Source organism: Archocentrus centrarchus, chromosome 12 (assembly GCF_007364275.1).
Source record: "Archocentrus centrarchus isolate MPI-CPG fArcCen1 chromosome 12, fArcCen1, whole genome shotgun sequence".
In the NCBI taxonomy this organism is placed as follows: domain Eukaryota; kingdom Metazoa; phylum Chordata; class Actinopteri; order Cichliformes; family Cichlidae; genus Archocentrus; species Archocentrus centrarchus.
The window spans coordinates 16351633-16470620 of NC_044357.1; the positions used below are offsets into that span (position 1 = coordinate 16351633).

The 118988-nt window shown below is 38.5% G+C and overlaps 1 protein-coding gene across 2 annotated transcripts; it reads left to right on the forward strand.

Annotated features, from left to right (window-relative positions):
- Positions 1-16431: 16431 nt before the first annotated feature.
- Positions 16432-110806, forward strand: mmp17a (matrix metallopeptidase 17a). Of its 2 annotated transcripts, XM_030742670.1 has the most exons (11): positions 16432-16530; positions 16621-16866; positions 71839-71971; positions 74618-74753; positions 87891-88177; positions 96623-96799; positions 97384-97486; positions 98658-98740; positions 100600-100752; positions 100896-101153; positions 108769-110806. In XM_030742670.1, exons 2-11 carry the CDS (start codon positions 16732-16734, stop codon positions 109092-109094), a joined length of 1791 nt encoding a protein of 596 aa, XP_030598530.1. In that variant the 5' UTR covers positions 16432-16530; positions 16621-16731; the 3' UTR covers positions 109095-110806. The 2 variants fall into 2 exon arrangements, with proteins under 2 accessions (XP_030598530.1, XP_030598528.1); XM_030742668.1 differs by having other exon boundaries at positions 16434-16866.
- The last annotated feature ends 8182 nt before the right edge of the window (positions 110807-118988 follow it).

Genomic DNA, 118988 nt, shown 5'->3' on the forward strand with positions numbered 1-118988 from the left:
TATAAAACTTGGGGGGTATCCTTGTAGACATTTTGTGGTATTACAACTAATGCCTAAACAATATATACACTGCTCAAAAATATGAAAGGAAAACACATCAGATCTCAATGGGGAAAAAAATCTTGCTGGATATCTACACTGATATGAACTGGGTAATGTGTTAGGAATGAAAGCATGCCGCATTGTTTGATGGAAATTAAAATTATCAGCTTACAGAGGGTTGAATTCAAAAACACCCTGAAAATCAAAGTGAAAAAATAATGCAGCAGACTAGTCAATTTTTCCAAAATTTCATTGCAGCAACTCAAATAGGTATTCAGTAGTTTGTTTGGCCCCCACGGATAATGTCATGGGGGATCTCCTCCCAGATGTGGATCATTGATCTCCTGGACAGCCTGGTGCAACCTGGTGACATTGGATGGCCCAAAGCATAATACCCCAGAGCTGTTCTATTGGATTAAGGTCAGGCCAGTCAATGGTATCCATTCCTTCATCGTTCAGGATGAAGGAATAGATACATCCTCCTGCCACAGGCATTGTCATGCACGCAGGATACACACTCAGCCAGTGTAGGGTCTGACAGTGGGTCCAAGGATTTTATCTGAACACCTAATGGCAGTCAGAGTGCCCTTGTCTAGCCTGCATAGGTTTGTGCATTTCTTCATGGATATGCCTCCCCAAACCATCACTGACCCACCAACAAACTGGTCACGCTGAATGATGTTCCAGGCAGCATAACATACTTCCTGTTTATTTTAGTATCCCTTACTCTGTTCTGCCTTGCATTTAGTTTTACTTCCTTTATCTCATTATCCCTTGAATGTTTGCACCTGTTTGTTTAGCCACCTGTTCCCCATTCACTCAAGCCTTTGTGTATTTATAGGTAGTGTTGTAGTCAAGACCACCTAACCCGAGACCGAGACAAGACCAAGACCAGAGGGTATCGAGACCGAGACAAGACCAAGACTTTTAGGGTCCGAGACCAGTCGAGACCAAGACCGAGGGGGGGGCGAGACCGAGACAAGACCAAGACCAGTGCCTGACACTACATGACACAATAAAATGTGAAACATGATCAAAATCACTTCTCAAATTGATCTGAAAGATCCGCATTCCCATAAAATCATCCTGATATTAAACACTCACAGCTCAAATAAATATAACCATCTTTATTTAATACTCCTGGGTGACTTCTATCATTTATCACAGAATGTAAAACAATTATTCATAGTTCATCACAATAGTCTTAACTTTTCTCTGCCTTTCATAAACTATGCATAAAGTTGTGTTGTTTTTAAACCAACAACCTTTGTAAAAATGGGTGCTTTTTCAAAACCACATAGCTAAATGTGTAAAACTGAAAAAACACTCATCAACAGTAAGAACTAAAGCCTTTAATCTTATACAGATTAAAGCTGCAGGATGTAACTTTTATAAAAAATCTGGTTTTTACATATTTGTTAAAACTGTCACCATGTCAGACAGTATGAGACCGATAATCTGCGAAAAAAATGGAGCTCCTCCACCTCCTCCCTGTACCGCTCCCAGTCAAAAACAACCGGTCAGAGCCAGGAGGAGGGTCTTAGCACTGTCAATCACTCCTGGTGTATGCTGCTCAATGTAGTTGTGTGCGACACTTCAAGATTTGGTATCGATCCTATGTAAAGTAAACACAGGGCCATTATCACCGATACTGATACCAATACTTTTTAATAATTATGAAGAATTTCCATGAAGTTTAATTGGTTTGAGATTTTTTTCCTTTGGATCATTAATTAGTTAAAACCCAGAATAGAATTGGGCAAAGTTTATATGTAAGTAGAAAATACTTCATCAAAATAAAAGTTATTGTTCTGAAACAATAGAATAAAACAATTTTCCCCATACATTGATGTCTGGAATTTTTTTTCATAAATTAAGTGTACAAAATCATCACTCAAGAACAAATGCAAACTTTTTTCCAGGTAGATTTTTCAGAAAGTATAATAAAAAAATTTTATTAAAAATGTCCCTTCATTCACTAATTTTCTACAAATTTAAATTTAAATTTGATTTAAATGTTTCATAGCAAAATCCTTTTTTTTCCCAAATAAAATATGTTATGCATCACATGACAGTATAACAAAACACTGTGGGGAGGGGAGGAGCAAAGTGCTCTGTGCTGTGACAGGAGCGACACTTAGACAGTCAGCTCGCATCTTTGATGAAACTGCAGCACTGCATACAGGAGAGAAACTGAAGCCAAAGTATCGATCTCATCACACTGATATTGATCAATACCAATACAACGTTGGCATCCATATTATCGATATTAGGATCAATCTGCCCACCACTAGCTCAATGTACTAATGGCGGAGAAACAACTTACTTACTTCTCTGCTGTTACCAGTGGTGGTGGCCATGGTAACTTCCGGGTTCTAGCAAGAAATATTTCTCACCCCAGCACTAATGCTAATGCTAATTAGTAAGCTAATGCTAACCACTAAATGCCGCTCCCACTTGTTAATTGAGTGATGGGGCCTAAGACATAACCAGAAAGCAGTAATCAGTTTTTTTGGACGTGTAGTTACATTTCTCGAGGTGCATGTCAGGTTTGCTTCAGAGAGGATTTTCAGTTATACACAAAGGATCAATGCAGAACTCTAAATCAGGCCTTATTAGATTGATAGAATGATCATTTTTGCATATAATCCAGAAAAGGTACATTTATACATCAAGCATTTAATGTGTCCCAGAGTGCCGTTTCCTTCCACTGTGTTTGCAGAAATCACATAAAAAAATACACAACAAAAACATAATCCAGATTCCTCCGCTGCTAATAGCATTTCCTACATTTGAATATCAGCCACCATATTGTGAGCATAAACTATCACGTTTTTAATGCAACAATAGGAAGTGACATCATCTTGCTGGGAACTGTAGTATTTTATTCTTGAAGGCCTCTCATAGCTCTACTGGTGCTGAAAACTAATGTTTGACTATGGCTTTCTGAATACAAGTAGGGCTGCAACTATCAATTATTTTAGTAATCAAGTATTTAATTGATTACTCCGTCAATTAATCAAGTAATTGGATAAGAAATAATTTTTCATTTTAACAACTCATCAGCATATTTTAACTTCCGTACTGCAGATGTTTCTCTGTGTGAAACAAACAGGGTGGATGGAGCAGCTACAAAGTTCTCTGTTCTTCATGTTGCTGATCAGGTGGTTGATAAAAACATTTTGAAGGAGCCCCTCTGTACTGATGGTGGTGGAGGGGGCACCGAACGATTGCTAGTGCTAATGGCAGCCCCCCTTTCCCCAGTACACTGTGGTTATAGATCTGTTCTGGTGGCTACAGCTGACGTAAAGAAAAAAATAACAGCTGACATCCTCTGCACAACACGTGCGCACATTCAAACATGCGCACTCACAGCACAGAGAAGTAGGGGCGTGAAAAAACATCTCAGCCATCCACTCGTGTTAAAGGGTCGTTTTTGTTTTTTTTGGAAATGCTCCGCTTACACGGAGACACCTGAGCTGCAGAGCTGAAACCAAACATCAAAGCAACAAATTTGTGTCGAGGATTTTTAATAATCGAATTGCGTTATTCCAAGAATCGTTGCAGCCCTAAAACTTGCATTAAATTTTTAGTTTGTGTATCAAAATACATGAAGGTTGGTATTTACCTTTCATGCTGGGATTTTTTTGTTGAATCGGAAGCCTGAAATTTTCCTTTGATCTTCATTTTCCCTCTTACTTCTCTTCGTGTTCATGCAGTTATTTCGATTTATGCAGCACACGCGTGACCATAGTGAGATCAAACATACACATTGTGAATGAAACTGTCCGTGCTCTGTGGTAGATTGCAAACTGCGGTGAAATGATACAGGCGTAAGCAGCGATAATAGCAGCGACCTAGCCGGGGCGGAGTCTGTGAGGTGCGCTCCTTTGAGAGGCAGAGGAGCGCAATATTTGTGGGATTTGAATCAGTACGTTTTGCATCCAATAAAAGCAAAGATGTTAACAAATAAATTGGACAGTATTCTGGCAATTTAGTGATATTTCCACAGCTGTGGTCTTGACTGGTCTTGAAATAAAATCCCGAGTCCGCAAGGTCCGAGTCCATGACAAGACCGAGACCAAATGCGGTCGAGTCCATGACAAGACCGAGACCATCAAAAAGCGGTCTCGAGACCGGTCTCGAGACCAAGACCGATCTCGAGTACTACAACACTATTTATAGGCTCAGTCCTCCCTTTGTCCTTGTTGTGTCATACTGTTGTTTTTCCTATGTGCTCTCTGCCAATTCAGGGATTTAGGCTGCCGTTTCTTTTTACGGATTCTAAGATTGTGGATATTGTCTTCAACCGAAATAAATGTTTGCTTTTTGTTTACATCCATCAGCTTGCATTTGGGCCCTTTCTCCCTGAATTGGATAAGTGAAAGAAGATGGATGGATGGATGGAATGAGTTAGGTGCCTTTTTATGCTTCAGTTATTCACTGTTAACTGGCTCAACAAACATTCCTCTGAAAATGGTCAGATACAAGGATTGGATTGAAAGAGAGTGAAAAAACAACCAGTGCCCAAAGAAGAAACCTGGAAGACCTTGAAAAACATGGAAAACTATTGCTGAAGACCACTTTTTAAAAGTACAAGAATCCCTGGCTCCATGGAGGAGATTCCAGGAGACACACAGTTACTCTAGGATAGCTGTATATGTCCGAAGAGGGTCCTTAACTGATCCACAAGGCTGGTATCTGCTCCTCTGTGCAAGGAGGAACAGGATAAACACTGCCAGAGCCCTACAAAATGACCTCCAGCAGGCCAGTGGTGTGAATGTCTCTGACCAAACAATCAGAGGGGTCGAGGTCCTCTAGTGGGCCCTGTGCTCAAAACGTAATGTCCCAGAGATGTACTATTGGATTAGGCAGTGGCTCAAGACTTCTGCACAGTGCTGTATGGATATATTTTAAATTTTTGCTCCTAAATATAAGCCAGGACTTTTGTTGCCTTAAACTATTCAAACTCTGATGGAAAACAAAAGCACGTGGAAGTGAAATAAAAATATACAATGTGGACGTTGCTGCGATTTCCCAAAAAATCCTTCACCTAAACAAATCATATTGGTTGTTCATACCCACTGTCTTCTACCACCTATTTAAGCATTCCTGAAACAAAAGTGTTTCAATTTTTGAGAGAAGAGAAAGTGTGTGTTAGGATGCAGGAGGAGTGGTGGTGGCATAAACACACGAGACGGTTGACTGGGAGGCTGGAGTTAAGGGCTCATCTGGGGCTGCGTTTAATGACTAGGGTGGAAAACTCTATTCTACCATCCTCTGGTCATGATGACCCACTGGAGCGACGCTGAAGTCTGATTAATATGGAAATGTAAAAAAAATGCATATCTACATCTTGATCCTGTCTATTTAAGTATTCAGTTCTTGTCGGTTACATATGAGCTATGATAGGAGAAATTATAGATGTTACATTTTGGACATTCATCTGTTCTACAGTGGCAGTTTCTGCACACTTTTTCAGCCACGATGTCGGATTTCATTACCATGTGGTGCAACTGGGCTGTAGTCACAGATTTAATCAAGTGTGTAATTATACTTTTTCCACTAACAACAAATGGAAATGCATTCTGTGATCAATATGCATGCCATGAAAGTAAAATAATGCAGGCACACACTGTAAAATTTGTTCTACGGTCACGCTCGCACCATTGGGGATTAACCCCTATTGCCATAGTGAATTTCCCTTGAATAGTGAAACAGCAGTGATTTTGGATAAGGGTTAAACTTAATTTTAACAAGACAGACCCTAGAAGCTCTTTTGGCCTGAAGGGGAGAAAAAATATATATATATATATATATATATATATATATATATATATATATATATATATATATATATATATATATATATATATATATATATATATATATATATATATATATATAAAATACAGGTTTGCATAATCCTGTTTATTCATCTTTCTTTCTAAGCACTAGGTCAAGGCTGGGCAATTAATTTCACCAAGGGGCCACATATGAAACCAGGACTGTTGTGGAGGGCCACAACAAATAAGCTTTTAAAGAGATAAAATTAATATCGAGCAGAACTGAGTTCAGCTAATTTGGTGTGGCCCTCCACAACAGTCCAAGATACTCGTGTGGCACCTTGGGAAAATTAATTGCTCACCTCTGTTCTAGAGAATCAGTCACCACTTTGACATGCAAGAGAGCCCCTAAAAACAAAGTGGTCAAATTTAAAGACTGTTAATTGAATCAGAGCATCAGCTCACGTATTGAGTAACATGCAAGAAAACACTCTATCTTATAAATTGTCAGTAGGTGCCACTTGCCTTGAGAGACAGTAAATTTTCTTTTGTAGGGTCTGTACACCAGCTGATGAAAGCACATTCAGATGGCAATCATGAGCATTTACGTCAGGGCTCCGTGATTTAACATTTAATGCCACACCGCAAAGGTTAGATGTATGTAGATGATAGGCATGATGTGTATTGTGGATTTCACATCTCCTACCAAATGCAACAAAGGCAGAAATTTAAGGGATCATCGCAGCACTAAGATGCAGAAATCTGGAAAAATGCAAACATGCAGGAGTGATGATTTGGACACATCTAACTGGAGAAGAATGATCACACATTCAGTTATAGTGTTTCAGTTTCAAGTTGTGACTCATTTATTTTTCATATCTTTAAAAACAATGGCATTCAACAACCCTTCCTTTCTCAGAGTTGCTCTGAGAGCCCTCCCTCCATCCATTTTTTTAAAAAACTTTTTTAAACAATTCAGGGGGACTGGAGCCTATCCCAGCTGTCATGGGACAAAATGTGGGGTACACCCTTTACAGGCTGCCAGTCCATCACAGGGCTAAAACAGTGTGACAGCCAGTTACACTCACATTCAAACTCCAATTTAGAATTATAAATTAACAGGTTAGGTTAGGTTAAGTTAGGTTGCATACATCCCACTTATTCTTGTAGTTATGCGGGGATCATGTTTAGAGCTGGTCTTAGTATCTTTGATTTATTATAGAGAATCAAAATAAGAAGCCATTTTTTCTATTCCCCACAAAATATTCATTGCTAAAAATTTAATCACCTCTTGAAAAATACTGGCTTGGCTGATGAGGTACACTATATAGGCAAAAGTATTGGACTACCTACACATTACACCTACAGTGTATAAGAAAACAAATCTGGCATGGTTCTCAGGTGAGTTTAGAGAGCTGAGTCATAGAGGGCAGAATAGGTGTAAAAAGTTCCACTTAATCACATGTTTAATTCCAGGAGTTTTCCTGAGGGAATACCAGTGATGACTGTGGCATCTATCCAGATGAGACTACTGAATTGGTATTTTGCCATAACTGCTGGAGTCTTTGTGAGGGATGATTCTTTGCTGAGGTGTGTGGATCAATCAGACTATTTGGGAGTCTGAAACTCTGGTGAGCATAAAAATCATTGTCCATGATGCACAGGTAAATGAAACATTGTTTAAGAAACTATAGGTCTTTCTTGGGACAAATAAACCAACCTGACAAAATGAGAGAGAAAAGAGTTAGCTTTAATGACTGTGCAAAATTTGCATATATGAGGGATCTAAGTGAATTTGATAAAGATAGTTATGAAAGAGAGGAGGTGGAGATGAGGCAGTAAAAGGAGAGATTAGAAAAAAAGTTTCTGTTGAGTTCTGAGTTCAGGTACACTCCCACAGAAATAGTTGGGGTGTCTTTTGATAGTATTTGTATGTACATTAGGTTTTTGGGCAAATACAAATGGTCTTGAATACCTCAATAGATAAAATAATAATATTAATAAGAAAAAAAAAAAAGAGAGAAATAATAAGGGCAGCACGGTGGTAAGTGCTGATGCCTCACAGCAAGAGAGTTTTAGGTTTGACTCCACCATCTGCCAGGGCATTCCTGTGCAGAGTTTGTATGTTCTCCCTGTGTCTGTGTGAGTTCTCTCCAGGTAGTCCGGCTTCCTCCTGCAGTCTAGAGACATGCAGTTCGTGGGGTTGGGTTAATTGGTGATTCTAAATTACCTGTAGGTGTGAATGTGAGTGCAAATGGTTGTATCCAGCCCCCCCCTCCCCGTGACCCTGAAGCACAGATTTGGAGTTGCTGTGCAGTCTAAGTGTGTACTTTTTATGAATGAAGTCCCTTCACTGTCACTTCCCTACTTTCTATGGATGCAAAATACAAGCAAATTGCCAAAACGTTGTCCAGTTTGATAGGAATCCAACCATTTTCAGAAGGATTTCTTAATTAATTACAGCAGTGACAATGATCAATAGAAAAATGTTTACATATTTGAGGATGCAGAAAGAGAGTAAAGGGTCAATATTTCAGAGATGAACAATTGTGCCACTGCAGATCTGCAGCTCCTGTTAAGAAGCGAGGAGAGCGCTAAATCATTGATGGCTCATGATGAAGTCCTACCAATGAGACAAGTTCAGTGAAACAAGCTCTTAACACAGAGCACGTTTCCTATTAGAGTAACTGTGACAAGGTGGGAGCATGTCTGCGTTTCTTTTTGCAGCTTCACTGTAACGCTGACATTTACAGACATGTTTAACCTACAAGGAAGGAAAAGAGTTCTTTGGGCAGATGATGCTACCTGCATTGTATTTTGTAGTTAGAATTCTGTTGGACATTTTAAATTCTTTACTGAAAGTTGAAAAGTATGAAAAAGTTTAACAATTTAATTTACTTTGCAGCAGAAACAGATTAAATCTTCTGTGTTTTAGGATGGTGAGAAAATCTGACAGGCTTTGAGTTCTTTAAAAATATAAACTTTTTTTGATACCTCAAGGAAAGGCTAATGTGTTTGCGGGGGACAAGGATATGATGAATACTAAAATGTAGGTTTTATGCTGATGTTAAAAAGAGGTAAAAAGTTTTATCGCTATGATAATGGATGCAGACCTTCAGTGCACCTCAGATATTGGGAAAAATAACACATGCATACTCTCACTGCTGTTACACATGTTAAACAAATTTGTGGTGGAACGCAGCTCTAGAGAGGCTTTTGAAAAGAGGCCCTTATGATAAGAGGAGTACAGTACTCCATATATTAAAGTGGGACCTTTCTAACCCTGCATAATTTCAGCTTTTCTTTCTGAATAGAGCAGATTAAGGAGAACTGACGGCTGCAAGTCTTACAAATACACGACAGATTCTCAGCACACACATCAATCCTTGCTCAGTAGATAATGATTTACTATATGGCCTGTCACATAGCATCCATTACTTGTTTTCAACCATTTTTTCCAGATACACATTTGAAAAATGGACAATTAAGGTTTTCCACATTCAGACTTCCCCAGGGTGACAGACGTTGGATTTGCATTTAACTTCCCACGTCCCACATAAGATGATTGACCTCACTGCGGTTTTTTTTTCTTCATTTTGCCCAGTGCATGCAGGGACAAATATATCTATTCTCCTTTTGTAGAAGACAGGGGGAAATGACATTTTAAACAACTGAAGAGAACTCTTTTGTATAAGAACAATGTGTATTTATTTTCTTCTTTGCTGCTGCTGCAGCATGAATGTGAATAGAGCAGTAGACTGTGTGAAAAAAAATGCAAAGGTTTAGACAGGATGACTTTTTCTCTACGGATCACTGTGGAAGAAACCTTTTAATAAGACTTTCCAAATATTGCCATATTTTTTATATCTTGTTTTGATTTCTTTTTTGATTCTCAAGCACTTGTTTATGGCAGACAAGGTACTTTATTGAAAAAGATCTGAAGTGAGTGTCTAGCTCTAAGTTTATTCATGTGTACTACATTGTATCATACTCCATATTCTTTCTTTGATGAAAGAAATTGGTTATTTTTTTCCTATTTTAAGTCAGGTACATTTTTTTCTGTGAAGTCATATTATTTTAAGTAAGTAAATAATAAAGACTTGAAGAATTCAAAATTAAACAAGAAAATGTTTATGCCTGCAGTAATTGAGATAAATCTTTGCCCTTAAGTGCGTCTGTTTGTACCTGTTTGTAATCATGTGTAAAGAGTTGCCTCAGACATGAAGGCTTCTGTAAGAGATTTCACCAGAAATGAAAGTTTAAAAACACTGACAAATGACAACTTACAGGTTTTATGTATCAGGACATTTTACACAGTATCTTTATTTATTTAACCCACCAGTGGGACGCGCCCCACACTTAGAAAAACACTGAGTTAATGATGTGCATCTGATTATCAGCACCTGGATGCTAAATACCGTCTTAATTCATATGGAAGGAGTAATGTTGTGATTAGCTTTTCCCACACTGCTTCTGGATTTTGGCTTCCTTTTTCTTAAATAAATAATGATATGGTGTAAGATGCTTCTCTTTTTTTGCTCACCTGAGGTTTTATTTACCTAATTTTAAGTAATTTATATATATATATATATATATATATATATATATATATATATATATATATATATATATATATATATATATATATATATATATACATATTATCATCTGGATACACCAAACCTTTGAAGTGATAGTGGGTGTACTTTCTTTTTCACATGGATGTATTCCTTTCAGAAAAAAAGATATTTTTTTCAAATGTTCATAAATTCATACATTTATTCAGCTATTGACCAAATAGACCAAGAAAGAATAATTTTTAAAAGACTGTTTCAGTGTACTTTGAGAGTGAATTAATGAGAAATATTGCTCAGTGGTCCTGAGTCCACATGCATTCCTATGGGGGGTTTTAAAGGTATAGTTGTATCCTCGTGAATTAAATGCCTTTTTAGGCATCTCAGCCACTAACAAATGCACACCCAGTGACACAAACACACACTAAAAAGGAGAGACTAAAGTCCAAGGCCAGATGCTTGTTCATAAATACCTCTCTGTCTTTGAAAGGCAGGTGCAGGTTTTATTATTTTTTTCAGAAAACTGGTTTGTTGCATTTAGCCACTGTCAGACTTCCAGACAGCCACAGGGGAAGAAGAGGAAGTCCTTTAAGTGAGCTATGGCTAATTCTGAACAAAGGTTCACAGTTTGGAAAATGAGTGAATTGGTAACTTCAGGGAACAGTGAGAGGGGGGCCCCTATGGGTGTTTTATATTGGCCATAGGTGTCTGTCTCTCTGAGTTATTGAAGGATTGGTGGTGGTGATGATTAATAACTGGTGTGGCAGGAAACAATTAGATGCTGTTGGTGGTGATTCAAGCTCTTTGTACTGGCTGACAGCAGCAGTGACTACACTGTGAGCTTTTCTGCATGCACCAGAAAGTCAGAGTTTGCATCTGGTGTTCCACCTTTACGTAAATAAGTAAATCTGTGGTTCTGTTCTTTATACTGTTGTTAGCCAGTAAAATACTAATATTAATGTTCCTCTAACACATTATGTTCTGCCAATAATATTTCCTCCATGATAATGTATTTATGAACCCTGGGTACACGTCCTGGTACATCAGCACAATGTTCCAGTGAACACAATTATTTATATTCACAGGTGGGAAGCTGATACTGGTGTAAATCCTTACACCTGCAATGACTTTTTGCTCCTTGTGGTTATAGCATTGCATGAGCTTCCTTTAAATAAACACTATCTTAATCTTAATCTATTTAAAAGAAGAAGAAAAAAAAATCCCTTTCCTGAGTCTATTTATTTTTTGTTACTGCAACATGGTTAGCAGTACCAAAATCAGTAGTACCTGGGGGTGGGGTGGTGGTGGTGGTGGGGGGTCACTGACATCAACATCTATTAGTGTGGATTTGTATCATTTCAACAAGTAATTGGGGTTTGTCAACAGCATTTTCATTCAGTCAACAATGTCAGAGGGTCATCATAATGCTGTGTTTGTTGTAAATTACCACTAGTAAAAATTATGGACATGTTATGGATGTTCCATATTTTCTAAAATTGTGGCGTATGCAACATAATAACAGGAACTATAGAAAATATTTCAGTGTTGACCACGGGTGGCATCTGGTTTCAGCAGCAGCATCTCATGTTATCTGGCAGCCGTTTATAGACTGTTCCTAACAGACCCGCCAACCATACCATTGTGTGTGTGTGGGGGGGGGGGGGGGTTACATAATTAAGTAATAAACTTAATACACAGCTTACCTAATATATTTTATTGACATTATATCAACACTACAGAAGAAAAGTAATAACTATTAAATACATTTCACCCCCTAGCCTACAATGTGTAATCTAAAATGAAAAATTATATGTCCGTATCACCCCCTCCTCAATTATGCTCAGTGGCACCTGGAACATTTAAAAGGTGCTCTTGATGCCTTTGGGACTCTTTTGGCCTGAACACCCTTGGGGAGCAAACATAAAGATGAGAATCACAGCTTTGCAGTTAAAATATTCCTCTCATTAAATTATAAATGAGCTTTCCTACACATTGCCTCAGGTATGAGCTAAAATGATTATTTTATGGCCTAACCAAACTTGCCATACTAATCTACTGTCGAGCCACCCCTCATTTCTTTATATTTTTCTTCAAAGGAGCCAGACTTTCTTTATATATTTTAAAGTGGTCTTGAGCAGTAGTTCTCCAGGCTTTCTGAAGGTATTTCAAGGTTTTTCTTTGGAAATTGGCTCGCTCTTCATTCATTTTCAGTCAAGTCCTTTTACCTAACCATGTTTTTACTTTCTTTGTTTGGTTTTTGTTAAGCCACACTGACTTATGAGTCATTCAAGCATAAAAAAGGCACCTAATTTAAAGGATGAACCAGAGGAAAAAATCGGAAAGAGGTACAGCAGTGAGTGTCTACAGCCATCTGTAAAACCTATTGGAGTTTCTGTCATGATTTGGGGCTGCATTGCAGCCAGTGGTATTGGAGATCTTGTCAAAATTGATGGAACCGTGAATGCAGAAAAGTATTGTCAGATTTTGATCCACCATGCAATACCATCTGGAATGCATCTGATTGGCAGCAGCTTCATTTTTCAGCACAATGCCCGTGCAGTAAAAGCTAACCTGGGTAGAAAAACACACAACGCAACACTGTCTCAGATTGGTCTCCCCAGAGCCTCGAACTCAAGATTATTAAAGCAATGCGGGATCATCTCGACAGAGAACGGAACAAAAGTCAGCCTAAAACCAAAGAAGAGCTTTGAATGTCTTTCAAGAAGCCACTGAAACTATTACTGAAGACTACTTAAAGAAATTACAAGAAAGCTGCCTCAGAGAGTTCAGGCTGTGTTGAAGAATAATGGTGGTCATACCAAATATTGACTTTCAAGCTTGTTAGAATTGTACAAATTCTCTTCCTGCTGTATGTGCTGTATTTTGATATATGTTGTATATATTTTTAATTTTCCTAGCAAAATATAATCAATTGAGTGGTGACTCAAGACTTTTGCACAGTACTGTATATTGTAATTGCTAGGGCAGACCTTCACCAGTACCAGATTGCAGACCACTGACAAAGAAACACCTATGAATAAAAAATTATAAACCTCTGTGTTTGAGTATATTCTTGTACCTTGAGTTAAGTTATCCATGTGCAAAGACATGCTGTTTGTATAAGTAATGGAGAGAATCTTAGTTACAAATGGCAAACAAAGTAGATGAAGCACAGGCATTAATGAATGCTGTGCGGGTATTAATACCACATTGTTAATTTGACTAATGGGAAAGCCCATTAAGTAGAGCTGAAGGTGTGAATACAAAATACATTAGGTGTGAATTATGTTATTAACATTTACAATCAAACACTGTCATCATATTCAAACAGCAACTCACACAGTAATCTACTCATCAATTCTCAGTGACTTTACCACACATTATTTGATGGTATAGTATTCAAGATGATATTTATCAACAGAAAAGGCACATCAGCAGCCACGTTGGCACAATGTGCCTCAACAATTATTAAAATGCATGCATTACAATAGCAGCCAACAAAATCGATTCCTCTCACGTCCACAGTGAGCAATAGATTTTCCTATAATTATACAATCTGACCAGAGAAAATTAGCCAAATTTCTCTGGAAAATAGTTTGAAGGTGAATCCCGGTGCCCACAGCAGACTGAAATGAGTAAATGAGTGTTTTAACCTTCTGTTAATATCAAACTGAATGACTGAAGCGTCTTTCTGCCAGCAGACATGATGTGAGACTATATTCAGATACTACAATTATCATAATGTTGTCACTATGAGATGTATGTGGCTAGGACTGAAAGCAGCCTGTTATTGGGAAGTTTCGAGCGTTTGGTACTAACACAGCAGGACGTAACACTAATTGGAAAAAAAACAAGTTTTCTCTAGACCAGTGATGAATAAACTGCTTGAATGGATCTGAATAAGACAAGCGACCAGCCAAGAAAGTATTGACCGCTTGTGCCACTGGCATTTATGTGGACCAACTGATGGGTCATTTGATAGTAAAAGTTTCCAGATTAGCCAGATAATAATATTAACGATAAATTAGTCCATTCATCTCTCGCCAAAAAAAGCAAAGGGCGGGCGAACTTAGTGGTACTGAGCATTTACTGCCAGTGTTTTCTTCATTGTAATATTTGTGGATTATCTTTCCCTGCATTCAGCAAATTTTGTGCTCCGCTATTATGTTTTGAAAACAAATGAAAATATTAGTATAATGAAGGGGCCAAATTTTTGCATTTCACAGGGATGCACTTTCACCACTTCAAGGAACAAGCTTCTGCTGATATGTGTACTTAATTGGATGTCAGTTCCTTCCTGTTTGTTTCCCTGCACATTCTGGGACTTTAATGGCAGCAGTTGTCTAGGTCTGCCGGTGAAAAATAATGATATATCTATTCAATATGTACATAGAAAATGGTGTGAAATGGAGATGTAATAGTTACAACAGGAGATCAATTGAATAAGATTAATTTGTGAATGTGGGTGATCGTGCCCTAGCAATCATGCATTTCTCTGCAGTCGAGTGATGAGGCCGTGATACACTAAAAGAGAGCTGTGAATCATTAGTAACAGTGTGGTTAGGTTAAGGAGGCTGTCTATCAAAGCAGACACAGAACAATTAAGATGCTTACATATGGGTGCCTGGATATGGGTGACTACCAAGGTGTGTGCATATATCTGCACTATGATTCAGGTTTTAAATGGATAACTCACCTTGATGATAAGTAAGTTGCAGTGAACAGTTATTCCAAGCATAGTACAGTAAACATTGTTTAAAACTGCTTCAAGAAAGTGTTTTTTTTTTTGTTTGTTTGTTTGTTTTTTACATGCAGGGAGGTTTGAGTGCTGCTGGGTCATTTTCAGGCCAACACTACTAAAACTAATAAGGACTCTGTGTCTAGCCTGAGGATATTTCCTGAGTGTGGACAATTGCCCGATTGGTTCAAACTCAGAAGAATAAAAAAGGTCATAATCTGGTGTCTTTTGATTTTATTTCTTATGTTTATTTATATTTGGGCTGCACAGTTATTCTCATCATATCATATACAAATCTCCACTAAAACCTCTGAGCAAAGTAGTGTGGGTTTGGAGTAAGTACAAGTAGTATATTTACTACATATTTTAGTCACCAGTGATCAATCAGTGATGTTTTTGGCATCATATTGCATCACATTTCTACTGCAGAAACATCTTTTAATTACCCTCTTCAGGGCACTGACCTTTAACTTTCTGATGAATCACGATTCCAGTCCAAAGAGATTAAATAAAAGGTGCTTCAAGCCAATTCAAATGTTCTCACAGCTGTTTAAATCAAGTCGGAGGAAAACAATGCAGCAGCCCAAAGGAAGTTTGGGAATCAAAATTCAAAATAAAGGCACACATTTTAAAAGGGGGCAATGTAAATGTGAGACGACTACATGGAAAAGTTTTTGGAGGGCAGTCAAGCTTGTAAACAAATAAATACTAGATTAAGTTAACTATATAGTTTGTGTAAACTATATTTACTATGGCAGTCCTGAACAAAAGTAAAACTAACATTTTTTTAATTAGGCAATGGGGGTGTTGTTTAAGTTATTATTTACTTATTACAATCACATTTATGTAATTTATTCAGAATTATTAAAATATTTTATTATTTTGGGGATAAAATGGAGACTATATGCCATGCCTGTCACAACCCTAAACACAGTGATTTTTTTCAGTGTTTCTCAGTACTGTTAAATAATAAAAAGAAACTATCAATTCTATCTGTAAACTTTTTGTAACTGCAAACAATGATCAAAAATATTACCTGGCAACCCACCTCTCTCGCTCTTTTTTTTTTTGTTCTCCCGCTTGGAAGCTTTATCTTGGATATTTTTAGATTTGGGGGTGTGGAAAGTCACATCACTCTTGTGTTATTCCGTTGATTTAGCCTTCATGAAGCCGTGAGGATTTTATTTTGATATTTTCACGGAAGCCCATTGGGTTATTGTGCCTATCTTGAGGCTGCTCTACCCTGTTTGAGGAACCCGCACGCAGCTGGCAGCTGCTTCAGTGCGCGAGACCCAAGCACAGAGCGGGGAGCTCGCGCTTCTCGCTTCACCTCTGATGGACTTGAGATAAGAGAAGACCGGGCAGCGTCTCTCATTTTCATGCCCTGGGTGTTAGTTACATAGCAAGAAATAAACTGCTCTCATGGTCTTAACTGTTCTAGCGCCGATTTTAATGTGTTTTATGTGTTTGCGCTCAACAGTGAGGTAGACTTATTCGGGCACATTTCAGAGTGTCAGCGTGTGATTTATCCCGTGGATGCGGCTGTCGATATCCATATGAGCCCTGCAGGATCAGCCTGTCACAGGGCATCATGATGGCTCTGGCTCTTCATAAGTGGATGAGGAATATTTCTCCAGAGATGCTGCTCCTGGTGCCGATATTGTGTTCTTTACCTCTGTCAGGAGCGGCTCCTTCTCTCACTACCGAGCAGCTGGACATGGGGGTGGTAAGTTTTTAACCTTTTTCTACCTACTTACAGAGAACGGGACTCGGAAGTTTTCCTGCATTATGCCAGGGGAAAAGAGGTGGTGTCTTTTTTTTGAAGCTTTCGTGTGTAAGAGGGCTGGCGGCTGGGTTTCCTCCCTTTTCACTTGGGCTACTCTTGGATGTCCAGGGAAGAGCAAGTGCTGGTTTCTCCAAATACTTGCTCTGAATTTTAACTGCGCTCTGCAGTCCACTTCACAAGCCAGAGTGGCGGTGGCACGCTGCTTGATTAAAAATAATAATAATCATAATAAATTTGTATATTTTCTGCTGAAGAGGAATCGCTTTATATATATATATATATATATATATATATATATATATATATATATATATATATATATATATATATATATATATATATATATGAAAACAGTGAAGTTGTGATTAATACATGTATGTGCAGGCGTTTGTTTCGACGTTGTCTCGACCTCTTCCAGCTTACGACAATCCAAAAGGCATAATTTATTAATGTTTTTTTTTTTTTTCAGTAATGCCTCTGAAAGAGTCCAGAGGATAGCTGTGTTTAAAATAAATGATCCAATACTGTAGTCTGGCGTGGATCAGTAGACTTGAACTAAATGAAATCTCTTAAATAGGCAGCACCATTGGTGGAGGATACAAACAAATCGATCAGAGCTGTGACTGCTTATGAGAATAAATTTAAGACCTTAATAATAAGCTTCAGTAAGTCTTTATGGGTCTGAAGCTAGAGCACAGTAAAACTAATTATTAGTAATTCCAATAGATCATATTTTGGTGAGTGTGTTTGTCATTGGCGATGCATTTTGAAATGTTCACAGCCTGTACATTGGTAACTGGCTTTATACTATGTATCATCAGGGTCATAATCACTACAGAAGAACAGGATGAATGGCATTTTCTCAAGACTGTTAAGAAATAAACGTATCTACACAAAAAAAGAGACCTTGGACTTTGTGTTTGCAAGCTCATACTCTGAGTCTGTGTGTTTATAGCCAATATAATGGTGGCAGACATAAAATTAGAGTATGCACCATTTCCTTTAAAAACAAAGTTTTATTTCTTGGCTTGTAAAAGCTGATTATCATCTTCCTAAAGTAGTCCCCACTGAAGATACATTTTTCTTTCATATTCCACTCCTCAGGGCAACTTTGTTTTGTGCTTTGCGGCTCATCCCAACTTCAGTCTTCCTGTCTCGCCTTCTTTCAGCCCTCAAACTCTTCTCTAAAAAAAAAAAAAAGTCTACACTTGGGATTAAGTTATCCTTAAAGACTGGGACAAGAGAACAGATCAGTTTCCATTTTTTTTATTCAAGTGTTACACTCTGAATGCTGTGACTTCCATTTTTTGTGTGTGTTCTGACACATCTTACACACCAAATAGTATAATTTTTGGCATGTACGAGCAACACAAAGAGAGTTTGAACGCACAAATTCAAGGTGTGTATGCTAAGATCGGGCACAGATCTGCAGCTCAGAGCTTTTTTTTTTTTTTAAGCCGCATATGACAGAGTTTTAAGTAGGACACACACACACACTTCTTCCTCACTGCATAACTTTGAGTAATGAAAGTAATAAAACAGCGATAATACAGAACAATAACAAATCAGAATGTCAGATGTCGACATCTAGTCGGTCAAATTTGCGACAGCCAATTGATGCCAACGTCTCTCTGTCATGGAACAGCCAGTTTTTATTTTTCTGCACAATGTCATCCTTCTTTAATTGTTGTTGACTAAAGAAGGAGGATGACATTGTCCTACAAAAAAAAAAAAAGAGAGAGAGAGCAATGTGCTTCACAGGAACTCTCGCGCAATCATTTCTTTAGAATTGCATGAACTATGACAAAACAAGCAGACCAGTGTCACCAGATGAAAAGCTGTAGTAACAGCAGCAATTTTCCTCCATTTACTGTGGCACAGAAAAACAATGCTCGAGGTGGAGGCTTTCCTGCATTTCTAGATAGAGCTGTGTGAAACACTTGGCCTCTGTGCAGCCTGTAGTCTGAACGGTTTTACTTTTGATGTGATAGTTGGGCTGCTTTGCCCAGCTTTGTCTGCCTTTAAAGGCAGGGGAACACAGAGGAAAATGTGCCACTTGGTAAAAAGTGAGGTGTTTCATTTAACAGAAATGATCTTTTCACTACATTTTTTTTCCAGCTCAGTTTGTTGAGGAAACCTTGTTTGGTTATCAATCAAGTAAAGTCTTGACTTTTTAATTAGACTCAAGTGAACGCGGACTGCAGAAAGTCCAGTGGAAAAACTAAGTCCACCCCATTATTCAGTAGCTTGTAAAACCACCTTTAGCTGCAATAACTTGAAATAATCTTTTTGTATATAACTTCATCAATCTCTGTGTGGGAATTTTGGCCCACTCTTCTTTACAGCTTTGTTTCAGTTCATTAAGCTTTTCAGACTTTCACAGCATTTCAATCAGGTTGAGGTCTGGACTTTGAGCCATCACATCACATTGATTCTTTTCTTTTTCAGCCACTCTGTTGCAGATTTACTGGTGCATTTGGGATTGTTGTCCTGTTGCATGACTCAAATGTGAGGCCATCTGTCTGACAGTTAACGTTTTCCACTTTCTCACTATAGAATGATGGACTTCAGATTGTTTGGAAATGGTCTTATGACCCTTCCCAGACTGAAGAGCAGCAACAATTGCTGATGTCTTGTGTTAAAATACACTTGAATGGTCCAGACCTGCAAACTGCAAAAACTTTAACTGTTTTTATAGAGGTAGTCATTCTTGCTAATGATCAATTGATGAAATGCAGTATGCGTGTAGTAAGTTTTTCACAGGTTGAGAAAATGGATGGGTGAAGTTTGTACCTATAGAGTCTTGGTTGATATATTTTTTTTATATTTGTAGTTCCACCTCTGTAGTCCTCAGTGTTTTGGCAATAGAAACCCAGCTAAGCAGATGGTAAAAAACAAGACAACTGCTACTGATTTAAGTCCATTTTCAAAGCAATTCTGCTTTTTTTTTTATTTCAATTTACTCAATTTAATTAAGCCTGATGCCATATGCAGACTTGCTGATGTCGATTGAAGTTACTTTTTGGCTTTTTCATGTAGGCTGTACTAAATTTTGTTAGATCACAGTGGCAGTTTTTAGAGTGGTGTGAGCAGCGTCTTTGTAGTTTCTTCTTTTCATTCTGAAAAAAACATCTATGGACATTTTAAACAACTTTTGCAGCATATTCGCCTCCTCTTTTGTCAAAACAGCCGTTGTTTCTTCAAAATGTGCATACACTGCTTCTGTCGGGGCTTCTAAGGGTATGGCATAACCCATTAGCTGTACTGAGATACAGATTGTCTAGTTTAAGGAAAACATGCATTCCCCTGCACCAAAGCATATTTTTTTTACTTTGAGAAATGGGTACACCTGAAAAGGAATGTGATGTCCTCTTATGGTCCACCTCAAAAAGTGAAATGAAGAAAATTCCTCTGCTCAGAAACCACAAAGACATGAAAGTGCCTTTCAAGTTTATATTTTCAAACCCCACTTGACCAAGGATCTTCGCCTACAAGTCCAGGATGGATCACATATTTCTTTTTTTTTTTTTTTTTTGGTGCTAAGAAATAGTTGGAACAGATACTTTTTCTTCTGTCCTCAAGAGAGGTTACAGGAATAGGGTCTCTTTGGGGTAAATCCTGAAGCTCCAGGAAAAGGGTGTCTTCCAGCAGTTTTTTTTTTTTTTTCAGAGGCCACATATGATACCTCCCACTCTTGGGATCTGAGCTAGATCGCAAAATTGAAGTTCATAATTGTAACTTTTCCAGTGAAGTAAGTGATCATATCATTATGAAAATTAGCATACCTTAGAGCTGCTAGCTGAGGCTGCATGCCAAAAGATGATTTTAAATCCTACAAAGCCCTGTTGAAGGGAAAGGTGTGTGTGAAATAGAACTCAGTGTATGTCTGTGTAGATTCTCAGTTATCCAGGTCATAGTAGTCTCTGGAGCTTGAAAAAGGCGACTGGACTTCTTTTTGTTTCTTGAAGACGTTTCACCTCTCATCCGAAAGGCTTCTTCAGTTCTCAACCAAATGGTGGAGAGACCCAGGTATTTAAACCCCTGTGGGCGTAGTCCCCTGGAGGTGGTTGTTCAATAGAGGGTCACATGTTCAATAGAGGGTCATACCACCTCCAGGGGACTACGCCCACAGGGGTTTAAATACCTGGGTCTCTCCACCATTTGGTTGAGAACTGAAGAAGCCTTTCGGATGAGAGGTGAAACGTCTTCAAGAAACAAAAAGAAGTCCAGTCGCCTTTTTCAAGCTCCAGAGAGAACTCAGTGTAGCACCTTACACTTGAGAAAGCATGAAGAATGTGATTTAGACTCTAGTGAAAGATTACATTTTTCTTGCTTTAATCATTGTAAAAAGAAGAAGATTCTCAAGTTTGATCACAGACAGCAAAGTAAATGTAAACAATACAGCCCTACTTCATCTTCTAGTTCATCATGAAAGACAGAGAGAGCGCATCAGTGCAGGCAGCTGAGATGATTATTAGTTGGCCAGTGACTGATTTCCTGTCACTGGAGAGCCAGAGGACACATAGAGAGCATCATTTACTGGATGGACTGTAAACTACAGATATTATCAGATGATTGTACACATATTTCTCTTCCCACAGTGAATAAAAACCAATGAGCCACAACCCTGAAACCACCAGGCTAAAACTGCTCTTACCCAGGATGGACACAGGACTTCTGGAGGTGTTCATGTGGTGTCTGGCATGCACTGGGATATTATCAACAGGTCCATGGGGTCTTGTAGTTTGTAAGATGGGGTCAAGGGTTGGGCCTCATGTAAAAATTTTCCACCTGGCTGCTGTCATGATAAATGTGTCATGTGGTGTTCAACACTGGCAACCCAACCTGTACTGTGGGGTGGTGATGGTAAAGCATGGGCTTCTTAGGTTCGAAATGTATGTAAAATATGAATGGAGAATTCCACACTGGGAATTTGTTCACAGTACAATTCCAGGTCTCCATGGCACTGCATATGCTAATGATGCTTGAGTAGACGCTCCTTCAGGGTCTGTGTACAACTGTAAACTCTAACTGCACTGTTCAGAAATTGTACTTTGTAAGTTACATATTTACAGAATTTAATTCTCAAGGAATTGAGAATGCAATATTATGCATTATTTTGTTATGGCAAAAATAATGCATAACAAACACAAACTCATACAGAAATTGTCCCCCAAAAAGCAACCAGTGATGGACTCATCTGATATATTTGTTTAATCTTCCAGAAATATCCTATCAATAGTGGCATGGATGAGTTTGGAGCCCAGCTCAGTGTTCCTTTAGCTGTTCGTGAGCAGTATTCACGTTAAGGTTGGGGTTATTCTTATCCTGCTAAGGGAGGTTATGCTTGTACAATGTACGCTCACCAGCCACTTTATTACATTTGCTCAAATGCTTGTTAGCATGTATATCAGCCAATCACATGGCAGCAACTCAGTGCATTTAGGGATGGTCAAGGCAACCCGTTGAAGTTCAAACTGAGCATCAGAATTTGGAAGAAAGGCTGTTTCAGTGATTTGACTGGCATGGTTGTTGGTGCCGGGCAGTTTGGTCTGAGTGTTTCAGTAACTGCTGAAATACTCAGTTGGTTGTGATTTTCCCAAACAAGCATCTTTAGAGTTTACAGAGAAGGGTCTGAGAAAGAGAAAATATCCAGGGAGTGGCAGGTCTCTGGGCAAAAATGCTTTGTTGATGCCAAAAGGTCAGAGGAGAATGACCAGGCTGCTTCAAGCTGATAGGAAGCATCAGTAACTCAAATAATCACTCATTATAACCAAGGTATGCAGAAAATATCTCTGAGCACACAAAACATTGATCCTTGACGCAGATGAGCTACAGCAGCAGAAGACCACTCCAGGTACCATTCCTGTCTTTCACAAGCAGGACACTAAAACTACAGTTTACACAGGCTCTTCAACTGAAGAGTAGACGACTGGAAAACCATGTCTGGTCTGATGAGTTTCAGTTACTGCTGTGACATTGGTTCAGGCTGGTGGTGGTAGTGTAATGGTGTGGGGGATATTTTCTTGGCACACTTTGGCCCCTTAATACCAAGTGAGCATCATTTAAATACCACAGCCTACCTGGGAATAGATGCTGACCCTTTATGACCACAGTGTACCCATCTTCAGAGGGCTGCTTGGGTAATGCACCATCTCACAAAGCTCAAATCATCTGAACTTAAAACGGCCTCCACGGTCACCGGATTTCAAGACCTTTGGGATGTGGTGGAATGGGAGATAAAAATCATGGATGTGTAGCTGACAAATCTGCAGCAACAGATGTGATCATGTCACAATATGGACCAAGATCTCTGAGGAATATTTCCAGCACCTTGTTGAATATATGACACAAAGGATAAAAGCAGTTCTGAAAGCAAAGGGGGTCCAACCCATTATTCCCAAGGTATTCCAAATAAAGTGGCCAGTCCTGTCAGATATATGGAGTGTAGCTTCATAACAACCAAATATTGAGTCCTTTAGAAACACCCCACACTTGAGCAGGGATGAGAAGTGTTCATTTTTATAGCTATGCTTATCTAGTTTGATATATTATTGCATAGCTCCATTTGCTGTTTCAGGAAAGGAACCATAACAAGTAAAATATGATATGTTATATGTTTCTTGCTCATCCTATAATGTTCCTTGTGAGGTGTATTTTCTCTACTGAAACATAACCGCAAGCTTCCCAAAGGAACTATTCATCTCAACGTGCATTTCTTCCCTTTGGATAAGCGAGCCTGAGCTGGCCAGATTAGCAGCTGATAAATTACCTAAATTAGTGTATATTCAGCCACCTGTGGAATTTTATTCATGAAAAAAACACAACCATTACACATTTGAATAATGATTCTAAAACCTTGAGACTGTACTTGTGTGTGTGTGTGTGTGTGTGTGTGTGTGTGTGTGTGTGTGTGTGTGTGTGTGTGTGTGTGTGTGTGTGTGTGTGTGTGTGTGTGTGTGTGTGTGTCCGTCCATGTGCCTAGAAGGACAACCACACTCCGCCAAGTCCATTTCTCACCTTCATTTTGCTTCGTAATTTCTTAAATGAGAACACCATCTGGCATCAATTCCTCTGGAGCGGTAGGTGCTCCCCTTCTGCTCCCACACTGCCACCACTTACTATCCTTCCCTGCTAAAAATCTAAATAATTTAATCAAGTCTTGAAATTGCATCCAGGAGCAATGACAAGAAGCAAAAACAAATGTATTGTTTTCAGGAAAAGGTGGAGAAGATGGGCTATAAAAAGTGAGGCCAGGTATTTCGTGGAAAAAAGTGTTTATTATTCCAACCAAAGGTTTTTTTTGTGACATTTCTGATCAATTCTGCTGGACTTATAAACCTGTTATTACAATATTATATTTTCGAATAGATCAACAGCTTGTGTTTTGAAGAGAACTATAACAGTGATTCAAAGAACATCCAACACAATACTTGTGCAACAATATCCACTCATTCTTTGCCAGTTTAATCCTAACTCATTTTCTTCAAATGCTCCTAATCCTCCACCCAGCAGCAGAGCTTTTACTTCTGAGTCAAAGATGGAAATGGTAATTTTAATAATTCAGTTTTTGTTCAAAAGGGTATAATTGGGTTTCTCAAACAACCAGCCTGGCCACCACCGGCAGCACCACCTTTTCTCAAAACTAGGTTTGTCACAGTACTAGAATTTCAAACTTGAGACTGTACCATGTTGAGTACCACAGGGGAAAAATGCTAAAATTAAGAGGCATAATTGTTTTTAAATAAAGATTACGACTGTTCCCATTGTCATCTGATAGTGAGGGGAGGGGCTGTGTTTCTGCCAGTGCTGTGTGAAGTTCTATGTCAGCTGAAGGAGGTGAAGACAATACTTTAGCAAATGAGTATCTAATCCATCAATAGTGGTCAGAATCAATTCACATATGAGTATACATTTATTGACAACCCTACTCGGTACATATGCTGCGTACTATGGAAATTCAACTTAGGGATGGTTAAAAAAAAAAAAAAAACAGTGGCAGAAACAAGCTTCCATAAACAGAAGTACTGATGCGTTTCGGTATGAAATGGTACCATGAGTATCAGTTCTGGTGACATCCTTGCTAAAAAATTATGCATGTCATCAATACTGAATTTATTATCTTTCACTTTCTCCTTGAGTGTACTCCTGTACTTCAAATAGAAGAATTTCTTCTGTGCTTTCTACCAGCACATCATAGTTTGTCTGATTACACCAAGAAGCCCAGGGACAGAAGGGCCTCAAAGAGAAAATAGGATGCTGTGACAGTCAAGGATTGCTGCACCAACTAATAAAGACAAGTCAAGAAAACAAGATGTATCCTAAATGAAGATTCTGCCACAAAGAATATGAGTTATCAGCCAGTGTAATTTACAAGTAGTGGCACTCTGGATAATTCATTGATGTGTATTTTTTAAAAATTAACCTTAGTGAGTGATGAGTGCTTGAATATTAAACCACACAAAAATAAATGGATACTAGTTTCCATGTAAACCTCTTAATAGTCTCTCAGCCTGAATCATTAGGATACTTTTAGCACTGCTGTCCCATTTCATCAAGTGTGACCTGCCGTCTGTAGAAAGGTATCATGGGACTCATATTGAGGGCAGCAGATTATTTCAGGAACAATGGCATGGGAGAAGATTTTAATGTTGGAGAGACTGTATTTCTCCATAAAGATTGACAGTCAGCTTGTAATTTAAGCTTCTCAGTACGACGGAAACCAGTCCTTCAATCCACTCCTATCCAATCTGTCATCTCAGCCGTGTTAAGAGTAAAAGTTCTCCAGAGACATGCAAGTTTCTGAGAAGACTGTCAGCATTATTGGGGAGTTCATTATTTCCTCAGAAATCAATTCAGAAACTGTCTCAAGAGCTCTGACACCTCATTGCTGCCACTGTAGCCCGGTGGTGTGGGACTGAAGTGTGGCAGCTGTAAGACTTCCGCATGGCATGTTCCCAGACAATGATAACATTGATTTCCTGATAAGGTTTGGCAGCATGTGTCCGCAACTTGATTTACTGTAGGCGATTCTCGTGTTGATTTATGAGGAGATAAAGTAAAGCTTACAAGTTCGACCACATATTCCAGCCTCTGTGTTTATTGAGTGTAAAGGAGTTCCCGACCTGCAGAATCATTAGGACTGTTTTTTTTTTTAATCAGTAGCAGAATGTGTATTACACAGAAGCTATCAATTTCACATGTCTAATATAACTGATATGTTCCTACTTTCATCAATCCAGGTGTCAGCATGATTGGGGTGACATTTTATTGGGGGCTATATGCATGTCAATGACACTGGAAGCATACACAGATTGTGTATTACCTGAATGCCTCCTGGTGCTATAAGGTGTAATCCTTTCAAAACAGACATCTCAATATGAATATGCAGAATTGCTATACAAGGGGCAAGTTTTTGTTTTTTTTTTTGGTACTGGAACCCTTGTAGTTTCTTTTGGTAACATGCTTATAGTTCCAAGTTCCACTGACCAATCACATTAAACCAGGCTTGCATTGGCTGTAACACTAGCATGCATTACTCTTTTTAAAATGTATCTGTATTCAGCCCTTTTTCCACTGGCTACCCTGGAAACTGTTTTGTTTTGTTTTTTTTAACCATGTGCATAACCACATACATGTGTTTTTTGGCTTTGTTAAGAGCAGTTGAGTTTCTATATTCTTTCTGTTTATACTTATTATTATTTTATTATTCATTTGTGAATTTAACACATAATTATTATGACTTGTTTTGACTGTTTTTGAGCCAAAATAGGAAATTAAGGAACTGGTTGGAGTATCCTTCTTACTTAAAATTGCTCCGGCAATAAGTAATCCAGTGAAGATTGTCAATACATCTAATGGCACATTTACTGAGTTTGTAAGTAATTACCTTGGCCTACTTTGTTCAATATAAAATGCAGAAAATGTTTCTGGTCACACTCTGCTCTTGTAGCCATGGCAGCCCACTTTCTTATTCTTGTAAAAGTTTCTGTCTTTCACGCAAGCACCTCCATTGATGTTGATGCATCTCTGTCGTTATCTCTCCAGTGGATTTTCTGCACTCTTATCAAAGGCCGTGCATAAAGGAGTCAGTAACTTCTTTGTCATACAAATTATAGATTATTGTCTTTAACCATCCATCATTGAATTCTCAATAGAATATGGAAAAAAAAACAAACAACAACAACAATTAATGCACTTATTGGGGTAAAGTATTGCAGCAACAGATACATTAGTCTTAATGACACTATAGGCCTCATTTTAGTTGGTCTTGGCAACCCAGTCTCTGACATAGAGTAACATTGCTCAGTCAGCACCAGACACACAGGATCAAAACTCTTTTATTCTGGTTGTTTACTAGTTGAAGGTTGCTGAATTCTTATATATATATATATATATATATATATATATATATATATATATATATATATATATATATATATATATATATATATATATATATATATATATATATATATATATGTATATGTTTTTTTTTGGTCTTAAGCAAAAAAAGAATGATTTTCTCCCACAACAACTGATATTCTAGTTTGTATGTATGCAGCAGCAATGCATTCAAATTGTCTGCATGAATAATAATAGATATTAATAGGTAAATGATACAAATGTAATGTAGTAGTAATGTAGGAGCTGATGCATTACAGAGGCATCAGTATAATACTACATCATAATGGTAATGTATGTATCTAGTCTTCAAATAAGACTTATATTTCCCTGTAATCCAGTATCTTTAACAGGCAGAATCCAGAGTTGCAAGAAATGTGTGTCTTTTGCTCAAGATTTAATTAATATAAATGGTTGTACATAATCACGCTGTGACACAGCTCTTTTCAAATTGGAGGTTGTAAATTAATCAAAATGTCAGGCCTTCTGGCTTCAGAGGGCTGTAGGGATTCACTGTGCTAATCTTATTTTTATATAAATAAGATTAAATAATAATATACTTTTCTAGATATAGATATATAGAGCTGATGTGGATGAGGCAAAGTCTGAGTCACTAACTAAATTATTGATAAACGCAGACTGATTTAACCAGCACTACTGCTTTAACCACATTAGGGGACCTATTATGCTCATTCCAACTTGATATCTTTATTCTGGTTTGGGGACTGAGCTACTCACTAGAGTAGTTTTGCAAAAAAAAATCCCAATTTGTCTATACTGACTCTTTATGGAGCCCATTAATTAATTTGCTGTCTCTTTAGAGTTCCTTTTTGTGTCTCTGCCCCTTGCCTGGTTTCCACAAACAAAATTCATACTTGAGGTACACACTATTGTCAGTCGAATAATGTTTCCATTTGACTTAAAGTTCCACCAGTGACATAACATGATGATGATGATGATGATGATGATAAATACTTTATAATATCCATCCATTTTCTTCTGCTTGTCCAATTCAGGGTTGCAGGGGGGCTGGAGCCTAGCCCAGCTATCAGAGGGCAAGAGGCAGAGTACACCCTGGACAGGTCCCCAGTCTGTCAAAGGGCCAACAGAGAGAAATAGACAATCATTCACTCTCACAATCACACCAATTTGGAATAGCATATTAACCTAACCCCAAACACGACATTGGTAGGAAGCTAGAGTACCTGGAGAGTACTCCTCCACCACATCAACACTTTCCCATGATACACACAAGTTGTGTAGACATCCTCTTCCTTCTGAAGTCCATCACCATCTCTTTGGTCTTATTCGCACAGAATCTTCAGCACATTTCTATAGGTGGCATGACCCGGAGTTGTACTGAAAGTCTGAGATGGGGAATAGAAATGGAGACAGCACACTCCCCTGTGGAGCTCCTGTAGAGTGCATCACCAAGTTAGGCAGAACATTGCCCATTCTCACATACTGCGTCCTGTCTGAGTAATCCATGTGATGAGTAAATAAAATAAAATTGAATTAAATAAATAACTAAATAAATGATGACTTAGAGAAAACCATAACCATTAAGTAAGCTAATGTTGCCCCATTAGCCTGCAGTTGCAATTAACTGCTTTTACACACATATATATATGAAACTGCTTGCAAGATTAAGTGGAATTATGGACAATTTGTTAAGACTACAGAGCATATGCCAGCTGTCTTCACTGGATCTAAAGTGCTTTCTTTTTCAGTAAAGGCAAAAAAAGAAAATAAATCCTTTGATTTTCTTTAGGCCCAAGATTATAAAAAAACTGTCTGAAACCATGCATTCAGAGAAATCTGAAGCCTGAGCTTTTGGCTCACAGGGAATATTTGTGCATATACTGACCTCATTATTTGAAGCTTTGGCCATGTTTAATATTAGGATCTGACACTGTTACACTGTATATGATGGAAAATAAGGAAAAGCATAATACATCCTGCTTATTTTTGTGTTTATTTGCACTTCAAGTATTTCATAATTTCTGTGTATCAACTGTAAGTAGTTTGCTCAAAATGATCAAATCAGTCTTAGTCGGTTTAGGCGCAACCAAATATCCGAGTTTACAGAACTAATGGACCCAGCTGTGTCAGCAATTTAGCAGGAATTGCTGTTTTCCTCGGCTAAATATGATCCTGCTCTTCTCCCTTTGGCTCTTACCGGTTTCATGACTTAGTTTAACTGTGGGTTAGAGGCGAGCTGGCTCCCTTTCAGGTTCTCCTTGTAGTAAACCCAAAATCAACTCCATGTGGCTGTTCTATTTTAATGCAGGCATCCCGCCCCCTTTTAGTCATGAACCAGATCAAATATTTGGTCACAAGTGGTATTCAAAGGCCTTGTAATTATGGTGGTATCGGGTGTTGTGCTGCTTGCTAGTTAAAGTTTCATTTTCAGGCCCACAAACCGAACCTCAAAGCATCAATGCAGCTCTTCTGAAGTTCACTGTCCAAAACTGACAGAATTATCATAAATGTGCATTCTTATTTGTGTGGGGGAAATAAAAGCTTTAAAAAGTGCTTTCTGCAACAGAAGGCCTACTGATATTTATCTCTGACACTGGCAAAGGAGTGGCTGGCAGTACTGTCTTTTAGTTTACTTCATATAAAAAAAAAAAAAAAACAGATGGAAGGAAAGGAGAAAATAAGTTTCCGAGGGAGCATTTGATGTGTGCTTTGTAATTAACTTTCAGTGTTGCATGTTCTCGCACGCATGTTCTCATCTTGTCTGTTCATCTGAGTAAGCTGGGATAAAGGCACTAAAGGCAGATAGACAAAGTGTTTGCCCAGCATCCAATGTGATTCTTGGAAGATGAATAAAAGTTTGATTGAAATAAGCATTATGAGAGTAGAATCACTCAGGTCCATAACACACTGCACAGCCACATTGCATTTTGAGGTGCCTGTTAGCGCAGTAATTACTTGTTGGTTAATTGGATATTTGCCATGTTTATTTCTTTCTCCAACCCATGGGAGACAAACAAAAAAAGTGTTATTTCTCAGTGTACCTCTACCTAAGCTACAATAAAACTAATTGCATATCCTCCACAAAAAGAACAAGTAATTTAGTGATTGGGCTGTTTTTTTCCTTTTTAAAATCTATAAACTCGTCAACATTCAGCATTAAGCCCAAAGAACAAAAGAGAAAGGTATACTGCAAACAAATAACTTGCTCATCGATCTTAATGAAGTATCTATCATTTAAATTGTTTAAATAAAGAGGACAGCAAAACCCAACACATTTTAAGGGACCAATAAAAAGTAATAGTTGATCCAAATAGTCTGAAAACAGGCATAGAGTACAATGTACAGCAGGTCCTCATAAGATGTTGACAGGCTTGTACTGTACTTATTTCCTCAAATATAGCATAATGCTTGCCTTTAAATGCTGCTCAAAGAACATCCTGTTAATCATAGCAGACTCAAGCGCTTGAGTTGAAAAAGTGTGGAAGTTTCTCATGTTTAAGATGCATTCAGGAATCAGCGCATTAAAGTACTGAGAAGTGCAGTCTTTACATATTCACATACTGATTTATATGCAAACATTGAAAGTGCCCGTCTTTTCACATGAATTTAAAAAGAAATCTGAGCACGCAACAATGGCTAGAGCTGTGTATTGATTTTATTTTAGATGCTGACATTTATCAGACTTGGAGATGCAAAACAAATCTTCTCATCTGACAGGCTGTCTGTAATCCAAGGCTGATTTGACACTCACAGCCAATATATGGAAGCGGGAGTGGAGGTACACTCAGTGCTGTGCACAGTAGCCTGTAGAGCCACTGAGCAGGACAGAGTGTCTGCAGCGAGGCAATAAAAGTGACAAGACTACAGATGTAAGCATATGTTAGCATATTTACGAGCATTGTCTGTGAAGAGGGTGATCACTCTCAAGGCCCATGCTCGTATTAGCCAAAAAAAGTGTTGATTTAAATGGAATGGTTTTGTAGGCAGCTCTGTCAATGCAAATTATTGAGTCAAACTGACTTTAAATCAAATTTAAAAGACAACGGGTGCTGCAGGCTAATTCACCATTAATTTATTCTCTAGTTTAAGGACATGTTTTCACAGAGTGCATAGGTTTTTGAGTGTGGGGGATCTGGCTATTGTATGTACATCATGTACATTGTATATAGTGTTATTATTATTATTAGTAGTATTAAGGTTAATATTGTTTGTTGATTTTATATATATTCTTTTCTTAATAGTGTGAATTATTATATCTTTATTTATATTTATAATAACTGCGGCTGCTGTTACACCCAAATTTCCCCTCTGTGGGACAATAAAGGCTGTTTCTTCTCTTCTTCTCTTCTTCTGTATAGTCAATTCCCGTTGGCCCCAGTGTTAGAAATGCACAACCGTAAAAATGTCTTCATTGCCTTTACAGCTGTTTACCTTCTTTGTAAACAGCTGCATTAATAACCAGTTTAAATTTTAAATTAGGCCTTTAAATTACAAGTGTGTGACTTCTTTGAATGGCAGGTGTATGATGTCTTTTTTGTGTTCAGCATTCTGTTGTACTGAAGGACAGTCTTACTGGCTGTTCGGTTTGTCTGGTAAGTGCATTTTGTTTTAAGGCTGTTGGGTCATATTTGGACCATCCAAATATGAATTCAAAAAAACATTTAGCTATTACCAAAATAACAAAGCTGAGGCTTTAAAATGGTGACACTCCAACCACTGGGTGATGTCCCTGAATCTAAGGTCATCTTTTATGCAGTCTATGATTCCTGTGTGTGCTCATTTTTCCAAACAGGAGATGCTGGAGGACATTGTCCACCCATCCATCCATCCATCCATCCATTCTCTTCCGCTTATCCGGGGCCGGGTCGCAGGGGCAGGAGCCTAAGCAGAGAAGCCCAGGCTTCCCTCTCCCCAGCCACCTCCTCCAGCTCATTATTTCATATTTAATACATGTATTATATTACTTTATTTATTTATTACTTTTTTCCCCTGTTATGCTCTGCTGTTGTGTTGTGAAGCACTTTGTGATTTCTGTCATGAGGTGCTATATAAATAAAAAATTTACATACTTTACTTTTACAATGAAGGCCTGTTTTTCCATCACTTTAGAAACCAAATGTTCTGTTACTGTGATGGCTTATAGTCACTATTGTTTGAAGTACTGCTGGACACAGAAAACAGAAACCCTCTAGCTCCATAGCTCCAGTTATACTACATTTCTGTCTCACTCATATTTTGTGATCTTATCAGAGTCTGTTAGCATGATAAAAAAAAATCATTATATTCCAGGACTATAGGGGTTTCTTTCCTCTTTATCTGCCTTCCTTTATCTTTGTTCCAAGAACACAGACTCTGTCTAAAGCTTTACTTTTTTCCTCTTTGCAGTTATCAAGCAGATTAGGAATTTCTGCCTACAGTGATTTTAACAGACAGTTCTGTAATGACAGTGCGAGTATACATGATTATATGCATTATGTGTTCTGTTTCATTATGAGAAGTTTGGGTGTTTATTTGGTTTAGTATTGGCTGTTTTTTGTTAAGTAATTTACTCGTTATAGGGCATTTAGTAAGAGGAAGGAGTAGGGATAACCAATTGTTAAAGTGCTAATATGATATCTAAGTAATATCATTATATAATGAGCTACCTTGGAAAAAAAATGAGCTGAATGACAAAGATTTCAATCTTTAATCAAGGTTAGTGTGCGTCATGCACAGCATAGGTATATGATTGCTGGTTTATTTAACATTTATACACAAGTGAGCCTGAACACTGGCCAGATGTCATTAATCACCACAGGGCGCCTCAGTGATGGTGGCCTGTTGCTAGTTAAATTAAATGCTGCTCTCAGTTATAGAGTGTGTGTAAAAGATAGACATAGCTTCTTGGTCCAAAAAATGAAGCCGGTATAGAAGTGCTTTAAACTTCCATCCTTTCTGATGGTAAGGCGGCACCTGGATGGATGGATGGATGGATGGATGGATGGATGTTACACTTAAATGTTTCAGATCATGAAACAGATTTTGATATTAGATAAAGATAACCAGAGTAAATACAAAAAATGGTGATTTCATTTATTAAAGGTAAAAAGACTATCCAAACCTACCTGGCCCTATGTGAAAAAGTAATTGTCCCCTTGTTAAAAAATGAATTAACTGATTACTGCCAGACCTGTTGAAGCACGAAATCACTTAAATAGAACCTGTCTGACAAAGTGAACTAGGCTAATGCCACAGTCTAAAGAAACATCTGAGAAACAAAGTCATTGGCATCCATCAGTCTGGAAAGGGTTACAAAGCCATTCTGAAGGCTTTTGGGCTCCAGTGAACCTTGGTGAGAGCCATTATCCACAAAAAGAGCTGAACCTTCCCAGGAGTGGCCGGCCTACCAAAATTACTCCAAGAGCACATCGACGACTCATCCAGGAGGTCACAAAAGAATCCAGAACAAATCCTAAAGAACTGCAAGCCTCACTTGCCTCAGTTAAGGTCAGAGTTCATGATTCAACTGTAAGCAAGAGACTGGTGCCCTGATGCTTAAACTTTTAAGCTTAACAGCAGGAAAAAAGATCCAAAATGCACCAGAAAGTCCACCTCTGAATGGCTCAAAAAACAAAACAAATTGAAGGTTTTGGAGTGGCCTAGTCAAAGTACAGACTTAAACCCAACTGAGATGCTTTGATATGACCTTAAACAAACCGATAATGCTCAAAACCCTCCAGTGTGGCTGAATTAAAACAATTTTTGCAGAGTGGCCCAAAATTCCTCCACTGTGAAAGACATCACAGTCAGAACCTCAATGTGTCATTCCTTTTGATGACTCCTGTACACAATAAATGTATTTTTAAGTTTTATTTTCTATGGGCATTGCAAAAAAAAAAAAAAAAAAAACTTTTTCCTTGACCACCAAGCTTATCGTGAGCATAACAGAAGCTCCACTTGTATTTCTTGCCTACGCAGTTACAAACGTAGCTTTGCAACTGAGCTGTGCTCTGTCTTATTACCTTATAGCACACTGGCTTTATCCAGGGGACGTGAGTTGAAAGGAAAAAAATAAATCTGACTGCCATCTCCTTGACATGACATCCAACATGGAGAAAGAGATGCATTAGGAATGAAGACAGAACAGCAACAGCTAGGGTATGAAATAAATTAGTTCAAACACGCATATATGGACATGCTGCTGGTGTCAGTCTGAAGGTGAGGCTGTGTCACAGAACCCTATTTTATTCCCAGGCCAGAAGTATTGCTAGAGTTTGAACTTTGACCCCATTTCCCAGGCTACAGCTGTGTCAAATTGCAAAGCAAGAAAACTCCCGCTGCTCCTCATTTGGACCAATTCAACTATCCATTCTTCAGCGTTGAAATAAGACTTTCTTGATCTCGGTTATGCAGGTTTGACTGTCTGGCAGTGGAGGTATGAGCTGACTCACAGTGGAGCTGTCATTTCTGTGCAGTAGTATTGTTGCTTTAGGTACAGTACAGCTCCTCTTTTCTTCCTTAATGAAACAGTACATATCCTGAAAGTTCAGGTTTTTCCACAGGTGCTACACTCACACATATATACACACGGCATCCCACATCTTCTTCCCTGCTTGTTATACTACTCTTTTCTCAGATAACCTTTCAGTGTTGTCACAATAACAGCTCATCACCAAGAGGTGTTGGTTGTATTTTTCACAGCTGGGAGCTGTGGGGGTTTCTAAATAAAAGCCTAAGTTATTTGTTCTTCAATGACCTTTTTTGCTAATGCTGTACTCTAACTCTCAAAGTTTTTGTATGCTGGAAGGTGAAGGAGTTTCACGCATGAAAATGAACTAAAGTCTGAAGCCTTTAATGCCTGACGTGTTTTGACAGATAAGGAGTTGTTTTGCTTTTATTATGTAGTTGTACATTCGAGGTTCCAGAGCTGCCTTTTACATCCTAGCTTAGCCAAGAAAAAAAAATAAAGAAAGCAATATTTAACCCAAAGCTATTGATTGCTTAAAAAAGAAAAAAAAAAGTTATGAACAAAAGAGGCAAAAACTTCAAGGTGACAGGGCCTGTAGGTGCTGCCAGTTCAAAGGAATAAAACCAAATGTGGATTAACAAAGTACCAGCTTGCTTACTAAATCAGAAAAGAAAATACAAGATGAAACAAAAAAAAAAATGTACAAAAATGTTCAGACCAAACAAAGCAGGAACACCCCTGCTCATAGTTTATCTAGGAGCAGGGGTGTGATCAGAAATGTGCTGTTCTTGTTTTTGTAGTGTCTGCTTGCAAAATAAATCAGCAGAATACAAGTTACAATGTTCTCGCGGTTGAATGCAACACAAGAGGCACAGAGGTGGGCAAATCACATTAAATCAGCCACTGAGTAATGTCCTTTTCATGTTTAAATAAGGCTAGAGATGTAAGACAAGCTTGCTGATTGGAGGGCTGAACCAAACTTACCTCCAATGGAAAACTATTGAGGCCTAGGTAACAAGGTGAGTGGCAGTCAGGTCACAGGTCTTATGTAGACCGAGTAGAATCTACATAGGATTACAATATTAAGCCAGAATGTTGGCAGCGAGTTTGGCCAGTAATACTTGTAATACTGTCTTTGTGACTTTCTACAGGTGTGGGTGGTCTGGGGGAGGTCTCTGCATGCCTTCCATCACACTTTCTTTTCTTCTGACAGTTTATGGATCATCTCGTCTCATCATCAGTTGTTTCTGGAGCACATGGCACCATCTGTTACAGTCTGATGCTACGTCCTTCCAAATGTTAGTATTGATGTTCAGAGCTTTCATGTTATGCTTGCAGACATCTTTGTAGTGCAGTTGGGAGCGGCCAAAAAAATCTTTTGCTTGAGGATAATTTTCCATAGGGAATGTGATTCAGTATACAGCCATTTTCCATATGGTGTACATGACCAAGCCAGCGCAGCCTGTGTTGTGTGAGCGGCGTTGTAGGAAGGCCAGCCTGTGCAAAGACAGTTTATTACTTTCTAGCCTGGTGTGATGATTGCAGTCTGCTTGCCGGTGTTAACGTAATCCCCATGCACCCAATGAGAAAGGCAAACTGTGGCAGGATTTGACTGTTGATGCCCAGCATGAGATGGACTGTAGTTTTCCAGTGGGATTCAAGAATCCATCTCTCCGTTGGAAGCAGCCCCTGACACGATCACTGGAGTACAGTGGGTCATCATGGGTTAACTGCTGCTTTCCTTGTTGTATTGACACTGTGAGGCAAAGCTGGAGTGTCCTCTCCAGGCTGTGAGCCAGGGAAAGCTCACATGGAGAAGCAGTTGTAACCCAAGTAGCAGGTTCCCGCACTCAACACAGCTGATGGATGCAAAGGAATGGTGAGGGTGTTGGGAGTCCAGATTCAGGTTTTTCTTCAGGGTTGATTCCCAACATAAAGTCCCAGAATGCAGACATACTGCCAAATCTAAATACTGCAGACAAGGACAGGCTTCATTTGACAATAGTGATCTTGACTGAAAAACATTTGCACTTATGGTATAGAACCAGCAGAAACCTTCTTTGTCTTGGCATTTGTTAAGCTGGTATTTAATTTTTTTTTTAAGGTTCCCTCTAGCAACACATCCCAAAAGATTGTGTTTTTATATTTTTTCCACATGGCACATTTAGGTTGAATAATTTTAGTTTTAAGAGCAAGGAAAATCTATAATTTTCCTTGCTGACAGGAACCTACATTTCATTTAATGTAGGTGCCTGTGTGATGATTACCAGTTGGCACCAGCTCTCAGCATGTGTTCTCATGTACTGGCCTCATAGCTAAACCCTCAGCCCTATAAATTACATACAAGATCCATAAATACACTCAAATGTATTCCTGCAGCTTATTTGAACTTGGAGCCGACAGAGATGCCATCTCCCATATGCTGCGTGAGCCTATAAACCTATAAACAGAACTAAATAGAAAAAGCACAAAAGAAGTCATTTTAACTGTCACACATTAAAATTTGACTGACTGAAATCCACTCACACACTCTGAGACCCACACTTAAAAGTTTGAGATTATTTCTGGCTGAGAGCTTCATATGTTGACAGTTGAGGAGATCTGTCAAGCAATCAAGTGCATGTGTGTGTGTGTTTATGTGCATGTGTGTGACTTTGCATATTTCTTTCCTATTGTGGCATACTGGATGAATGCCACAGCAGGGGCACTGGGCAGGTGTTATTCAATCCCTCTGTTTGTGGGCTTTGGCTGGGTGCCATGCCACATTACCGCCCACGGAGAGAGAAACTTCAAAGAAGGTTTGCGGGCTTTTTCCCTGAGTGGAGACATTGAATCTTATGCCTGTTAAAATAAAATTCCAGTTACAGGGGCATGTCCTAATTGGCTCCAAAAGCCATCAGTTGTTTATCTTAAAACCTAGGCTGCTGATTATTTTTACTGCGTGCACTCTGTGTGAATCCCCCTCCAGGGCTCACATAAAATATGCCATTCGATGGATAATTTTGTCCAGTGTTCATAAGAAGTCTGCAGGACTCTGACAGCTGCGGAAGGACTGATACCTTTGTAATATGGTGCCTTGTTGTAGTGCAGAAACAAGCCATACACACATAAAGAGAAGCTTGGACACATAAAACATGACATGGCTTCAATTTTTTTCTACTTTGTTTTTTACTTTTAATGAAATACATATCCCTCTTAAAAGGACAGTTTTTTTTTCCAGGTTTCCAAAACAAATGCAGAATGATATTAAAGAAGGTAAGCATGAATTTCACCTTTTCTGCAAAGTAAAGATTTAATTAAATGCTACATTAAAAACAGATTTACAGACAGCTCTTTACTTTCATTTGTTCAAAACTGCCAAAATGGGCCAGACAAAATTACTGGCACCCTCAACTTAATATTTGGTTGCACACCCTTTGGAAAAAAAAACCTGAAATCGATCGCTTCTTATAACCAAGCTTCCAAACAAGCTTCTTACACCTCTCAACTTTCGACCACTCTTCTTTTGCAAACTGCTCCAGGTCTCTTATATTTGAAGGGTGCCTTCTCCCAACAGCAATTTTAGGATCTCTCCACAGATGTTCAATGGGATTTCGATCCAGACTCATCGTTGGCCACTTCAGAACTCTCCAGCACTTTGTTTTCATCCATTTCTGGGTGCTTTTTGAAGTATGTTTGGGGTCATTGTCCTGGTGGAAGACTCATGACCTTGAATGAAAAGCCAGCTTTCTTACACCGGGCGCTTAATTCTGACCCAAAATCGTTTGGTAATCTTCACATTTCATGATGCCTTGCACAGATTCAAGGAATCCCGAGCCAGAGGCAGCAAACCAACCCCAGAACATCTTTGGATCTCCACCATATTTGACTGTAGGTACTGTGGTCCACTTCCTGGGAGATTAGCTACAGTGTCGTGGGTTGTAAACTTCTTGGTTATGTTGCATACCGTGGACAAAGGAACAACAAGATGTCTGGAGATGGACTTGTAACCTTGAGATTGTTATTTTTCCACAATTTTGGTGTTCAAGTCCTCCGACAGTTCTCTTCTCTCCTTTTCATCCAGTTTCAGGTGTGATTTTTATATTGTCCACACTTGTTACTTGCCACAGGTGAGTTTAAACAAGGATCAGATGCTTGAAACTAAGTTATTTACCCACAATTTTGAAAAGGTGCCAACAATTCCGTCCGGACCATTTTTGGAGTTTAGCATAAAATTATATAAATTTTGGCTTTTTTTTTTTTTTTTTGTGTTGTTCCAGCACACACAAAGAAAATTAACATGTGCATAACAAAACGTGTGATTGCAATAACTTTCTAGGGGAAATACTTCATTTTCTGGAAAAATTTCAAGGGTGCCAACAATTTCAGTCTCTTTTTGGTATTTACTTCCCATTTTTTTCAGTATTCTCGTGTCTTGTTTGTGTTGTGTTCTGTTTTGCTTCCCCTCGTCTCATCAGTTAGATTCTGTTCACCTGTGTCTTGTTTTCCCCACTGTGTCCACTCTCTCTAATTACCTCATGTATATTTAAGCCCTCAGTTTTCCTCAGTTCCTTGTTGCAGCCTGTCCAGTGTGTCTTCGAGTTCTGTGTTTTCCAGTTTGTTTAGGTTAGCCTTGTTCAGCAATAAAGTTGGGCTTTGAGTTTGCATTCAGTCTCCTGATCCCTGCATTTTATATTAAACATCCTGCCTCCCACACTGCCTTTACATGACAGAAAATGAAACTCAGATTACTCTCTAAAACTGGGCTACTTCCTTCCATAGTTGCTGTGTAATTTAATGTGCTTTTTCCCAGCAGCCTTAACAATATTTTTTATGATGCCTTCTATCCATTTATGACTACCACATGAAAGTGCATTTCAGCAGCCTATAGGGGAATGGTTTGGGATTATTTTCAAATGTAACTTAAAGTATAAGGATGCTACTTTTTGCCAAGCAAGGTGAGCAATGCCTAATGAGAAGCAGGCAGAGAAACCAAACTTGGGCCACAAGATGTGATGCCACAACTTTTCTTTCCAATCCAATACCAAGTAAAATCCAAGCTGGTGTCCCTGATAGCAAAACTGATACACACACTTGTGTTGTAGAAAAATGAAATGCATTCGCAAAAAGTGCAAGTTAAATTTTTCCAGCCATCTTGTGACTGTTTTTGGAGAATCAACAAAACAAGGACAAACTGCAATGCATCCCAAGTCTTTTTCATTTTAGCTTTATCTACAGTATGCGCGTGGCATCTCAAAATGCCGTAGCTACTTTAAGAAGAGGAGACAAGTTGACTAATTGCTGTTTTATAAACAGTGTTTTGTTTTCATTAAAAAAAATCTAGTGTATAGTTCACTAGATGTATGCACAGCTTGTGTACTTGATGGTGGAAGTTATTCCGTGCACATAGATGAAAAGAGTATGAATTAGTTATTTTATAAATAACAGAAAATCTTTCCAAAGCAGGCATGTCTCAGTTCGATCTCAGTTCCTGGTTTGTGCAGAAGGAAGCCGTTTAATATGGGTAAAATGTTCAACAGCAGTAATCGTTCACTGTTAGTTACAAGATGGTCTCTGTAACCAGTAGGTCACTCTGCCCTATATGTACAGCTTGGGAGTCGTTAAATTACATTATATTGGTGTCTCTGACAGTTACCTCCAGCACTGCTGCCCCTCAGATCAATTCCCTCTATTACCAAGTCTCCTTCATTCTCACCATTCTTCCCTCTTTCACCACTCCATATTTAACAAGATTGAACAAATGCACCCTCCATTAACCAGGCATGTCTAGGTCACTTAGAGTTGAAGATCTAGGAGAGAGGGGTACCATTTTTAAATCTCTCCCTTCTTTTCTCTTTCACTGTCACTCTTTTTCTCTCCTGCACTGCCTCAGCCAGCAGACGAGAGTTGCGTCTCAGCTCGCTGTCGAACCAGCTGTCTTTAAGCCATGGATTAAATGAATCACTTACCAGCCGCATTTTAATCCCTGATGTCACACTCTTGCTCTCACACACATACACTTTCTTGCTTCACGTGGGTCCATTAAATTGAATTATACTTGAATTATATCTGAAAGTTAGATATATGTAATTAAACACTGACATTCAGCTCTGAATAGATACATGGTGTTAAAGTAAGCCCATCCATCAGAACATATTCTTACAACATGTCAGCCATGTGTTCCATTATAAGCACATTAGATAGAAGTACTTGTCTAATGAAGTGATTGAGTGCTTCAGCAAGCCGGAGTGTGTGCCATCTGCTTGCTACATAGTTGCTTTGAATCAAACAGATGAATATTAGTACATGTCACTCCTTGATTGTCTTTACCATTTTGGTCAGTTGCAGGAGTGCACTGCCAAAACAATTTAAAAAAAATTTTTTTCAAGTTAAAATACCAAATATATGCTGGTTCTGTGTTCTCAGATGTGAGGATTTATTGCTTTTCCTCCTTTTTTTGTATATTTGGGTGACTGAAAGGAAGTGCAAGATTTTACAAGGTGCAAAATGACACAGATTAATTAAAACAATCAACTGCAGTCCTAAAGCAACATAGGGAAAATGGTAATATTGAATGAAACATTATCATAATATGCACATGAAGGCAGCATATCACATCATCACAATTCTTCACGATTCTACTTTGAATAAATATTTTCTCGCGGAAGCAGTAGCTAAACATGACACACTTTCTCACTGCAATACTCCTGCCAATGTTAGCTACCACAGGGTTTCTGGTGCCCTCGTTTGTTTTTCGCTTCTTTCTATATTTGTTTTAACTCTGTGCCATGTGTTTTTTTTTTTTGTTTTGTTTTTTGTTTTTTTTTTACTAATTCAGTATGGGCTTTTGAATGTGCCATGCTGCAGTGCTCTTGATTTTCTGTGATGTCCCAAGGATATTATATTTCGAAACCCAGCATTTGGTGTGAAAGAATATAAGGCAGAAAGAAAAGGAGGGCAAGATATCTCTGTAAAGATATCTCTGCTGGAGGAAATCATCTGGAGGTCTTTGCAGCATCCTGTTCAAATGCCACATTAAGAGTAGCCAGCTTTGCTGCACCACAGGGTGGTTTATTCTTGCTTGCCCTTATAGTCTATCGACTGTATTTTGTGTCTGGTAAAATTTGCAGATGACACATCCCAGTGGGGCTCGCAGATGTGAGGGCCTGTTTGGCTATCATGTGCTTTAAAAGAAAACTAACTCAAACCACTTGAGTTGAAGGATTCACTTCTGTGAAGACCTCTCACCTCATTTTTCTCTGTAAATCAGCAGAACAGCTATGAACCTGGCATACTTCCATTTATTTTTCCATGTATTCCCAGACACTAGTTTTTGTAGCTCTCAACAAAGGAAGACATGCTGCAACACCGTTAGTTTGTCCATGGCAAAAGTTCGTGCTGTGAGAAACCACAAGTCAAACTAAAGCATGTGCTGTTGTACACAAGGCAGAGAGGCTGACCATCCAGTCACTGCTCTTAACTGAAAACACGCATGTGGGCAGAGCTGAGAAATCAACAAGAAAGTGCTTGGCTGACCCTTTCCACCCAGGAAGCCATCTGTTTTTCAAACCCCCCTCAGGAAAATTATACTGTTCTTTCTCAGCCAATAATGTCCACTACTATCAACAGCTTACTATCTGATCTCTTAGCTCAGCATGAAACCCTGTCAGCTGAAACACTTTTAGATTCTGTGAGATGCTTAATTGCAAATTTGGTAAAACAAACTGTGACTGCAAATCTTGTATGTGAAATCTGGTCGCATATCACTATTCAAGTTGTCTGCCACTAAACATCTAAACTATACAGGCGTTCCAAATCTTGCCAAGAGATGCCATCTCTCCAGCATGTCCTGGGTCTCCCTGATTGAAACAAGTCAAATAAAACCAACTTTGTAAGCATGTTCAAAGTTGTGAGATTATATCACTACTCTACACTTAATTTACTGTAGGAGGCTGGAATGGGTAGAGGAGATGTGACAACAGTGATCAGTGACAGAATTAACTGTTGACACTGATTTTAGTTAGATGTGCATAATTTTTCAGTCTGAATGATGATTTTTTTTTGTAATGATGATTTTGTATCAACATTGTGTTTGCATGCGTTAATGGATTCAATCAGGAAGTGGGACAAGTGCAAAAGTGATGAGTATGTCATGCATTTGTCTTCTTTTCCTGAAGTTTGAGAGCTATTATTCAGTACATCAGTTGATGTGAATTGCATTGCTTTTAATTCTTCTTATTAAAAAACACAAACTTTCCACAAAACAGTAGTTCAGCTTAATTCTGGAAGCTGAGAAATGCATTTATGTAGACAGAAGGAATGCACAGAAAGCACAGGAGAGGGCATAGATGGAAAAAAGGCTATATGAGTATCCAGTGATGAAAATTATAAACATCTAGGTTTGAACCCTGTTTGGAAACACTGTGTTAGTACAGAGGTCAATAGTATATATAGCACTGGTCCAGATGTTTTCATTTTAATGCATTAATGTTGTGTAGACCTTTAATACATGCTAGCGACCATGTTAAGTCTTTTCAGTGGAGCAGTAGCTGGTCTGCACATAATGTGGCTGGCCCAGCACACTCAGATAATTGCCTCCCACCTCTGTTTTCCATTTAACTCACTGGAAGGAAGAGACAATGTTGTACTGACCGCTGTACTGTTAGTGATTCTCTGTTCTCTGGTGACCACTTTTAAAGGGACATAAAAGCTCCTATGTATCATCTCTGATGCCTGCATTTTATTAGATAATGACTGCAATATATCAAATTTGGACTGCGAGAGCACTGTGGCTACCATTAGCACTGTATATGTGCTCTCTGTTTACAATCAGCTTTATCTACAAAGTCACCCCAGTGGGTTAGCACACTTAGAGAAACTGTCCTAATAACATACTACTGTATCTTTATGTAAATTCATAAAGTAGTGATAGGAGGCAATGTTTTTGTTTTTGTTTTTATTTTTATTTTTAGGTTTAGTTCTTATGAGTATTTACTATGTATACGACCCATCCTATGACTGTTAGAATGGGCTCCAGTCCTCCTCTGACCCTGAACTGGACAAGCAGAAGAAAATGGAGATGGATGGACCACTATTTAAGAAAATACTCATGCAGTAACACAACTAAAAATGAAAGAAGTGAAAACAATAGCAATGTAAAATAACAATGTAAAATAAGTTCAAAATTGGTCCCAAATAACTTCAGTAAGCCCAACTAAAAACTGCAGATATTACTGTCATGGAGAAAGCAACACACCTATCAACAAAATTTCGGAGGGACAAAAAAAATAGACTATTGTCCCTGCAATATCTTTTTTCTAAAAAAACAAACAAAAACCACACACACACACACACACACACACACACACACACAAACAACTCTGCTTTAGAGATAGGGATCTCTCTCTTGAGTTTAGCACTGAGAGAAAAAAGTTTAAGAGACATTAAAGCTCCAGATAAGCACGAACCGTGGAAAGAAATCCTCATGCCGTTTGTGCTGCATCAGCTGGAAGCGACACAAAGAAATGAACTGATGAATAAAGAAATAGTTTGGTTAAAATTTTATGTGTATATCTTGCAGCCAAGAAAGAGCCCAGTAGAAGGTCAATACATTAGAAATGGATTGTGTGTATTTGTATTTGGAGATTCTACACTGATGGTTGTGAACCCTGGCTGTCCTCCTACATTAAACAAAATCTAAACATTTTACATCTGAATGCAGACATTCAGAAGGCAGTAGCCAAAGCAACCTTACAGGTGATGGTGCGGACTTAAAAAAGAGAGAACACTGAAGCCAAAGAGCTGTCCAAAACTACCACATCAAAATCCTAAATCGTAACAGAACTACAAATTCATGGGACACAAAACACCTAAAGACTGACAGTTATTAAATGCTTGCCAAGCTTTAGTGCTGGTAATTCTTTCCGTATTGCATGGATCTGACAGGTATCTTCAAAAGGAATAAACCTTTTTGAACCCTAGCTTTGTGTCATTTTAGAAAAGAAAAAAAAAAAGACTAAATGTTGAAAGTCAAGCTGAATGTGTTTTTATTCTTTAAGTCTGATTATTATTATCGTCCTTCTAATCAACTCAATATTTATGAGAAATGAGGATTATGTTAGAATTGGGCCAGATTTTAAAATCCTTTTTGAAATGAATGCCTGACATTCAGTCCATAACCCACTTCCATTGTGTTTGGACTTTTTCAGTGCCAGCAATGATTTGCCCTCAATCTGTGGCCCACAGGGTGTGTCACTTCTTTTATTCTATTTCCCCTACATTTCACATCTGATTTTTTTTTTTTTAATGTTGCTTGTAACTTCAGTAAGTTCTACTAAAGTTTTGGAGGTTAGCTTGAAGAGATTTTGTACTTGTACCTATTTTTTATCTGCTGCACTAGAGGGGTGGACTACAAAACAAGATTAATAGGTTAGTGCGGTATGTTCAGCCTAAAAGCCAGAGTTTATAATGGCCCTTTAACCTGGTTAGATCACTATGGTAACTTATGTTAAATATATTCACTAATTATTTCTTGGACCGAGTGCAATAAAAATCCTCAGCTGAGGGAATGTGCTTTTCATCTGACACTTGTTGAGGGTTTCATTAGTAATACCACCAAACAAAACAGGGACTTTACAGTAGTGCAAACTGTACATTGCATAGAAATGTACTTGCATTAAATTGGTGATACAGTCATGTGAAAAAGGATTACAGTGGACTCTATGCAGTCTTGTGAAAAAAATAAAAACACCCTCAGCCAGTGCTGCTAATCAAATGTATTTGAATAATTGATCATCACAAAGTATGAGCACTTCTATAAAAGCACATGTTTTGGCAGTTTGATGGTCTGGAGCATTCAGATGTGAGTTAACACAATACCACAATGTTCCCAGGACTGGACGTCCCAGCAAATTTGCCCCATTGTCAATGGGGCAAATTGCTCAGAGAAATTCCAAAACACCCAAGAGCTACATCTCCGAGTTAAATGTTGCAGTTCACGATAGAAGAGTTAGTAGACTGAACAAGTAGAGCTTGTTGGAAGGGTTGCCAGGAGAAAGGTTCTCCAGCTTGTTAACAATTCAATAAAACTTGTCTTACATCCACCAAGATCTTCAAGGTCAACTTAATGATTTATTGGTGGAAAACTGACAAAACGCCTTATAAAACTTAAAAAAGTGTTTCTTACAAGTGTGGTGTATGTTGTCAACACATAGAAAGTACTGTATAAAGATTTAAAATATGTCACAAATGACCTCTGACCTCTCCTTTAAGGTTAATACATTGATCTGAAGCAACATACTGTATAAGGAATGTTATATGGAGATTCTAAATATCACGTTACTTTGGACCTCTGTCCTCTTCTTCAAGGTCAAATAAGGTCAAACTTTCATAAAATACTGGGGCACCTGGGTGGTTTAGTGGTGAAGCCAGCGAGCACATACATATGCCGCGCTGCGGTGCAGGCGGCGCGGGTTTGAGTCCCGGCCCGTCGCCAGTTTGCCCGCGTGTCTTCCCCTGTATCCTTCCCCCATTTCCTGTCTCTCTCCACTGCCCATAAAAGAAAAACAATTTTCATAAAATACTCCCTTTGTTTGTATTGGCAACATTTAGGACAGTGTTTCTCAAACTATGACAGGTGGGCCGCAAAATACCGTGGGAGAAAAGTCATGCAAAACAAATATGGATTAATTCTCCTGGCTGAACAAGGAAATGTTAGCAGGTACGTTAGCATAGCGACTAGCAAAACTCTCCATAAAGAGCCATTGTGTTGTCACTTTGCCACTGAAGGGGGACACCAAAATTACGGTGTTGCAATGGTCCAGTCAACGTTGAGACCTCAACCAACTGAAATGCTGTAGTGGGACCTTAAGAGAGCTATGCATAAATGAATGCTCCAAAAAACCTCAATGAACTGAAGCAACATTGTAAAGAAGAGTAGGCCGGAATTCCTCCACAATGATGTGAGAAACTGATGAATTCATTCAGATAAGAATTACTTGAAGTTATCGCAGCGAAAGGTGGTTCTACAAGCTAATGAAGCATGTAGTGTTTTGCATAGGACTGCACAGAGTCGTTTGTATACAAATGTAAAAATATTGTTCATTTGTTTGGTCCCAAACTGCTAAGTCTATTTTGGAAATTAGGAAATGTATTAGTCTATTGGAATATTACAGACAACATTCTATTAAGAAAATAGATTTCATTTTGGAACGTGTCCTCCTTTATGGGACAGTGTCAGGCTTCAGTGCAATCTTGCTCAGTACGCTTCTTAAGCGTAATGTTTAAAGGTATCAGATTTAAAGTTTAATGTGAGGCTGTCAGCTTAGAAATAAACGGCAGCATAGAGAGTGCACTGAAAGCTAAATTAAGTCTAACCACTTATGAATGTATTTATCCACTTATGAATAAATATATTCACTTAACGATTTTCCGCCACCATTTCTCTCTCCCTACTTTTATGTAGCACCAGTGCTGCTTTTTACATAATCATTTTTCATATTCTTTATGTCTCTCCATCACTTGTTACTGACCGAAATACACATCATTTTTTTCGAATGACGCATAAAGCACCGCCTTTACGTGAGCACACAGAGTCTGCACAGCCTGAAGCAGGAAGCCTGAGTTAACAAAGTTAATAACCACTAGCTAACACCTGACACACACACACACACACACACATAAACATCTGGCTATGTTGAATCTGCCTATTAGTACACCCCCCTGGTGGGTGCACATGTTGGGAAAGGTGGACAGATGAATAGCAAACCTCTCCACTTTCAGCAGCTACAAAAATGTTCTTTCAGAAGTGATAATTATTTGATTTTAACCCAAGTCAACAGCCCAACACCTTCTTAAAATGGGCCTGTAAGACATCATGGGAGAGACTCAAAAACATGTGTTGTAAAGGCACAGAAAGATTATGTCCAGACACTCATAAATAAGTTTTGTTGGCTGCTCCAAGTTTATATGAAGTTTAATGTGTCTCCAAGGCAGCTTCCACATCACCACTTCAGTTGCTGGAAACTGACAGTTTTCTGTGTGATTCTGTCAATCCACAATGCCCTTGAACATCTAAACCTTACTGACTGCACTAAAAAAAAAAATAATAAAAAAATGTAGCCCTTCCTTTCTAAAAAGTTTGGAAATCAGAAATGTTGGATAGTTTTTATGTGAATATTTCCCAGTAACAGCTTATTATTTAAAGAGACTCTGTGATTTTGACAGACAGCAAACTGACTCATGTGTGAGTCAGTTTGCAGTTCTATGATATGATAGCCTTTTTTTAAGTTGAGGTCACACATGCTTGCTGTCTTTCTTGAGCTTGTGCATATATCTCAAGACAATGAATGGAAGGTTGGTTTCAATCTCCTGTTGATCTCTTTCACCTTCACACCTTTTGTGTTCCATTTTTCCCCTCATTCACTTGCAGTCTTTGTCTTGTGGAGAGGCCAGTGCCATCACTGGTTAGAAGCTGAAATGGAAATTGATTAAAGCAGTGGGAAATGTTGCAATAATTGATTTTTTTGGGCCCCTCAGAGGCATAAAACACAGAACACCCAACACATGCCCACGATATCATCACTTTAAAAAGACGTGCTCAAGGTGTCAAGCTGTTGCCCATTTACACATCCAGCAGACAAAGAACTACATTAGCATTCACGCAGGGCTGTGTTTCAGGCTACAAGATGAATGTAAATCAAATATTCACCTTTTCCTCTTCCATATGGTGTGCAGTGGGTTTATCCATTCTATACATTGCAATTTTGATATTTCCTTTTCTTTCTTTTTTTTTCAAGCTGGGGAATAAAAGCAAAAAAAAAAAAAAAAAATATATCAACGCCAGAACACCAATATTAAGTATATCAAACTCTGGACAGTACAGCCCCTAAAACCATTCATAATTATTCGTTTTGTAAAGGCTCTTCTAAAATGTACACACCATTTCATTAAGCAAGAAATTGTGCTACTGAGAATAAGTCTCTCATATCCTTTCTGACATCATGCACACATACTGTTGGAACATCTTGGATTAAGGGTGACGTAGGAGTCAACATATGCTGCTAACGAGCACACGCACAGGGCGCCACAGTTTGTTTCTCTCTAAATATGCTCTCGCTCACCCTCAAACAGGCCATGTAAGGAATATTCAGGAAGCTTTTATAATGCATTCATTTACACAAACACACACACACACACACACACACACATATATATGTATGTATATTTATTTATTATATCCAAGTTTATGATTCTCTGTATATAAAAGTTGGACAAGGGTAACAAAAGACTAGAAAAGTTGCTTAATGCATTCAGTACAATGTGTTGGAACATTTCTAGTACTGAATTAAAAATAGGCATATTTTCATAAACAAACAAACAAAAATCTCAATTTCAACATTTGATTTGTTGTCTGACTATTTTCCATTGTAGAGATGCATCAACTGTAATTTTATTGGATGGTTTCTTTTTTTTTTTTTTTAAGTATGACCTGCCGATGCCCATTTTCTTCCTAAGAACTATAATTGACAGCATATACAAACAAATACGTTTCTTCAGTGTAAAATTTTTATTTTCAGAATAAAAGAGATTATTAAACTTTACAATTTCCCCCAAACTGCACCAAGTATCTTCTCGGGTGAAAATAAAGTACTCTGCTAGTAGAAAGAGGTACAAACAACTGAATGAAAATGAGTTGCTGTATACCCACCTTTACCTGACATATGTTATCTTACCAAACAAAAGTGGGTACAACGTATTTATATAACAAAACAAATGTCTGTCACATCATTTTCCATAATTTCCCTCATAAATGCTCTGATCCTTTCCTTATACCGAGGCTCGTACCAAGGCTGCTGGCTTGTGGCTGGCTCTGAGCGCTGGCTAGCTTTAGCTTTATCCATTTTGCCGTTGTTACTGTAGCTTCTTTAAAATGTCCATGTTAAGCCAGGTGTGGATGATTTAAGTGTCTGATTAGGTTTGTTGTTACAAACATGTTGGTGGTCGTCCCCCTCGCGGTTTACGCTGGCAACCTTTGTGTCTTCACTCACATTGAAGCACTTCCATGCTTATGGAAGCGTGTGGCTGTGATTGGGCCCGTGACTATTTGCCTGCACTACTGTGTGTGTGTGTGTGTGTGTGTGTGTGTGTGTGTGTGTGTGTGTGTGTGTGTGTGTGTGTGTGTGTGTGTGTGTGTGTGTGTGTGTGTGTGTGTGTGTGTTGCATGAAAGCGACCAGCAGCTCATTATCGGACATACATGAGGCTGACAGACTGACTGCTCACCGGTCCAGGTTGAGAATGCTGGAAATCAACCAATTCTCCAGTGTGTCCAAACTTTTGACTAGTACTGTATTTAAACATTTAAGGTCTTGTGAGTTGATGACCTTTAGTTTTTTTCCTTGTGTGGTTTTGCAGTAGAATGACCCTCATTCAGAGCAGAAAAAAACCAGAGACATTGTCATCGGCATTACTGTTAAAGCAGTACATTTCAGTGCAGCCAAATAATCTGCCCAAGCAAGAACCACAAACAAAATACACAGAGACAATATAACTACAAGAAATAGGGTCACCATATGTTGTGTATTATGTACACAAATAGCTAGTCCATCTTGCCATTAATCACAGTCAACCCATTTACAAGAATAGTGGTGAGTGTAACATTATACTTTAAGTATTGTTAAAAAAAAATACACATGTAGTGGACTCCTAGATAAAAATAGCAGTGTGGTCTAAAGTGTGGTAACTAGTGGTGACTAATGTCAGTGAACCTGTTGTTGTTACTATCTGCCTGTGAATAAACACAAGGCAGACACTACCATCTTTTTATTGTACTTGTAACTGCAGTCATCTTGTTGTCCTTCATCTTTTTGCAGGAGCAAGAAAACATTTTCTTTGCAGTTGCATTCCTCAGTTGCTTCTTCTGTTGTTGTTGTTGTTGTTGTTGTTGTTGTTGCTGTTGGGGTGTGTGTGTGTGTGTGTGTGTGTGTGTGTGTGTGTGTGTGTGTGTGTGTGTGTGTGTGTGTGTAAGAGAGAGAGAGAGAGAGGGCTGCAGCTATCGATTATTTTAGTGATCAAGTATTAATATCAATTATTCCATCGCGTAATCAGATAAGATATACTTTTATTAATGAGCAATAATAAATATTTAAAAGAGAAACAACATAAGTCTTTTAAAACAAACTGCTCATTGGTTTCCCTTTTAGAAACTGCAGTGTTTATAACAGTTTAACTGCAAAAATGATAAACCCTTTAATTGTATTTATGTGCCATATTCAAATCATATTTTTTAAAGAAAGCATCTTCTTAAATGCAAAAATAAACAAACAATCACAAGTACAGTAATGTCAAATACAATAAGGTTTGCATACAACCTAAACTAAGGCATAAAATAAAATAGCCTCTATTGTGTCCTCTTGGAAGTCTTTCTTACATCAGTAGAGCTCTGACAGTGCTGCATCTCCTGGATAGGGCAGATTTGGTGTATGTGTTTTTGTGTGTGTCTGCATATTTAAGTGTGCATAGATGTGTGGTTTTAAGCCTTTTAATGAGCATGTGGTGCCTGCAATGAAGAAAAGTGAACATATCAATATTCTCAAAACTGATGATCCTGGAGGAGGTGGACTACCTTTGCAGCCTCTTTAGGGTCCAAGTATCGCCTCAGGCTACCAGTAGTGACACTGACCCTAGCCAAATGCAGAACTAGTGAAAAAAACAGTCAGAAAAGATGAGGAGAGAAAAAATGTCAGTGGCCTCCAGCTGTAAAAGCAATTTGTCTCATTGTCTCACTGTTGTTAATTTCATTAACACCAAAGCTGTTGAAACTGATTAACAACCCTCTCTGCTACTTCACTGACCAGATCACTATCTGAGAAGTTTAACTGACTTGATGCTCTGATTAATAGGTCTTCCTTTAATTTTTTTGAGCGGTGTGTGTGTGTATATATATCAACTAAGGATTCTAACCTCAAAAAGATGACCAATCCCCAAGGAACATGACAGAAAATGGCATTTTCTAGTTTTGTGAGGAACAGTTAAACCAGTTGTTCCAATATTGTGGCTTTCTAACTATACAAGAATATGTGAAGGAGCTACAAAATAAACAGCTGGAGTTACAAATGGAAGTCTGACTGTACTCTGGAACCTGCTTTTGTCCTCACTGGCACCCATTTTACTAAATTTGAACATTTCTGTAGTTATGTGAACCTGAAAATATTCAGCAACGACACGCAGTGTGTGTATGTTTGTTTGTGTGTGCTCTGTGAAAAAAAAAAAAACAACAACAAAAAAAAAAGGTGCTGTGTCGAGGTGGCTGATGCGACTCTCCAGACCACTCAGCCAAAAATTTCACATGTACTTTTTTAGATGTACATAGTAAGAAGGTTCTGCACTTCAAGCTGCATACAAATAAGTCATAATTTAAAAGGTCTAAGATAATGGAAAATGTTTTAAGAATGAACTTAAAAGTCCCATAGGAAAACTGTCATGGAACAGCTGTGTGAGGCAGGCAGAGTAGGACCCAAAACTCAGCTTTATTCACAGGAACTAACAGGGAAAATGTGCTGAATATAAACAGTGCTGGACTGGAGCCAGAAATGCATAATCTGGAAAATAAGGAAGGAACTTGGAACAGTCAGAGCACATAGCGTGAGGAGGGAGGACACGACAGGGAACAGAGGAAGACTCAGACACTCAGTACAGACTCACATGAGGTAACAAGGGGAGAGAAAACAGGTGGGATCACAGCTGGGACTAATCACTGAAAATGAGACAAGAGAAGTAGAACTAAATACACAACACAAGAGACGAGAGACTATCAAAATACGACAGGAACTAACTAACACAAAAATCAGGACTAAGACATACAAACTTGACACAGAGACAAACGATAAACAATACGAAGAAGAGAGCTACATAACACAAGAGACACTAAGGACAAAACACAGAGACGAAACTAGGTCTGAATGGAAATACAAAAGGGAATTAAAAACCAATCAACTCAAACAGGCAGGTAACAAAAGGCACAGAAAACAGAAAGAGAGGTGTAACTGGATGAGAAGATAAGATTAACTTGACAGCTAAACGGGGAAACCAGACAACCAAGGGAAGAGGACACAGAGAGACAAGACGGACACGGGGACGCCACAGGAGAAAACAGAAAGCGATCACAAAAGATGAAAACTAAATATTATCGAAGCAAGATGATGAACTGTCTTGGCTGGCAATTTGATCTCTTGCATGTGCCCAATGGAGTATCGAAAAAAAAAAAAAATACTATGGTTACTGCAGCTTAGAAGAGGGAATGTAAAGGCCTGAAAAAAAAAAAAAAAAAAAAAAAAAAGGATTCCATCTATTGTAAATCATCTGTGGTGGAGTGCACAAACCCACAAGGGTGACACTGAAGTGTTAAAAGAAAAATGGGTATCAGTAATACACCACGTTACGATCCGACACGAATGGCCAGGAAGAGACATTGTCACAGATGGGCTCATGAGTCCTTTGATGAGATGGGACAGAGAGGTATGCTCTGGGGAAGGCCAGGATTTGAAGCACGAGTTTAAAATCTAACAGAGCAAAAGCCCATAACCAAACACGTGTAATGGCCCTACAATGGAGACCATTCAGACCAGAGATTATTTTTTTAAGAAACAGCATATTTTTTATGTTTCAACTAGTCACATTATCACAAACAGATAATATAAAAACCATCATTAATTTTCATTTAAAATTTTGTTCAAGAGGCCAGTTTTTCAAGCACAATAAAAAGTAAATAATAAAGTTATTTAAATAAACTGAATACATTAATATGTCTCTCGCTCTCACACACACTGTATACACAGGGAATCTTTGTATATATATTTTTTTATTTAAACAAAGTAGCATTTTTATCCATTCATCCATTTTCTGTCACTTATCTGGGTCCAGATCATGGAGAAGCCCAGACTGCGCTCTCCCCGGCAGCCTCTGCCAGCTCACTGAGGGGCTGAGCACCAAGGCCAGCCGAGAGATAGAATCTCTGCAGTGTGTCCTGGGTCTGCCCCAGGGCCTCCTCCCAGTAGGACACGTCCAAAACACCTCACTTAGGAGGCGCCTGGGAGGCATCCTAATCAGATGCCTGAACCACCTCGACTTGCTCTTTTCAATGTGGAGGAGTAGTGGCTCTGCTCTGAGCACCTCCCAAATGATCGAGCCCAGTCACCTTCCAGAAGGAGCTCATTTCCACCATTTGTATCTGTGCTCTCATTCTTTCGGTCCCTACTCACAACTTCTGGTCATAGGTGAGAGTAGGAGCATAGATGGTTGGGGGTGTTTTTTTGAAAAGCAAATGCACACTTAAAAATAATTCAGTGTGTTTGCTTTAACCCGTGCATTTTCTGAAGCCTGCCTATCTTGTCAATGGCAGAGTCCATTAAGCTTTTTTTTCTTTTCGTGACTTTTAAATCAGCAACTACAAAATCTTGAGTTCCACTGCATTAAATTGATGTAAATTAGTAAAATAAAATTCAACTACTACTACTACTACTACCCTTGTGTATTTTTTTCATCTCAGCACTTCAGTTACTGATTGAGGTAAACGTAGTACTTGAGGAGATAGATGGTTTTGCACTCAGTCGCACAGATGAGGGCAAAATGTTTAGACCCCTGAAAAACTAACTTTTATTGTGAAATAGCACAAACCACTGCTGTGCAGTATGCACTTTACCTTTTGTAATGCTCAAAGCTTGTAAAATCATTAAATCTTCCAGTTAACACACAGTATAAAAACTTCAGCAAGGGTTTAAGCTGTCACTTGAAAAAGCATCATGCCAGAACCAAAATAAATTTTTCAAAGTTCAGACTTGAGAAAAAGAACTGTTGATGTTAACAAAGTAGGAGTTCTCACAGCACTTCCAAGTGTCAAGAACTGGAGTGAGAAGTATTATCAAGAAATTCAAAAAGAGCCACACAATACAGAATAAGCCTGTCAGAGATAGGAAGCGAAAGATATCAAAGACCCTGGAAAGAAAAGTAGTGAGAGATGTGTCTAAAGATCCCAGAACAACTGCCAAGACACTAGTGAATGACTTAGCCAAGCTGTTGAATTGTAGTCTCAAAGAAGATAATCAATAGATCCCTGGACAGGAATGGACTGCGAGGTTGAAGACCTCCATTTCTGCAGAAGAAACACCTTCAAGCCAGACTGAAGTACGCTAAGGACAACCTGCAGAAGGATTATGCATACTGGAAGCACATCCTTTGGTCAGATGAGAAGAAACTAAAGCTCTTTGGCTACAGACACACTGCTCATGTTTGGAGAAAGACAGGAGAGGCGAACAACCCAAAGTACACCATCCCCACAGTAAAAGACGATGGAGGGCGTATTGTGCTGTGGGGATACTTCACTGTGTCGGGAACTGGGAATCTTGTCAAGGTGAAAGGAATCATGACTAAAGAAGATAAATTTTGAAAGAAAGAAACTAAGTACAGGCATCTTGGAACTGTAATTGTTCACTCAGTTAATATGCACCATAACTTGCTAAAATAAAGGGGCTTAAACTTGAAGAAAAGTAAAAATGGGCAGATTTTTTTTGACTATTTGAGAACTGTTACATCACAGGGAGGCCCATAAAACATTAAAACTGAGGCACAATTGCAATGGATGTGGATGCTGATCTGCTGTTAGTGGGATATGTTTTATCATAAAACAATAATTTGAACTATACACTTACCAGAGCTTTACAACACTCTCCCTCTTGGTTTTCCACTCAGACACCAACTCGATTGCCCCTTCCTGGATTCTTTGCCTCTGTAATCATCTTCATTTTGAACTATACTTAGCTAACAATAGCCTTCAGTAAATTTTTGGAAAAAGGAATTTCAAAATTATCAGCACAACCCAATCAAGGTCTATCCATAATCTGGTCATTTAATCAAGAATGATGGTTTTATTTATTTATTTTTTAAATTATTTTATCATTTTGTTATTTTAATTTTATTCTCAGACTAATAAAAAGCATTTAATTCAGTTGAGCATGCATTTATTGCTGGCACATTTAAGCGCTCTGGATTTGGCAACAGGTTTATGGATGTGATTTATTATTTTCTATACAGATGTTAATAGCTGTGTTTCCCTCCCAGATGGCACATCCTCAGGTTTTTCACATGGAACACAGGGGTGGACTTGCACTAATTTCATATATGAATAAAATCCAATAGTGAATACAGTCACCATACAAACAATACAGTGATTTTGTCAAAACATCTATGTTTTAAAATTGGACTATGATATTGGGATATTGTGAGCATCCCTAAATTTCCTTGCTTGTAACCACGGAATATTAAATACCTGTTAAACTCAATAGAATTGCTGTTAATAATATAGCCCTGTTTTGTTTTCATGGATATGTTGCTATATTGCAACATGATTCACCACTCTTCCAAAACATACACGACTTTGCTAGTAATTATTCCCTCATCCTCTGCCTCCGGCACATCCTGATCTAACAGGTGTGGATTGAGGCAAAGTGTCTTCTTCAGCTCCAGGCCTCTGTGAAGAGATCAAATTCCTAAACAATTTGATCAAATGCATTTCAAAATACCGCATTTGCATATTTCCTTTCACTTGGATATGCCAAGCCAAGAAATCTCCAGCTGCTTTTTTAAGGTCTCTTTTTAAGATACCAAATCATGCTAAATGCCTCCGTTTGCCACTTGCTGAACCTTTGCTTAAAAATTAAGTTCTTTAAAGACACTAAATTCTTCACTGAGCCGATTTTCAAATTGGATGCTGGACTAGTCAATGTAGGTAAATCTGACAGTGATAATATGACCATTTAGGAGAATGCAGGTGACTTTCTACTTACAGTGAGTGATGACCAGTGCAACAGAGTTGATATTTACACCACACCAAGTCATAAACTTTGGCTTGTAAGAAGGTCAAACCAGTCATCAATCCCCTTGGGTGTAAAAAAACAGATGTGGTCTGGCTCTTTAGTACTAGTCTAGTTCCTCTTTCTCTGACAAGAGTATCTGGCTCTCTAAGGAAGTCCCGTTTGTGAGAGCTGAGAAAACAGGTGAGCAAAATACATCACGGTGAAAGGATGATGTCTAGGCTCAAGTTAATTCTCCCTTTTTGCTACCAGGCAGTCTAGCAGCAATGTTTTTGTTTGCGATCAAACATGTTTCTAAGGCTGTGCAACCATCCCTGTATCTCACCTGCAATATCTCTCTCCTTCTATTTATTATATCCTGCTTCTTTTACCTCCTCCGTTTGCGCAGGTGAGACTAAATCTTTCATTTCTACAGAAAACGCTGTTTGCTTAAAGTGTCTGTGGGTTTTATGAGCTCCTTAGTCCAACACACATGCTGTCATTGCCTGCCAGTTATGCCATCCAAATCTAATGCTTTAAGTAAATGATTTTTGAGTATAAGATGGAGATATAAAATGGAAAGCTTACTCAAATGCTTTGGAGAATGATAGCATCACTGCTGCTGTGGGTGTTATTGGAAGAAATGGTTTAGAGAAATCTGCTTGGCTTAAAGCTTTTGGTTGTTGTGCCACAAAAGGGGCAGGATTTTCTTTATAGACTTTTAGTATAATAGGAGATATGTTTTAAAGGCAGCTTTTATAGGCAGAACTGTAGGTATTAATTTGGTTATCCACATATTTTTGTGTTCAGCTCAGGACTATCAGTGTTATCAATTTGCTATATGAAATTATGAACTTAAACATCCATACATCGATTTCCATTCAGTTATCCAACTCAAGGTCGAAGGGGTGCTGGAGCCTATCCCAACTATAATAAGGGGGCAGGCAAGGCTGTACCCTGGACACTTCACCAGTATGTCACAGGGCTAACATACTTAACTTAAATTTAAAAAATGCACTTACATTTCTCCAGAGGTTTGTTGGTTCCACATTGAAACAGCTGTGTAAACACATACTTTTACAAGACAGCTGACTGTAAATAGCATTTGAAATGATTAAACAATCACCTGAAGCAAGATGTATAGTATGATCTGGAGTCACAAGATTTAGCTTTAAAGTTTGTGATACGGAGCATAGATTGTATGTAAAAGGTGGATGTAGGTCTCCTGGTCTGAAAAGTGAAGCCAATGTGGAAGTGCCATGAATATGAATTCTGGTCAGCATGGGGTGACACCTCTGGTTGTAAGAAAAGATCTCTGATTATATGAATCGCTGGCAAAATGACCGTACTTCTCATTGAATTTATGACCTCACATCCTATGCATATAGCATATTGAAAAAATTTTAAAAAAAAATACAGTATGATACACCATTTTAAGATTAAGGAATTTTCCTTTTTTGTTGTTTTATTCTGTATTTCTGTATTTTTTTTAAATGAATGCATGAATGCTTGACTTTTACAATTTTTTTAACAATGGGTGACATCTATCTTTTATTTGCAGTCTATGTATAGGAGCTCTCAGATATTATAAGACTATAAAATCCCAGCCAAAGGCTTTAAAATACAAGGAAAATGTGGCAGTAGTAGGTAGTAAAGCCCTTCTTTACTCTTAGGCTGGATATTTAGCAGTTGTCCTGAACTACCTTAGTTTAGCACAGCCATTTAAACATATAATGAATGAGGACTTCAGTTTTCTACTGAAACTTTATAGTTCAGCATTTTCTTAAAGTGCTTCAGAACCTTTTAGCGGAGAAGAAAATAAAGGTCTACCAATATCCCTGGGGCATTTAAGAAAAATGTAAACTCTAAAGTGGCCCCTGCTACTTCACCGAACATCAGGAGACACTGAGTTTGTGGGGTTAAGCATCTCCCGATGACTCATTTCTTGTCAATAAGCTGTTCATCAGGGGAAAACGGTGGTTCTGTCAGATGGAGGAGCTCAGAAGCAGAAGGATGAAACAGCCTGAGCTTTATATACAGGCTAAGGGGAATGGATATTGACCTTTAGTGGAATCAGTAAGTGGATTCATCCCATCTGACAGGATGTATTATATGATGTTGAAATGACTTTAATCTGTAACAGGAGGATGGGGGACTGTAGCTGAGATAAATACAGAATGCCTTTGTCGTTTTGTCTCAGTGTCCACTTTGTGGTTTTTTTTTGTGTGTGTGTGTCTGTGAAACATCACTCTTAAAAACAGGCAGTGTCCAAATATACAAAGAATAAAAGTGAAAATTTGAAGAAAAAAAAAAAGAAACAGAAATAGAAAAATGGAGCAAAGCAAGAAATGGAGACCTGATACTAAACAAGAAATGCCTTCCATTTACATTGTGTTGCCTTTATGCTATTGACTGGATTACAGTGGCAGGGTTCCAGAACTGCAGAGCAAATACATTTTATTACACAGATAAGGTAGCATGAAAAAGAACAAGCAGAATTTTAGATGATTTAATATTTACTTTAAGACCTAATGACAATTTGTAAGAGACCCTGAGAAGCATAGATATGTGTGAATGTCTAAATGATTAAATTTCAGCAGCACAAAAGTGACAACACTGTATGAATGAATTTCCAACCCTTAACATAAATAAATGTGGATTCAATAAAACTACAGTGGAGTGCTTTGGAGCCGTGCCAAATACTTCAGCATTGTGTTATACACTCTGGTGACTTACTTGCTCCTTTGCATTTTGTGTAATATTTAAATGGGCGAGAAGTGGCATTATGTGTGATGCAACAGTTATTAACATTTTTGACTTTTCACTGTAAAGCAAACCAACATCTCCCACATGCGATGTGTAGTATTGTTCCCATCTCACATTGTGCTGTTTGAATACTTTTTGAAGGTAGCAAAGGTCAAACAATCCAGTGTTTCAGGATAAACAGGGAATGCCTTTTCTTACTTCTTGCTGGTGATAATCATCTTGTGACCTTTTATTTTTATCTTGCAACCAGACTTTAATCTTGCAATCTCAGTTACTCTGAGTCATGAATTTGAAATAAAAAAGAAAAAAAAAACTATAATATCACATGGGTGGCATAGACACATTTTGTGGCTTTTAATCTTCAGCAGGGTGTAAAATACAAAATACTGAAATGGCCTATATTGCAGGCTCCTGGAGGCTTTGACACTGGAAACATGGTTTTAACTTATGAACATGTGAATTTGTAGATTAATGTTATAACACATGAACCATTTACACTGTAAAAAGTGTTTTTGGACAATTACAATTTAAAACTAACCCTTCCATGAGAATTAAAGCTGTTAACTGAATATAAAACTGAATGCACGAGACCTGCACACAAGCAGCAACTGAAGGTGGCTGCAGGAAAGGCCTCAAGGGCGGAAATACAGCATTTGGGGACGTTCATGGCTTCTAGACTTCACACCATCTTGAATGCAAGGGATTTTTATCCAAATGTTAGAATCAAACCTCATATTTAAAATTATGTTAGTTAGTCCAATTGTTTTTGAGCCTCTAAAAATGGGAGATTATGTATAAAAATGGCTGTAAGTCCTAAACAGTCAATGCAATACCCCTTGAATTAAAACTGAAAGTCTGCACTTCAGTTGCATCTTCATTTTTTGACTTACCATCCAACTGTAAATAATGGAGCCTGCCCTCCTAAAACGACCCCATGGGTTCTCATAGGTCATTTTTGCAGGCATGTTTTATGACCACTAGCTATGTTTTAAAACTAGTTGGCTTTAGCTCTCGTACACAAAAGGGTGTGTGAATAACGTCTTTGATTTTGTCCTGCAAATCCTGAAGAAATGTGTAAATGTGTTCTCAGATTTCTGAAAAGTGTATGGGGACATAATGGCATTGGATGCCACAGTAAAAGCTTAACCAATAAATACACATCAGTATTTTACCCAAGGATACTCTGGCATGCAGACTCCAGCAGCTAGGGATTGAACCAACCACCTTCTGAGTAGTGGGTGACCTACTTGACTTCCTGAGCTACAGCCACATTACACACTGACATGACAGATATGATGCACGAAGCGACATGTCAGGACGTTCATTCCCACTCATATGAGTCATTTTGAAACAAATGACTGATTGGAGGGCATGTTGAAACAATGTGTCCTTGTCCAAAAAATTATGGATCTAACTGAACTAAGTACATCAAATTATGGCTGTAATATTTGACTACTCAGGTTACTTCACAGGTTAGATATTGGTTTTCATTTTCAGGATTTACATATTCATTAAATGTGGAAAAATATACAGTCTCAGCTTGGCTGCCTCACATTGATCATCATAATTCAGTTCACCCCATTGTAGGAACTCAGCAACTTTGTTTCTTGATTGAGTGTCTTGCTCTCCCTCCCCAGGTACACTTATCTCTCTCTCTCTCTCTCTCTCTCTCTTTTCTCTCTCTCTCTCTTTTTTTCTTTTTCCACTTCCTAAAACTTCTTACTTTATCTCTCAGTGATGACTTCACATGTAAATGTAGCTGAAATCACAGCACAGCCATGAGCTTTCATTTCTGTGTATGGTGATTTTGTCAGACAACTTTGCAGTTATAAAATCCTTGAATATTCTCTGTTGATTACGACAGAAATTCCCAGCCAAAAAAAAAAGGGGGGGTTTGTGACAGCTACGGCAGTCACATCCAAAAAGCAAAAGAAAAGAAATCAAGCCAAAATCACAGTTCCTCCACAGTTTGATTGTTAAAGCACGTCTTGTTTTGTTTGTGTTGTATGTACCTGTTTTTCTTGGAAGATCACATTATCTCAAAGTATAACAGCAATAATACTGAAAAAGCAGTCACCCATCTCAGAGCTGGATAAATAAACAATTACATGCAGGACGACTGTGATGTTACCTGTTAGGGCATTTGAATTTTCCCAGAAAGTTCCTGAATGCTCCGATTTGCTTATATTGTTGGGAATTTTTATCACTCTGATATTGCTATTTTACTGTCACTATTTTATATCATTTGTCACCAATTATGGTAGTCACACACACTGGTATTCTATATCATTTATTAGTACCTATATTAATCACCCACACTGGATTAATGAATGTGTGCTTTAGATCAGTAAAATAAGACTGAGGCCTGTTATGCTCACTCCCTGGATGTTCAGGGCCTCACTTTTGGCTCCTGCTAAAACCACTCTATATGTATAAGCTTCACTTTTGACATAACAATTTATCACCTTTTAATAAAGTTCAAGTTGCTTAGAACAGTGTGCCCTTTAAATTTGGGATTGTAGACCCACCTGCATTTGTGTAATGTGAATAAAGCGTGGGAATAAATTTTGTATACTTAGATAAAACTGCCTAAAGGAGTTTATCATAGTGGAAGTTGTAGAAAGCTGTCAGTGGGAGTATTTTTGGGGAGGTAGTTTGCACTGGGAAACGCTCATCATAATGACAGATGTTAGATCTACTGTAGATATGAAAAGACCCCAGTGAACTTTTTCTGAGCCTGTGCAGAAGAGTGGAACTAATGGAGCCCAAAGGTGATACGTGTTTCAGGTTTTAGGGCACAACACTTGATGTAAATTAGGAGGGCTCAAAGGCAACTGGGCAGTTACCGTCTTTACATGTAACTGTAAAGAAGTGTACTGTACTGAACATACTGTCTCAGATCCTACAGTGTTTTTTTATCGCTACCCTGTGAAAAGCAGCATGTGTTTAACAGTGTGCCATCTTAGTGAATCAGTGAATGGTTTGCTTACAAATGGGAAATATAATTATGTTACATAATCGTTGTCATTATCAGTGAACACATTGCTGTTTTGTTTTGTTTTTTTACTTTTGTGCTTGTTTGTTTTTTCCTTCATTGCTTTCGCTAATCAGTTTGAATTCTGTGTATCATTGCTTGACTTCTTGATCTGGAACATAAATAACAAAAGATAGTGTTTTCATTTCATGGAAATGGGAAAATTGGGAAGGCCTACTGTGCGAGGGGAATCGGTAAATTGCATTATGAAAAGGATTGATGATGACACAAGGAAAAAAATTTATTTTTTTGTGTTTACCAATCTGTTTCTATTTGAAAGCTTCTCTATTTATTATATTGAGTCTGTGTGCTTCTACGTATTTCTTCTTTCATCTCCACTGTGTTGTTGCAAAAGTTCCTCTGTACAGCTTCATTTCTAGATTAAAACAACTCTGGGAGATCAAAGAGTCTCATTAGGAGGCAGATACAAATCCCACAAAAAGTGCCTAGATGTCAGGAAGCAACACAACACACTGCACAACAAATGCAGAAGGATTTTCCAAGGGGCTTAATGTGCACTGCCCTTTCCTGCAAATATGACATTTTATTTTTTTAAGTACCACAGCCCTGTGAGTGCTTCTGCCATAAGGTACAGTAATCTAAATACAACCTTTTCCACATATTGTACCTCTCACCGTGAATGTATGCTTCCCTTGAGCACTTGAAGTATTTCCTGCCATTTGTTTTCTTTAAACCGTGCAACATTACATTAATCTCTAACTTGTCTGTCTGACATGCACAGGCTGTTTTTGTCTAAAATCTAATGATGACTGATAAGGACGAGCTGACAAGATCAGCTTTATGTTACTGTCTCTTAACTGCTCTTGCTAACTTGCTGCTGTGTTCTCATCAGTTTACCTCCTTTTTATTTTCTGTTCTTTCCCCTGTGCCTCTGTTTTGTAGGAAACTGATTTAAATCATGTTCACCGGCTGACCTCATGTCAAGATATGCAGGAGCAACACTGAGTTGGTGTTGGAGGGGGAGACAGGGAAATAGCATGAGGGAGAAAGAGGTGAACATTAACTAGCCTGAGGGCTGAGGTACAGCCGGAAAGATAGATTGTCTTGAAGCTCCTATCATACTTGAGTTTTATGACATATTGTGTTATTCAGCATAGTCCTGCAACAATAACAACATAATTTACACAAAAACAAATTAATGGGCAGACAACAAGAGCACTATGCCATAGGAAAATGATCCACACAGGGTTTATAATCAAACCAACAAACCAGTAATGAATTAATAAGTTACAGGAATTTAATTACATGAACATGTGCGGTGGTCAGTAAGCACATTTTATTTAGTCCCGCTGGCATCTACATTTCTATACAAAAGTCTTGAGCCAATCCTCACTTCTTTATAATTCATTGCAGCAATGCAAACATATGTGGAAAAACAGTATCTACAGCAAAAACAGTTTGTACAATTCTAACAAGCTTGTAAGTCAATATTTGATGGGATCACCTTTAGTCTTCAGCACACACTTACGCAAGTTTTCTTGTAATTTATTTAAGTAGCCTTCAGGAATTGTTCTTGAGGAATATTCCAAACAACTTTCAATGCTGGCTACATTTTGATCCATTCTCTGTCAAGAATGTCTTTTCTGCTTCAGCAATGTAGAGGTCCAGGCTCTGCGCAGGCCAATCCATGGTTGACAGGGTTCCATTGTTTCTTTTTCTGTCCAGGTATGTTTTTTTGGCAGTGTAAAAAAATGAAGGTGTTGCCAATCAGACTCTTTTCAGATCGTGTTGTATGGTGGATCAAAGTCTGATGGTACTTTTCTGTGTTCCTTCAATTTTGAAAAGCTCTCCAATACCACTGGCTGAAATGCAGCTCCAAACCATGTTTTACAGATGGCTGACCTTCTGTGTACATACTGACAGTGGTTTGAACCATCACTCCTCAAGCAGTTCTTGTGTTTCTCTTCTTTAAGAATGAATTTTTGACAGTCATCCTTCCCATTTCAACCATTTCAGTGAACAGTAGATGGCTCAACTGAAGGTCAGATGGATCTCTCAGGTTCTATGTCAGTTCTTTGCTGGATTTTGCCAAGTTTAAGGATACGACTTTCAGATAGTTTTCATCTGCTGTATAGGTTTTTTTAGGCCTGCCTCTTCTTCTGTGGTCCTTCACAATTTGTCCAGTTTCCTCAAATTCTTTTAAAGACACGCTGCACACCATGCTGAGATATTCTGACTCATAGCTCTTTAGGACCTCTTTTTGTTGGTGCAAAAATAGATTCAACTAAAGAAATGGGAACAAATTGTGTTTTTGCAACAGTAACTAAACAGTAGCAAATATATGATTTAAAAGAGTTTCTTTGCTAAGTTCTCTATTATGTGTAGACAAAACATGGGTTTATCCCCTGAGTTAGGTGCCTCTTTTTTATTCTTGAAGGATTGATAGATCACTTAAGTGTCTTAATGACCAAAAAAATTCATTTGAAAATGATCGGGTACAAGGACTGGACTGAAAATGAGTCCAAAGTGGCCAATGTTCAAAGAAAAAATTTTCAGAAAACCTGGAAGAACAATTATTCAAGACCACTTTAAAAAATTGTTTGTTGGAAATGTTTTCATCAATAGCTATTATTCTGCCTGCACTTTCATTGTTAAACTCTATAACAGAGACAAGTATCAAGAAAAAGTTGCCATTGTTGGCTTTTAAAGTGCCTGTTTTGTTCTGTTTTATGAGCAAAAGCAGTTGTGTTCAGCTTGAATTCACATTGTTGAACAGAAAACATGTTTTAATGGTGGGAAAAAGCAGTGAAATGGTCACAGAAAGTTATAAAACTGTTCTGGCTAAAAACTTACAAAATTCTCCTCCTTTGGATTGAACTTGCACAGTTGGTATTGAAACGCATATTGAGGAGATGCAGCTCTTACCTGACCTGCTCTCCTACCTCATTCTGAAAGAACATCCATTTTTAGGACGGTCAGATAGAATAAGGCTAATAGGTAACATGGGATGCCCTTTATGTGTGTTTGTGTGTGTGCACATCTCTGTTTTTCACTGCCATTCCTTTTGGTCAATTTTATTCATGCAGCTCATGCATGACTCACATTTACACACTCCCTGTCTCTCTCGTGGTGTGTGAAATCACAGTCAGTGGCTTGGTTTGATGTTTACAAGGCTGTACAACAGAAAGCTCCCTCGAGCATTAGCAGATCTTAAGACTTAAGAGGCTCTTTTCATCAGTGGTCTCCTTTATTTCACTATCTTTCTCCATTTTTACCATTTACATGTTTTTTTTCCAACCTTCTCTTTTTTTTTTCTGTTTCTCTGCTAAGTGTTTTTGCTGTGTTAAGTTCAAACCTTATTTGGCCTTCACACAGTTTTGCTCGCGTATGCGGATCCATGCATTCAGTGTCACCTTTGTGAACAGTTGGTAGGCAGCCCTGACAGTGAGATGGATGACAGATTTTGGGATTCTTGACAGGATAGGACAATGATGTTGCTCTGTGGCTAAAAACACACAACAAAATGAAGGACCACTTTGTAATAAACAGCTTCACTGCTGAATGATACCAATGTATTCAAGGGTTTTGTTTAGTTTTTTTTTTCCTTTCAGTTTCAAAATTCCACCCTCTTTATTCCGCAGTCTTTACTCTCCTATGTTGTTAAGTAAAGGTCACACTGGTTTCTGCATGGCATTCAAGACTGGCAATGGATGTTTCTCAGCAGTAATGTTGACCAAAAAAATTATTTCAAGAGATGGCTGGCCATAGATAAAAAAAAAAAAGAAAACATTGTAGCTAATGCCTATTACAGTTAAGTAATAGTAAAGAGTTCATTGTTGCTTCGTATGTCAATAAAGCACCAAACGTTTGAGTTTCCAGGTCCAAAAAAATCAATGTTAATGACATAGAGTCCAGGGGCATGGGGCATGGGGTGGCACTAGGTCCTCCTGAAATATGATTGGTCCTGGTGCCCCCACCCCCCACCAAAGTTATTGGTCTAGAGTACTCTTAATATTACAGTCTCCATCAGTATTACATAAGAGCATGGATATGACCAGTAGGAATGTAACTGAGTATAGTTACTCGGGTATTTTACTGAGGTTTGATGTACGTCTACGCTGCTTTTACCCCACTATATTTTGCAATTATTGCACCTTGTGCTACATACTATTTATTTTCAAGCTTTGAGTACTTGAGTATTATTTTGCAGATTAATTGCATTATTACAAATTAAACCACTGTCATCAATAGCTGCAACACTAAAGATAAATGAATAATTATGATTCAGTAACATCATGTCTGTGACTCTCAAAACTATCATCGATCCTGGAAACACCCCTGATAGAGCCTTCTGTGTCCAGTGTTCCAGAGAACACGTCGCCACTGCTCTAGATTCCAGTGGCGGCGTGCTTTAAACCACTGCATCTGACGCTTTGCACTTAATGATGTAAGGCTGCTCGGTCATGGAAATGCATTCCATGAAGCTGTCTGTGCACTGTTCTCGAGCTAATCTGAAGGCCACATGAAGTTTGGAGGTCTGTAGAGATCGACTCTGCAGAAAGTTGGCGACCTCTGTGCACTATTAGTTCTGTAGTGAAGACTAGTTTTTTCCAACTGAGATTGTTGGCCAAAGTAAAGCCCTATCTTTCTTATAAGGACTTTAAAAGAGTCATACACGTTTTTATCATGTCTAGACTGGACTATTGTAACTCTTTATATGTAGGTTTATCTCAGTCATCTCTTCGTCGGCTCCAAATGGTCCAGAATGCTGCTGCTCGACTTTTAACAGGAACCAGAAAGCGTGAGCATATTACTCCGGTTTTAGCCTCACTTCATTGGCTTCCTGTTAATTTTAGAATTAATTTTAAGATTTTATTGATTGTTTTTAAGATTTTATCTGGGCAGGCACCTCTGTACTTGTCTGATCTTATTCATGTTCATACTCCTGTCAGAACATTAAGGTCTGCTAATCAGATGATCCTAAAAATTCCAATGTCTAGACTTAAAAACAGAGGTGATCGAGCTTTTTCAGTTGTGGCGCCGAGTCTCTGGAATGCCTTGCCATCTCATATTAGATCAGCTCGGACTATTGCTACATTTAAGTCTTTGCTAAAGACGCATTTTTATGGTCTGGCTTTTAATTCGAGCAAATCTTGACATTTTGTATCTATTTAGTTATTATATTTTTGTCTGGATTTTTGTTTGTGTGTTGATGTTTTGTATTTTATGTATTGCCTGTGAAGCACTTTGGTCCATTCTGGTTTTTAAATGTGCTATATAAATAAATTTGACATTAACTATGAGCTTCAGCATCCGCTGACCCCGCTCTGTGATTTTATGTAGCCTACCCCGTTGTAGCTAAATTGCTGTCATTCACAATCACTTCCATTTACTTTTGACTGTGATGTTTGTACTGTTGTTTGTTATGTTTATGACTGTGGAATATTTAGTAGTGAGGACATTTCATGACTGGGGTTGTTGCAATGTTTATAGAAGCAGTCTGCATGCCTAGGTGTTTGATTTTATACACCTGTGGCCATGGAAGTGATTCTAACACCTGAATTCAATTATTTGGATTGGATTTTTTTTTTTTTTTCATTTTTGGCCACAGCAGCTTTTTGTGACAGTGGAGAGAGACAGGAAATGGGGGAAAGATACAGGGGAAGACACGCGGGAAAATCGGCGCCGGGCCGGGACGCGACCCCGCGCCGCCCGCACCGCAACGCGGCGTGTGTATGTGGTCACCAGCTTAACCACTAAGCCACCCAGGTTTAGAGGCTGAATGTAAGAACAGGCGTCTACATTTCTGCCCAAACTGATGTGTCAAGTACAATTCCTCTATTTCCATCTCTTATATAAATAAGAACCTTTAGAACCAGCTCTTTATTTGGTCCTTAACTTCCTTTTCTTCTTCGCTTACAACACAGACAAGAAATTTCTAGAACTGAAACTTTCATGCCACCCACAGTGGAGCAACTGTAAGACTACAAAAACCAGATTGTTCAGACCAAGAACCCAATAAAATGGCAGCAGGCTTGGCAGAGTGCTTTTTGTGCTTTTTTGTGTGTGTGTTTCTCATCGGAGACAAAGAATATCAGAATGTAGACATTGTTTTGTGCCATTGCTTCTTTATGTCTGCGTTTTTTAATAATACACGAATAAAGAACACTAGAGCCTCAGCCATCTGCATCAGCCCCTCGTGCTACAGTTAATCACAGATTTAGGGAGAATCAACTCATATGGGCGGCATCATTTCTTTCATCATATACAACATTTTTTTTCCCTGCAAGGCTTCTCTCTTCTAGTGTGTTCTAGTGCAATCAGACGTGGCTTTTGGTGTCATTTATTTGACTACCTAGCACTTATTGCAAGTACCTTCACAGTAGGAGTATCTTACAGTTGTTTTTGGCTGCCACAATGTGGAATATTAAAAAAAAAAAATACCTTACATGGATAAACTCAAAGAGAAAAACTGCATTTCAGGAGTCTGTCATAAACTTTATAAAAAAAATCTAATTATATTCACCCAAATTGCCATTATTTTTCCTGCTCTTGTTTTATTTGATTTGATTTTTGCTCATTTTCCTCTTCAGTAGGTCCATAAACGCTCTAATGCATTTCTGCGATTACTTAATGCACACTGAACTGCTTAAGTGTGAAATGTGCTACACATATTGCCTTGGCCTTTTGCTGCAAAGTTAACACTTTTGATTGATGCTCTTACAGTGGTTCAGACAACTTGTGTTCAGAAAGCATAGCCAAAAGGTCTAGTAATGCTTACAAGGCGAAACACTTCTACAGCCATGGGTTTTTTTTTTCTTATTTTTTTAAACACAAAAGCATCTATAGTGTTTCCATATAGCAGTTGTAGGTTGGCGTGCAGTAAAGTCATCCTTTTACTGTATGTGCTAGTTTTAAGTATTAGTAAGGTGGCTGCAGAAGTGTTATTATGTTCCTGACCTTGTGCTCTGGTTGACGAGACTCACGCTGGCTCAAATGTAACAACAATACAGTCTTATATCATTATTTTTTTTTCTGTGCGTCCTGCCAGAACATTGAATACGCTGACATTTTCTTCAGTCAATGAAAGGTGGGCTGGGTTGCTTTTGAACTTTAAAGTGCTTATCTAGAACCTCCTGCTCAGCAATACCTGCACCAGAATCTCAATTCCGTTCACACAGACCACACACATATATTATGTGTCAACTATCAGGCTGAAGCCATTCAGTATTCTGAATCAGCACTTTCTTTAAATATGTATTTTCTTTCTAACCTTTACAAAAGTGAGCATTATGTCTCAATCATAAATCTGCCCTCACTATCCTTTTATGTCCAGGTGGAACCATCTGGCATGAACACAGATGTTAAAAGCACCATAATCACACACAGTTACTTCAGTTTTATTAGTAAAGGAAAAGAGGCCTGTGTGCCTGACATTTGCCAGGACATTAAAATATAAGGTAGCATTTATACACTGCTCTATATTTTAATGTCCTCATAAGGATAAGGTAGGGTATAAACTTCACACACTGGAACCAAACAGATGAACACATCTTGTTTCTTTTAAAATGGGAAAGGCTTTTTTGAGTAGTATGTTCAAACTGTAATTTCATTAGCGCCCAACCGATTTATCAGCAGGCTGATATTATTGGCAGATAATACCTATTTGCCCGTCTCCTGGTATCAGCATTCATAATGACCCATAAATGAAAATTTTTAGAAACGCCCTTCAACAATTTTGAATGTTAATATTGCATACTTTGTCCACCAGAGGGCACTCTGCATCCTGTTCAAGGGCACAAACAACAACCAGCTTACTAGAGCAGAGTCAAGCAGAGCGTAAATGTGTTATGTTAAATGTTAGGGAATATCTGTTTATTTTTTTGTGTGTCTGAAAAAAAAAATTGGAATATCGAAATCACCAAAAATCGGTATCGATCTTAAAAATCTTATATCGGTCAGGCTTTAGATTTTATGCTTTGTTTTACTTGCGGCTGCAAGAGGAATCTTTTCACTACACTTTGTTGGATTTCTTTTAATAGACAAAAGAGACAAAATTCTGACACAACTTTGTATTTTCATTACTGAGAAATAAAAATCTAAATAGCCTTTAGTGTTGTCTAAGTTGTTCTTTCTTTCTTTTTAACATACTGAGGGGACAAATATAATGAATAGAAGTTCTGTAAAGTCAGTTATTTAGCTAATGGAATTTTTACCAGTGAGAATGGTTGCCTTGCTCAAGCTCTTATTTCTGATGAGTTATGATCTAATCATTAAAACAGTTAAAGAACAGATTTGTCAGACCACCCAGCACGTCAGGGTTGGAGCTGAAATAGATAGCTGAGAGTGAAGTACTGAGAGACATGGCCAGAAACAATTAGAACAAGAAAGAGGGCGGATTTAACTGTAATTTAAGCTCATGATAAGTGACACGAAGTGAAAAATAACCTTGAGGTAATTAATAGTTTTCATAATCAAATTGGCAGAGCTTATGTGAATTAAATATCTCTATTAATTAGCAACATCTTATACTGTTAAGACAATTAGCTACATTATCCCCACCCCGTTTTGAACTGCCATTCATAATACACAATTCCAGTCAATGCAACTTGAGGCAATGGATTTCCAAGGAAATGCAGAAATAATCAAGCCTTAACTGATACTGGAATGACACAGATGAATAGTATCTGGACATTTCACAGCAGGAAAAACACATAACGCGAATGATGGCTAAAAGCCATGTGTTTCTTTTGTTTTAATGATCGTGTTAGAGGCTTTTTACAGCAGATGTTTTGGCCAGTAATAAAAGCATTTATATTTTTTTAAATGACCACATGCCATTTAGATAAGCAACGTCCAGGACCCTGATATTAAGCTGACTGGCTCATTGTCAGAGCTTGCTGAGAGAACAGCTGAACCTGAGCAATTGTCTTTTTCCCTGTTTTAACCTATCATAACAGAAAAAAGCACTAGTAAAAAAAAAAAAAAAAAGAGTATATTGAGTTGTTATACATGTTGCTAATTTATGCTTACAAAAACAAAGTGTATAGATTATGATGCAGAAGTATAAAATTCCTCAATAATATTGTGATTGCATTTGTTTTGTCTGAAACTAATGGCTTAATTAATGTATATTACATAACATTTAAATGCTTTTTCACAGCAGACCTCTGCTGTTATTTAGTCAGAGAAGGGAAAGCTTCGGTATTACTAGAACATTAATGATTGCTCTCTTCCATTCAAGTGTCATACAATATCAACAACTGCTGAAAAATGACATTTAATTTTCTGCTAAGAGAAAGACATTTTTAAATGGTTCTTGGTGTAATTTTAGACACACACAGTTGCACAGAGACACAAAGCTCCTGTTTATCCTGAACATACAAATAAGACTCAGTAGAGATAAACTAATGACTGTCTCAACAGCTTTAGGATACTTGAGATTTTTCAGAGGTCTGGAGGGACTATTAAACTCTGTCTTCTGTTTCTGTTCCAGGACTGGCTGAGTAAGTTTGGGTACCTTCCTCCACCTGATCCTGTGACTGGCCAGCTTCAAACCAAGGAGGCTCTGACCAAGGCCATCAAAGCCATGCAGAAGTTCGGAGGGCTAAAGGAGACTGGAGTCTTGGGTATGCGGCTGGGTTGATTGGAAGGCTTCACAAGAAGTTGCACCTCGACCAGATGCTTTTGGTAGCCATCAAAACGCTCTGTCATAATTCTAGCTGGATATTTCAGCATTCATCTTGGCAGAATTAAATTTGTTGGTTTCCTGGCACAGACCTGTTTTTTTAGTATAGTCCACACATTTTCAATAGGGTTGAGGTCTGAGTAGCCTGCTTTATCCATTGAAGAATTTAGAAAATCCACATGGACAAGCCAAATGCCTTCTGGAGAAAATACTTTTGGTCAGAGGAGGCAAAGATTGAGCTATTTGGCCACAGTGACAAGATGTATGTTTGGTGGAGTAAAGGTGAGGCACTGTACCAACTGTCGAGTATTCTGGTGATAGCATCATGCTCTGGGGCTGCTTTGCTGCCAGTGGTACTGCTACATTTGGACAAAGTGTATGGACTAATGAAGAAGTAGGACTACTTCCAAAATCTGATCCAGGTGCAACTTGCTAAGGGACATTTGACCAAAATATTAGTGGAGTGTATGTATACTTTTGACACTGTGTGGATTAGCGAAAAATCAAAATACATTCACACTTATGCACCCAATTGTTGTTGTTTGTTTAAAATCATTAAAGATGTCTGCTGCACAATCATTCCAGCCTGGAAAAAGAACAGTTCAAAGAAATCATTAAAAGCCCACAATTACCATGACATTCATGCCCATGATGAGTGTATGTAATCTTTTGACCACAACTGTATGTTCACTGTGTGACTACAGCATATACAAGTGCATATATAATGCCTGTAGAGGAAAATATAAGGTATGTTTTACCACAGAATGCTATCCTACCAGCAGAAAAGCAAAAGAGCCTAATCAATATCACTGTGACACAATAACTGCCAAACAATAAAAAAAAAAGGTAGCTTTTACTTCAGTCCTTATGTATTGAAAAGTATTAGATTGCACAGCTGTCTCCACGGCATGCGACACCTTGTAAGCATAAATCATTCTTGCTGTCACACCACACAAAACAGAATTACAGTACTGCTATGTGCCCACTGTACTGTATGTGATTGATAACACTGGTATGTCTGAAGCAGAGCAGTATATTGATTAGTGTGGGTTTTACTGTTCTTTCTCATGCACTGCACTCATAGTTTCTCGCGGTGCATATTGGCCATCTCTCTTACTCACTGAGACTGCAATTCTCCTCTGCAAACAAAATTCTTTACAAGACTACTCCCTCACAGATATACAAATATAGAAGGAAGAAATCAGAGTACTGTAAGTAAATGATTTGATAGCCTAAAGTGGTGTTTCTCAAACTGTGGAGCATGGAGCTACTGCAAATGAGGTGCAGGCAACCAGCTGAAGAACATGATGTGACACTAGGTTGAACAAAAATTTAACAAAAAAGATTTTGCTGATGCTTTACGCTTAATTAAGTAAAATTCTGTATTGTTTGTAATGCAGGGTGTGGCATGTGACTTTTTCTGCTTCTATAGGGGGCATGCCAGAAATCATTGAGGATGTGAGAGATCTTAAACTCTTTTCTGTCATGAGATACAGTCAATCAATCTTTATTACAGACTCAGGGTCCAGATGGTTTTCTGAGTGACCTCAGACAAACATCAGCTGTGACTGTTTTTAAATATAAAAACAATGTATTTGGAAACTGCTGATGTCTGGAACTGTGGTTGGAAGATAGGTTACCGCTGTGTTTTTGTTAATATAAATGTTATGAATGTGTGTAGCATCAACCTTTAGGAAATTTTTTTTTAATTGTAAAGCACTGTGGTTTTAAAGATGCTATATAAATGAAATTTATGTACTTTACTTACTTTGAAAAAACAAATCAACATAAATAAAAATGAAGATGAAATCAGTGTTCTAAAAAAAAGAAAGCTACATAACAATACCGGCTTCATGAGTTCGGTAACACTGCAGCATTCTGTTATTCGGATATAGCTTACATTTAATTTAATGTGCCTCACAGTTTCATTCGGAGATACCGTCTCCTTTATCAGATATAGCCCTAGAGGCATGGTATTTCCTATACTTGCAAGATTGAACAGATGGGTAAGGTATCTGCACAACCCATTTTAGCGTTCCATCGCTGTGTAGAAATGCTGCTGTGGTGTAAAAAAAAAACAAAAGAGAAATGGGGCTCAAAACTTGACAAAGTCTTCTCCAGGATCTGGATCTGATCAGCCTCGCTTGCTTAAAGTGGCCAAAAGGCTGTACAGATCTTTGGTGATGCAGATCGTGACTGTGCTAAAAGTGATACGTAAATGTTACTAGGTCTGACATACTAGGTTTGTCATCACGACTTTTACTGAAAAGTGACCAAGGACGGATAAACAAAGTAAATGTCTGAAAGGGGATTCAGAGAACATGGATAAGTTTTGGCCGAAATGGCTTCTCATAGCCTACTGTTCATTCAGCTATGTATGTATATGTGCACATACAGTGTTGCATCTACTGAAGCATTCATTTTCAAACAGATGTTGAACTGTGATGGATCAGATGTCTTTATACATGCACTATATACATAAGCATAAAATGCGTTTTTACACTAGCTAGTTTGTTTTCTCTAAAACTGACTATGAAATGTGTTTGCATTAGTTTATATATTTGCATTTATCTCTTCTGTCCTTCAGACCAAGCCACACTAGGTCTAATGAAAACACCCAGATGTTCTCTGCCTGATGTGTCTGACATAGAGGGGGCAATGGGACGCAGGAAACGAAGCTTGAATCCTCAGAACAAATGGAATAAGAGGCATCTATCCTGGAGGTAGGGAAAATGAAGACACCCTCTACAGGACTCTTTAAGTTTACACATAACTGTAGTCGCCCAGATACAATAAAACCAAATCAGCAAAATAAATTCCCTGTTTCTTCAGATGTGATCTTTATAGTCTATTATCTCTCTGTAAGATCAAATAGATAAATGCTAAGTAAGTTTTAGAGGATTTTTAGCTAAGAGCTTTTGTGGGATTTTGTATTAGCATTGAGCCGTCCTGCAAAAGATAAAAGATGCTTTTCTTTTTTTTTTTAGTACCTAGAGCTCATACTGTAACATTACAAACCACTGGAAGCAAGTAAATGTATCCAGCTCATCAGGCTGGAAGGAACATATCACTGGAACCATTGGCTACTTCCTATCTCACTGTTTTAAGTATAATATAGTAAAAAAATCATACTTAATCTGTTTAAAATTATTTCCCGTCTGTGCATGCCTTATTAGAACATGATGCTCCTTCTTAAGGTGGAAGTCTCTGGTTTGATGGATTAATTGGCTGAGTGTATTTTCTAAAAAAATAGCATGCTAGTTAAAATTAACTTAAATAATCAACAAATATGTCCGTCTTATTAGGTGGGTATACAAAGAAAAACATTGTCATAGGGTTATTTTTTTTACATCTCTGGGTTTAATACCAATGCAAATTTTATAATTCCTAAAGAGAAGGGTCACAGTCTGCTGTTTATACAGTGCATGATAAGATAATATGGGCATCTTAAAAACAGCCGGAACATCTGTCAGGGATCCAGCTTAGTGTTAAACAGCAGAGGGGGAGGTTGTCAAACATATGGCTGGCCTGGGCTGGTTTACACACACTATCAAGAGATGATCTAAGGTAGGTGGTGTGTCAGCCAGTTTGTTTAATCTGTGTGAGCCGTGCAGCAATAGACATCAACCTACACAGCAGTGCAGCACATACAATCACACAGGCAAAAAAATAAATAAATAAAACTTTTAGTACTGCATATGCACACATAAACAGAGAGTAACAGTTGGTCACCCACACGCTTCACCCCCACGAGAGGTTGGATTTTCCCCTAGTGATGAGAGGTCTTCTCATCTCTCTTCTCATCTCTCATCTCTCTGTTGCACACGCTGCATATTCACACCCTGTGATTTCAGCCTGCAGTGATGCTGCTGATGGAAGGAGTCGGTCCTAAGCTAAATTATTTAGTGGTGTGACTGGCAAATTTGTACATTTTTGTTTATTTACATTGTCATAGGGTTTTGATTCTGTTTCTGACATTCATAACATGACATTTTCCTCTGATTATCACTTACACACACACTTTGGCAAGGCAATATTTTATGTTATAGTATCGGATGGAGGTTTTGGAGTTCCCATTCTTATAATTATACATGAAAAAGAAGCAGCTGTTTAATTACAGCGGCTCTTAGCTAAGTGAAGCCAAGGCAGAAATACCTTAAGCCTGCATTCTGTCTAGTGGCCAGCAGGGAGCGACTCTTCTGCCTGCAAAAAGAAGTCAGTTTGTATAGACGTCTATGGAAAAATTACTCTCCTGCTTACTTAATTTAATCCCTCAGTTAAATTATTTCTAATGCATTCATGTCTCATTCACTAGTTTAAAGCCTTACTCAATACAGAATGAGTTATCATTTAGTTCAACACAGATCATAAAGCAGGGTATGCTTTAAGGCGTGGAAACCTTTTGTGTAAGCATGCATTTTCCTCAGTTTCTTTGTCAGATTCAACCCTTGCTTTTAAAAAAGGAAGATGATGACAGCCTAAATGCTCAAGTTGAGGCTTTTAAAACATTCACACAATGAATGGTGTCAAGGTGGCTGCGTGAACTTTTAAAATACAGTCTATGGATGTAACTCAAGATCAATGACCATCTAGTTTTGTCATTTCTAGACATGATCTTACTGAATGTCGTAAAGCTTGAGGACAGGCTCAAAAGTTGTTACCACTTTGAACTACTTTCACGGAACTTTGTGGGGATGACAGATAGACCGCTGCTCTTATTCGGTCTGCAGAGGAAAACACCTTATTTGAATCTAATTATTACATTAAATAAATAGAATATAAATATTGCTATGTGTTTACAAATACAGTAGCAGAATACATGTGAATGCTAATTAAGGGTAGCACTAATAAACAAGTACTGGTTGATCAAGTGTTTTTATGTACAGTAACTTAGGGAGAGTGGGACATGTAGGGCAGATGGGCCAGAGCATCCTGCAGAAGGATGATGAAATGGGGAGGGTACATGTAATAGATCTAAGGTAGGACAGAAGGAAAGCAAGAGGTGGTTGGAAAGCAGGACATCAGGGCACTTGAGGATTGAAGAAACAGGTCGATGAGCAGGAATTTTCAGCTAATGGGAGGGTGAGCAAACAAAAGGGGCTGGGGGTGAGCTGTCATACTTAATGGCAGAACAGAAAGTAAAGCAGGGCATAAAACAGAGGTAGCAAGATGAAGATGACTGCGTAATGTTGAGCTGTGCTGTGAAAATGGACAAATGTAATAAGTATTTTGAGTTTAACCATTGTCATCCATTTATTTTCTTAGCTGCATATCCATTTCAGGGTCCTGGGTGGGCTGGAGTCTGTCCCAGCTGTCATGGGTGAGAAGCAGGAATGCCTGGACAGGTCACCATTGTAATTCCTTTGCAAAGAATAGTGGTTTATTGAAACTTTATCACAGAAGATTTATATTTTCGATATGTAGCAGTATGGCTGTAGGTGTGAAATGATGATGGACCCTTTTGTCATTGTTGCTCCTCACTTGGAGTCCAGGCCCAGAGCAAGTCATTCTACATTATATGGATTTGGGGTATGAAATGAAAATAAAATAACCATCCGTTTTTCATTTTTTAATCTGTTTTTAAAATGAAAAAGGAATGACCACAAAAGTACACGGACCCCAGTCCATATTCCAAAAATGCTGTGAACATAGCGTTACATTACAAAAGTCAATACTGTAATTTACATGGAAGAAAATCATGACAGACAGAATTTGTGGGCCAAATCTTAAAATTATCAATGAATTTCTTGCATTAGCCCCTCCCATAGCCAGTGAGTCAGTGCTTCCAAATTTTGGCCCAAAAAACTAAAGACAACATTTGTAAGAGGTCATGATTGTGAAAGTCACTCTGGCCTCCAAATCCTGACTTTCCACTTTGCTATATTAATAACAGATTACTACTTAAGTTGGCACTGGAAAGTCATCCAAACTTTATTCCCAGGGATTACAGGTCTGGTTTATCCAGGCAGGATCAGCTGAAGAAAGTAAGCTTCTTCGGCACACAGGATTGCAGCAGCAAAAGCAGCTGCTCAGACTGCAAGACGGATGAGTTCAGACGGATGAATCACTTGTCACCAGAGGCAGAATGGTTACAGCTTTTTGATAACAAATTACCTGGTGACTATGTCCCTGTGGCAGTGCCTTTTTGAAATAATCCCCAGTTCACTTGGGGCTTTGAGTCAGAGATACAGCCTTTTTTTTTTGGTGGGTCAGGATATAAATAAATGTGGGTGGGTGGGTGGGTGTTTGGGTGAGTGGGTTGGGGGGAAGTGGGGTGGAGGTGGGGGTTCTCATAAGGGCTCAGCCGACCTGGAAAAAGCAGTTGGCAGCAGTCCAGCAGCACACCACATTGAAACTGTGGAGTCAACATCTGCTTCAGGGGACCAGCATGCGCATAGCTGTGAGGTCCTGCTGTTTTATGACTGGAACATTTTGCTTTTTCACATCACTCAGTCTCTCTTTTTACTCTGCCTTTCTCCATCGTGCCGCTGCAAACCTTCTGCTGTCAATCACCTGCTTTATGTTGCCTCCAGCCTGGTCCTAGTTGGCTCTGTGAAATAAGGCAGCTTCTTTTTCAGTCCAGTGAAGCCACCTTTCTACTCAGTGCGCTCACATTTGTATAACACCGTAACGCAGCCAAGATGTCCTGAAAATTGAGATATACAGACTTAGTGTCTTGTAGAAAAAAAGAAAAGAAGAAAAGAAACAACCTCTAGCTCCTGCCAAGAAACAGATGGGGCAATTATTCAGGTTTTATTATAAATGCCTGTGGATTATTTGTTGATTTCAGATTCATTCACATCTTAAGAGGCTTTGATATTGCATGGTTTATCAATAAAGTTACATAATAAATTGATATTCTATACAAAATGAGTGCCACAGGCATCCGATATACCACAGGCATTTTTATCCAGGTATTTTGCTTACTGTAAAAAAAAAAAAAAAAAAAAAAAAGATGCATGTCTCATTATTTTGCTTCATTATTGATTTGTCTGATTGCTTTTTCATTAGATAGTTTTGTGCTGTGAAATTATGCTGGTTTTAATATCTGACTTGGAAAAATCACAACTCAAATTCAAACACTCACACAGACCAAAACATTTTTTTGCCATCTCCTTTGCCTCCTTTCAAGGAGCAAGTTCACCGTTTTGTTGACTCGAGAACATTTAGATTCATCGACAGTAAATGAAGCAGTGAGTCGCTGGATTGTGCTCAGTCACTTGCGCCTAGACATGATATTACATCTGAACATTCTCTAAAAACACTGTTAAAGCAGGATCTCAATATGAAAAGGCAATATATTGTAATTGAACTGCTACTACCCTCAGATGTTCTCAGACCAGTATTACTCTGGGACAATATTGCATAATAGAGTCTGTAATGGCAAAACTAATTTCCTTCCTCATTACATATTTATGACTTAGATTTGCTAAAGACTGTGAAAAATGCCTGTGAAATGGTATTTCTTCAAAGGATGACATTTTTTTGTTTGCCAGGTAAGATGTAAAGCTTGAAATTGTGGAAAGATCTCAGATCAGATAGTGGAATATAGTCTACATTCTTCTATCTTTTAATTAGTCTCTGCACTGTATATTTTGTAATTTTGTAATATTGTGCTATAGTTATAGCTCTAATATCTCTGTACATTTGCAATTTGTATACTTGTATATTGTCTTATAGTTTTTATACTTATTTGTTTCTTTCTGTAAGCACGAAGTACCGCAGCAATTTCCTAATGCTGTGAACCTGTTCACCCATATGGCAATAAAAACCTTCTGATTCTGATTCTGATTCTGATCCCCTCGGCCATTTTATTTACGTGGCATCTCATCCAGGAGGTTCATTACATTCGGCTGCAATGATTAACTTCCTAATTTTGTTGTCACTATAGCCATTATATCTAAATGTTGAGAAGTTCATCTCACTGCAATAAACATGCACCCAATTAAAGACTTTAATGTGTGTTATAATATAGAAAGCTTCTAGTTATTTGCTGGTTTTTTTTCCCTGACGTCCTTAAATTGCATTTATAAGAGTTGCTTAGGCTCATTTCTCCATCATTCACATCAGCTCTTTCCTCTCTCTTTGTTTTCCTCCCGCTCTGGCCTCTGTCAGCCACTTAAGCGCCACAGCAAAAGATCCACAGTCTGTCCAGCGCTGCGTGCTCGGTAGCATCAGGGTGTACTTTGATGTTAGGAGTTCTTTATAAATGTATTTTATTTGATTGATGCGAAAATGTCTGACAGTACACTCTGTTCTCAGGGATTTATTTGTGAGTCAATGATGCACACTCAGGAGCTCTGTTGCTGCTAAACAGCCCTTCAGCCACTGAGCTGCTGATGACTCCTGTTATACGCTGCTGCCAAAAACTCTTACATCTGCACATTTCTTTTGTTTTCCAAACTGCTGGCTCATGTGCTTATCGCTCTCTAACTGCTCGTGAGTCACGGTCTGACGACTTCAAGAAAACCGACATTTACAGTATGATCACACAGCCATTGTCCTGATCACTTTTTTTTAAAGCTGAGCTGAAAATCATTCAGTGATACGTGTGATTCCATTACTGCCCTTAAAATCCTGACCTGAACATATTACATATAAAACAACTCATGTGGAAGGGATTATTATTATTGTATATGAATATAGATAACACAATATATTGCATCTAGGCTTTGACCTTTTCTTTCCTCAGATGGTACCATTAATCTTAGCACAGCAGGGATTGGAAAGTGATGATAATAAGTCCTCCCTAAGGGAGACTTAGCTCTTTACAGGTGAATTTGAGAACTGAAGTGTGGTTTAATGAGCAGCTGCGGCAGAATTAGCAATAGATGTTGGCATAGCTCTCAGGTGGTGTTTGAAGCCATGTGGCAGAAGAGATGATGCCAAAAAATAAAAGTAGACCCCTCACATCTACAAATAATAGCTAGACTCAAAGTGTAATGTCATTATTTAATATCCTTCCTACAATAGAAAAATGAGGGTGAATGCCACGTTTGCTTCTGCATGCTTAATTAAAGTTTTTTATCTTAGTGTAGTTGATGTTGGAAATAAGTGTATTTTTCAAAATGTGACTCTGTTAACCCTAAACCCTAATCTTTGATGAAGTATCATTGTCTGAACCATAGTACTGCCATTTGTTTGCATTTATTTAGTTGAATCTACCAACAACAACAAAAAAAGGTAACACAGCTTGACAAGCGTAAAATAGTATTTTTGCAGCAACAAGGTGGTTCCCAAAGAACTATTAGCTGAATCTTGGCACATCTCAGCATGCTGTGCAGTGTGTCCTTTAAAATGTTAGGAAACTGGACAAGCGGAAGACAAAAGAAGAAGAAGTGAGAGGCCTAAAAAAAAATGAAGCAGATGAACAGTATCTGAAAGTCATGTCCTTGAGAAACAGGACAAAATGCAGCAAAGACCTGACACAAGATCTGAGCGATGCATCTGGCCCTTCAGCTCATACATCTACTGTTTGCTGAAGCCTCATCAGAAATGGTCTCAGTGGACGGGGTGACTGTCAAGAAACCATTCTTAAAGAAGGGAAACAGGGAGGAAAAGCTGAGGTATGCCAAATTACAGAAGAACTGGGCTGAAAGTGGCAACAGGTCAATAGATGAAAAAAATTTAGAATTTTTTTTCCTTCAAATCATCATCTTGCAGTGAGTGTATACAGCTATCTGTAAAACACATTGGAGCTCTGTCAGGGTTTGGGGCTGCATTTCAAACAGTGGTGTTGGGGATCTTGTCAAAAATTGAAGGAATTATGAACATACAAAAGGATCGTCGGATTTTGATCCACCATGCAATACATCTGGAAAACATCTGATTGGCATTGGCTTCTTTTTTCAGCATGACAATGATCCCAAACACACTGCCAATGTAGTAAAAGTATACCTAGACAGAAAAACACACAGTGGAACACTATCAGTGGATTGGCCTCCCCAGAGCACGGACCTTAACATTATTGAAGCAGTGTGGGATCATCTAGACAGAGAACAGAATAAAAAGTAGCTTTGGAAGAGTTTTGGATGAAGCCCGGAGAACTATTCCGGAAGACTACTTAAAGAAATTACAAGAAAGCTGCCTAACAGTTTTTAAGCTAGTGACAAAACTAGCTAATCATTTATTATTTCAAGTAATACATTAGGCTGATATAACGTGAGCAATGGAATGATAAGAAATGCTTGGAAACTCTGGGAATCTCTTGTTCTCTGAAATGCATTATATACCAAACGTACAGTTATGCTTGGGCATGTCGCAGCATCATGATAATTTCTGATACATAAAAATGAATGAGTGAACAAAAATAACTAAAAGTGTACACTAGAGATTCTGATTTGATCCATATGGGAAAAAATGTTGGCAGGTGAACAACTACATCATAAAACCCCTAAACTGATGTGGACTTAATGGAGCCAAGGTGTTTAATAAACATCATATCTGAGTGAAGTTATTTGCTTGACTGAAATATAATCAATAAGGTTGTTAAAATCAAGGTGCGCATTTGGCATACTGGCAGACCCGTGTCATGATCTGTAGAGGTAATCATTTTTAAGGGAAGCATGACAGAGAAATGACACCTGCCTCATTTTTTATGCAGCTATGCACCTTGCTGTATGTAAACACAAGCAGCGCTCAGAGACTCCTGTTCATCTGAGATGCTGGGCAGGAACGCTCTGACCTTGGCGGACTTACCTGCAATTAGCCCATATACACCTACCCATACACACTCGCTCACTCCCAATTCAATGCGGACACCATTTGGATGCACACACACGCTTACGCACTGACGAGACTACACACTGTGCCTCTCTCACAAACATCCTCCCAAACACACAGACATACACAATCACCCACCCTCGTCTGTTTGAATTAGGACTAATAAGCAGGTGAATTGTCTGTGGAAGCTGAGCCATTTGCAGTGACCTTGGCTAACTGTGGTTAGCAGTGAGGCTCAGATGCTCAGGCAGCATGAATAAATGGACTGTACAGCCACATTTTCACAAATAAATCAAGGCAAGAAAAATTCAGCATTACTGTACACCACAAGTTTCCCCACAGAATAGATGATCCGATTAGATTTTTTTGAGGTGACTTTGCTGCACGCATTTGCATATTAACAAGAAAAATCCTGTTTTAAAAGCTGCTATTCTCTTATTGCTTTAAAAACTGCTAATATTATCCATGTGTTTTGTGACAACATGTTGATATAGACACATTTTCTAATTAACACATTAATTAGCTGCGCTAATGAACCCGTTCGCATCGCTGGGTGTGTTAAAGGCATTGTGATAACAGCGTAACAGGCAGCTCAAGTGTTCACTGCAGTGAGGAGTAGGAGGAAATATAACATGATATGGGCTGAAAATATGAATGTTGGCTGTCAAGTCCTTGAAGGGATTTCATCAGAGAGGTGTGATATTATATGTGATAGTTTTTGTTTTATACTAAAAGGATAAACATGCTCACTATTCATGCTCATTACTCACTATTTTTGCTCTGCCAAGGTGAAAACCAAGGTGAATACATGTTTTCATATGTTTGCCCGTCTGGTAGCAAGATCACGAAAAAAAAAACTACCAAACCAGATTTCCTAAAACGTGGTGGGAATGTGAAACATGGCAAAAGGTAGAAAAGTTCTGCTTCAGATCAGGATCACTTTCTTTAAAATGACAACGTAAGGCACAGGTCTTGGCTGAGGATGCGCTTTCTGAGCGCCCTTCTAGTATGTACATGCATAAAAAAAAAAATTATTGAAGCGATTCAGTGCCATTAACCCTCTGAGACCTAAAGACCTTTTACAATACTATATTTGTGTCCATTTGCGTATTTGCCTACGCAGAGCCTCTGCAGAGGAGTATGCAACCTACACAAACATGCTTGCGTGCAGTCCTCCAAGGACCAAGGTCAAATGCTGCTGTTGAACAGTGGAAAGAACAGGAAACATTGATAAATGATTAGACTTTTGATAAAAACTCCACTAGATATACAAGAAACTGTCAGTCAATTGCAAGCTATACAGGCTAAAGTCAGCATCACTAAGGGGGCGAATTTCGCAGGCTGTGCTGACCGAGGGTTTTCCCCACACAGCCAAGAGGTTTGCTGGAGGAGGATTTGGGGCAAAATAGTGTGCTGTTTAGTTGTAGTTTATGCATCAAAAGCTGTTCAGAAAACTACATTTTTTTTACATAGTTTTGATATATTGAGAGGCATTAAAAACTAGTCACACACACCCCCGAAGTCTTTTTTGCTTGTTTCCAGAACATATGGGTAGGGTTTGGGCTTGATGATGAATTAGACTTCAGGGTATTGAAAAGCTTCATAACTCGCTTTAAAATGCTAAAACAAAACCCAGAAAACTCTTGCCTTAAAATTGGCAGCTATTCCCTTCAGAGTAGTCTCCATGTGCACCTCCCTGGAGTTGCAGAACTAATTATAGAGGACTGAGGTTGGTTTTACTTTGTATATATTGCAGCTGTCATGACTATAAGATTGAGATTAATTAAGATTGATGGTGCCATTTGATTTTGTAAGGAAATCATTCCTTATTTATACATCCACCATTTTTGGAGTGAAATTGTCTTTCATTTGGAGGCATGTTTATTGCGCTTGCAAGCCCAAATACTCAACTTTTACCTCTGTTTTGTTTTCCACCGGGTATTGAGAAGAAAAATCCTGGTCTTCAGTCTCTGTTTGTGATATATCCTACTGCTTGAGACTGAGTAGGTGGTTGTATTATATAATGACTTTTTAGAGCTTTTTTTTTTTTGCTGAAAACGGCTGCCAGCCTCGACCAAAATCAACACTATGAAAGCAGACAGTAAATTCAACAGTCGAGTTGCCATCTATATAACAAAGTTTTAGTGAACTAAAACTATATTGTCTATCAAAGTACAAAGCAAATCACATGCACATGTGTCTTCAGAAGTGATTTAAGAGATTAAAGAGACCTCGCTGCTGTGATCTCCTTTGGCAGGTGTTCAGAAGGTTGCCTGACTTTAAAGGTCCAGTGACCCTGAGCTATGATCTGAGTCGTCTGAACAGCTGCTTCTCCAGCTCATGTGGGGATGAAAGGACCAAATGCAGCTTGAAAGGTTTTATGACTCAAGTTATCAGAAAACACTTATCAGGTCCTCAGGAGAGCAAAGGCTTTAAGATAGGTGAAAAAAAAACTCTTATGAGGTCGAAACTCAGTTTCAAACTTTACTGGATATTTTCATATATATATATATATATATATATATATATATATATATAATTTATTACAGGGCATTGTTGTTTTTCTAAGAGAGAGTCAGGTACCTACAGTCCTTCCACATCATAGTGTGTAGAAACAGCACACTACAGAAATGTTCCACTTAAAGTGAAAATGCTTTATTCATATTAAGTACTGAATGCTGTGCGAGCAGCATTCTGATGTTGTTGCTTGCTATAGAGAAATTTAGATGGAGGTAATTTTCCTACTTAAGAAATTAGAAATATGCTAATTTGATCCAGTGCAAAAGTACCAGCCCCTAAATTCTTATTTATTTTTGAGGCAATGATGTTTAATCCAGTGGAAAAATATTGCCTAAAATATTGATGGAGCCTAAGGAATGACTTTGTTACATTGCATTCTTGTTTTGTTGGGGGTAGGGGTGGGGGGTGGGGGGTTGGTTGTTTGGTAGGTTGGTTGTTTTTTGGGGTTTTTTTGTATTTTGATCAGTGGTTCCATACTGTTTTTATGGTCTTTTTATTTGTATAGATCAATTATATTATATCCATTACAAAGTAATAGATATAAATAAATAAAGAGATATTGTGTCAGAATTCCAAGAAAACAGAGCTTTATTTAATTCTGTTTAAGTAATTGTGTTACTTCTTCCATAGGAATTAAGAGACTAGGTAGCAACAAAGTGCTCTTTATCAGTTGCGCCTGCTTAACTGATTATGAGCAAGTGTGACCAACTCCATAAAAGCAAACATTTTACTGGTCTGGAGCATTCAGGTGTGCTAACACTATGCCAAGGAGGAGACACATCAGTAATGACCTTAATCAATCTGGGAAGGATGGGAAAAGTGGGAAACAGTCTTCCCAGGAGTAGACCCCAAAGTCAAACCACACAATGCTCAGAGTAACTGCAAAAAAAGCATGTTGCAGTCACTGAAATGACCATGAACTCCTTTGCAACAGAACAGTGATCACAAGCACACATGAATAAAATGACTGAAAAAGAAAATTAAGGTGTTGCAATGGCCCAGTCAAAGTTCAGACCTCAACCTGATTGAAATGCTGTGGTGGGACCGTAAGAGAGCTGTGCATAAACAAATGCTCAGAAACCTCAATGAACTGAAGCAACACTAAAAGAGAGTTGGCCAGCATTCCTCCACAATGATGCAAAAACCAATTACCTGAAGTTACTGTAAGATATTTCTGCTTTAAGCAGTTCTACAGGCTGCTGAATAACGTGGTACACTTAGTTTTTCATACACTGCTTCTGCATTTTGACTTCGTTTCTGTTAATTAATAATGACACAGGATAATATGCCGTGTTTTTCTTCATTTGAGGTCATAGTTGCCTCATTTTAAGACCTGGTAAGGATTAGATTTTTATTATTTTGTCTTGTCTTATTTTTGTCTTTTTTTTTTGTAATAAAAAAGAAAGAACATGGAATTAAGTGAATGTATGATGCTCACATATGTTTGTTATGTAAAATTAGATCTATGTATCTGTCATGGCCGGGGAGGAAACGGACGAGGAAGGACTCACATGAAGGACTCCAGAAGCAAACATAACTAAAAAGGGGATTTATTTCAACGGGGAAACACAAATACAAAAACCTTGGAAGGGAGGCACAGGGAGACGAAGGGCAGGCACAGGGAACACAGGAACATGCGGGCACAAAACATCAACGACGCGACAGAGAACAAATGAAAACTGAGGGCTTAAATACACAATGGGTAATCAGGGCAAGAGGAAACAGCAGGGAACAACAGGTGAGGCAAATGAAAGTAATTACACAGGGGAAGCAAAGCTAAACACAAAGCACAAGGAAATCACATTGGCAAAATAAAACAGGAAGTGATAAACCAAGGAACACGCAGACAAGTCACAACACTGGGAACATGACAAACATACAGGGAGGACAAACTCAGGAAATAAATTAACACAAAACGCTGGGCCAACGGCCCAGGACATGACAGTATCTGTCAGCTAAGTAAGCAGCCAAATTTTAGCTATGAAAGTATGTGTAGTAAAGTAAAAAAGAAGGTTTTTCTCTCGGTTACAATATAGCAGAAGTGCCATTTGAAGGACTGCACTGGAGTAAATATCCTGAGATTCCACTATAGTGCTGTAATTCTGTGACTATTGCTTACATTTTATCCAATTTTAGATGTAAAAAAGGGTGAAGAGTGTTTCATTTAGAACTCACACGGCTTGCATTTAGATATTGCACTTTTATTTTCATAAAAAGCAAAAGGAAAATGTGAGTGAGGAGAAGTGAGTTCACTTTCCAGGAAAGATGTTCTAGTCAATAACATTAAAGCTGTACTGAAAATCAGATGAAAAGAGTAACCTATATTGGCAGGGAATTGGGTATTTGTAATGCAGCCCCTTTTATACAGTACTATGAAATCAGTGACACCACAGGGAAAATCAATGAAATGTTGCTGTAAATCATGAAAGATCAAAAAGGAGGGTTTTTTTGATCAGTCTGTAGATCAAATATGAGGAGTACATTTTATTTTTCTAGTTAAACAGTGAAGATGTGGCTAAAAGAACTTCATGAAAACTATATTACTTTTTTCAACATGTCTTTGATGTGTGAAAAACTAAATCTACCATCTATTTATTCCTTCTCCCTCCAAACAACAGAGTGAGGACCTTTCCTAAGGATTCAGCCTTACTGGGCCGGGACACTGTTCGAGCCCTCATGTACTACGCCTTAAAGGTCTGGAGTGATATTGCACCTCTTAACTTCCATGAAGTAGCCGGCAGTGATGCGGATATTCAAATTGACTTCACTAAGGCTGACCACAATGATGGATACCCTTTTGATGGGCCCGGGGGCACAGTGGCACATGCATTTTTCCCTGGAGAGAGGTTTACTGCTGGGGATACACACTTCGACGATGACGAGGCCTGGACATTTAGATCACCAGGTAAGGAACATTTTTCTAAGTGTCAGGATTATCCCGATGTACTAGAATACACCTTGTTAGTACCAGTTTGGACCCTGTTTTGCCTTCACAACTCCTTTAATTTTTCATGGCACAAAATCAACAAGGTGCTGGAAACTTTCCTCTTAGATTTGGGCCATAATGACATGATAGCATCATAGCAATGCTGAAGATTTATCAGCCATACATCCATTTGGAAAACCTTCTATTCCACCACATCCCAAAGGTGCTCTGTCAGATTGAAATCTGATGACTGTGGAGGCCATTTCAATACAGTGAACTCATTGTCCTGTTCAGGAAAATTTGAGATGTTTTGAGCTCTGTGACTGGAAGCAGCCATCAGAAGATGGGCACGTTGTTCTCATAATGGCATGGACATGGTCCACAACAATGCTCGAGTAGACTGTGGCGTTTAAACTATGCTCAATTGGTGCTAAGGAGCCCAAAGTGTGCCAAGAACATATCTCCAGCACCATTGCACCACCACTAAGCTGAACAGCTGATGAAATCATGCCTTTGTGCTGTTTATACCATATTCTGAACCTACCATTGTTGTGAGCCCATGTGAATTGTAGCCTCGGTTTCCTACTCTTAATGACAGGAGCGGTAGTCAGTTTGGACTTCTGATGCTGTAGCCCATCCACTTCAAGGTTCAAACTGATGTATGTTCTCCTGCATCTTCTGGTTGGAGTGGTTATTTAAGTTGCTGTTGTGTTGCGATCAGCTCAAAGCAGTCTGGCCATTCTTCTCTGACCTCAGGCTTCAATGAGGCATTTTCACCCAGAGAACTGCCGCTCACTGGATAGTTTCTCTTTTTTGGCCCATTCTCTGTAAACTCTAGAGATGGTTGTGTGGGAACATCCCAGTAGATCAGCAGTTTCTAAAATCCTCAAACCAGCCCCTCTGGCACCACCAACCATGCCAGGTTCAAAGTCCCTTAAATTACCTTTCTGACCATGTGTAAATGCACAGTGTTGTTACGATGTGACTGGCTGTGTAGTTATTTCCATTAATGAGCAGCTGAAAAGGTGTACCTAGTGAAGTGGCTGGTGAATGTACATATACATTCTGGGACACTTGGAGAGTACAATAAAATAAAGAGACCGAGTCTGTGTCGACAAAAAGAGAACGAAAAGTGCTTGAAAACAGTTTTGAACTTCCATACTCACCAACGGTTTCCTATTCAAAACAAGATTGCTGATTGTACTTGTGTACTTTGGTGTCAAGCTGTGCTCCTACCTTTTTATTTTATTTTATTCATGTTCCAGATTGTATTATCAATATTTTATTTGTTCGAACTAAGAATATAACATCGGTGTAGTTCAGTGTTAGTGACTAAAGCAGCATTGGCTGTTGTTAGGAAGCATAAAAGACCGTCTTTCATTTCCTCCAGCTGTCACAAACAAACAATCCACTCCAGTATCCTACCGATGCCCAAGAAATCTAGTTTTTCAGCAATAAGCAAGTTGACATTTATTGATTTCATTTTACTATGCCACAGGGCTTTTTTTGTTTTGTTTTTTACAAGAATTGAGTCTTTAAATTTGAAAGACCAGAGGGAAAGAGCACTATATTTAAAGTGATTAAAGTGTTTTACCCAACAGCATGATGTTTCCTTTGATTTGTGCCAATCAGAAACTGAAAGAAATATGTCTCTAGCAGACCACAAAGCACCAGTATAATTTGTGATGTCAGTTAACAGCTGCTCCAATGACAAATCGATGAAAGCGTAATTTAGACACAATGAAACAGGGATTTCTAGGCTTGTGAGCATGTGGTTTTGCATGGAAGTGCAGTTTTATAGTATTTGTATTCAGTTGAAGGATTTTTGTTCCACTCCATTTTAGAAGGAAAGGTCTTACGTTTTACTTCATGTTTTGTAAATTTTGCATATCTTTAGCTTACTGCAAAATAAAGATTTAACTGAAGCAGATGTTATATTCTTGCAAAATAAGAGACATAAAAATTGAACTAAAAATGGTTACAATTTTTTTTAAAAAAGTCTAAATCCAATCTCTGTGTATAGGGTCAATAAAAATAATTGAATATATTTTAAATTTTTGACTGACATGAAATGCAGGACTTGCAAGGGCTTATTTTTAAATTCTAATATTTCAGAAAAATGTGAGATTTTGTGGAAATTATTTGCCTTCCTGCTAAGACTTAGAGGAGAAAATAATGCTCGCATAAGCATATTTCCCAAAATACCTCATCCTGCCACCACCTGCAAGATAGCTCCTAATAACAGTCCATTACGAGGCAATTTCTACATTTGTCAAGTAAAAATAGTTTTCACTGTGCAAATAAATTGACCACTCAATTTAGAAAAAAACCCAATTGATACAGAAACATATTCCAAGTTTATAATACAGCCAGGATGTTTTTTTTTTTTCCAATTCCATTCTTTGCTTTTGCCCTGAAACTAGGAAACATACGATACCACAGCTCAATTTGCTTCAATTATACCTCCCAACAGGCTGCATCAATGTCATGGCGTGATGACATGATGCTGTAGTAGTTCCGAGCATCTTCTGTGTCAATGCGGTTGTGATTAATGGGAGCAGGATGCTAAAGAAAAGAGGGATCAGAGGAGTGTTCTTGTCTTCCTGACCTCTATTGATCTCTTCAAACCACACAATTGTCTTACACCGACAAACACTGACTTAAAAGAGATAATTTAAACAAATAAAAATCTTTGTGCAAAGGCTTGTTCTTCCAGCAACAGATTACTCGACAGTGGTGACTGCCTGATGGAAGACAGCACTAGTGTTAAAAACACAGCCTCTTACTGTGAACAAGAGAGAAAAGATGCTGGCAGTGAATCATCTTACCTTGTTAGATGTTCCAACCTTCAAGGCTACTTTTTTCACTGCCTGTGATGAAGGGTGAAATGTACATCAAATAAAACACATCAGACTCTTTCATTTGGAAATCAGGCATCTGTCTCTTCTTCTTTGCCTGTACTCCATAAAGGGGGAAAAAAAGTTTCTTATGGCCATCAGGTGCCAACAAAAATCTTTTCACTGCAGGTTATGATCTTATAATGAAGTTAGCACAGATTTCAGGTTTGTGTCAATTGAGAAATAAAAAAATAGAACATGCTGATCCCTTAAAGGCTAGCTCTTTTTTTCTTGCAGTCCCTCACACTTTCATTTTTTTACTGTCTGCTTAATGCTTCAAGCAGTTAAGGACTTACTTCTAGACCAATATGATTACAATTATAGAATTTCAAATATACTCTTTCCTCCTGTTGCACTTCAAATTAACTGTAAAACTCTAAGTAATGTACTATTCAAATATTTCAAACTGACACTTAGCTCCTTTTACAGCAACAAAGATCCACTTTAAAGGTAATAAGTGACACGCTGCGTAAATCGGCAATTTAAATCCTCAGTTTGAGTTCTGCTCTGTTTCCTTTTCTTTCTCTTAAACCTGCTTTAACTGTTAAATATATTTCTGAAATATCACTGAGAACATTTTAGGTAACAGCTGGCCTATTTGCTCTTCCGTCAGACACAAAAGCAGCATTATCATATGCCCGCATGACAACAATAAAGCCCAAATACTCTCTCTTCCTGCATCCTCGGGGAAATGTCTGTCTCATTAACTGTTAAATGCTCCACTATGTTCAACAGGTAGTCATTAACTTTGCCTGTTTGCTGTGATGGAAGATGGAAAGTCAGTAATATCAGTTCATTTTGACATGGTACAGCACTGTGCACTTGTTTATATTTGTGTATATTATGTATTGATGATTATTTGCAAAATATTATTTAATGGCTGTCAGACTGTGTTATCTTTGGCATTTTACATAGATTCAGCCTCTAGAGGGTAATTCTAGACCTACTGAGAACCGCAGAGTCAGGTGATCACTTCCAAAGAGGTATATGATCCATTAATATAAAAAATTATTCTGTCATCTTATTAGAGATGATAGCTTATAGAGATAATAACTTTTTGAGCATTGCAGTTAGTTTTATACTGGACAGCGAGGAATAGTTGAGATTCAGAATTATTGACACTTCCTCTTCTCAAGAGAAAAGCATTACTTTTCTTCAGTCGTTGGCTGCAGTCGCCCTCATTTTCAGAATATACTGTAGCGTATTATTAGGCAGCTCCTGAATCATTGTCCCCATCAGGGGAACTTTCTCAGTTTTGAAGAAATCAGAAGTCAGAAAACTTTATTGTCCATTGCAATGCAGTGAGAATTTGTCTTGAATGTGGCTCTCAGTATATACAAATAAAACAGAAAACACACTATATACAGCACATAGCAAGATTAAAACATTATTTAAAGGAGAACAAGTTATATAGACATTATGAGTTATTAATAATGTTAACAGCCATTGAGATTAATGAGTTCTTAGCAATATTAGACCTGTCTACGGGGAGCCTGTAGCGGCAGGCTGATGGAAGGAGTTGAAATGAGCTGTGCAGCGGGTGTAAAGTGGCACGTATGACTGCTTGAATGTGAGGATCTGTCAGTGATGACTGTGTGGTGCCAGTTATTTAGTTTGCCTGTTTGATGACCCGTGACAGTTCTGATTTATTTTTAGCAGAAAGAAAGGTGTAGCAAGATGTGATGTTATTAGTGAGAACTGACTCAATAAGTGACTTGTAAACAACTGCTAAAATATTTTTGCTTACATTAAAACTCCCGAGTTTTCTCGGCAGAAAGAGGCGCTGCTGTGCCTTTTGGTAGACGTAATCACAACCTGACATAATGACAGAGATTTTAGTATTCATATTAAAGAATACAAACCTTCACCTGCTTCATCTGTCCTTGGCCGGGTACTCAAAGGTCAGTCATTACGCCTTTTCAGTTATATTGGGCCATCTGCTTAACTCCTCCAAACGTATATCTTACCACTGCTATATGACTGTTTAGCTTCTTCTTTAGCAGGTTTTTCAAACTGGAATTGTTAAAGTTTCCTGCATCTCAGTCCCAGCAAAAGTGAGGTTCTGGTGATCAGCAACACCTCATTTACTGAGAAGGCCCGTCACTACATTTCCTCCTTAATAGACCACCTCTATGAATCCTGATATTGTCTCTGACCTCCATTTGCGTTTTAAATCTCTTATCACTGAGCTCATACAGTCCTGTTTCTTTGACTTGAGAACTTATACTATCAGACTTTTGTCTGTCCACACATACATTGATCATTTAAGATTATTTGCATTGTATTTAAATTATCACTGTAACTCAGTCAGTCCAAAAAGTAGCAGGTGATCCCAGATTGCCTTCATTTTGCCAGCATTCATTGGCTTATATTTTAATCATTATTTTACTACCTTACAAGAATATATATAAGGTACCAGTGTGTTGGACCAGTTCTTCTTGCTCAGCATTTAGCCATTCATCTCTGTGAGCCAGATGCATCTACTTGTTAACTGCTGCTTTTTGTCACAAACTGAAAATGTATTGATTAAACATTTTTGTACAATAGCCATCCGGCCTGCTCAGTATCAAGGATCATTATTCTGCAGCTGCCAACTTGCCTAATTTAACTCACTGAATATTCACAAAAAGAACTGATGCAGACTTCCATTTCTCTCATTTAATTCTGACACAATATCATAGCTCTTTGCATATACTTTGCAGCCCAGAATCACAAGAAGAATTGCCTCCAAATGCTTGTTGAGTATCGGAAAGGCAGAGTTACATTTAATAGAGCCTGACCCAGTACACTGAGAACAATATTATCCTCTGTTTATCTTTGCAGACTAGTAGCAAGAAATTGGAGTTTTCCAAAGATATAATTTAGGTCATTTTGAAACAGTGTCACTATTATATACCACCAGAGAGCACGCACATGTTTATTTCTGCCACATATCCCACTCAGAATGGGTTTTGATTTCCAAATGAAAGGTAGGGCATCATTTATAAATGAAAGTTCAAGAATCTTACTTCTGTTTAGTTTTCCTTTCTTGGAAGCTCAGTGGGGTTCATGAAACTTTGATTTGATATTTTTAAGTGTAGAGTTCTAAGCAGTCAGGTCCATTTATTTATTGGTGTCAAGCATGATCAGTGTTCTAGTTGAGGTTTAATAACTAAGGGTCTGAAATGCACCGGAACACTGAATAAAATTACAGAAAACTACATATATGTATAGAAATAATATTAATGGATTCTGTTGGGGAAAGATGCAGCAGCAGTCAAATATGCGAGCTGAATGTGGCTACACTTGTTACCAGAACAGATTTAGTTAAAAACCCGATCAGTACATCAGCACTTCTGCATGGACGTGGATTCCACCATCTAAAACAGAGGTACCTTAATGTTAAAAAGTCCTTCATCATAAAACACATTTAATTACCCAAAACTCAGCACAACACTGATAAATGCTCCGTAATTATTTTAAGCTGTGTGTGGCGTTCTGTTAGGTTTAGGAAATGGTCAGAGCAGCCTTTATAGTCATGATTATATTAATAGACTTGGAGTCAAGGTAATTAAATGGTCAATGCTGATTGTGGGTTAGGAAACCAAACAACGGTCCTTTGTGAGAAAGCCCAGTTTTTTGTAACCCTAACCACCACTTTGTGAATCTGTTTTTTGTTTGTTTTGTTTTGTTTCGTTCTTTTATGGTGTCGCAATTAAAGCTTGCAATAAACTGCTTATACAAACAGCCTTTTGGATTGTGATTGTGAATAGTTATAAGTTTGGAAAACCGGTCGTTTTGTAGGTTAAGAAACCGTGATACAAACTGCAGAGGAGGCTCCAGGGGCACCATCGTGTGCACTAACACATGGCATGGATGTGCTTTTAACCTGGTTTGAACACTAAAACAAATGCAGGCTTCAAATATTCGGATCAAAAGATTTAAAAAAAAAAATAACCATATATTAAAACTGATTCCAGATTGGCACGAGTTAGTGCAAGGTCAAAATACTATATGGATTGATGCCAGATGAAAAGGATAGCCCTTGGCTAGTTGTGTTCTTGTTTCTTTCCATCTACCTTATGTTACACCATTCTTATTAAACTTTTAACCAAATGCTGCAGGCTATGTTTGTAGCATTCTGAATTCATAGTACCATTTTCCGAGAGAGGAGTGCACCTTAATGTCCTGTATTTACTGTGCATTAAACTAAAGAGATTTGATTTTAATATTATATATTATAGTACCCTGGAATTACACCCTTTAGTTGTCATTATTTTTGCTTCCTTTCTTTCCTTTCTCTTTGCATTTCTCAGTTTTTTTCTGCCACGGGAGTCTAACTTAATGAGTCTCGTTCATCCACATAAATCTCTCTTTGTCCGCAGGCACGAGCATTTTTTTTCTGTCAACCTCAGATGGGCTGTAAATACGATGACATGGTGCCTACTTTGTTCTGAATCCCTGTTTTCTCCCTCGATCCTTCCTTTTATCCACACACCCTCTCTCCACCTTGTGCTCATGTAGATTAGAGTTGGCATTTGGCTTCTGAAAATCCCAGGTGCAGTAAGCACAAGTGCACTTCTCCAATTGTCCTTTGTCTTTTAACAGAGCACAGCGCTAAGATGTTCCCAAGTCGAGGCCAGCATAAGGTTAACAGAATGCTGATTTGATCCTAGTCACCAAGGAACTCTAAGCTAGCTTGGCTCGACTCGCTAGCGCTCACATTTTTGTAAATCTAAATCTCAGCACCCAGGTTTTGTCTTGCTTAGCCGAGCCAGACAAGAAGTTTTTGGAAGCTTTGCCTTTTCTTTTCAGCTGAACATCCAGGGAAATGTGCTTTAATAGCCTGCAGCCTCTTTAGGTGTCTTTCCACACTTAGGATTTGATTGGCAGCCCAGGGGCTCAGGCAGTATTACCATAGTTATCTCATTGCACCACATTCCTAACAGCACTCACAGCCACAGGAGCTGTCTGTCACGCCTCTTAACTTGCAACCTATAGAGTTCACTCATAAAGGGGATAAACATGCCAACAGTGGGTGTGCTGGTTTTACAGAAATCACAAACTTTAGATAACTAGATGATCTCAATCAGAGCTGGAGATGATAAAGGCTAGCTATAGTTACGGAGGAGAAGCTAATTGTTTTATATGATGTCATGGTTTCACATTGGAAACCTTGCTGTTTTCTCTCACTGACCCAAAAAGCGTGCAGGTTAGTTTTCAAATGTTGAGAGAAAGGAATGAGAAGCTGTTTCTAATGTAATTTTCTTGTTATGTTTGTTACATAATTTTCTACCACGATGAAGAGCAGCAGTAGTACCGGAAAGAAAGAAAGTAATCATGTGTAGCTATTTCTTTGACTGAAGTGAGTTCTCTCTGAAATAAATTAAGAATTATTTCCAGAATTTCCAAAAGTCCCCATGTCATTTTCTTATGTTTATAATAGTTTTTAAAAGTCTCACACAGTCTTTGAGTAAGTATAAGATGTAAAAAGTCAAATATACATGTAAGCCTAATGAATGTTACCCTCTTTCTGTGTCTCTCTCAGAATCTCACGGGATGGATCTGTTTGCAGTTGCGGTCCATGAGTTTGGTCATGCCATCGGTCTGGTGCACACATCAGCCATGGAGTCCATCATGAGACCATACTACCAGGGTCCTGTGGGAGACCCACTGAAATATGATCTACCCTATGAGGACAAAGTCAGAGTCTGGCAGCTCTATGGTATGATGATATCCATCCCCCCCTGTGTATGTGTTTGTGGGACTGAAACAGGGAGGGATTGGCAAGTTCTGTAGAGTACAGCTATTGATTAATGAAAACGTGGCTGGAGTTAATTGGACCTCTTTATGGCATATGACCTTATCACACCATTCCCTGAAATACAGAGCATCAGTGAGCTGAGGGGAGACTAATGATCATGAGCTGAGAATGAAGCACAGGAAAGAATGTTAAAGAACAGGACTGGAAAGGAGGAGGATGAATTGAGCTAAATTAAAGATAAACAGAACCTGAGACAAGACTGCTATTGTGTTACAATAAAATAAGTGAATACAGTCTTACAAAACCTGAACAACTGAGCTAGCAATTAAAATAATCTGCGAAATGTTAATTTCTTTCTACTGATTGCTGTTTTTGTTTGACTGCCAGCCTAAAACACTAAGTAATCATTATTTTTCATTGTATGCAAATCTGTATATTTAAAAAGTTTGAGTCAGAGCCAGTTTTTTCCTAAATAACGGAATAACACAATTAAATATTTTTGCCAATTTTTCCTCTTCAAATGAAATCACATTTATCCCCCTCAGGTGTCAGAGACTCAGTGTCCCATACAAATCGACCGGGCAACCCCTCCCAGACAGCAGAGCCTCCAGTTCTACTGGACCTTCCTGAAAACAGATCCACACTCCTGTAAGTAGGACACCTGGTGTACCTTTAGCACAGTGCAGATAATCCAATGACTCTGGTAGTCTAACACATAAATGATACACTTCTATCTTTACATGAATAATGCTTCACCTTCTCACGTTCTGTTTTTCTGGCCGTCTCAAGCACACACATTTGTGGCTTATTCTTTTTTACAAGCCCCCTTGAGTCTTTCTCTTCATTGCACTAAAGATGCAGGAGTGGAAAGTGTAATAAACATCCCCAACAGATTCACCCAGAAAAGCAAAGCTAAGTGAAAACAGCCTCTCGCCGCCTCTAAAAGCTGCAGTTTGGTGCCTGCAGCACAGTGGTTCCCATAGCCCTGCCAGTTCAGTCCTTTCATCAGCACAACACATCGTGTTCCAGATGTGTTCCGTACATTTCACGTTATATTATTATGCATAATAAACTGCAAATTGTTAAACCAACTTAATTAATGATATAGTCAATAATAAAGAATGAATGTTCACTTATTCTTACATACAAGTTTACAAGTTTGCAATTTCAACGATTATTCAGCATTTTAAAGCGAAGCCGGCATATGAATCCATTTTCCATCATTAGTATTGGCCTTTAACTGTCCTCATTACTCATTTTTCACCACCTCCATGTCATCTTGATTTGTGGAAAATCTATATTATGCTTGCCAAGGGTCACAAATGCTGACCACTAGGCAGCGGAGTTTCATTAAAAGAGCTCTAAATAGAGATCTTTGTTGATAATACGAGGGCTCTCGCCCTCCCATGCACAGTGGCAGGTCTGTAGTGCTATTGCCTTGATAATTGGCAGGCTGACCACGTCAGTGCTTTAAATCACTTATTAGCTCGTGGAATAAACGTACTGAAAGACCTCACCATTTCAGTGTGACAGCTTTTCACCTCATGTTTAGCCTATTTAATCAAATAGATGCACATTCATGCACACACTCAGAATGTCTCTCATTAGATGAATACAATCATGGCATTGTTTTGGGGGGTTTCTGTATGCAAATGGCTCCAACTCAGTTGGATTTTTGTTTTCCTGAAATGCATACCTTACAATAAGTTGGGGTTTTTTATGTTTTATGAATGTGTCAGGTACATATGTAGTGTAGCCTCAGATAATATGTTTTTAACTGTAATATCTCATTCGTTTTTTCTGTTTTATTCCCGCTCAGACTGGCTCGAGATGCTCCAGATAGATGCACCAGTCACTTTGATGCTGTGGCCCAAATACGAGGGGAGGCCTTCTTTTTTAAAGGTATTCAAATCTGAAAGGAGAACGTGAACAAGACAGTGTAGGGGAATGCTGCGTAAAGTGCCCCTCTATGATAATTACAATTGTTTATTTTTATTATTATTACTACTGCAGGATACACCATGGACAGATCACCAGTCCATTACAGGGTCAAATTATATAGTATTTAATATAGTAAATATAGTTTGTTATTTTCTTACAAATTGGAGATGAAAAATTATGCTCATCAAAAATAGACATGAAGTTAAAAAAAAAAAAATCTATTTTTTTTAGTTTTCTTTGGTTTGTAACAGTAGCCAAAGGCATGTTTTTGGTTTCTTCTTAGAATATGTATATAGCAAAACTTTGAAGAATTTTTTTAGTTCAAGTTCAAGTTGTGAGAGGGTCTACATCTGTGTGGGTGTAGTGCAAGAAATAACAGTATCCAAAACCAAGATGGCGGCATGCACAGACGCAGTGGATCACAGCTCTTCCTTTGTGTGCTCTTTTTTGTACTTTTTGTATTTCTTATTTGTTCGTTTTTGTGCATTTGTTTTCCAATCTCATTGTACATCCTGTATAATGACAATAAAGGCATTCTAGTATCCTCTACATAAAAAATACATATTTGCATCAAGTACATATTGGTCAAACAAATTTATATAAAATAAAAAATAAAGGAAATAACCAAAAATGGTCCAAGTAGATGGTATATGAGAATTGGACTACTAGATACAGGCAAGTATGAAGCCCCAAACCTCTCCTTTTGAACACCTCTAGAGTAAAGAGGATGACTGGTTGCTTTGTTGTTTTATTTCTTTTTGGTTGTTTTGTGTCTCTTTGTGATCTTTTTTTTCACTCTCTCTTTGAGGTTATTTTGTGTGTCTCTCATTTTAGCCCTCTTTGGTTTCATTTTGTGTATTTTCACAATCAAACTGTGTCTGTTTGTAGTTTTGTATCTTTTAACTGAGCTCTCTGACTTGCCGGTACAGCTTGATTGGAGAGTCTTTTCTTAAGAGTCACAAACTGATCAGCTTGCTTGCTCGCATTTTCTTACAGTAATTAAATGGCTTCCCCTGCCATTGCTTGAGTGTCTGAAGCCATTAACTGAACGCCATGAATCTAAATTGAACCACCGGTGAATGGTCCACTGGTGATTCCACTTACAGATCAAAGGATACCTCAGCACTCTTCTGAGGTAGACATGCTTTTATCGTCCATCGTCAGAGATGGGGAGAAAGTGTTTTTCCTGAATGGACTGGACAGTGGTTGTTGTTTCTGGTGTGAAGATGTTTAATGTGCAACATGTGGCAGCGAGGAAGAAGACAGACAGAAAAAAAAACTAGAGTTAAGAAGAGATAAAGTGAAGACAAAAGGACAGAGGCTGGGAACAGGACAGAGTGGTGGCATCAACAGAAAGCCAAGTGATCTGTGGTTCCATGAATTCCAATAACGGGTTTACACACCATCACATATTCTGCAGTCCAAAGAAATGAAAATGACGGCTAGGCTATAATGGTGGATAAATATACTCTGCTGAACTTGGTTATAAGCCAGTCTGTCTGGCGTATTGAAAAAACAGTAGAACAGCATTTTTATTTGGTTTTTGTTTTGGGTTTTTTTTTTTAATTGTTGTTTTTCCATAAGTAGGATGTTGTCTGGCTAAGTTCAACTCAATAATTAGTTACTTTTCCTCCCAAGCTAAAGCCGTATTTTCCATTATACTAAGTGGTAGATCAAAGTAGCTGCACAAAAGAAACACTTTAAGTTTTAGTTTGTTTAAGCACTGGATGCAAGCTTAACATGGCTTTCCTTGTTAATGACTCCTGCAGAGCATTGTGACAAATTTCTTACTGAACCCGAGCTGTTCCTGTCCATCATAGGGAAGTACTTTTGGCGGCTAACTCGAGAGAAGCACCTAGTATCTCTTCATCCTGCTCAGATTCATCGTTTCTGGAGGGGTCTTCCTCCCAATCTGGACAGTGTGGATGCTGTATATGAGAGACCAGGGGACCACAAAATAGTATTTTTCAAAGGTAAATTTCTATATTTTTTATTGGTTTGTTCAGTGTGTTCAGAAGGGTTTTTTTTTTTTTTCAGCTATAATTAGTTGGATATATTCCAACCTCCAAAAGTGTTAAGTCACCCTTTGATTTTTACCTCTGTGTTCACCCTTCAGGTTTGAAATACTGGGTATTTAAAGACAATAATGTAGAAGAGGGTTACCCTCGTCCAATCAGTGACTTTGGCTTACCACTAGAGGGAGTGGATGCCGTCTTTGTTTGGGTGCACAACGACAAAACGTACTTTTTCAAGGACAACCACTATTGGCGCTATGATGACCACTTGCGACGTATGGACCTGGGCTACCCTAAAGATAGCTCACTATGGAAGGGGCTGCCTCCACACCTGGATGATGCCATGAGGTGGTCTGATGGTGAGTAGACATAAAAATGAACCCTTTATTCTTCCGTTCTTTTTTATTGAATTGACAAAAGTTGGTTTTCTGCACATTTAGTCAATACTTCAATAAAGCAAGTCACAGAATGAGACTGTGAGATTTTGAAAAAAAGCTTACACACACACACACACACACACACACACACACACACACACACATATATATATATATATATATATATATATATATATATATATATATAGAGAGAGAGAGAGAGAGAGAGAGAGAGAGAGAGAGAGAGAGAGAGAGAGAGAGAGAGAGAGAGTGAAATTAGGATTAAAATAAACCACAGATGGAAAACTATCTGAAACAACAGCTTTTAGAGGCTCCTTAGGAGCTCTGAAAATGATGGGAAATTGCATCATTCTGGAGTTCTGGAGATTTGGAGAAATATATACAGTAATGTGTTATATAAAGCAGATCAGCCCTTTTAAAAAATAAATCCATACTTGCATGTTTGGCAAAGTGGAGTAACACATTCATCTTCTGTACAGGAAAATATGATTTACACATACACCATAACAAGAAACCAGAGGCCCATAAAAAGTGAGCTGAGGTTATAGTAAATTTAAAGTACACCCATTCATTTGCCTTGCCTGGGGACCTTTTGGATGTTAGCTGCTGAAGTTTCCAGACAACAAACTTTTAGATTACAGACACTGAGTCAGGCTACCAGAAACAGCTTGTGAGACAGGCATCCCAGCTTGCCAAAGACAGCCTTGACCTTTACACTGCAAACACAGTGTAGAGTTGTGTTGGGTGTTATGAATCTACAAGATTCAAGTAACCAGTGCTGCCGCTGTGAGCTCAGTGGACATGGTTGGATACACTGGGAACGAACCATCTGAAAAAGGCTAAGAAGGGATGACAAGATCTCCGATCTAATCGAGAAGCTCCAACAGAGAATGTTCTTGCTGCATTAGCCACAGCAAAATCAGCATTTTGCAGTCGATCCAATTCTGCAGATCCGTCCTCTGACGCAGCTCTGTCTGCTGCTCCTCCGAGATGAAAGTAGAGTTTATCTTTTGAGCAGTCACTCTGTTTGTCTTTTTAAAATACTTGAAAGGACCTGGAGTGTGGAAAAAAGGCAAAGCACTGTTGATTTTACCTCTTTTGGGCAGCCATGCATTTTACAGACTGCCCTCATTGCATCGTCTTTCAGTTCAACATCAGTTATTATCCCACAGCCATCAGCCTCCCCGGTAAACCCCCTTATCACTTAAACAAGGTCTATTTTTGTCTCTCTCTCACACACACCAGTATACACAGCATAAGCACAGACGTGCACTAAGTGAATCATGTAAATAGATAATATATGTATTGAACTATTCTGACTAGTAAAATGCTGTATTTTTTACTGCTAGCGTAGTTTTATGCGTGTCATAACTTTCTACTTTGAACATCTTAATTTACAAATCCTCAAGGATGCTTTTTTGCTGTTTGTTTCAGCAATTATTTATTCCACATTTTTCTACAATTAGTAACACAATTGGCGGGAGTATGTTTCCCAGTTCTGCTGTAATTTAGAAGATGACTATGTGTCATACAGCAGCCATCTTTGGCATTTAAGAATCATAACTAACCACTCATCACTTACACACAGATTTCTCTAAGTGGTGAGTTTCTTTCCCTTATTACAGCTATGTTATTACCACTTTCAAATTTATATTATTTTCTTTATTAAAGGAATTTATGATTGCAGTTTTTGCATTTAACCTCTGTGTGGCTGAAATTTGGTAACTCCAAGTGATTTGTCATTTACCCATATCCTTACTAGAGTCCATCTTGTAATGGGAACAAACCACCTGTGACAGTCTTGCTCCCACATTGTTAAACGTAACCTTCATTTCAATCACAGCTTCAAACCTTTCATGGCTCAGTCACACTGGAGTGAAAATAGGGTGGCAACCTCCTTGCAACTAGGAAAAATCATTGTTTGCTTTGTGATTGCACTGAAATTTTTTTCACACATTTGGTGACTGATTACAAGTAGATACTGCAACCAACTGATGACCACTTTCGATTGCAAGGTAACTGCACAGGTTGCATGGTGGGAGGCAGCCTGTCTCCAGGTTATCACGGTCTGACTGCAATCACTTTCAGATTAGCAAAAGTTTGGACATTATTGCCATCCAATTTATGAATGTAGACAGATTGGAAACACGTTGCAATCAATCTGAGTGAGTCTGTGCCGATGATCTGCTTGCCAACTGGTTGTATTCTGGTTTTATTACTATACAAAAGCAAGGTTGGCACCTATGTCATTTTTCAGTTAAATTGCTGTTCTGCAGCAATTACATTACTATTCTGAATTTATCTTTCAAATCTATGAGGTTCTCACTGGGCTCTGAATGTAAGTAGTTAATGTGAATTTCTCTTTAATTGGAATTTCTGTGTATATAGACAGCAGCAGATTTGCAACAGATGGCAACAGATTTGAGATTTTTGCCAATTTACCACCATTTAGTGCCCTTTTATCCTAAATTGCCAGCTTGAGGCCATTCAATTGCAAACAAATAGACTGACTCCATCTTATTGCCATTTTATCATTGTGTTGACGCACCAAAGTCACTTTGAGGGCGGCAACTGCCTCTGAATCCATTTCAAAGGTAATAAGACTTCAAGTTCATTGCACACAGTCGCAATAATTTCTTGCTATGGTTTCCAACCACTGTTTTCACTAGTATGACTGTAGCATAAGAGTTTATAAGAAGGTGACCAATTAAGCATTTTTGTAATGACACCAAATAATTTCTTAAATTTTGGAGTGTGCGTACTATCCACACACAGACAGCAACCTGAATTTTTTTCCACTTATTGGGGTTCTCATCTGCCACAGCCAATACTTTTGAGAGTGTAGCGCTCAACTGTTGTCACTGAGTTGCTGAGCATGGAAAAGGTTTCATTGCAGCAACGTGGGCGCCGCCTTCTGTTTGTAGATAATTAGTCCAGTTCTGAAATATTATGGTCTGTGACATTTTCCATTTCCATGCTGGATAGACAGCAGAGGTATTGTTTTCTGCTGACTGCCCCAAATTAGCTCCTAGTCTTTATGGCATATGGTTAGCCACTAACCCTTCAGAGTCACTTGCCAGCTATTTGAAATAGCCTTAAACAGTTACTGATGACCTTTTTCAAACATAGCTCAGCTTATTACCAAAAAATTACCATTCTGCTTAATGTTTAACCGAGTCAGAGGCACTTGTTTTTGCAGAGGAAGAGCAAGCCTCTGTGACTAATGGGATTTGCTAGACACTTCAAGAATAAGTATTTCATACTAAGCTACGTATTACACAAAGAGATATAAATATCAGGTCTCACATGTCTCTGTGATGCATCCTTTACCTGCCTTTTTTTTTTAATCTGTCTCTAATTAACAAGCTGAAGTGTTTGCAAATAAGCTGATTAATCTTGTACAAGAATATTCCTGAATCTCAATATGATCATCAAAATAATGGGAAATCTGATGATTCATTTATCAAAAAAAAAAAAAGTTTGATTACTTTACATTTACATTTCTTTTGTGATATTTACACACAGAAATTTAAATGAACGGCTGCTAAACCAATAAAATGCATGAGCTCAAATGCATAGTTTGTGTGCGCGTGTTCCTCCCTGCTGATCTCTCTCCTTCACCTCTCTATAAAATTTATCCTAAACTCCCCCTCCCCAACCCACACTCCTGTTGGTTCTCTGAAAGTGGTGAGCTTTACACAAGGAGGTGGGATAATGCGATCATTCCTGGAGCATGTCACGCCTGAATGTGCCATGTCAGTAATGTTTATGGACTATGTGCATCTGTGCCTGTAAAACATTCTGGTCTTTTACCCCCCTGTAAAAATGTTGAGTACCTTCTGTAAGACCTACACACATACTTAAGCATGAAAATAAAAGCTCACAGCTGTTCCAGGGAGAATTATGCATGGCATTACCCATTACGGTGGGGGATTATTAGTTTGCACTGACAAATAGGTCTCAATAAATAGAAAATTCATTTTTAAAAATCCAACACTTAATGCATGCTATATATAAAGAAATGTACTCTTTGCACAAAAGGCTTTGGGTTATATATTATAAAGACTTTAGAAGTTATTGAAATGCACAGAATAAATTGGTTGAGTTTTTGTTTTTACCATTTTCTGAACATGTACAGTTTTTGTTTTTCTGCTCAGGTTAAAATGCCTCTTTAAAAAGCCTCTTCTCTTTAAAAAGAACATCACAGTATGGCACACCCTTACCAGCCAGATGCTGCTAATCAAATGCACTTGATTAACTGATCATCAGCAAAGTGTGACCATCTCAATAAAAACAGAGGTTTCGGCAGTTTGCTGGTCTGGAGCATTCAGGTGTGTGCCGAGGAGGAGAGACATCAGCATTGATTTTAAAGAAGCAATTGTCTGTGCCCATCTATTTGCAAAGAGTTATAAGGCCATTTCCAAACTATTTTAAGGCCATCATTCTACAGTGAGAAAGATTATTCATTCAAAATATTTAAGACAGTTGCTAAATTTTCCAGGAGTGCACATCTCAGCAAATTCACCTCGCGGTCAGACCGTGCAGTGCTCAGAGAAATTGCAAAAAGCCCAAGAGCTACATCTCAGACTTTACAGACCTCAGTTAGATGTTAAAATTCATGGCTTGTTTGGAAAGGAGAAAGTCTTTTCTCTAAAAAGAACATGGCAGCATGGTTTAGGTTTGCAAAGTTGCATCTGAACAAACCCCAAGACTTCTGGAACAATGTACTTTGGACAAACGAGGCCAAAGTGGGGATGTTTGGCCATAATGCACAGCGCCACATCTGGTGAAAACCAAATACAGTAAATCGGCACAAACATCTCATACCAACTATCAAGCACGGTGGTAGAGGGTTGATGATTTGGGCTTCTTCTTTTTTTTTTTTTGCAGCAACAGGACCTGCGCACCTTGCAGTCACTGAATCAACCATGAACTCCTCTGTATAACAAAATATGCTAGAGTCAAATGTGAGGCCATCTGTCTGACAGCTAAAGCTTGGCCTAAATTGGGTCATGGAACAGGACAATGATCCCAAACATACCAGCAAATCTACAACAGAATGTCTCAAGGTGCTGCCCAGTCTGGTGGGACCTTAAGAGAGCATAAATGAATCCCCGCAAACCTCAACAAGCTGAAGCCGTGTTGTAAGGTTATCGTCAAGATTATTTTTAGATATTTTTCTCCATAGAATCACACTAGGAAAATATAACATCTACAATCTCCTGACATTTGCTTTGACTAGACAAAAGCTTCAGCTCTATATATGGTCCCCAGATGCAGGAGAAAGATTGCTTGTTGTTCCTAAACAGTTATCAAAGGTCAAACATCAATACTTTTCCACAGAGAAAAATAATGTTTACTGTTAGTTGCATTGTTTTGGATGCTTTTGCGAAGCAAACCCCCCTGAAGAATGTGTCATCCATTTGGCTATCCATACTAGGCTTTGATTAAGCACTTGTTGTAGTTAAAACTGGCACAAAAACAACTAATTAGTAAGAGGTACTTAGTTGTTTTTTCAGGCCACTCTCAGCAGGAGTGAGCAACATTGCTGATTTCCCCTGCAGCAACTCCCAGCTGAAATCGTGGAAGCTCTTTTCCCTGTCAGGTGTTTAGAGGTCTGAGTTTTAACCAGCTTCAGAGGTCCTCCTCCGAGCTCGATGCTCTGTGTAGAAATAGGCAAAACACACAAAAGGCAAGGCCACAGCAAAATCACAGATTTATGGAAGGCCACATAGAAATGTGTGCGTTTATATAAACAAGAACAGAGGCAGTTGCGTATACTGTATATACATCTTTGGGCATTGGAATTTAAGCTACATCAAAGCTTTTCATGTGCCTTTAGGCTGTTTCCACTAGGATAAAGAGAGAGAGAGCAATGAGGTAGAAACCAGAGAGAGCAATGAAGAAGATGAGAAGACAGCTCATTGTGAACAGCAGTGAGAATAATGTTAAGGAGAGACACAAGCCATGGAAGAACACCACTTTTAAGAACTGGGAAGACGAGAGAAAGGTTTGATGTGAACACTGCTGGAGGGACAAAAGCAGCAAAAGAGCATCCATGTCAGTTGCACGCCTGTCTTTCTCAATAGATTTAGAGTTTCTGTTCCCAAACAATTGAAGAAGCGCGCCTGAGGTAGGCAGACTCATAAAATTAGTGGTTTGATGTGAATCTATATGTGACACACATCATTACAGTGCTCTTTTTTTTTTTTTTTTTGTTTTGCATCATGAATTACATTTGATGAAATTCTAGTTGTCTAACATGACACAGATATCAGCAAGAAGCAGCTGGTGGAAAAGCTGCTTGACAGTGCGTAAAGGTAGCTGCACAGAGAGAAATGACCTGAGTGTGTCAAAAAAGTATAGTACATGTTTCTGTGAGGTTTCTGACTTTGATCATGTGCCCAGCTCATCCCTGTGGGTACGTCATTGGCTGATATTCATGTTGAGATGCAGTGCTGTGCAAAAATCTCGAGCCTCTCCTCATTTTTTTTTTTTTTTAAACATTTTGCTTCCAAGGAGCCAGACTTTCTTGTCATTAAAGTGATTGTGAGTAATAGTTCTCCAGGCTTTCCGAAGATCTTTCAAAGTTTTTTCTTTGGATATTGGCTGCTTGTTCATTCATTTTCAGTTCTGTCCTTGGACCTGACCATTTACAGAGGAATGATTTTTTTAAGCCTCTCAACACTGACCTGTGGATCATTCACGCATAAAAAAGGTGATTCCCAAAGAGTTATTAATCAAAAATTTGGCATATCTCAGCAGGGTGTGCAGTGTCTCCTTAAAAAAATTGAGGAAAAAAAGAAAAAAGAGGACAAAAGAAGAAGTGGCCTGAAAACTAATGTTCTTTCTGTGAGGTCACCGTGCTAACCACTACGCCTCTGCACCAGCCTATTTATTTTGGGTTTTATATTTATATCATTAGCTCAAAATATATTTAATATATTCTAGAATTTGTGCATTAAACTTAAAACTCATTATGTATTGCTGCAGTGCACACAGGCAGAGCTTCACTCCTGACAAACTGTCAAGATTGGTTTTAATCAGCATGTTTGATCAAATGCACATTTAAAGGACTGCACTTTTTTTTTTTTTTCCTTTTCTGGAATATTCTGAGCTGAAACTTGGTAAACATTTCATCTGTAAATCAGTCAGTATGCTCCTTTCTCAGTTTTTAATTCCTGCAACTTTTAGTGCAGAACCTCAACCTTTATAACAGCCACATTCCTGACCAGATCGCTGGAACTAATAGCCCATTATGTATGAACTAACGGCACACTTTCTTGGGATGATTAACATTTTCCAGTCATTACTTTTGCGATTTGTGCAGTCTTCAACACAAAATCATGTTTTCATGTTGGTTTCCTTGTAAATTCACACACAGAAATTTCTATAATCCTGCTAATGTATTTTTTTTTAACCTTATTTTATTGCATTTTTAATACACCTAATGTGTGGTTTGGTATTATATTGTTTCCTGCGCTGTCTTATCATTTTCTATTTATTCACTCCACATCAAAATACATAACAGTATCAACCCTCTGTCCTCCCCCTCCCTCACCCCGTGTCTCTTAAGGCTCATCCTATTTCTTCAAAGGGAAGGAGTACTGGCGAGTGCCAGGCAGCGACATGGAGGTGGAGGCAGGATACCCCCGCCTCATCGCAAAGGACTGGCTGCTGTGCACAGAAATGCAGTCGGACTCTCCGGACACGCAGCCCAAAAGCACAGAGACGAGAGTCAACGTGCACCATCACCCAGACCACGCAGAGAATGGATATGAGGTGTGCTCCTGCACCTCTGACACCGCCTCACCTTTAGGTGCCCGCCCATCCCCATCTCCCATCTGGCTGCTGCCGCCTCTCTGGACCCTCTTACTGGCACTCCGCTCTGAACTGCTATGATGCTAAAGGATGGGACACAGCTCTCAAGCTGGGTGCAAGAGAGACAATTATTAGCGAAGGGCCAGTGGACACATACTAAAATACAAACTGGAAACATTCACTCATATAAATATCGATTGGTATGTTTTTGCTATTATTTTGTTGTTATTTATTTCACATGCCATTTGATGGTCATCTAAAGCGCCTTGCAGTATGGGATGTACATACCATTGTCATACTATCAAACTAAGGTACAACTGATAGTTATCAATACATCCACAATCACAATGTTAGTGCTGTACTTTATAAATTGTTATATTTGTGTTTTTTGTTTGTTTGTTTGCTTTTTGTTTTGGGGTTTTTTTTGAATGGCTAAACTGGCTAAATTCTGAGAAGGTTAATTGAGTAGAGATTGTTTTTCTCGTGTGCACCAAGTTTACAGCAATAATGAATGGTTTTTGTTTGATGTAAGGTGATAAACAATATATAAAATTTTGAAATGTGGAAATCTGGTAATAATAGACATTTTTGAGAAATATGTTTCCCTTGCTGAGAGTTAGATATGAACATTGATGCCTCTTTGCTTCAGAAAGTCTAGAAAAAGGAGGGGAATAGCTAGCTGACCTCAGGCTCATGAATTATAGTAAATTGTTTGTAATTTACAAGTCATTTACATGCTTTAAGCCAATTTCTTTACCTTCCGAAAATGCCATAAATATTTAATTACCTATTTTCTCATCTAACTGTCAGCAAGAAAGTAAAGAAGCATATTTGCCAAAAACATGTCTGCTTTAAATAGTGCCTGGAAAGTAGGCCTTCCTACCAGGCTGCTATCTGCCTTCCAATACTCTCCTCCAAATAATTTTTTATGTTTGGTTTTAGTCTGACTACAGTTAACATGATGGACTTGTTTGGGATTCTGATTCACCTATCCAAGAGAAAAAGACAGTATTTTTACGCAACCTGATATGAGAACCTGCCAGAAAGACTCAAGCCAGGGTAAAGAATGACATCTTGGGATATAAATACTGTAGTTAGACATCTGACTGACACCCTGGCACATATCTAGGCAGCTGGGCAAAAAAAGTACCCTGTGGATGTGCTGTAGATAGTTTACAGATGAATGGCCCTGTGGGATCTTGACAGCCAGACTTAAATGGCATACTTGGATGTCAACAGGTAGATGAGTGACATTTGGGGTTGTAAACAGGGAGACAGGTGAATACCACCCACTACAGCTACATGCTGGAAAGGGCACTTTGGGATTTGGAAAACAGACAAATGAATGTTATTCGTGTTAGAAAGGCTCTCTCACGGTTGTTTAATGCTATTACCCTTGCTTTAATCTTTTTACCTATACTCCCACGCTCTTTGAGGAAATAATGTTCATATATCTACACAAAGTCATTATTTTCACCGGAAGCATTCCCCGCCATTATCGGAGGCAGTATTCACCTCCAGTTTGTCGTATTTTTTGTAATTAATACGGATAGATTGAGAGTCCATATTGCTTTGATCAGATTACAGCTCACGACTTCAATCCAAGCTCCTACTGGTGACGTCATTCAAAAACCTCACAAAACAGCAACCAGATTTATTGTTGCTGGTATATTTACCTACAGTTTAAATATAGACACAGATATATTTCAATGGAGATGTTCCATGGGTACTTCAATCCAAGTGGACTGTGTATATTTCAAGCTGTGTTTTCTAATGTAAAATATTTTTGTAGAAAAATTAAAGAACCCAAATGATTTTATTGGTGGATTATTTCGATTGTTTTGTTGTGTGGGGTGAGTGTGAAATGAGTGTCACTTTAAAAGAAGCCCAGGCTTGAACAGTAGACACTGATGTCGTCTCTTGTAATGGTCTCTGCTGTTCATCCGGAATCCAAACCACTTTGTGTCAAACACACCTCATACACACGCAGATTGTGCATTTCGATACAGATCTGTGATATAGGCAGTGGCAGAGACAGACAGTTTTATTGGGGTGGCCAGTCTGTGACCGTTAGTTACACTTAGCTACCACAGTAACCGCGTGGCAAGTGGTCTGTCTGTCTCTCCACATACTCTGGCTTCCTCCCACAGCCCAAAGACATGTGTGTTAGGCTGAGTCTAAATTGGCTGTAGGTGTGAATGTGGCCGTCTGTCTCTCTGTGTTAGCCCTGCAGTAGATTGGCAGCCCATCCAGGGTGTACCCCACCTCTTGCCCTATGACAGCTGGGAGAAGCTCCAGCCCATCTGTCACCCTAAATCGAAAAAAGATGAATGGATGTTTTGCTAGAAAAATAGTTGCTGGATGTACAGTAACTCCTGTTATGCAAGTATGCATGTAGCTAAGGGATTACCACTTGTTTTGTAAGGTGACCAGAGGGGTGGAATGGTAGCCACAGAGGCACCAGGGGTGAAGCCTGTTAGGTAGCTATATCATATCATATAATCTACCTGGAGTTGCATACAGCAACTGTTTTTCTAGCTATAGTGTTTGCTGGGCTATTTCTCTGTGGCCATTGTTCCCAATTTGATACATTTTAACAGCTCAATAACCTACTGAAGTAATGTTATGAGTTTTATCAATAATTTTAAAAAGTGGTTAGGGCTGTCACCTCATAGCAAGAAGATTAGGTCCTGACACGTGTGTGTCAGGTTAGCTGGCAATTCGAAATTGCCCTTTGATTGACACACAGTGACCCTGAATTAAATAAGCTGTTAAGAAAGCAGATGGACGGCTGTTCCAAATTTTTCTTTTCATCACTTGGGTGTTAAAAGTTTATTAAATATGAGTCCTCGCTGTGCATAATCAAGTACTAAGAGTGAGTAATCAGAACATTTTGGCCTAGAATGTTTTGCCAGAAAAAAATTAACCAAAAAAATTAATAGTGAGTTTTTGTGGTGAGCTAGTGCATGTAATGTCCCCAGTCTAACTACCGATATAATAAGTCTCTTGCTTCACCACTGGCAATGAGGTCATTGATGATGGTGACAGGTTTCACCCTCACCTCAAAATTGCAACTAATAATTTAACCCCCAGCTACAGATGACCTCCACCGACCTTCATTATGTCTTGAGAATTTTTTTTTTTTAAGCACCAACCATCGTTTCCCCTGCAGTAGTGTTCCTGCTTGATTATTGTGTGCATTTTCTGTTCTGTGTCCTGAGATTACAAACATAAACACAATTTCCAAAGTACAGCGTGTACTTTGCTGTACACGCTTGAGTGGTGTTAATTAACTAGTGTGGCTCATCAGCCACCAGGAGAGCACCTGCTCCCAGTGGCAAATGCAGGAGCAGTAGGATGGGTCTTTTTTGAACAGTTGGTCCAGCTTAATGTTTTATCAGGGTGGTCTTGTCAGATTTCAAGTTATTGCTTTTCCCTTCATCCTTTCTATCAGCAATTTGACATGTACTGTTTTGGGGGGTTTGTTATTTTTGTTTTTTTTTTTGTTATTTTCAAATTGATGAATCACAGCTTGTATTGATTAGCCAAACACTGAAATATTTCAACTTGAAGTTTTCTCTGCTCCTGAGGTGCCTTCCTAACTGACCGCATGTCAATCATACATAAAATGTAGAGATAATATACAATGGTGAGCAAGATGTTTCACTTTATCAGGAATTTTTTTTTTCAGAAGAAGGAAAAAAGTAATTAAAAAAAAACACGGATACACCAATGGGAAGGTGAATCATTGTTATAGCTATAATTTGGAGAAAAGCTTACAATGTAACTCCTCTAAATTTATCCGGAAAGAATCCAAACCATGAATACATCACATCAATTCTGTCTGATGTCTGTGGCCCCCGTGCCCCAGACAGATGTTAAATTCACACATTTCGAGCACCTCACTAAGTTGAAATGCAACGCCAATGGGCTGTGTGGACGAACTGATCTGTGGAATTAAACAGCGTGTATATATGTAATTGAGTGTGTCCACCATGTAAAACTGTTCCTGCAGTCGCTGCACTGTGGAGAAGTGATCCTGTTAACAGGCTTGGCTCTTAGCTGATGCATGGCGGTGCAGTTCAGGAAAAAAAGAGCCTCAAAAGGAGCTGGCTCAAGCTTGAATGGTGAGCGAGAGAGAGAGAGCCATTTGGCAGACTTGTCAGATTGGGCTGTGGCAGCCCTCTGCTGTCACATTCCACTATAGGTCATATTGAATTCAGCTCCCACACAAGCCGGGGGAAATGGCAGGAAGGAAGGATGCAGCCATTCATTTCTGCTAAGTCCAAAGTTTGAGAAGAAGCGTCGTCATCACTGGTGATGCCTGGTGTGACGAAATGACAGAGTGGGACTTGGGAGACTTTGCTTTAACTTCAGTGCTGTTTGTGAAATAGAGAATTAGCAATGTATGAGGAGACACTGTCATATTAGTAGTCAAAGCACAAATGTCTCAGGTGGGTGAGTAACAAAGCTAGAATATTTTTGTGTTTTGTTAGTTTTGCCTTTGGAAAAAACTAATGACTGTATTTTAATTTTTTTTATTCTGCCACAGTTTCTTTTAAGAGAAGAGTAGAGCATGCTCGTACTGTATTAAGGTCTGTGCAAAAAATAAATAAGATGCAAGGGCAGAGACAGAAAAAAAGAGACACCCCAAGTCATTCTGGGCCATCAGCCTGGACTTGCTCTGGTGAAAGACTGACACATTTTCAGGGAATGACTGTGAGATGTTCCTAAAATCTGAGATAAAATGGGATCTGAGTTGTAATGACTCATTAATATGTTCAAAATAAACTTTCTAAACCACTTACATACAGTAAGTTTTTTGCGTGTAAATAGTTTAGAAGTGTCTAAGCATGTACACTTGTGAAAAACTACATTTTCACAGAACTCTATGCAGTCCTATGAAAAACTAAGCACGTCCTTATTGCTGCCATAGGAATTAAGAACGTAAGTAGCAGCCAGGTGCTGATAATCAAATTGCCAGGAGATAACCTCTTCTCTGTAAAACCACCATGGTGGCACAGCTCAGCTTTGCAAATTTCCACCTGAATACACCACAATTTTTCTGGAGCAATTTCCTCTGGACAGACGAGACCACGGTGGATGTGTTTGACCACAATGCATAGCACCACATCTGGAGAAAACCAAACACAGCATATCAGCAAACACCTCATACCAACTGTCATGCACAGTGGTAGAGGGGTGATGATTTGGGCTTGTTTTGCAGCCACAGGATCTGGGCACTTTGCAATCACCAAGTCAACCATGAACTCCTCTTTATACCAAAGTATTTTAGGGTCAGATGTGAGACCATGTTCATCTTCACTGTCTCACAGATAAAGCTTGGCTTAAATTGGGTCATACAACAGGACAATGATTCTAAGCGGAGCAGCAAATCTACAACAGCATGGCTAAAAAGGAAAATTTAGCAATGGCCCAGTCAAAGTCTGTAATGACATCAAAAGAGCTGCACGTAAATGAATGTCCACAAACCTCAATGGACCAAAGGAACGCTGTGAAGAAGAATGGGCCAAAATTCTTCCACAGCAAGAGACTGACTGATAAGTCATGCAGAAAAGAATGGCTTCAATTTATTGCTGCTAAAGTTCAAGCTCCTGAATCTTGGAGTGTACCCAGTTTTTCACAGGACTGCAGAGAGTTCTGTGAAAACTCGGTTTCACGTTACTGTAGAAAAATTCCAGCTGCTTTATTTGATATTAGAATAACTGGTAGCCAGTGTAAATGGTTAAATGTCCAGTCCAGTTAATTCTGCTCAACCCATCCCCATCACTGAGTGCTTAGATAATGAGATAAACATTATATTTTGTTAAGGATGACTCAGTTCTCTATGGTTTCTTGGTAAATACAGCATCCTAGGACCCTACTGCATAGAGATTTGTAATGTGACACTGTTGAAGTCAACATAAGCATTGAAAGACGTCTGGTATGCCATTAAAAAAAAACTTTACATAAAGCCTATGAATACCAAAGTCTCCCTTGAGTCTAAAACTCACTCACTTGTAATCAGAGGTGGGAAGTAACGAAGTACAAATACTTCGTTACTGTACTTAAGTAGATTTTTTAGGTATCTGTACTTTACTTGAGTATTTATTTTTCTGAGTACTTTTTACTTTTACTCCCTACATTTTTACACAAGTATCGGTACTTTCTACTTCTTACATTTTCAAAACAGACTCGTTACTTTTTAACACGTCAGGGAGAAGTTTGCGTTTCCGGTCAGTGCGCCGTCAGTCATCAAGCGATCTGAGCCTAAACGGAGGAATATTAACATATAAGAGACAATCGTACTGGCGTATCCTCCATCACCGGGGCTTATCGGGTACAAAGGGATTAAATACACAAACCCATGTAATTAATGTCTCATTTACAGCGCTATAATCAGGGGTCACAGCGGGCCGGACCGAATCCGTAAGTTACGCTCGCAGGACATAAACAGCTTAGCTAGCGCTACTGAAGAGGAGCGAGCATGAAGAGAGTAACGTGTGGCAGGTAAATGCAACGTTTTTTAAATGCTCAACAAATATCAGCAAACACACAAAGTGTGTGCAGTTTGTCACACAGTGTGTCTGCTAGCTAAAAGAAGAGCTGCTGCATTTCAGGGAGAGCAAAGAGAGAAGTTCACTCAGAGATGGAGAAAGAGGACAGGAGAGGAAGAAGAGAGGTTAGAATTAAAGGTAAGGACTGGAAAATAAACTGAAGTATGCTGACTTTGTGTAATTCAAAGATTGTATGAAAATACTGCAGTTTAGTACGTAATAAACAGGTTATCTTGTTGTACTGTATTTACAGTAAAGCTCTGTGTTGGTGCACTTTGTGTTCATGGTTACAGGTTACATCAGTGCAGCAGAGATGAGTTTGAAACAAAGCTGCTGATGCTGAGATTCATTCACTGAATCCAACATTTCTACAGCCTGTATGCTGTCAGTGTAGGGGATGGAGATCAGCTCAGATAGCTGTGAAATACTGGGTTACATCTTTGTGAGTTCAGTTCATCCACACAGAGCAGTAAACCTCAGAGCAGCAGCAGCAGGTCAGCTGATCACAGCCTGCACACCAACATCATTTACTGCAGCTCACAATAGAAAGTTGTGATTCTTCTCCCCATGCAGAGCCACTACAGCTGATCCTAGGGTTCCTCCACCTTCTGAATCCCACTGTAACCCCTGAGTATCCTCATGTTTGTGTTTAGGTGGAGACACAGTCACCCTCTACTATGGAGGACACAGAGAATAGAGCTGTGTTTAAATTCCCTTTCACAGTTTGTGATTCAAGCTGAGTACATTCATTAGAATTAAAATTTAGATTGGAATAACGTTTGTGTTCTCATGTATTATTTTATATTATTACAATAATATATAATAAGGTTCAGTTAGCTTTACACAAAAATAGCAGGTAGAAACGTCCTCCAAAGAGCTACTTTTACTTTCTTACTTTGAGTAAATTTCAGAGCCTGTACTTTTTTACTTTTACTTAAGTACAGAAGTTGAACCAGTACTTTGACTTTTACCAAAGTATTTTTTAACACAAGTACTTGTACTTCTACTTAAGTACAGAATGTCAGTACTTTTGCCACCTCTGCTTGTAATAGACTGTATTGAATTTCCTTCAGATTCTCAGTTTAATTATGTGGCCTAACCTACTGGCAGGGATCACAAACTCGAGTAGTAATGCAGACAAAACTGTTATGCTGATCAAGTGCGTAGCAGTAGCAGAGATGGATTTAAAAAACCAGTGACCTTCACAGCAAAATTGCAAGCTATCCATCTGCATGAAAGGTTGAAGAGACGAGCAAGACACAGTGCCACATCACCTGATGTTACCTAAGTGAGGAGAGGGGTTGGCAGAAGCGTCTGTCCTCTGGCCCACAGTCAAGGGAGCATCATAATGGTCAAAATATGTGATATTTGTAATATACAAAGGTGTGTATAGCTCAGTATTTTACAATCAGAAAATTAAAAACAAGAAAAATTACAAATATTGGATGCCTGTACATTTGTTATTTGTAGTATTTCGGCTGGTAGGAATGGTGTGGACTGAAGGCCTACCCTTACATAAATATTGCTTTTAATAGTCAATGCGCTAGGTTTGTGTGCAGTGAGGACACTTCCTACTAAGAAGTTTTTTCTTCACCCAGAGTGAACACCTGAAGGTCTGTGCAGAGACTGTCTTGAGCAGAAAGCTAATGTGGGCCAAAGAGAACCAATCAATCACTCCATGGGAACCACAGAGCATGCTAAAATATTCAAAACGAGTGCAAATCCCCACAGAGGCAACACCTGCAATGGTGGCTGGTGGGTTGCATGCAGAGAGATACATCAACTGTCTTGTAGAGCCAATTTTTTCTGTCACAGTAAAATACACTAAGGAGGAGCAAATTCAAAACTGAATTACCTTCTTTTTTTTAAATACAGCATGAACTGAGCTTCAGCATGCAGTCAGGGGTGCATCATTATGGAGACCTGTAGATCTCTGTGGATGTAGATTGTCTTTTTTGGCTCAGGAAAACCACCATGACTAATTAATGATTTCATGCAACAGTACTGTTGGAGAGAACTGCACCAGCATTATACAGTAACTGGCTGACATCTAGCCAAAACATGCTATAAGTTTTTCCTGGGAAGGAGAAAAAAAAAAAAAACTTCTACTATTTGACAGTGTTTCCCAAAAGCCGCTTTAACAACTGTTATTGACTGGATTTGCTAAGTGAGTGTTCCCATAGATTATTCCACATAAAATAAATAGTGAGAATACAATATGAATTTGCCCTGATGTTTTTATAGAGATGCATGAAACATTAAAATGTTGGTCTTTTTTTACAGTCCTCTACTGCCCTCCTCTGGTACTTATAAATATGCATCCATCAACCCCTTACACAGATGTGTCACTGCATGCTTGTATTACACAATTTTGGTTGGAGGAGGTTGATAAAATCTTTGTTCTTGTTCTCTCTTGCTATATAGGCAATGGACATGTCTTGTTATCAGCCTACCAACCCATCCATTTTTGCACTGACCCAGCGTGTCTTTCCATCACAGAGGAAACCGAAAAAAAAGAGACACAGTTATTCATCCTCACATCACCATCTACAGCCAATGTGGAAAAAGACGAGAAAAAAATGTGTTTATTTACCCCCAATCTGGGAAATTCTTTTGTTATAGCAGTTAAATAAATTTTCTAAAATAATTTTAACCACAGGAAACATATGGCAGCTCAGTGGTGCAGTGGTTAGCACTGCCGCCTCACAGCAAGAGGGTCCTGAGGTTGAATCCACTGACTGGCAGGCGTCTTTCTGTGTGGAGTGTAAATGTTCTCCCTGTGCTTGTGTGGGTTCTCTCTGGGCACTCTGGTTGCCTCCCACAGTCCAAAGACATGCATGTTAAGATAACTAGTGACTCTAAATTGTCCATTGGTGTGAATGCAAGTGTGAATGATTGTTTCTCTCTGTGTCAGCCCCATGATAGACTGGCAACCTGTCCAAGGGGTCCTCCACCCCTTGCCCTGTGACAGCTTGGATCACATGTTATGGTGTAATGAACAATGCAGTGCCTTTGATTGTGGTCAGTGTTAACAGTTATCCTGTTATCCTCCTTTGGGCCAATGAGACCATAGTGGAGATGTTTAGCCATAATACATAGGCCAAGCACAAACACCTCAAACCAACTGTCAACCATGATTGTGGAGGGGTGATGATTTGCGTTTGTTTGGTCCAGCAGCTGTTCTCATCATTTCCCTGACGTTTTATGAAATATTGTTAAAATTAGAGCAGATGATACACAGTGGTAAACATAGCATTTTCGAAATTGGGTCTGAACAAAAACACAAAGACCAGGGTTAAAAAAAAAGGACGCGGGGTGTCATTTAAAGAGCTTTGGTTACCTTTTTTTCGTATGAAATAACAAGGCAAACAATGGAGTCTTTCTCCCGTTTTCTCCTAATTGTGTATTTTCTTCTAAT

Bases quoted from the DNA above. Each gene is read 5' to 3' on its own strand.
- mmp17a (XM_030742670.1), top strand. From the start codon at position 16,732: ATGATGGCTCTGGCTCTTCATAAGTGGATGAGGAATATTTCTCCAGAG. The intron at 71,972-74,617 runs GTATGCGGCTGG...TCTGTCCTTCAG, and splicing joins AAAGGAGACTGGAGTCTTGG to ACCAAGCCACACTAGGTCTA. The intron at 101,154-108,768 runs GTGAGTAGACAT...GTGTCTCTTAAG, and splicing joins TGCCATGAGGTGGTCTGATG to GCTCATCCTATTTCTTCAAA.